Source organism: Triticum aestivum, chromosome 6A (genome assembly GCF_018294505.1).
Source record: "Triticum aestivum cultivar Chinese Spring chromosome 6A, IWGSC CS RefSeq v2.1, whole genome shotgun sequence".
In the NCBI taxonomy this organism is placed as follows: Eukaryota; Viridiplantae; Streptophyta; class Magnoliopsida; order Poales; family Poaceae; genus Triticum; species Triticum aestivum.
This window is the reverse complement of record NC_057809.1, coordinates 521,641,231-521,785,409: the sequence shown is the minus strand read 5'-3', so window position 1 is coordinate 521,785,409 and position 144,179 is coordinate 521,641,231.

The following is a 144,179-nucleotide window of genomic DNA, read 5'->3' as shown; positions in this document are numbered from 1 at the left end:
TGGTCCTTGCGGCCACTCCATAAGGCGGTTGGTGCCCTTCTTCTAGCGCAAGAAAGCTAATATCCGACTAAAAACGGGTTAAAATTTCGGCCCAACCGGAGTTACAGATTTCCAGGAATTTAAGAAACGGTGAAAGGCCAAAGTCTGGAAGCGCAGAAAGAGAAGGAAATAGATACAGAGATCCAATCTCGAAGGGGCTCCCACCCCTCCACCGCCATGGAAGCCAAGGACCAGAGGGGAAACCCTTCTCCCATCCAGGGCGAAGGTTAAGGAAGATGAAGAAGGGGGGCTCTCTCCCCCTCTCTCCCGGTGGCGCCGGAGCGCCACCGAGGCCATCATCGCAACGACAATCTACACCAACAACTTCGCCGCCGTCATCAGCAATTCTGTCCCCCTCTATGCAGAGGTGTAACACCTCTTCTCCCTGTAGTAATCTCTACTTGAACATGGTGCTCCACGCTATATATTATTTCCCAATGATGTATGGCTATCCTATGATGTTTGAGTAGATCCGTTTTGTCCTATGGGTTTATTGATGATCGTGATTGGTTTGAGTTGCACATTTTATTATTGATGTTGTCTGATAACCCACAAGTATAGGGGATCAATTGTAGCCTCTTTCGATAAGTAAGAGTGTCGAACCCAACGAGGGGCTAAAGGTAGAACAAATATTCCCTCAAGTTCTATCGACCACCGATACAACTCTACGCACGCTTAATGTTCGATTTACCTAGAGCAAGTATGAAAGTAGAAGTACTTCTTAGGTGTAACGGGATAGGTTTGCAAGAATATAAAGAGCATGTAAATAAAAACTAGGGGCTGTTTTAGGTAAAGAAGCAATAAAGTTAGTATACCAAGTGTCGAAAAGTGGTGGTAGGAGTTGCAAAATTGTCCCTAAGCAATTGACTACGTTACTAGACCGATAGCAAGTTTTATGTGGGAGAGGCCACTTCTAGCATGTCATCCCTGACTTGGAAATCTATGCACTTGTGATTGGAACTATTAGCAGGCATCCACAACTACTAATGTTCATTAAGGTAAAACCCAACCATAGCATTAAGATATATTGGTCCCCCTTCAATCCCGTATGCATCAATTTCTATGCTAGGTTGAAGCTTCTGTCACTCTTGCCCTCCAACACATAGTCCTATAAACATACAACTAACCCTGTGGTGTGATCCACGCACCCGCTCATATGATGGGCACCAAAGGACAGCAACATAACCACAAGCAAATTAAACCAATCATAGCAATTCACCAATTACCGATAGGACAACGAAAATCTACTCAGACATCGTAGGATGGCAACACATCATTGGATAATAATATGATGCATAAAGCACCATGTTCAAGTAGAGGGTACAGTGGGTTGCGGGAGAGTGGACCGCTATAGATAGACGGGGAATGGTGATGAAGATGTTGGTGAAGATGACGGAGGTGTTGTTGTAGATTGCGGTGATGATGATGGCCAGGCGACGTTCCGGCGCCAGGGAGAGAGCCCCCCTTCTTCTTCTTCTTCCTTGACCTTCTCCCTAGATGGGAGAAGGGTTTCCCCTCTGGTCCATGGCTTCCATGGTGGCGGAGGGGTGAGAGCCCCCTCCGAGATTGGATATGTCTCTCTGTCTCTCTCTGTTTCTACGTTCCAGATTTTGGCCTTTCACCGTTTCTTATATTCCCGGAGATCCATAAATCCGATTGGGCTGAAATCTTAACACGATTTTTATCCGGATATTGGCTTTAGTGCAGCGAAAGAAGGGCACCAATCGCCTTACGGGGTGGCCACGAGGGCCCAGGGCACGCCTGACCCCCTAGGGCGCGCCCCCTGCCTCGTGGCCCCCTCGGGCATCGTCTCGCGTTGATTCTTCTTCCCAAAAATCACATTTATTCCAAAAAAATCTTCGTCAGTTTTTACCCTGTTTGGACTCTGTTTGATATGGGTTTTCTATGAAACAAAAAACATGCAACAAACATGAACTGGCACTAGGCACTGGATGAATATGTTAGTCCCAAAAATAGTATAAAAAGTTGCCAAAAGTATGTAAAAGTTCTAGAATATTGGCATGGAACAATAAAAAATTATAGATACGACGGAGACGTATCAGCATCCCAAGCTTAATTCCTGCTCGTCCTCGAGTAGGTAAATGATAAAAAAATATAATTTTTGACGTGGAATGCTACCTTGCATAATCTTGATCATGTAATCTAATCATGGCATGAATATTAAGACACGAGTGATTCAAAGCAATAGTCTATCATTTGACATTAAGACAATAATACTTCAAGCATACTTATAAAGCAATCATGTCTTTTCAAAATAACATGGCCAAGGAAAGTTATCCCTACAAAAATCATATGGTCTGGCTATGCTCCATCTTCACCACACAAAATATTCAAATCATGCACAACCCCGATGACAAGCCAAGCAATTGTTTCATACTTTTGACGTTCTCAAACCTTTTCAACTTCCACGCAATACATGAGCGTGAGCCATGGACATAGCACTATAGGTGGAATAGAATATGATGGTGGATGTTGTGTGGAGAAGACAAAAAGGAGAAAGTCTCACATCGACGCGGCTAATCAACGGGCTATGGAGATGCCCATCAATTGATGTCAATGCGAGGAGTAGGGATTGCCATGCAACGGATGCACTAAGAGCTATAAGTGTATGAAAGCTCAAACTGAAACTAAGTGGGTCCGCATCCAACTTGCTTGCTCATGAAGACCTAGGGCATTCGAAGAAGCCCATCGTTGGAATATACAAGCCAAGTTCTATAATGAAAATTCCCACTAGTATATGAAAGTGATAACTCAAGAGACTCTCTATATGAAGAACATGGTGCTACTCTGAAGCACACGTGTGGTAAAAGGATAGTAACATTGTCCCTTCTCTCTTTTCTCTCATTTTTTATTTTCTCTTTTTAGGCTTCTTTGGCCTCTCTCTTTTTTTTGGGGGGGGGGCTTCTTTGGCCACTTTTATTTTGATAACCTCACATGGAAAAATGTTCTAATAATGATGATCATCACACTTTTATTTACTTACAACTCGATACTAGAACAAAGATATGACTCTATATGAATGCCTCCGGCAGTGTACCGGGATGTGCAATGATCTAGCGTAGCAATGACATCAAAAAACGGACAAGACATGAAAACATCATGCTAGCTATCTTACGATCATGCAAATCAATATGACAATAAATGCTCAAGTCATGTATATGATGATGATGGAAGTTGCATGGCAATATATCTCGGAATGGCTATGGAAATGACATGATAGGTAGGTATGGTGGCTGTTTTTAGGAAGATATAAGGAGGCTTATGTGTGATAGAGCGTATCCTATCACAGGGTTTGGATGCACCGGCGAAGTTTGCACCAACTCTCGAGGTGAGAAAGGGCAATGCACGGTACCGAAGAGGCTAGCAATGATGGAAGGGTGAGAGTGCGTATAATCCATGGACTCAACATTAGTCATAAAGAACTGACATACTTATTGCAAAAATCTATTATTCAATGAAACAAATTATTACGTGCATGCTCCTAGGGGGTAGATTGGTAGGAAAGGACCATCGCTCGTCCGCGACCGCCACTCATAAGGAAGACAATCAATAAATACCTCATGCTCCAACTTCATTACATAACGGTTCACCATACGTGCATGCTACAGGAATCACAAACTTCAAAACAAGTATTTCTACAATCCACAACTACCCACTAGCATGACTCTAATATCACCATCTTTTATATCACAAAACTATTGCAAGGAATCAAACATATCATATTCAGTGATCTACAAGTTCTATGTAGGATTTCACGACTAACCATGTGAATGACCAATTCTTGTCAACTCTCTAAATAGATATAAGTGAAGCAAGAGAGTTTAATTCTTTCTACAAAAGATATGCCCACGCTCTAACAAATATAAGTGAAGCAAAAGAGCATTCTACAAATGGCAGTTTTCTATGTGAAGAGAAACAGGCAATCCAAACTTCAAATGATATAAGTGAAGCACATGAAGCGTTCTATAAAGCCATACTCACAAGATATAAGTGAAATGCAAAGAGCATACTATAAATAAACCATGGACTATCTCATACCATCATGGTGCATCAAAGAAAAGTGAAAACTAAATGCAAAAGACGCTCCAAGATTTGCACATATCACATGAACGAAACAAATCCGAAAACATACCGATACTTGTTGAAGAAAGATGGGATGCCTTCCGGGGCATCCCCAAGCTTAGAAGCTTGAGTCTCCTTGAATATTTACTTGGGGTGCTGCTACGTCTTGAGCTTGTGTTGGTTTTCCCCGAAGAGGAAGGGATGATGCAGCAGAGCAGCGTAAGTATTTCCCTCAGTTTTTGAGAACCAAGGTATCAATCCAGTAGGAGGCCACGCTCAAGTCCCTCGTACCTGCACAAAATGATAGCTACTCGCAACCAACACGATTAGGGGTTGTCAATCCCTTCACGGTCACTTACGAGAATGAGATCTGATAGATATAATATTTTTGGTATAAAGATGCAAAGTAAAAAGTAAAAGCAAAGTAAAAAGCAAAGCAAGATTAAAGTGATGGAGATTGATATGATGAGAATAGACCCGGGGCCATAGGTTTCACTAGTGGCTTCTCTCAAGAGCATAAGTATTCTACGGTGGGTGAACAAATTACTGTTGAGCAATTGACAGAATTGAGCATAATTATGAGAATATCTAGGCATGATCATGTATATAGGCATCATGTCCGTGACAAGTAGATCGAAACGGTTCTGCATCTACTACTATTACTCCACTCATCGACCGCTATCCAACATGCATCTAGAGTATTAAGTTAAAAACAAAGTAACGCCTTAAGCAAGATGACATGATGTAGAGAGATAAATTCATGCAATATGAAATAAACTCCATCTTGTTATCCTCGATGGCAACAATACAATACGTGCCTTGCTGCCCCTTCTGTCACTGGGTAAGGACATCGCAAGATCGAACCCAAAGCTAAGCACTTCTCCCATGGCAAGAACTATCAATCTAGGTGGCCAAACCAAACGGATAATTCGAAGAGACTTGCAAATATAACCAATCATACATAAAAGAATTCAGAGAAGATTCAAATATTATTCATAGATAGACTTGATCATAAACCCACAATTCATCGGTCTCAAAAAACACACCGCAAAAAGAAGATTACATCGAATAGATCTCCACAAGAGAGGGGGAGAACTTTGTATTGAGATTCAAAGAGAGAGAAGAAGCCATCTAGCTACTAACTATGGACCCGAAGGTCTGAGGTAAACTACTCACACTTCATCGGAGGGGCTGGGATGATGTAGAAGCCCTCCATGGTGACGGCCCTCTTCCGGCAAAGCTCCGGAACAGGCCCCAAGATGGGATCTCGTGGATACAGAAAGTTGCGGCAGTGGAATTAGGTTTTTGGCTCCTCCTCGGATCGTTTGGGGGTACGTGTGTATATATAGGAGGAAGAAGTACGCTGGAGGAGCAACAAGGGGCCCACGAGGCAGGGGGTGCGCCCTAGGGGGGGCGCCCCCCACCCTCGTGACCGCCTCTTTTGTTCCTTGGAGCAGGGTCCAAGTCTCCTGGATCACGTTCGGTGAGAAAATCACGTTTCCGAAGATTTTATTCTGTTTGGACTCCATTTGATATTCTGTTTCTTCAAAACACTGAAATAGGGAAAAACATCAATTTTGGGTTGGGCCTCCGGTTAATAGGTTAGTCCCAAAAATAATATAAAAGTGGAAAATAAAGCCCAATATAGTCTAAAATAATAGATAATATAGCATGGAGCAATAAAAAATTATAGATACGTTGGAGACGTATCAGGCATCCCCAAGCTTAATTCCTGCTCGTCCTCGAGTAGGTAAATGATAAAAAGAGAATTTTTGATGCGGAGTGCTACTTGGCATAATTTCAATTCAAATCTTCTTAATTGTGGTATGAATATTCAGATCAGAAAGATTCAAGACAAAAGTTTATATTGACATAAAAATAATAATACTTCAAGCATACTAACAAAGCAATTATGTCTTCTCAAAATAACATGGCCAAAGAAAGTTATCCCTACAAAATCATATAGTCTGGCTATGCTCCATGTAACACCCCGGATATGATTTTCCCAATATGTACTCCAACTCTTGCCATTTCCGGCCTTAAGTTAATTTATTTTCTCGGGTTCGGGTTTTTGTCTCCGTGTGTTGTTATCGTTGTCATGCATCTCATATCATGTCATCATGTGCATTACATTTGCATACGTGTTCATCTCATGCATTCGAGCATTTTCCCCGTTGTCCGTTTTGCATTCCGGTGCTCTGTTCTCCTCCGGTGGTCTTTTCTACCTTTCTTTTCTGTGTGGGGATTAAACATTTCCGGATTGGACCGAGACTTGCCAAGCGGCCTTGGTTTACTACCGGTAGACCGCCTGTCAAGTTTCGTACCATTTGGACTTCGTTTGATGCTCCAACGGTTAACCGAGGGACCAAAAAGGCCTCGTGTGTGTTGCAGCCCAACACCCCTCCAAGTTGGCCCAAAACCCACCAAAACCCTCTCCATCATCTAGAGTGTTCGATCACGATCGCGTGGCCAAAAACCGCACCTCATTTGGACTCTCCTAGCTCCTCCTACCTCTATATAAAGAACCCCCCATTTCAATTCACGGATGAAACCCTAGCCCTACTCCTCCCGCCGCCGCCGGACAAAAATCCGCGTGTCGGACGTGTCTGCCCGGCTCCGCCGGACGAATCGCGCCATGCCACGTGTCCCTGGGTCGGTCCCCAGTTCGCCGCCGACCCCGCGGGCCCGCGAGGCCCGTGCGGGGCCCTCCCCGGCCCGGCGCGCCGCCCGCCTGCCGCCTCACCGCGCCGCCCGCTCGCTTTGCATCGGCCGCCGCGCCGCCGCAGGTCTCCGCCGCGCCGCCGCAGGTCTCCGCCGCCCGCCGCAGTTGCAAGTCCGGCCGACCTCGTCGCCGCATCGCCACACGCCGGCCGCCCCGCGCCCGAGCCGCGTTTCGCCGCCCAATCGCCGCCGCGGGCCGTGCCCCTCGCCGCCGGCCAGATCCGACCATGGGCCGGCCGGATCCGATTGTCCCCTTCCTCTCCCGCAATGTTTCCGGCAAGATCCGTCGCCTCGGTTCGCGTGCACCCAGGCTGCTACAGTAAACCCTAGATCTGAGGGTTGACTTTCTCTCCACTCCCCTTAATTTTTGGCAATGTTCATCGCATCGTAACTCCTCATCCGTAGCTCCGTTTTGGGCATATAGCATATCAAAATGTTCGTCTCAGAGAGCACATCATTTAATCTCATTGCATCATTTTCATTTGAGTTCATCTTGAGGCTCGAAATGCTATTCGAAGAGTGCTATTTGAGATAATTGTTAGATCTGCTGCTCCAATTAGATATTTGTCATTTTTGCCATGATTATTGTGTGCATGATATGCCCCTGAGCTCTACATGAGTTTTGTTATATGTTTTGCCATCTATCCAGAGGTGCAACCCATGTATTTTTGTGATGTGTGTGGTGACTAGCACAAGCTTGCAAAGTGGAGCATTCGTTAATGCTGATTTCAGGGACTTAGCATTTCCACAAAGTCATTGAGCTGTTTATCTCAATATGCCATATGTTCATGTTGTTTCCTAGTGATCCGTGCCTCTTTTGAGGATGATCAGTAAGGATGTTTTGTTAATCTTGTAGTCCTCTATCCATCCATGTCCTTGTTTGAAATTATGGGGCACCCTAGCTTGAGTTAATCGAGCTCTACTTTTGCTATTTCGTGAATCTGGGCAGATTGTCTACTTGTTAGCAATTTTGCCGAGGATGTTGTAGTTGATACGTGCATGCTATGTTATTGTTCTTGCCATGTCTAGCTTGTATTTTGTGTATTATTGATGGATGTATGCTTAGATTTTCATGACTTGCTCTGTAGTGAGTGCATCGAGCTCGTAAACATGCCTACTTGATATCTGTTTCAGCATGCTCCAGTTTTCACTAAGTCTGAGAACTGGTTATGTTTTTGCCATGTTCACATGCTTGCAAATGTATTTTCTGATCCCTTTTGGCTCAAGGTCACTAAGGGACTTTTGTTAAGCTCCTTGAGTAGCTCCATGCCATGCTTTACTTTGCCATGTTAAGGTCCTGTAGCATATAGTTTTCATGCTCCAAAGTGGGCTACCTGATCTGAAATTCCAGACAAGTGTTAATTTCACTAAGTCTGAAATCTGTTTACCAAATGCATTTTTTCCATGCTTGTTTGAACCTGTTATTGGATGATTTGGCCGTAGCTCAGTGCTAGTATTTTGTTAAGCATCATGAATGAATCCCTTCTATGTAATTTATTGTCATGTTTGGGTGCTGTAGCATGTTCATCTTGTTGCATTTATTTGGCTACTTGCTGTAAATTGCAGAACGTGGTCATATTTGAATTGCTTGCCATTTCCAAACCGTAACTCCGATTCCGGCGTTCTTTATATCGTTTTCAAGTGATTTCATCTCATCTTTCCAGTGGCACACTTGGATTTCCAAGTTGAGGCCAGGTTCTTTCATTCCTTGTCAAATCTTGCATATGCATCACATATTGCATCCCGCACAGCATACCATCTTTGCATCATGTTGTTTGAGTTTGCACGTGGTTGATTGTGTCCTTGTTGCTTGTTTGTCTTGTTTGGGTAGAGCCGGGAGACGAGTTCGCTAACGAGGAGCCCGTTGAGTTTGCTTTCGAGGATCCAGTCAAATCTGACAACTTTGCAGGCAAGATGATCATACCCTCGAAATCACTACTATCTTTGCTTTGCTAGATGCTCGCTCTTTTGCTATGCCTATGCTACGACGCCTACCACTTGCTTATAGTAATGCCCTCGATGCGGCTATATCTCCCACATGTCGAGGCACGACTTAGAGGCATAAACGCATTGAAAGCAATGTTGCAAGTGAGGTAATCTTCACACAACCCATGTAATACATAAGGGAAAGAGATACATAGTTGGCTTACAATCGCCACTTCACACAATTACATGAATAAAGCATTACATCAGCCAGATACAATTAGGGCCCGACTACGGAGCCAAAATAAAAGAAGACTACCCCAAATGCTACACAGATCCCCGATCGACCCCAACTGGGCTCCACTACTGATCAACTGGAAACGGATCAACACAAAGGACAAGATCTTCATCGAGCTCCTCCTTGAGCTTGGTTGCATCATCTGCACAGACTCATCGGCACCTGCAAGCTGGTTTTGGAAGTATCTGTGAGTCATGGGGACTCAGCAATCTCACACCCTCGCGATCAAGACTATTTAAGCTTATAGGTAAGGTAAAGGTATGATGTGGAGCTGCAGCAAGCAACTAGCATATATGGTGGCTAAGATACGCAAATGAGAGCGAGAAGAGAAGGCAAAGGCACGGTCGAACAACTATGATCAAGAAGTGATCCTAGAACAACCTACGTCAAGCATAACTCCAACACCGTGTTCACTTCACGGATTCCGGCGGAAAGAGACCATCACGGTTACACACGCGGTTGGTGCATTTTAATTAAGATCAACTTCAGGTTTTCTACAACCGGACAATAACAAATTCCCATCTGCCCATAACCGCGGGCACGGCTTTCGAAAGTTCAAATCCCTGCAGGGCTGTCTCAACTTAGCCCATCACAAGCTCTCACGGTCAACGAAAGATATTCCTTCTAGCGGGAAGACCCGATCAGGCTCAGAATCCCGGTTACAAGACATCCTCGACAAATGTAAAACAAGTCCAGCAAGACCACCTGATGCGCCGACATCCTGATAGGAGCTGCACATATCTCGTTCTCAGGGCAACACCGGATGAACACTATGTATAGCTAAAACCAACCCTCAAGTTTCCCCGAGGTGGCGCCGCAAGTGGCTCTAGTTTGGACCAACACTTAGACAAGCACTGGCCCGGGGGGTTAAAATAAAGATGACCCTCGGGATGCGTGACTCCCAAGGAAAAAAGGCTAGGTGGCAAATGGTAAAACCAAGGTTGGGCCTTGCTGGAGGAGTTTTATTCAAAGCGAACTGTCAAGGGGTTCCAATTATAACCCAACTGCGTAAGGAACGCAAAATCTGGGAACATAACGCCGATATGACGGAAACTAGGGTGGCAAGAGTGGAACAAAACACCAGGCATAAGGCCGAGCCTTCCACCCTTTACCAAGTATATAGATGTATTAATTAAATAAGAGATATTGTGATATCCCAACAAGTAAACATGTTCCAACAAGGAACAACATCTCCATGTTCCAACAAGGAACAAACTTCAATCTTCACTTGCAACTAACAACGCTATAAGAGGGGCTGAGCAAAGCGGTAACATAGCCAAACAACGGTTTGCTAGGACAAGGTGGGTTAGAGGCTTGGTTTAACAATATGGGAGGCATGATAAGCAAGTGGTAGGTATCGCAGCATAGGCATAGCAAAAGAGCGAGCAACTAAGAAAGCAAAGATAGAAGTGATTTCGAGGGTATGGTCGTCTTGCCTGAGATCCCGCAAGGAAGAAGAACGAGTCCATGAAGAAGATAAATAGACATAGTCGAACGGATCCTCACACACACGACGTTATCGGAACCAACCCGAAGAAGCAACACCGGAAAAGAAGCAAACAACATAGTAAACAACCAACACATCAACATGGCATGATGCACAATCGAGTATGATGCATGTCCGGTTTAATGAAGCATGGCATGGCAAAGTGCACAAACAATACTACAAATTAAGTGGAGCTCATTGTGCAACGGAGTTACATATTGAAGAAAACACCACATCAATTATTTAGTTCTCTCTTGTTTATGTACCCAACAATATTAAATGTTGTTAAACATGGCAAGGGGTGAAACATGAGTAAAATACACAGTTAGGCATTTTAAATGAGGCCGAAAACATCAAACAACAATTCCGGTAAATCCTCATGTGCATTTAGCAATTTAATGGAACAACAATTTAAACATTTTAATTGTTGTTATCATGATGTGGATGACATGGACAAGTTTATGCAATTTTTATTAAAGTTGACAAGAGCAATATGAAGCATTTGTCACCGTGGTGGAAAGGAAAAGGGGTGCCACGGCAACAATAACGAAACGGTGCCACACAACGTTCCGGTTCCGGCAACTCATTGAGACGTCGGTGCAAAAGAAAATGTGGCGGGAGCGTGCAAAAGATGGTGGGGCGCTCCCGGACACCGGTGTCCCAAGAGTCGACGACGGTGTCAAACGAGGGAACAACTAACGTTCACGAGCGGATTACAACAACCAACATGCATCTCATACAACTCATGCATACGGTCCACGAGTGGTCGTCTCGAGGTTATACCTCCGAAGCGTGCCTTTTCGGAACAGATCAAGTTCGATGCGGTGTAGGGGAAGTAGACGTTCTCGGGACGTTCGTAGTGGAAGTAGTCGTTCTCGCATGCTCTAGCATCGACGGTAGAGGTTCTCGCAATCTCGATGGCGGTAGTGGTACATGTTTTCCTGTAGATGTTCAGGGTCACGGTGAGGAACTTGATGCATTGTTGAACTTGGCGTCCGAGGAATCCCGCGTAGTCGTACACGAGTCATAGTCGAACTTGACGGTTCCGTTACACGGTTCTTCGGAGATGGTAGTTGTTCTCGGTTCGTAGACGAACTTGACGGATCCGAGGCTCCGGCCATCGGGGTACTTGACGCAACGCCGAGTAGTCGTACGTTTTGAAGAGGAACTTGGCGTCCGAAGGTGTACTTGGCGAACAACGGTCATCATGGAAGTAGTGGTACTTAGGCGTTTCGGTCAGCACTCGTTCGGGCATCCTTGGTCTTGCCGACAGTGTGGGTCTCCTTGGGTCAAACAAGATGTGCAAGGCCAGATTGACGACGGGGACTTGAAGCATGGTTCCTGCAACGCTGGTAATGGCGAAGATGAGCGGATCCTGGTCGGTCGGCGTCGGATCCGGGCAAACGGCGGCGCGAACGGATCCCAGGGGCGGAGGAGCTTGAGCGCGGGACGGCGGCCTGGTGGCGTTGGCGCTCCTACAGCAGTTAACGTGAAGGAAGAGCGACGGGGAGGCATGGGCGAGGAGGTGGACGCCGGCAGCGGCAACTCCATGGCAGGAGGCCAGGGCCATGGACGGCGAAGCAGCACGGCGGCACGCTCGTGGCAGGCTTCTACAGCCACAGAAGAGGACGAGGCAGGGGCGTCGACCTCCCAGAGGTGGGCGCTGGTCGTGGTCGCCGGTGATGGAGGCGGAGCAGAGGAGGCGGTCGAGGCCGGCGCTGGTCGGCGCTGCGGCGGCGTCCTGCTGGTGGCCGGTGACGTGGACATGGGGCGGCAGAGCCGCAGGTGAAGAATCAGAGGCACAAGGAGGACCATGGCGACACGGGCGACGAAGCAGCAGTGGCGCTGGCGCCGAGCCATGCGGCGCGGAGGCAAGGAGGTGAAGAGGGATCAAGAGGGAGGGGCTGTGGGAGGAAGATGGGATCGAGGGAGATGGTGGTTCGGGCGTGCGGGTCTCTCTCTGGCGGCGCGAGGGGAGAGGAGATCGTGAGGAGATGGGGATCGGGCTCCCTATCGGCTAGGGTTAGGTAGGCAAGGGCCGGCTGGGCCTAAGGGTCAAAAGGGCTGACGCTGGAGATGGGAGGCCCAGGTGGGTAGCGGGGAAAATGGCCTAGAGGAGAGGGAGGCCGCGCCTAGGGAGGCCGGCGGCTGGGCCTTAGGCCAAATTGGTGGGCTGCGTTCTCTCCTCTCTACACTCTCTGTTTATATAAATAAACAGTTTCAATGAAAGGAAAAGGCCAGGGACTAGAAGAGGAGTTTTTCAGATATAAAAATATCCTCAATCTCCTGGAACTATACTCTATTTGATAGAATTGCCTTGGATATATTTAGAGGTAGAAAAATAAAACAAGTTTAAATATGATTCAAACTTGAGGCATTTTTGAACATAACCAAAACAACTCCAAAGGATCTGAAATCTGACAGAGAGGTTGAAGGCATGGTCGAGAATTTATAGGAAAAGAATGAACATTAATAGATAAGGGGAAAGTGGCATTTACAGAAGAAAGAACTAGAAGGAAAGGAGAAGGAGATGATGCATGGGACAAAGGCATGGGGAAACATTTTGCAAGTGTGTCAAGATAATTCCAAATTAAAGAAATGTTTAATATAGCTCCCTACTATTGGGAGGATATGTTATAAAGAGAATCACCACGTGAATTCCCTCGATTTAAATGGACCGAAGATCCATGCAATTTATTTAGTTGAGTTGCAAAATATTTAAGAGATGATGTAATGATGACATGACAAGATGCGACACGCAAGCGAATGACCAAGTAACACAATGAATAACTGGAGGACACCTGGCACATCGGTCTCGGGGCGTCACAACACTCCACCACTACGAGAGGATCTCGTCTCGAGATCTAGAATGGCACCGGGGAAAAACAGAAGAGAAAAGAGAAGAGGTAAAACTAAGTTGCTTCTTTGACCAATGAGTGAAACCAAAGAACCTTGAGAGGTTAAACCATTTGAGAAAGAAAATAACGGAGGTGATCGACGTAGAAAACACTCCGCTAGAAAGAGTAACAAGGAACATTACGAGAAACTTGTAGGTTGAATGACATAAAAAAAGGTTGCAAAGGACAAGAAGTACATACAAGCACTCCGGTTGAACGAGATGTACAAAGAACGATAAGGATCAATTATGACAACACTCCGGTTGGAAATGGAAGGCATAGAATCTGAACTTGACAAAACAAGATGATGGGTTGAAGAGAGCAACATCACAATGCCTCCGGAACAAATGTAGGAATGGAATCAAAAGAACGGAGGAGAAAACAACATCTTCTACCTCAAATGAGCTTGAAATAGCCTCTTTAGGAGAAGGGTCGAATGGAGTTGTTGGAAACCAACAACGAAAAGAGTAAGCTTGTAGTGGGCGTATGAAGAACATCTCAAAACTACGAGGTGAAATTCTGCCACTGACGGAAACGATAAATTGGATTGATATCAACAAGGAGACGAGAACTTATTTCACCGGGAGGATAGATGAAGAACTTGGATCATATATTATCACCATTAATAGCAACAATCCTTAGGGAAAGCTTTAGGTGAAATATAACCCAAGATAGTTCCAACGAAGAGGTTGATGGATTTAAAATACCCCATTCTTGATAACTTGTGAATCATGAAACATGAACTCAAATTATCAAGAATGACATAACACCACCTCAAAAGATAATGTAGAAAGAATTGCACTTCATTATGCATGATGAAGAATACTTGAGCTCCTTTGAAAAGAATCTCGATGAATACTTCGAGAGGGAATTAACTCCTTGATGAACCGTCATGTAGAGCCTCCATGAAGAACTCCGGTAACAAAAGGATAATGAAAAGAAAGCGAAGTTGAAAACACAAGGTGAAACCTTGTAATGATTTAGATGGATCTCCGTGATAATTAGAGCTTGGGTCTCCGAGAAAGAAAAGATGATCAAAAGAAAATTCAAGAATTTTTATGAACCTCCGGAGTAAGGAATTAATCACTTGGATAAAACAAGAATAAGAATTACCTTATGCTCATCCTTCACCAATTAAATTGATGACAAACAATGGATTTGGCATACTACTCATTCTCGTAGAAGGGATTAAGATAGATATCGCGCCAACTTGGAAAGATATTGAATGAACCACCAGAAGGGTTTGGAAGAACGAATGAATTGATGTGATAACCAAGGAAAAGATCTTAAACGAACCACCGGATTAATTGGAAATGAACAAAGAAAAGATAGAGAAACATCGGGAAGAATTAGCAAATAAACGAAGATGCCTGAGAGAAATTAGATCCATGAGAACGAAGAGATTACGAGCTGATTAGAGAACACTTGAAAGATGCACCGGTAAGATAGGAGAATGATAACTGACAGCCGAGAATGAACAATTCTGAGAAGATGGCCTCCGGAGTAAAGAAATGGAAAAAACTCATGAAAAGCTCCGGATAGGTGAAAAAAATACTCGCAATCAAAACAATTATGAGAGGATGGCATTAAACTGGAACCACGAGTCTCTGAGAGAACGGATAAGATATGGAGGAAAAACTCCTCTTCGGTCTTCAAAATCCAAGAATGACAACGAGAAACACCACCAAATTGTTGAGATACTCCGGGATGAAAATTAGCAAGGTTGAACCAACGATGAAAAGAATTTGAAAGATCTTAGAGGAAGACATATGACTAATGACAATTCATTCTTACGTCAAACTTTAAAGGATTTGAGAATAGCTCCGGTGAAAATTGTAAGAGTCAGGTAAGATCCTGGGAAAAGACCTGTGGGTTAGGGCCCACTCAAAAGATACACCGCAGAACGATTTGAAGGAGAGATTGCACCGGTTGAATTAAATGGCTTGAATAAGATAGGACCTCAAAATAGCTTGAACGGATGCAAAGTGAAAACACAAATCTTCGAAATATCTTCAGCACTCTGGAACAAATGAATAACGAGAGGTGGATGATTATGTTGGGGAACGTTGCAGAAAATTAAAATTTTTCCTACGGTTTCACCAAGATCCATCTATGAGTTCATCTTAGCAACGAGTCTAGGGAGAGAGTTTGCATCTACATACCACTTGTAGATCGCGTGCGGAAGCTTGCAAGGTGATGATGTAGTCGTACTCGACGTGATCCAAATCACCGATGACCTGCGCCGAACGGACGGCACCTCCGCGTTCAACACACGTACGGAACAGCCACGTCTCCTCCTTCTTGATCCAGCAAGGAAGGGAGGAGAGGTTGAGGGAGATGGCACCAGCAGCAGCACGACGGCGTGGTGTTGGTGGAGCTGCAGTACTCCGACAGAGCTTCGCTAAGCACTATGGAGGTGGAGGAGGTGTTGGGGAGGGAGAAGGAGGCAACCAAAGGCCAGGGCTCAAGGTGTGAAGTCCCTCCTCTCCCCCCACTATATATAGGGGTGCCAAGGGGGGGTGGCCGGCCCTAGGAGATCCAATCTCCTAGGGGGTGCGGCGGCCTAGGGAGGTTTCCCTCCCCCCCAAGGCACCTAGGAGGTGCCTTCCACTAGTAGGACTCCTCCCCCTTGGAAACCCTAGGCGCATGGGCCTTGTGGGGCTGGTGCCCTTGGCCCATGTAGGCCAAGGCGCACCCCCTACAGCCCATGTGGCCCCCGGGGATGGGTGGCCCCACCCGGTGGGCCCCCGGGACCCCTCCGGTGGTCCCGGTACAATACCGATAACCCCGAAACTTGTCCCGATGCCCGAAACAGGACTTCCCATATATAAATCTTTACCTCCGGACCATTCTGGAACTCCTCGTGACGTCCGAGATCTCATCCGGGACTCCGAACAACATTCGGGTTACTGCATATACATATCCCTACAACCCTAGCGTGACTGAACCTTAAGTGTGTAGACCCTACGGGTTCGGGAGACATGTAGACATGACCGAGACTCTCTTAGTCAATAACCATCAGCGGGATCTGGATACCCATGATGGCTCCCACATGCTCCTCGATGTTGTCATCGATGAACCACTATGTCGAGGATTCGATCAAAACCCTGTATGCAATTCCCTTTGTCAATCGGTACGTTACTTGCCCGAGACTTGATCGTCGGTATCCCAATACCTTGTTCAGTCTCGTTACCGGCAAGTCACTTTACTCGTACCGTAATGCATGATCCCGTGTCCAACACCTTGGTCACTTTGAGCTCATTATGATGATGCATTACCGAGTGGGCCCAGAGATACCTCTCCGTCATACGGAGTGACAAATCCCAGTCTCGATCCGTGTCAACTCAACAGCTACTTTCGGAGATACCTGTAATGTACCTTTATGGTCACCCAGTTACGTTGTGACGTTTGGTACACCCAAGGCATTCTTACGGTATCCGGGAGTTACACGATCTCATGGTCGAAGGAAGAGATACTTGACACTTACAAAGCTCTAGCAAAACGAACTACACGATCTTTTATGCTATGCTTAGGATTGGGTCTTGTCCATCACATCATTCTCCTAATGATGTGATCCCGTTATCAACTACATCCAATGTCCATAGTCAGGAAACCATGACTATCTGTTGATCACAACGAGCTGGTCAACTAGAGGCTTACCAGGGACACAGTGTGGTCTAAGTATTCACACGTGTATTACGATTTCCGGATAATACAGTTATAGCATGAATACAAGACAATTATCATGAACAATGAAATATAATAATACTTTTATTATTGCCTCTAGGGCATATTTCCAACAGTCTCCCACTTGCACTAGAGTCACTAATCTAGTTACATTGTGATGAATCGAACACCCATAGAGTTCTGGTGTTGATCATGTTTTGCACGCGAGAGAGGTTTAGTCAGCGGATCTGCGACATTCAGATCCGTGTGTACTTTGCAAATCTCTATGTCTCCATCTTGAACATTTTCACGGATGGAGTTGAAACGACGCTTGATGTGCCTGGTCTTCTTGTGAAACCTGGGCTCCTTTGCGAGGGCAATAGCTCCAGTGTTGTCACAGAAGAGTTTGATCGGCCCCGACGCATTGGGTATGACTCCTAGGTCGGTGATGAACTCCTTCACCCAAATCGCTTCATGTGCTGCCTCCGAGGCTGCCATGTACTCCGCTTCACACGTAGATCCCGCCACGACGCTCTGCTTGCAGCTGCACCAGCTTACTGCTCCACCATTCAACATATACACGTATCCGGTTTGTGACTTAGAGTCATCCGGATCTGAGTCGAAGCTAGCGTCGACGTAACCCTTTACGACGAGCTCTTCGTCTCCATAAACGAGAAACATGTCCTTTGTCCTTTTTAGGTACTTCAGGATATTCTTGACCGCTGTCCTGTGTTCCTTGCCGGGATTACTTTGGTATCTTGCTACCAAACTTACGGCAAGGTTTACATCGGGTCTGGTACACAGCATGGCATACATAATAGATCCTATGGCTGAAGCATAGGGGATGACACTCATCTCTTCTTTATCTTTTGCCGTGGTCGGTGACTGAGCTGAGCTCAGTCTCATACCTTGTAACATAGGCAAGAACCCCTTCTTGGACTGATCCATTCTGAATCTCTTCAAAATCTTATCAAGGTATGTACTTTGTGAAAGACCTATGAGGCGTCTCGATCTATCTCTATAGATCTTGATGCCTAATATATAAGCAGCTTCTCCAAGGTCCTTCATTGAAAAACACTTATTCAAGTAGGCCTTAATGCTGTCCAGAAATTCTATATTATTTCCCATCAGGAGTATGTCATCTACATATAATATGAGAAATGCTACAGAGCTCCCACTCACTTTCTTGTAAACGCAGGCTTCTCCATAAGTCTGCGTAAACCCAAACGCTTTGATCATCTCATCAAAGCGAATGTTCCAACTCCGAGATGCTTGCACCAGTCCATAAATGGATCGCTGGAGCTTGCATACTTTGTTAGCGTTCTGAGGATCGACAAAACCTTCCGGCTGCATCATATACAGTTCTTCCTTAAGATGCCCGTTAAGGAATGCTGTTTTGACGTCCATCTGCCATATCTCATAATCATAGTATGCGGCAATTGCTAACATGATTCGGACGGACTTTAGCTTCGCTACGGGAGAGAATGTCTCGTCGTAGTCAATCCCTTGAACCTGTCGATAACCCTTAGCGACAAGTCGAGCTTTATAGATGGTAACATTACCATCCGCGTCCGTCTTCTTCTTAAAGATCCATTTGTTTTCTATCGCTCGCCGATCATCGGGCAAGTCTGTCAAAGTCCATACTTTGTTTTCATACATGGATTCTATCTCGGATTTCATGGCTTCAAGCCATTTGTTGGAATCCGGGCCCGTCATTGCTTCTTCATAGTTCGAAGGTTCACTGTTGTCTAACAACATGATTTCCAGGACAGGGTTGCCGTACCACTCTGGTGCGGAACGTGTCCTTGTGGACCTACGAAGTTCAGCAGTAACTTGATCCGAAGTACCTTGATCATTATCATGGTTTTCCTCTTCAGTTGGTGTGGGCATCACAGGAATGGTTTCCTGTGCTGCGTCACTATCCCGCTCAAGAGGTAGTACTTCATCGAGTTCTACTTTCCTCCCACTTACTTCTTTCGAGAGAAACTCTTTTTCCAGAAAGCATCCGTTCTTGGCAACAAAGATCTTGCCTTCGGATCTTAAGTAGAAGGTATACCCTATAGTTTCCTTAGGGTATCCTATGAATACGCATTTTTCCGACTTGGGTTCGAGCTTTTCAGGTTGAAGTTTCTTGACATAAGCTTCGCATCCCCAAACTTTTAGAAACGACAGCTTAGGTTTCTTTCCAAACCATAATTCATACGGTGTCGTCTCAACGGATTTAGACGGTGCCCTATTTAAAGTGAATGTAGCTGTCTCTAGAGCGTATCCCCAAAATGATAGCGGTAAATCGGTAAGAGACATCATAGACCGCACCATATCCAATAGAGTGCGATTACGACGTTCGGACACACCGTTTCGCTGAGGTGTTCCAGGCGGCGTGAGCTGTGAAACGATTCCACATTTCTTTAAGTGTGTACCAAATTCGTGACTTAAGTATTCTCCTCCACGATCTGATCGTAAGAATTTTATCTTTCGGTCACGTTGATTCTCCACCTCATTCTGAAATTCCTTGAACTTTTCAAAGGTCTCAGACTTGTGTTTCATTAAGTAGACATACCCATATCTACTCAAGTCATCTGTGAGAGTGAGAACATAACGATATCCTCCGCGAGCCTCAACGCTCATTGGACCGCACACATCGGTATGTATGATTTCCAACAAGTTGGTTGCTCGCTCCATTGTTCCGGAGAACGGAGTCTTGGTCATTTTACCTAAGAGGCATGGTTCGCACGTGTCAAACGATTCATAATCAAGAGACTCTAAAAGTCCATCGGCATGGAGCTTCTTCATGCGCTTGACACCAATGTGACCAAGGCGGCAGTGCCACAAGTATGTGGGACTATCGTTATCAACTTTAAATCTTTTGGCATCTACACTATGAACATGTGTAATATTACGCTCGAGATTCATTAAGAATAAACCATTGACCATCGGAGCATGACCATAAAACATATCTCTCATATAAATCGAACAACCATTATTCTCAGACTTAAATGAGTAGCCATCTCGTATTAAACGAGATCCAGATACAATGTTCATGCTCAAACTTGGCACTAAATAACAATTATTGAGGTTCAAAACTAATCCCGTAGGTAAATGTAGAGGCAGCGTGCCGACGGCGATCACATCGACTTTGGAACCATTCCCGACGCGCATCGTCACCTCGTCCTTTGCCAGTCTCCGTTTATTCCGCAGCTCCTGCTGTGAGTTACAAATATGAGCAACGGCACCGGTATCAAATACCCAGGAGTTACTACGATTACTGGTAAGGTACACATCAATCACATGTATATCAAATATACCTTTGGTGTTGCCGGCCTTCTTATCCGCTAAGTATTTGGGGCAGTTCCGCTTCCAGTGACCCTTCCCCTTGCAATAAAAGCACTCAGTCTCAGGCTTGGGTCCATTCTTTGACTTCTTCCCGGTAACTGGCTTACCAGGCGCGGCAACATCTTTGCCGTCCTTCTTGAAGTTCTTCTTACCCTTGCCCTTCTTGAACTTAGTGGTCTTATTGACCATCAACACTTGATGTTCTTTCTTGATTTCAGCCTCTGCTGACTTCAGCATCGAGAACAATTCAGGAATGGTCTTTTCCATTCCTTGCATGTTGTAGTTCATCACAAAGCTCTTGTAGCTTGGTGGGAGCGACTGGAGGATTCTGTCAATGACCGCCTCATCTGGGAGGTTAATGTTTAGCTGGGTCATACGGTTGTGCAACCCAGACATCTTCAGGATGTGCTCACTGACAGAACTGTTTTCCTCCATCTTACAACTGTAGAACTTGTCGGAGACATCATATCTCTCGACCCGGGCATGAGCTTGAAAAACTAGTTTCAGCTCTTCGAACATCTCATATGCTCCGTGATGCTCAAAACGCTTTTGGAGCCCCGGTTCTAAGCTGTAAAGCATGCCGCACTGAACGAGGGAGTAATCATCAGCGCGAGTTTGCCAAGCATTCATAATGTCTTGGTTCTCTGGGACGGGAGCGTCACCTAGCGGTCCTTCTAGGACATATTGTTTCCTGGCAGCTATGAGGATGATCCTCAGGTTCCGGACCCAGTCCGTATAGTTGCTGCCATCATCTTTCAGCTTGGTTTTCTCTAGGAACGCGTTGAAGTTCATGTTGACATTAGCGTTGGCCATTGATCTACAAGACATATTTGCAAAGGTTTTAGACTATGTTCATGATAATAAAGTTCTAATCAAATTATGAACTCCCACTTAGATTAGACATCCCTTTAGTCATCTAAGTGTTACACGATCCGAGTCGACTAGCCCGTGTCCGATCATCACGTGAGACGGACTAGTCATCGTCGGTGAACATTTTCATGTTGATCGTATCTTCTATACGATTCGTGTTCGACCTTTCGGTCTCCGTGTTCCGAGGCCATGTCTGCACATGCTAGGCTCGTCAAGTTAACCCTAAGTGTTTTCGCTGTGTAAAACTGTCTTACACCCGTTGTATGTGAACGTAAGAATCCATCACACCCGATCATCACGTGGTGCTTAGAAACGACGAACTGTAGCAACGGTGCACAGTTAGGGGAGAACACTTCTTGAAATTTTATAAGGGATCATCTTATTTACTACCGTCGTCCTAAGTAAACAAGATGCATAATACATAATAAACATCACATGCAATTATATAGTTGTGACATGATATGGCCAATATCATATAGCTCCATTGATCTTCATCTTCGGGGCTCCATGATCATCTTGTCACCGGCTTGACACCATGATCTCCATCATCATGATCTCCATCATCGTGTCTTCATGAAGTTGTCACGCCAACGACTACTTCTACTTCTATGACTAACGTTTAGCAATAAAGTAAAGTAGTTTACATGACGTTATTCAATGACACGCAGGTCATACAAAAAATAATGACAACTCCTATGGCTCCTGCCGGTTGTCATACTCATCGACATGCAAGTCGTGAATCCTATTACAAAGAACATGATCTCATACATCACAATTCATCATTCATCACAACTTCTGGCCATATCACATCACATGATCAATCGCTGCAAAAACAAGTTAGACGTCCTCTAATTGTTGTTGCATCTTTTACGTGGCTGCAATTGGGTTCTAGCAAGAACGTTTTCTTACCTACGAATCACCACAACGTGATTTTGTCAACTTCTATTTACCCTTCATAAGGGCCCTGTTCATCGATTCCGCTCCAACTAAGGTGGGAGAGACAGACACCCGCCAGCCACCTTATGCAACTTGTGCATGTCAGTCGGTGGAACCGGTCTCACGTAAGTGTACGTGTAAGGTTGGTCCGGGCCGCTTCATCCCACAATACCGTTGAGCAAGAAAAGACTAGTAGAGGCAAGTAAGATGACAAAATCCACGCCCACAACAAAGTTGTGTTCTACTCGTGCAAAGAGAACTACGCATAGACCTAGCTCATGATGCCACTGTTGGGGAACGTTGCAGAAAATTAAAATTTTTCCTACGGTTTCACCAAGATCCATCTATGAGTTCATCTAAGCAACGAGTCTAGGGAGAGAGTTTGCATCTACATACCACTTGTAGATCGCGTGCGGAAGCTTGCAAGGTGATGATGTAGTCGTACTCGACGTGATCCAAATCACCGATGACCTGCGCCGAACGGACGGCACCTCCGCGTTCAACACACGTACGGAACAGCCACGTCTCCTCCTTCTTGATCCAGCAAGGAAGGGAGGAGAGGTTGAGGGAGATGGCACCAGCAGCAGCACGACGGCGTGGTGTTGGTGGAGCTGCAGTACTCCGACAGAGCTTCGCTAAGCACTATGGAGTTGGAGGAGGTGTTGGGGAGGGAGAAGGAGGCAACCAAAGGCCAGGGCTCAAGGTATGAAGTCCCTCCTCTCCCCCCACTATATATAGGGGTGCCAAGGGGGGGTGGCCGGCCCTAGGAGATCCAATCTCCTAGGGGGTGCGGCGGCCTAGGGGGGTTTCCCTCCCCCCCAAGGCACCTAGGAGGTGCCTTCCACTAGTAGGACTCCTCCCCCTTGGAAACCCTAGGCGCATGGGCCTTGTGGGGCTGGTGCCCTTGGCCCATGTAGGCCAAGGCGCACCCCCTACAGCCCATGTGGCCCCCGGGGATGGGTGGCCCCACCCGGTGGGCCCCCGGGACCCCTCCGGTGGTCCCGGTACAATACCGATAACCCCGAAACTTGTCCCGATGCCCGAAACAGGACTTCCCATATATAAATCTTTACCTCCGGACCATTCCGGAACTCCTCGTGACGTCCGGGATCTCATCCGGGACTCCGAACAACATTCGGGTTACTGCATATACATATCCCTACAACCCTAGCGTGACTGAACCTTAAGTGTGTAGACCCTACGGGTTCGGGAGACATGTAGACATGACCGAGACTCTCTTAGTCAATAACCATCAGCGGGATCTGGATACCCATGATGGCTCCCACATGCTCCTCGATGTTGTCATCGGATGAACCACTATGTCGAGGATTCGATCAAAACCCTGTATGCAATTCCCTTTGTCAATCGGTACGTTACTTGCCCGAGACTCGATCGTCGGTATCCCAATACCTTGTTCAGTCTCGTTACCGGCAAGTCACTTTACTCGTACCGTAATGCATGATCCCGTGTCCAACACCTTGGTCACATTGAGCTCATTATGATGATGCATTACCGAGTGGGCCCAGAGATACCTCTCCGTCATACGGAGTGACAAATCCCAGTCTCGATCCGTGTCAACCCAACAGCTACTTTCGGAGATACCTGTAATGTACCTTTATAGTCACCCAGTTACGTTGTGACGTTTGGTACACCCAAGGCATTCTTACGGTATCCGGGAGTTACACGATCTCATGGTCGAAGGAAGAGATACTTGACACTTGCAAAGCTCTAGCAAAACGAACTACACGATCTTTTATGCTATGCTTAGGATTGGGTCTTGTCCATCACATCATTCTCCTAATGATGTGATCCCGTTATCAACTACATCCAATGTCCATAGTCAGGAAACCATGACTATCTGTTGATCACAACGAGCTGGTCAACTAGAGGCTTACCAGGGACATAGTGTGGTCTAAGTATTCACACGTGTATTACGATTTCCGGATAATACAGTTATAGCATGAATACAAGACAATTATCATGAACAATGAAATATAATAATACTTTTATTATTGCCTCTAGGGCATATTTCCAACAGATTATGAGGTGCAACGGCATGTGAAAACATTTGAAACGAGGAAAAGGGATATGATCAGCACCAAAAGCTTGAATTGAATCCACCGGCGAAGAAAAGAATAAAGAATGGTGAACTTGTGGAGCATCTTCATGAGAATCACCGGATAAGAACATTGACGAAAAAGAATGGAAAGACTTCACAGCAATAAAAGGATACTTGAATAAGAAATCTGGGTCCTTGAAGAAAAAACAAAGGGAGGGAGGGTGGGAAAAACAAAGACAATTTGGAATGGATGAAATGAACAACGTTGAGAAACTTAGAATTGATCTTGCGGATGTTGAAGTGATCGGATCCACTTGAAGAGAAGCACACCGGTTGAGAAAGGTTGTCAGGACAATCTCGATTATCCTGAAGGATTAGTATTCGCATCGGAGTATGAGAACAACATTAGAGAAGGTATGGAATCAACATTTGATTTCGAAGCAACTTGAATACCACAACTCAAAAACAAACAAACAAAGGATTGACTTGCAGAATAAGCCAGAACAAACATATGATAGAGATTTCGTCCGAAGTATTCGTGGTGGGGCCTACATGGGCTCGATCGTACAACACCATCATGTACAAGGCACTGCACATGACATATGAAGCGTCCCCGAGTCGACATAGCCAAGGACTCTTTAAGACACAACAAGACCACTGTAAAACCGACCGTGAATAGGCGGACCACTAGACGTCGAACCCCAATTTCAAATCATACATCTGTCGGAAAGATATCCTAAGAGCTACTTGAATTCCCACTTATAAACTCCCGAAATTTTCCGGTTATGCAATCAGGTGTTGGGGATACAGGGGAAGCATAATATCTCACCCAAAACAAGCAAATCCTACATCCAGCTGTATACATCCTTCAACACACAACCAAGAAACCTTCGGAAATTGTCTACCTCAACCTTCGAAAAGCATATGTTATACAAGTTATGGCAATACTCCCGAACTCCCGCCCCAGTACTGGGTGGCATCGAGGTTATCTCACCAACAACTGCATAAAAGAGATTTTTGATGTCGGCGAAACTAATCTCAGGTATTCCAGAACTGCAACGATAAAATTGTGATGACAACACCTCGGAGCTCAACTCCCCGGGACACTGCCACAACCCCTAAATGACAGGAGGCACCAAGAACAATGTTCTCGTCACAAAACCATCGGAACGATTCCAAGATACCCACGTGATCCTAAAAAAAAATTAGTGAAATTTGAGAAGAGAAGAGTCAAAACTCTACATCAGGATGCCTTACCAGAGCGATGAAGGGACTGGGGAGTAAAAAGAATTCCTTTACTCTCCGATATATAATTCCTAAATGACTCAAAACATTTTTCTAGACTCAACTCGTCAGCTAATTCGATCAAGCAATGGGGCTCCTAAGGTCGGGGAAGGCTCTGATTACCAACTTGTAACGCCCTCGATGCGGCTATATCTCCCACGTGTCGAGGCACGACTTAGAGGTATAACCGCATTGAAAGCAATGTCGCAAGTGAGGTAATCTTCACACAACCCATGTAATACATAAGGGAAAGAGATACATAGTTGGCTTACAATCGCCACTTTACATAATTACATGAATAAAGCATTACATCGGCCAGATACAATCAGGGCCCGACTACGGAGCCAAAATAAAAGAAGACTACCCCAAATGCTACACAGATCCCCGATCGACCCCAACTGGGCTCCACTACTGATCAACTGGAAACGGATCAACACAAAGGACAAGATCTTCATCGAGCTCCTCCTTGAGCTTGGTTGCGTCATCTGCACGGACTCATCGGCACCTGCAAGCTGGTTTTGGAAGTATCTGTGAGTCACGGGGACTCAGCAATCTCAAACCTCGCGATCAAGACTATTTAAGCTTATGGGTAAGGTAAAGGTATGATGTGGAGCTGCAGCAAGCGACTAGCATATATGGTGGCTAACATACGCAAATGAGAGTGAGAAGAGAAGGCAAAGGCACGGTCGAACAACTATGATCAAGAAGTGATCCTAGAACAACCTACGTCAAGCATAACTCCAACACCGTGTTCACTTCACGGACTCCGCCGGAAAGAGACCATCACGGTTACACACGCGGTTGGTGCATTTTAATTAAGATCAACTTCTCTGGTTTTCTACAACCGGATATTAACAAATTCCCATCTGCCCATAACCGCGGGCACGGCTTTCGAAAGTTCAAATCCCTGCAGGGGTGTCCCAACTTAGCCCATCACAAGCTCTCACGGTCAACGAAGGATATTCCTTCTAGCGGGAAGACCTGATCAGGCTCAGAATCCCGGTTACAAGACATCCTTTACAAAGGTAAAACAAGTCCAGCAAGACCACCCGATGCGCCGACATCCTGATAGGAGCTGCACATATCTCGTTCTCAGGGCAACACCGGATGAACACTACGTACAGCTAAAACCAGCCCTCAAGTTTCCCCGAGGTGGCGCCGCAAGTGGCTCTAGTTTGGACCAACACTTAGACAAGCACTGGCCCGGGGGGTTAAAATAAAGATGACCCTCGGGATGCGCGACTCCCAAGGAAAAAAAGGCTAGGTGGCAAATGGTAAAACCAAGGTTGGGCCTTGCTGGAGGAGTTTTATTCAAAGCGAACTGTCAAGCGGTTCCCATTATAACCCAACTGCGTAAGGAACGCAAAATCCGGGAACATAACGCCGATATGACGGAAACTAGGGCGGCAAGAGTGGAACAAAACACCAGGCATAAGGCCGAGCCTTCCACCCTTTACCAAGTATATAGATGCATTCATTAAATAAGAGATATTGTGATATCCCAACAAGTAAACATGTTCCAACAAGGAACAACATCTCCATGTTCTAACAAGGAAAAAACTTCAATCTTCACCTGCAACTAACAACGCTATAAGAGGGTCTGAGCAAAGCGGTAACATAGCCAAACAACGGTTTGCTAGGACAAGGTGGGTTAGAGGCTTGGTTTAACAATATGGGAGGCATGATAAGCAAGTGGTAGGTATCGCAGCATAGGCATAGCAAAAGAGCGAGCAACTAAGCAAGCAAAGATAGAAGTGATTTCGAGGGTATGGTCGTCTTGCCTGAGATCCCGCAAGGAAGAAGAACGAGTCCATGAAGAAGATAAATAGACATAGTCGAACGGATCCTCACACACACGACGTTATCGGAACCAACCCGAAGAAGCAACACCGGAAAAGAAGCAAACAACATAGTAAACAACCAACACATCAACATGGCATGATGCACAATCGAGTATGATGCATGTCCGGTTTAATGAAGCATGGCATGGCAAAGTGCACAAACAATACTACAAATTAAGTGGAGCTCATTATGCAACGGAGTTACATATTGAAGAAAACACCACATCAATTATTTAGTTCTCTCTCGTTTATGTACCCAATAATATTAAATGTTGTTAAACATGGCAAGAGGTGAAACATGAGTAAAATACACAGTTAGGCATTTTAAATGAGGCCGAAAACATCAAACAACAATTCCGGTAAATCCTCATGTGCATTTAGTAATTTAATGCAACAACAATTTAAACATTTTAATTGTTGTTATCATGATGCGGATGACATGGACAAGTTTATGCAATTTTTATTAAAGTTGACAAGAGCAATATGAAGCATTTGTCACCGTGGTGGAAAGGAAAAGGGGTGCCACGGCAACGATAACGAAACGGTGCCACGCAACATTCCGGTTCCGGCAACTCATTGAGACGTCGATGCAAAAGAAAATGTGGCAGGAGCGTGCAAAAGATGGTGGAGCGCTCCCGGATACCGGTGTCCCAAGAGTCGACGACGATGTCAAATGAGGGAACAACTAACGTTCACGTGCGGATTACAACAACCAACATGCATCTCATACAACTCATGCATACGGTCCACGAGTGGTCGTCTCGAGGTTATACCTTCAAAGCGTGCCTTTTCGGAACGGATCAAGTTCGATGCGGTGTAGGGGAAGTAGACGTTCTCGGGACGTTCGTAGTGGAATTAGTCGTTCTCGCATGCTCTAGGATCGACGGTAGAGGTTCTCGCAATCTCGACGGCGGTACTGGTACATGTTTTCCTGTAGATGTTCAGGGTCACGGTGAGGCACTTGATGCATCGTTGAACTTGGCGTCCGAGGAATCCCGCGTAGTCGTACACGAGTCATAGTCGAACTTGACAGTTCTGTTACACGGTTCTTCGGAGATGGTTGTTGTTCTCGGTTCGTAGACGAACTTGACGGATCCGAGGGCTCCGGCCGTCGGGGTACTTGACGCAACACCAAGTAGTCGTACGTTTTGAAGAGGAACTTGGCGTCCGAAGGTGTACTTGGCGAACAACGGTCATCGTGGAAGTAGTGGTACTTAGGCGTTTCGGTCAGCACTCGTTCGAGCATCCTTGGTCTAGCCGGTGGTGTGGGTCTCCTTGGGTCAAACAAGATGTGCAAGGCCAGATTGGCGACGGGGACTTGAAGCATGGTTCCTGCAACGCTGGTAATGGCGAAGACGAGCGGATCCTGGTCAGCCGGCGTCGGATCCGGGCAAACGGCGGCCTGGTGGAGGAGCTTGAGCGCGGGACGGCGGCCTGGTGGCGTTGGCGCTCCTGCAGCAGTTAAAGTGAAGGAAGAGCGACGGGGAGGCATGGGCGAGGAGGTGGACGCCGGCATCGGCAGCTCCATGGCAGGAGGCCACGGCCATGGACGGCGAAGCAGCACGGCGGCACGCTTCTGCAGCCACAGAAGAGGGCGAGGCAGGGGCGTCGAGCTCCCAGAGGTGGGCGCTGGTCGTGGTCGCCGGCGATGGAGGCGGAGCAGAGGAGGCGCTCAAGGCAGGCGCTGGTCGGCGCTGCGGCGGCGTCCTGCTGGTGGCCGGTGACGTGGACATGGGGCGGCGGAGTCGCAGGTGAAGAAGCAGAGGCACAATGAGGACCATGGCGACACGGGCGACGAAGCAGCAGCGGCGCTGGCGCCGAGCCATGTGGCGCGGAGGCGAGGAGGTGAAGAGGGATCAAGAGGGAGAGGCTGCGGGAGGAAGATGGGATCGAGGGAGATGGTTGTTCGGGCGTGCGGGTCTCTCTCTGGCGGCGCGAGGGGAGAGGAGATCGTGAGGAGATGGGGATCGGGCTCCCTATCGGCTAGGGTTAGGTAGGCAAGGGCCGGCTGGGCCTAAGGGTCAAAAGGGTCGGCGCTGGAGATGGGAGGCCCAGGTGGGCAGCGGGGAAAATGGCCTAGAGGAGAGGGAGGCCGCGCCTAGGGAGGCCGGCGGCTGGGCCTTAGGCCAAATTGGTGGGCTGCGTTCTCTCCTCTCTACACTCTCTGTTTATATAAATAAACAGTTTCAATGAAAGGAAAAGGCCAGGGACTAGAAGAGGAGTTTTTCAGATATAAAAATATCCTCAATCTCCTGGAACTATACTCTATTTGATAGAATTGCCTTGGATATATTTAGAGGTAGAAAAATAAAACAAGTTTAAATATGATTCAAACTTGAGGCATTTTTGAACCTAACCAAAACAACTCCAAAGGATCTGAAATCTGACAGAGAGGTTGAAGGCATGGTCGAGAATTTATAGGAAAAGAATGAACATTAATAGATAAGGGGAAAGTGGCTCTTACAGAAGAAAGAACTAGAAGGAAAGGAGAAGGAGATGATGCATGGGACAAAGGCATGGGGAAACATTTTGCAAGTGTGTCAAGATAATTCCAAATTAAAGAAATGTTTAATATAGCTCCCTATTATTGGGAGGATATGTTATAAAGAGAATCACCACGTGAATTCCCTCGATTTAAATGGATCGAAGATCCATGCAATTTATTTAGTTGAGTTGCAAAATATTTAAGAGATGATGTAATGATGACATGACAAGATGCAACACGCAAGCGGATGACAAAGCAACACAAGGAATAACTGGAGGACACCTGGCACATCGGTCTCGAGGCGTCACACTTATCATGCCTCCCAAATTGCCATGTTCAACCTCTAACCCACCATGTCCTAGCAAACCGTTGATTGGCTATGTTACCGCTTTGCTCAGCCCCTCTTATAGCATTGCTAGTTGCAGGTGAAGATTGGAGACTGTTCCTTGTTGGAACATTATTTACTTATTGGGATATCATTATATTGCCTTGTTATCTTAATGCATCTATATACTTGGTAAATGGTGGAAGGCTCGGCCTCTCGCCTAGTGTTTTGTTCCACTCTCGCCGCCCTAGTTTCCGTCATATCGGTGTTATGTTCCCGGATTTTGCGTTCCTTACACGGTTGGGTGATAATGGGAACCCCTTGATAGTTCGCCTTGATTAAAGCTTTTCCAGCAATGCCCAACCTTGGTTTTACCATTTGCCACCTAGCCTCTTTTTCCCCTTGGGTTTTCGGAGCCCGAGGGTCATCTTATTTTAAACCCCCCCGGGCCAGTGCTCCTCTGAGTGTTGGTCCAACTTGTCAGCCGCCGGTGGCCACCAGGGGCAACTCTGGGCTGGCCTACCAGAAGTTAAGACAATCTGAGTGTGCCCTGAGAACGAGATATGTGCAGCTCCTATCGGGATTTGTCGGCACATTCGGGCGGTGTTGCTGGATTTGTTTTAACTTGTCAAAGTGTCTTGTAGAACCGGGATACCGAGTCTGATCGGAATGTCTCGGGAGGAGGTCTATTCCTTCGTTGACCGTGAGAGCTTGTCATGGGCTAAGTTGGTAGTCCCCTGCAGGGATTTGAACTTTCGAAAGCCGTACCCGCGGTTATGGGCAGATGGGAATTTGTTAATGTCCGGTTGTAGATAACTTGAACCTTAACTTAATTAAAATGAATCAACAGTGTGAGTTACCGTGATGGTCTCTTCTCGGCGGAGTCCGGGAAGTGAACACGGTGTTGGAGTAATGCTGGCCGCGGGATGTTCTCTAGTTACTCGTTCACGCTTTGCCTCCTCTTCTCGCCCTCTTTTGCGAACAGGATAGCCACCATATATGCTAGTCACTTGCTGCAGCTCTGCATATTTACCTTGCCTTACCTATAAGCTTAAATAGTCTTGATCGCGAGGGTGCGAGATTGCTGAGTCCTTGTGGCTCACAGATTACTTCCAAACCAGATGCAGGGCCTGATGATTCCGTTCCAGATGACGCGCTTGAGCTCAAGTGGGAGTTCGACGATGACTCACGCTGTTACTATGTGTCTTTCCCTGATGATCAGTAGTGGTGCCCAGTTGGGGGTGATCAGGACCGTGTCGCATGTTGGGTTATCTTTCATTTTGGCGCCATAGTCGGGCCATGAGTGTTTGTATGATGTAATGTTATTTATGTACTTTGTTTGACGTGACGAGTGTAAGCCAACTATGTTTCTCCCCTTTTATTATCTATATTACATGGGATGTTGTGAAGATTGCCTAACTTGCGACATTGCTTTCAATGCGGTTATGCCTCTAAGTCATGCCTCGACACGTGGGAGCTATAGCCGCATCGAGGGCGTTACACTCCATCTTCACCACACAAAGTATTTAAATCATGCACAACCCCGATGACAAGCCAAGCAATTGTTTCATACTCTAACTTTTTCAAAACTTTTTCAATCTTCACACAATACATGAGCGTGAGCCATGGATATAGCACTATAGGTGGAATAGTATGGTGGTTGTGGAGAAGACAAAAAGGAGGGGAAGATAGTCTCACATTAATTAGGCGTATCAACGGACTATGGAGATGCCCATCAATAGATATCAATGTGAGTGAGTAGGGATTGCCATGCAACGGATGCACTAGAGCTATAAATGTATGAAAGCTCAACAAAAGAAACTAGTGGGTGTGCATCCAACTTGCTTGCTCACGAAGACCTAGGGAAATTTTGAGGAAGCCCATCATTGGAATATACAAGCCAAGTTCTATAATGTAAAATTCCCACTAGTATATGAAAGTGACAACATATGAGACTCTCTATATGAAGAACATGGTGCTACTTTGAAGCACAAGTGTGGAAAAAGGATAGTAGCATTGCCCCTTTTTATTTTATTGGGACAATGTTCTATTGAATGATGATCATCACACTTTTATTTATTTACAACTCAATGATTACAACTCGATTCTAAAACAAAGTATGACTCTATATGGATGCCTCCGACGGTGTACCGGGATATGCAATGAATCAAGAGTGACAAGTATGAAGAAATTATGAACGGTGGATTTGCCACAAATACTATGTCAACTACATGATCATGCTAAGCAATATGACAATGATGAATGTGTCATGATGAACTAGATGTTGGAAAGTTGCATGGCAATATATCTCGGAATGGCTATGGAAATGCCATGATAGGTAGGTATGGTGGCTGTTTTGAGGAAGGTATATGGTAGGTGTATGATACCGGCGAAAGGTGCGCGGTATTAGAGAGGCTAGCAAAGGTGGAAGGGTGAGAGTGCGTATAATCCATGGACTCAACATTAGTCATAAAGAACTCATATACTTATTGCAAAAATCTAGAAGTTATCAAAGCAAAGTATTACGCGCATGCTCCTAGGGGGATAGATTGGTAGGAAAAGACCATCGCTCGTCCCCGACCGCCACTCATAAGGAAGACAATCAATAAATAAATCATCCTCCGACTTCATCACATAACGGTTCACCATACGTGCATGCTACGGGAATCACAAACTTTAACACAGGTATTCTTTAAATTCACAACTACTCAACTGGCATGACTTTAATATTATCACCTCCATATCTAAAAACAATTATCATGCTTCAATCTTTTCTTAGTATTCAACACACTCAAAAGAAAGTTTCACAAATCTTGAATACCAAGCATATTATTATTAAGCAAATTACGATGCTATTTAAGACTTTCAAAATAATTTAAGTGAAGCATGAGAGATCAATAGTTTCTTTAAAACAAATCCACCACCGTGCTCTAAAAGATCTAAGTGAAGCACATAGAGCAAAATTATAACACTGAAAAGATATAAGTGAAGCACATCGAGCAAAATTATCTAGCTCAAAAGATATAAGTGAAGCACATAGAGCAAAACTACTTAGCTCAAAAGATATAAGTGAAGCACATAGAGTATTCTATCAAATTTTAATTCATGTATGGCTCTCTCAAAAGGTGTGTACAGCAAGGATGATTGTGGCATACTAAGACACAAAGACACAAATAATACAAAACGCTCCAAGCAAAACACATATCATGTTGGTGAATAAAAATATAGCTCCAAGTAAATTACCGATGGAAGTGGAGGAAAGAGGGGATGCCTTCCGGGGCATGCCCAAGCTTTGACTTTTTGGTGTCCTTGGATTATCTTGGGGGTGCCATGGGCATCCCCAAGCTTAGGCTCTTGCCACTCCTTGTTCCATGATCCATCAAAAGAATTCACCCAAAACTTGAAAACTTCACAACACAAAACTCAAAATAGAAAACTCGTGAGCTCCGTTTGCGAAAGAAAACAAAAGACCACTTGAAGGTACTGTAATGAACTCATTCTTTATTTATATTGGTGTTAAACCTACTATATTCCAACTTATCTATGGATTATAAACTATTTTACTAGCCATAGATTCATCAAAATAAGCAAACAACACACGAAAAACAGAATCTATCAAAAACAGAACAATCTATAGTAATCTGTAGCTAGCGCAAGATCTGGAAGCCCGAAAATTCTAAAATAAATTTCTGGACGTGAGGAATTTATCTATTAATAATCTGCAAAAACAATTAACTACATAGAACTCTTCAAATAAAAATGACAGCAGTTCTCGTGAGCGCTAAAGTTTCTGTTTTTTACAGCAAGTTCAACAAGACTTTCCCCAAGTCTTCCCAACGGTTCTACTTGGCACAAACACTATTTAAACAAAAAAACACAACCAAAACAGAGGCTAAATAATTTATTTATTACTAAGCAGGATCAAAAAGCAAGGAATAAAAAATAAAATTGGGTTGCCTCCCAACAAGCGCTATCGTTTAACGCCCCTAGCTAGGCATAAAAGCGAGGATAGATCTAGGTATTGCCATCTTTGGTAGGCAATCCATAAGTGGCTCTCATGATAGTTTCATATGGTAACTTTATTTTATTTCTGGGAAAGTGTTCCATGCCCTTTTTAATGGAAATCTAATATTCCCTTCCTTCATATCAATAATCGCACCAACCGTTCTAAGGAAAGGTCTACCAAGAATAATAGGGCAAGAAGGATTGCAATCTATATCAAGAACAATGAAATCTATGGGCACATAATTCCTATTTGCAACAATAAGAATATCATTAATCCTTCCCATAGGTTTCTTAATAGTGGAATCTGCAAGATGCAAGTTTAGAGAGCAATCATCAAAATTACGGAAATCTAGCAAATCACACAAAGTCTTGGGAATAGTAGAGACACTAGCACCCAAATCACACAAAGCATAAAACTCATGATCTTTAATTTTAATTATAATAGTTGGTTCCCACTCATCATAGAGTTTTCTAGGGATAGAAACTTTCAACTCAAGTTTTTCTTCATAAGATTGCATCAAGGCATCAACAATATGTTCGGTGAAGGCTTTATTTCGACTATAAGCATGTGGAGAATTTAGCACGGATTGCAACAAGGAAATACAATCAATTAAAGAGCAACTTTCATAATTAAATTCCTTGAAATCCAATATAGTGGGTTTAGCAACATCTAGATTTTTATTTCTTTCAATCCCACTTTCATCAATTTCATCATTAAGATCTAAATACTCCGAATTTTTAGAACGCCTTCTAGGTAAAGGAAGATCATATTCAGTTTCATCAAGATTAATATTGCAAAATAAAGATTTAATAGGGGACACATCAATAACTTTTAGATCTTCATCTTGATTTTCATAGGAATTGGAAGAACACGCTTTAATAAAGACATCTTTGGAAGCACGCATCCTAGCGGTTCTTTCTTTGCATTCATCAATGGAAATTCTCATGGCTTTGAGAGACTCATTGATATCATGTTTAGGAGGAATAGATCTAAGCTTTAAAGAATCAACCTCAAGAGATATTCAATCAACGTTTCTAGCCAAATCATCAACTTTAAGCAATTTCTCCTCAAGCAAAGCATTAAAATTCTTTTGTGAATTCATAAACTCTTTAACACTATTCTCAAATTCAGAGGGCATCTTATTATAATTTCCATAAGAGTTGTTGTAGGAATTCCCATAATTATTATAAGGATTACTAGGATATGGCCTAGGATTAAAATTCCCTCTATAAGCGTTGTTACCAAAATTATTCCTACCAAAAAAATTTCACATCCATAGATTCATTGTTATTCTCAATCAAAGTAGAAAAAGGCATATCATTAGGATCAGAAGAAACACTCTTAGTAGCAAATAATTTCATAAGTTCATCCATCTTTCCACTCAACACATTGATTTCTTCTATCGCATGCACTTTTTTATTAGAAGTTCTGTCAGTATGCCATTGAGAATAATTAAGCATAATATTATCTAGGAGTTTAGTAGCATCTCCTAAAGTGATTTCCATAAAAGTGCCTCCCGCGGCCGAATCTAAAAGATTTCTAGAAGCAAAATTCAAGCCGGCATAAATTTTTTGTATAATCATCCACAAATTCAAACCATGAGTAGGGCAATTACGTATCATTAATTTCATTCTCTCCCATGCTTGTGCAACATGTTCATGATCAAGTTGTTTAAAGTTCATAATATCGTTTCTAAGAGAGATGATCTTAGCGGGAGGAAAATACTTAGAGATAAAAGCATCTTTGCACTTGTTCCATGAATCAATACTATTCTTAGGCAAAGACGAAAACCAAGCTTTAGCACGATCTCTAAGCGAAAAAGGAAATAGCTTCAATTTAACGACATCATTATTGACATCTTTTTTATTTTGCATATCACATAAATCAACGAAGCTATTTAGATGAGTAGCGGCATCTTCACTAGGAAGGCCGGCGAATTGATCTTTCATAACAAGATTCAACAAAGCAGTATTAATTTCACAAGATTCAGCATCGGTAAGAGGAGCAATCGGAGTGCTAAGGAAATCATTATTGTTGGTATTGGTGAAGTCACACAATTTAGTAGTATCTTGAGACATCGCGACAAACAAGCAATCTAACACACAAGCAAACAGAAAGCAAACGGGCAAAAAGAGGCAAATAGAGAGGGAGGATAGAGAGAGAGGGCGAATAAAACGGAAAGGGTGAATTGGGGGGAGAGGAAAACGAGAGGCAAATGGCAAATAATGTAATGCGAGAGATAGGGATTGTGATGGGTACTTGGTATGTTGACTTTTTGCGTAGACTCCCCGGCAACGGCACCAGAAATCCTTCTTGCTACGTCTTGAGCTTGCGTTGGTTTTCCCCGAAGAGGAAGGGATGATGCAGCAGAGCAGCGTAAGTATTTCCCTCAATTTTTGAGAACCAAGGTATCAATCTAGTAGGAGGCCACGCTCAAGTCCCTCGTACCCGCACAAAACGATAGCTACTCGCAACCAACGCGATTAGGGGTTGTTAATCCCTTCACGCTCACTTACGAGAATGAGATCTGATAGATATAATATTTTTGGTATAAAGATGCAAAGTAAAAAGTAAAAGCAAAGTAAAAAGCAAAGCAAGATTAAAGTGATGGAGATTGATATGATGAGAATGGACCCGGGGGCCAAAGGTTTCACTAGTGGCTTCTCTCAAGAGCATAAGTATTCTTCGATGGGTGAACAAATTACTGTTGAGCAATTGACAGAATTGAGCATAGTTATGAGAATATCTAGGCATGATCATGTATATAGGCATCACGTCCGTGACAAGTAGATCGAAACGATTCTGCATCTACTACTATTACTCCACTCATCGACCGCTATCCAGCATGCATCTAGAGTATTAAGTTAAAAACAGAGTAACACCTTAAGCAAGATGACATGATGTAGAGAGATAAATTCATGAAATATGAAATAAACCCCATCTTTTTATCCTCGATGGCAACGATACAATACGTGCCTTGCTGCCCCTTCTGTCACTGGGTAAGGACACCACAAGATCGAACCCATAGCTAAGCACTTCTCCCATGGCAAGAACTATCAATCTAGTTGGCCAAACCAAACGGATAATTCGAAGAGACTTGCAAAGATAACCAATCATACATAAAAGAATTCAGAGAAGATTCAAATATTATTCATAGATAGACTTGATCATAAACCCACAATTCATCGGTCTCAACAAACACACCGCAAAAAGAAGATTACATCGAATAGATCTCCACAAGAGAGGGGAGAACTTTGTATTGAGATTCAAAGAGAGAGAAGAAACCATCTAGCTACTAACTATAGACCCGAAGGTCTGAAGTAAACTACTCACACTTCATCAGAGGGGCTAGGATGATGTAGAAGCCCTCCGTGATGACAGCCCTCTTCCGGCGGAGCTCTGTAACAGGCCCCAAGATGGGATCTCGTGGATACAGAAAGTTGCGGCGGTGGAATTAGGTTTTTGGCTCCTCTTCTGATCGTTTGGGGGTACGTGTGTATATATAGGAGGAAGAAGTACGCCGAAGGAGCAACGAGGGGCCCACGAGGCAGGGGTGTTGGAAATATGCCCTAGAGGCAATAATAAAAGCATTATTATTATATTTCCTTGTTCATGATAATTGTCTTTATTCATGCTATAATTGTGTTATCCGGAAATCGTAATACATGTGTGAATAACAGACATCAACATGTCCCTAGTGAGCCTCTAGTTGACTAGCTCGTTGATCAACAGATAGTCATGGTTTCCTGACTATGGACACTGGATGTCATTGATAACGAGATCACATCATTAGGAGAATGATGTGATGGACAAGACCCAATCCTAAACATAGCACAAGATCGTATAGTTCGTTTGCTAGAGTTTTCCAATGTCAAAGTATCTTTTCCTTAGACCATGAGATCGTGTAACTCCCGGATACCGTAGGAGTGCTTTGGGTATGCCAAACGTCACAACGTAACTGGGTGACTATAAAGGTAGACTACGGGTATCTCCGAAAGTGTCTGTTGGGTGACATGGATCAAGACTGGGATTTGTCACTCCGTATGACGGAGAGGTATCACTGGGCCCACTCGGTAATGCATCATCATAATGAGCTCAGAGTGACCAAGTGTCTGGTCACGGGATCATGCATTACGGTACGAGTAAAGTGACTTGCCGGTAACGAGATTGAACGAGGTATTGGGATACCGACGATCGAATCTCGGGCAAGTAACATATCGATAGACAAAGGGAATAGCGTACGGGGTTGATAGAATCCTCGACATCGTGGTTCATCCGATGAGATCATCGTGGAGCATGTGGGAGCCAACATGGGTATCCAGATCCCGCTGTTGGTTATTGACCGGAGAGTCGTCTCGGTCATGTCTGCTTGTCTCCCGAACCCGTAGGGTCTACACACTTAAGGTTCAGTTACGCTAGGGTTGTAGGGATATGTATATGCAGTAACCCGAATGTTGTTCGGAGTCCCGGATGAGATCCCGGACGTCACGAGGAGTTCCGGAATGGTCCGGAGGTAAAGATTTATATATGGGAAGTCCTGTTTCGGGCATCGGGACAAGTTTCGGGGTTATCGGTATTGTACCGGGACCACCGGAAGGGTCCCGGGGGTCCACCGGGTGGGTCCACCTGTCCCGGGGGGCCACATGGGCTGTAGGGGGTGCGCCTTGGCCTAATGGGCCAAGGGCACCAGCCCCACATAGGCCCATGCGCCTAGGGTTTGAAGGGGGAAAGAGTCCTAGGAGGGGAAGGCACCTCCTAGGTGCCTTGGGGGGGGAGGGAAACCCCCCTTGGCCGCCGCACCCCCTAGGAGATTGGATCTCCTAGGGCCGGCCACCCCCCCTTGGCCCTCCTATATATAGTGGGGGAGAGGAGGGACTTCATACCTGAACGCCTTGGCCTTTGGTTGCCTCCTTCTCCCTCCCCAACACCTCCTCCACCTCCATAGTGCTTAGCGAAGCTCTGCCGGAGTACTGCAGCTCCATCAACACCACGCCGTCGTGCTGCTGCTGGTGCCATCTCCCTCAACCTCTCCTCCCTCCCTTGCTGGATCAAGAAGGAGGAGACGTGGCTGTTCCGTACGTGTGTTGAACGCGGAGGTGCCGTCCGTTCGGCGCTGGTCATCGGTGATTTGGATCACGTCGAGTACGACTACATCATCACCGTTCTTTTGAACGCTTCCGCTCGCGATCTACAAAGGTATGTAGATGCATCTAATCACTCGTTGCTAGATGAACTCCTAGATGATCTTGGTGAAACGAGTAGGAAATTTTTTGTTTTCTGCAACGTTCCCCAACAGTGGCATCATGAGCTAGGTCTATGCGTAGTTCTTCTTGCGCGAGTAGAACACAATTTGTTGTGGGCGTAGATTTGTCAACTTTCTTGCCGTTACTAGTCCTTTCTTGCTTCAGCGGTATTGTGGGATGAAGCGGCCCGGACCAACCTTACACGTACGCTTACGTGAGACCGGTTCCACCGACTAACATGCACTAGTTGCATAAGGTGGCTGGCGGGTGTCTGTCTCTCCTACTTTAGTTGGAGCGGAATCGATGAACAGGGTCCTTATGAAGGGTAAATAGAAGTTGACAAATCACGTTGTGGCTTTAACGTAGGTAAGAAAACGTTCTTGCTAGAACCCTAATTCAGCCACGTAAAACTTGCAACAACAATTAGAGGACGTCTAACTTGTTTTTGCAGCAAGTGGTTTGTGATATGATATGGCCAAAGTTGTGATGAATGATGAATGATCTATATGTGATGTATGAGATGTTCATGCTATTGTAATAGGATTCACGACTTGCATGTCGATGAGTATGACAACCGGCAGGAGCCATAGGAGTTGTCTTTATTCTTTTATATGACCTGCGTGTCATCGAGAAACGCCATGTAAATTACTTTACTTTATTGCTAAACGCGTTAGCCATAGTAGTAGAAGTAATAGTTGGCGAGCAACTTCATGGAGACACGATGATGGAGATCATGATGATGGAGATCATGGTGTCAAGCCGGTGACAAGATGATCATGGAGCCCCAAGATGGAGATCAAAGGAGCTATGTGATATTGGCCATATCATGTCACGTTTATTATTTGATTGCATGTGATGTTTATCATGTTTTGCATCTTGTTTACTTAGAACGACGGTAGTAAATAAGATGATCCCTCACAATAAATTCAAGAAGTGTTCCCCCTAACTGTGCACCGTTGCGACAGTTCGCTGTTTCAAAACACCACGTGATGATCGGGTGTTTTATTCAGACGTTCACATACAACGGGTGTAAGACAGATTTACACATGCAAACACTTAGGTTGACTTGACGAGCCTAGCATGTACAGACATGGCCTCGGAACACAGAAGACCGAAAGGTCGAGCATGAGTCGTATAGAAGATACGATCAACATGAAGATGTTCACCGATGTTGACTAGTCCGTCTCACGTGATGATCGGACACGGTCTAGTTTAACTCGGATCATGTAATACTTAGATGACTAGAGGGATGTCTAATCTAAGTGGGAGTTCACTAATAATTTGATTAGTTGAACTTAATTATCATGAACTTAGTCTAAAATCTTTGCAATATGTCTTGTAGATCAAATGGCCAACGTAGTCCTCAACTTCAACGCGTTCCTAGAGAAAACTAAGCTGAAAGACGATGGCAGCAACTATACGGACTGGGTCCGGAACCTGAGGATCATCCTCATAGCTGCCAAGAAAGATTATGTCCTACAAGCACCGCTTGGTGACGCACCCGTTCTCCCTGCAGAACAAGATGTTATGAACGCTTGGCAGGCACGTTTCGATGACTACTCCCTCGTTCAGTGCGGCATGCTTTACAGCCTAGAGCCGGGGCTCCAAAAGCGTTTTGAGAGACATGGAGCATATGAGATGTTCGAAGAGCTGAAAATGGTTTTCCAAGCTCATGCCCGGGTCGAGAGATATGAAGTCTCCGACAAATTCTTCAGCTGTAAGATGGAGGAAAACAGTTCTGTCAGTGAGCACATACTCACTATGTCTGGGTTGCATAACCGCTTGACTCAGCTGGGAGTTAATCTCCCGGATGATGCGGTCATTGACAGAATCCTCCAGTCGCTTCCACCAAGCTACAAGAGCTTTGTGATGAACTTCAATATGCAGGGGATGGAAAAGACCATTCCTGAAGTATTTGCTATGCTGAAATCAGCAGAGGTAGAAGTCAGGAAGGAACATCAAGTGTTGATGGTCAATAAAACCACTAAGTTCAAGAAAGGCAAGGGTAAAAAGAACTTCAAGAAGGACGGCAAGGAGGTTGCCGCGCCCGGCAAGCAAGCTGCCGGGAAGAAGCCAAAGAATGGACCCAAGCCCGAGACTGAGTGCTTTTATTGCAAGGGAAGCGGTCACTGGAAGCGGAACTGCCCTAAGTACTTAGCGGATAAGAAGGCCGGCAAAACAAAGGTATATGTGATATACATGTAATTGATGTGTACCTTACTAGTGCCCGTAGTGGCTCCTGGGTATTTGATACCGGTGCAGTTGCTCACATTTGTAACTCAAAGCAGGGGCTGCGGAATAAGCGGAAACTGGCAAAGGACGAGGTGACGATGCGCGTCGGGAATGGTTCCAAGGTCAATGTGATCGCCGTCGGCACGCTACCTCTGCATCTCCCTTCGGGATTAGTTTTAAACCTTAATAATTGTTATTTAGTGCCAGCTTTGAGCATGAACATTGTATCGGGATCTCGTTTAATTCGAGATGGCTACTCTTTTAAATCTGAGAATAATGGTTGTTCCATTTTTATGAGAGATATGTTTTATGGTCATGCTCCTATGGTGAATGGTTTATTCTTTATGAATCTCGAACGTGATGCTACACATGTTCATAATGTGAGTACCAAAAGAAGTAAGGTTGATAATGATAGTCCCACATACTTGTGGCACTGCCGCCTTGGTCACATAGGTGTCAAACGCATGAAGAAGCTCCATGCTGATGGACTTTTAGAGTCTCTTGATTATGAATCATTTGACACGTGCGAACCATGCCTTATGGGTAAAATGACCAAGACTCCGTTCTCAGGAACAATGGAGCGAGCAACCGACTTATTGGAAATCATACATACTGATGTGTGCGGTCCGATGAGTGTTGAGGCTCGCGGTGGCTATCGTTATGTTCTCACCCTCACTGATGATTTAAGTAGGTATGGGTATATCTACTTAATGAAACACAAGTCTGAAACCTTTGAAAAGTTCAAGGAATTTCAGAGTGAGGTTGAAAATCAACGTGACAGGAAAATCAAGTTTCTACGATCAGATCGTGGAGGAGAATACTTGAGTCACGAGTTTGGGGCACACTTAAGAAAATGTGGAATAGTTTCACAACTCACGCCGCCTGGAACACCTCAGCGTAATGGTGTGTCCGAACGTCGTAATCGCACTCTGTTAGATATGGTGCGATCTATGATGTCTCTTACCGATTTACCGCTTTCTTTTTGGGGCTATGCTTTAGAGACTGCCGCATTCACTTTAAATAGGGCTCCGTCGAAATCCGTTGAGACGACACCGTATGAATTATGGTTTGGGAAGAAACCTAAGCTGTCGTTTCTAAAAGTTTGGGGATGCGATGCTTATGTCAAGAAACTTCAACCTGAAAAGCTCGAACCCAAGTCGGAAAAATGCGTCTTCATAGGATACCCAAAAGAAACTATTGGGTACACCTTCTACCTCAGATCCGAAGGCAAGATCTTTGTTGCCAAGAATGGGTCCTTTCTGGAGAAAGAGTTTCTCTCGAAAGAAGTAAGTGGGAGGAAAGTAGAGCTTGATGAAGTATTACCTCTTGAACCGGAAAATGGCGCAACTCAAGAAAATGTTCCTGAGGTGCCTGCACCGACTAGAGAGGAAGTTAATGAAAATGATCAAGATACTTCTGATCAAGCCCCTACTGAAATTCGAAGGTCCACAAGGACACGTTCCGCACCAGAGTGGTACGGCAACCCTGTCTTGGAAATCATGCTGTTAGACAATGGTGAACCTTCGAACTATGAAGAAGCGATGGCGGGCCCGGATTCCGACAAATGGCTGGAAGCCATGAAATCCGAGATAGGATCCATGTATGAAAACAAAGTATGGACTTTGACTGACTTGCCCGTTGAGCGGCGAGCCATAGAAAATAAATGGATCTTTAAGAGGAAGACAGACGCGGATGGTAATGTGACCATCTATAAAGCTCGGCTTGTCGCTAAGGGTTATCGACAAGTTCAAGGGGTTGACTACGATGAGACTTTCTCACCGGTAGCGAAGCTGAAGTCCGTCCGAATCATGTTAGCAATTGCCGCATTCTATGATTACGAAATATGGCAAATGGACGTCAAAACGGCATTCCTTAATGGTTTCCTTAAGGAAGAATTGTATATGATGCAGCCGGAAGGTTTTGTCGATCCTAAGAATGCTGACAAAGTGTGCAAGCTCCAACGCTCGATTTATGGGCTGGTGCAAGCATCTCGGAGTTGGAACATTCGCTTTGATGAGATGATCAAAGCGTTTGGGTTTACACAGACTTATGGAGAAGCCTGCGTTTACAAGAAAGTGAGTGGGAGCTCTGTAGCATTTCTCATATTATATGTAGATGACATACTTTTGATGGGAAATGATATAGAACTCTTGGACAGCATCAAGGCCTACTTGAATAAAAGTTTTTCAATGAAGGACCTTGGAGAAGCTGCTTATATATTAGGCATCAAAATCTATAGAGATAGATCGAGACGCCTCATAGGTCTTTCACAAAGCACATACCTTGATAAGATATTGAAGAAGTTCAATATGGATCAATCCAAGAAGGGGTTCTTGCCTGTGTTGCAAGGTATGAAATTGAGCTCAGCTCAATGTCCGACCACGGCAGAAGATATAGAAGAGATGAGCGTCATCCCCTATGCCTCAGCCATAGGTTCTATTATGTATGCCATGCTGTGTACCAGACCTGATGTAAACCTTGCCGTAAGTTTGGTAGGAAGGTACCAAAGTAATCCCGGCAAGGAACACTGGACAGCGGTCAAGAATATCCTGAAGTACCTGAAAAGGACTAAGGAAATGTTTCTCGTTTATGGAGGTGACGAAGAGCTCGTCGTAAAGGGTTACGTCGACGCTAGCTTCGACACAGATCTGGATGACTCTAAGTCACAAACCGGATACGTGTATATTTTGAATGGTGGGGCAGTAAGCTGGTGCAGTTGCAAGCAAAGCGTCGTGGCGGGATCTACATGTGAAGCGGAGTACATGGCAGCCTCGGAGGCAGCACATGAAGCAATATGGGTGAAGGAGTTCATCACCGACCTAGGAGTCATACCCAATGCGTCGGGGCCGATCAAGCTCTTCTGTGACAACACTGGAGCTATTGCACTTGCCAAGGAGCCCAGGTTTCACAAGAAGACAAGGCACATCAAGCGTCGCTTCAACTCCATTCGTGAAAATGTTCAAGATGGAGACATAGAGATTTGTAAAGTACATACGGACCTGAATGTAGCAGATCCGTTGACTAAACCTCTCCCTAGAGCAAAACATGATCAACACCAGAATTCCATGGGTGTTCGATTCATCACAATGTAACTAGATTATTGACTCTAGTGCAAGTGGGAGACTGTTGGAAATATGCCCTAGAGGCAATAATAAAAGCATTATTATTATATTTCCTTGTTCATGATAATTGTCTTTATTCATGCTATAATTGTGTTATCCGGAAATCGTAATACATGTGTGAATAACAGACATCAACATGTCCCTAGTGAGCCTCTAGTTGACTAGCTCGTTGATCAACAGATAGTCATGGTTTCCTGACTATGGACACTGGATGTCATTGATAACGAGATCACATCATTAGGAGAATGATGTGATGGACAAGACCCAATCCTAAACATAGCACAAGATCGTATAGTTCGTTTGCTAGAGTTTTCCAATGTCAAGTATCTTTTCCTTAGACCATGAGATCGTGTAACTCCCGGATACCGTAGGAGTGCTTTGGGTATGCCAAACGTCACAACGTAACTGGGTGACTATAAAGGTAGACTACGGGTATCTCCGAAAGTGTCTGTTGGGTGACATGGATCAAGACTGGGATTTGTCACTCCGTATGACGGAGAGGTATCACTGGGCCCACTCGGTAATGCATCATCATAATGAGCTCAGAGTGACCAAGTGTCTGGTCACGGGATCATGCATTACGGTACGAGTAAAGTGACTTGCCGGTAACGAGATTGAACGAGGTATTGGGATACCGACGATCGAATCTCGGGCAAGTAACATATCGATAGACAAAGGGAATAGCGTACGGGGTTGATAGAATCCTCGACATCGTGGTTCATCCGATGAGATCATCGTGGAGCATGTGGGAGCCAACATGGGTATCCAGATCCCGCTGTTGGTTATTGACCGGAGAGTCGTCTCGGTCATGTCTGCTTGTCTCCCGAACCCGTAGGGTCTACACACTTAAGGTTCAGTTACGCTAGGGTTGTAGGGATATGTATATGCAGTAACCCGAATGTTGTTCGGAGTCCCGGATGAGATCCCGGACGTCACGAGGAGTTCCGGAATGGTCCGGAGGTAAAGATTTATATATGGGAAGTCCTGTTTCGGGCATCGGGACAAGTTTCGGGGTTATCGGTATTGTACCGGGACCACCGGAAGGGTCCCGGGGGTCCACCGGGTGGGTCCACCTGTCCCGGGGGGGCCACATGGGCTGTAGGGGGTGCGCCTTGGCCTAATGGGCCAAGGGCACCAGCCCCACATAGGCCCATGCGCCTAGGGTTTGAAGGGGGAAGAGTCCTAGGAGGGGAAGGCACCTCCTAGGTGCCTTGGGGGGGAGGGAAACCCCCCTTGGCCGCCGCACCCCCTAGGAGATTGGATCTCCTAGGGCCGGCCACCCCCCCTTGGCCCTCCTATATATAGTGGGGGAGAGGAGGGACTTCATACCTGAACGCCTTGGCCTTTGGTTGCCTCCTTCTCCCTCCCCAACACCTCCTCCACCTCCATAGTGCTTAGCGAAGCTCTGCCGGAGTACTGCAGCTCCATCAACACCACGCCGTCGTGCTGCTGCTGGTGCCATCTCCCTCAACCTCTCCTCCCTCTCTTTCTGGATCAAGAAGGAGGAGACGTGGCTGTTCCGTACGTGTGTTGAACGCGGAGGTGCCGTCCATTCGGCGCTGGTCATCGGTGATTTGGATCACGTCGAGTACGACTACATCATCACCGTTATTTTGAACGCTTCCGCTCGCGATCTACAAAGGTATGTAGATGCATCTAATCACTCGTTGCTAGATGAACTCCTAGATGATCTTGGTGAAACGAGTAGGAAAATTTTTGTTTTCTGCAACATTCCCCAGCAAGGGGGGCGCGCCCTAGGGGGGGTGCCCCCCACCCTCGTGCCCGCCTCTTTTGTTCCTTGGAGCAGGGTCCAAGTCTCCTGGATCATGTTCGGTGAGAAAATCACATTCCCGAAGATTTTATTCCGTTTGGACTCTGTTTGATATTCCATTTCTTTGAAACACTGAAATAGGCAAAAAACAACAATTCTGGGTTGGGCCTCCGGTTAATAGGTTAGTCCCAAAAATAATATAAAAGTGGAAACTAAAGCCCAATGTAGTCCAAAACAGTAGATAATATAGCATGGAGCAATCCAAAATTATAGATATGTTGGAGACGTATCAGGTGCCTTGGACATCCCCAAGCTTGAGCTCTTGCCTCTCCTCCTTGTCCTCACATCGAGACTTCCTCGATCTTCGAACACTTCATCCACACAAAACTCAACAGAAAGCTCGGTAAGATCCGTTAGTATAATAAAGCAAATCACTACTCTAAGTACTTGCAAACCAATTGATATTTTGTTTTTTCATTGTAGCTACTGTAATTTAACTTTTCCATGGCTTAATCCACTGATACAAATCGATAGTTTCATCAAAACAAGCAAACTATGCATCAAAAATAGAATCTGTCTTAAACAGGACATTCTGTAGTAATATGAACATTCACCATACTTCTGGTACTCCAGAAATTCTGAAAAATTACGAAAAATAAACAATTTGTATAGAAATACAGTGCAAAGAGTTTCAGAACCGTTTGGCATTCTAGTAAAAAAAATGTAAAATCGCGCACTACAGCCAAAGTTTCTGTTCTGCACCGCACAAACCAACAAGCAATGTAAACATCCTAAAGGCAAATCTTGGCACATTATTTTTGTTTTTAAACTTTATAAAAGAACACAACAGAAATAAATGACTCTCTAAAACTTCCGGGTTGTCTCCCTGGCAACGCTTTCTTTAAAGCCATTAAGCTAGGCATATAGTGCTCAAGTAATGGACCCACCCGGATCCCAAGGTATATCAAAGCCAATTTTAATTAACAATGATTTGTGATTTAGTAGTGAGCACAAAGTAACATATCTCATCCAACAACGAAGTCGAACTCTCTTCCTATGCATTGGCATGTCATAAAAGAACAATTCAAGCACACATAGTAAAGGCCAATGCATAGTATAAACAGTTTCCTGCAAGTTTATCATGGAAACATGGAGAGGCGGAGATGTAGTTCCTCTCTCATAGTAATTGCAAGTAGGAGAAGCAAGCACATGCATATTATATCTATAAAAATCATCATGTGCAATGGTAAAATGCAACCCATCAATATAATACTTAATAAGGGCAAACTTCTTCGATATAGTGTAGTCAGGAGAATTCAAAAAGATAATAGGACTATCATGCGTGAGTGCAATAGCAACAATTTCATGTTTAACATAAGGAACTATAGCAAGTTCATCTCCATAAGCATAATTCATATTGGCATCTTGGCCACAAGCATAGCAAGCATCAAGTTCATCAAAAAGGGATATTTCAAAAGAATCAACAGGATCATAACAATCATCATAGCATTCATCCTTTGGTAAGAACGAAGGAACATTAAATAATGTATGAGTTGGAGAGTTACTATCATTAGAAGGTGGGCACAGGTAGCTAATTCGATCTTCCTCCTTTTGTTCTTCGCTCTCCTCATCATCTTTTTCATCCAATGAGCTCATAGTTTCACCAATTTCTTCTTCCATAGACCCCTGCAAAATATTAGTCTCTTCTCGGACAGCGGAGACTTTCTCAATAAATTCGTCAATATCATAATTGTATTAATAATTCTCATAAGGATAGCTAAATTTTCAGGTCTATAAACTGAATCATCAAAATCTTCAAACTCTTTAAACAAAGATTCAATTTCACAAGCATCCTTAAAAGCAACAAATTCTTCTATTCGTTCCACATCATAGTAATTATATATACCATTAGCATAAGAAGCTAAGGTTTCATTATGATTAAATTCGCATGAAAAGGGAAGGTGTGGAGCCTTCATCCTAGAGCAACAAGTATAATCATATCTCAAGCATACTTGCCGAGCATACAAATGCAACATATAAATTTGATCCCATAATAGTTTCCCTTTTTGATTCAAGTGATAATCCCTAAAGTATTCACGTTGATCCAACGTGTCTCCCATTGTATAATTGAATGGGGTTTTCTCAGGATTATTAAAGTAGTGCATAATATCTTTCACATAATGAGCATCGAGGGTTTTAGGAGGTTCCCCATTGAGGGAGTCCTGGACTAAGGGGTCCTCGGGCGTCCAGCCTGTTATCTATTGGGCCGGACTGATGGGCTGTGAAGACATGAAGGCCGAAGACTGTACCTGTGTCCGGATTGGACTCTCCTTGGCGTGGAAGGCAAGCTTGGTGACCGACTATGAAGATTACTTCTTATGTAACCGACTCTATGTAAACCCTAGACCCCCTCGGTGTCTATATAAACCGGAGGGGTTAGTCCGGAAAGGATATACTCATTACCATAGTCATACAGGCCAGACTTCTAGGGTTTAGCCTTTACAATCTCGTGGTAGATCAACTCTTGTAACACTCATATTCATCAATATCAATCAAGCAGGATGTAGGGTATTACCTCCATAGGGAGGGCCTGAACCTGGGTAAACATCGTGTCCCCCATCTCCTGTTACCATCGATCCTAGACGCACAGTTCGGGACCCCTACCCGAGATCTACCGGTTTTGACACCGACATTGGTGCTTTGATTGAGATTTCCACTATGCCGTCAACTAAAGGCTCGATGGCTCGCCTTGTCCTTAAAGACAACATCACCTCTGGGGGAGCTCTGGCTCCGGGCCAAACTCTCCGATTGGGTGGCTTTACTATGATCGCTCGTTCGGCCGTTGAGCCGACGATGACCTCTCGGTCCATTGAAAACCCCCTTCACATCAACTCCGAGCACTCCAAGCAGATGGATCCGACAGAGTTTTCATTTTTGAACAAAGTCCTAGATCGCATCACCTCTTTGGGAATAGCCACAGACTACGATCGGGTCGGGCCTAAAACCAATCAAGGAGAAATCGAGACCCTACCGGTCACTCACCAGATCGCGGTAGTCATGGAGCACGATGTCGAGTCTTCTTCTATACCGAGGATGGGATGTTCGGATCGCCGATCAGGAAGAGCCGGATACTCACTCGCGAAAGGATGCGACCAGCGCTCCGAACATAGGATCGGACGGTGGTCCTAAACAATCACAAGATATTCCGGAACCCGGACTGTTAAGCCCGGAAGGTCGTCAGACTCTGGATAATTGGTCAGGTCGGGGTTCCGATTTAATTCCACCTACCCACCCGGATATAGACACTCTCATGAGCATAAAATAGCAATATCAAGAAACGGTCCACCACTTCTGGGCCAGGTTCCTCCTTGTCAAGGACAAGGTAAAAGATTGCCGTGATGAGGACGCAATATCAGCGTTCTGCAACAATTGCACGGTCGAAGGAATCCTCAATGCCATCAATCGCCGCCGCATACTGAAATTCGCTGACTTAGCAACCATCGTACAAAAGTACAGTGCGATGGAGAGCACCTGGAAAACTCAGGCAGCTCGCTGGGAACCGTCAGTCCTAACTCAACTCCCCCTCCAGGCGAAAAGGGCGCACCCTCGCGGCATGCCCAGTCCAAAAGTAAAGAAACACAAAGCCGCTATGCGGCATGGCACCGTGCCGGTGGAGTGGCTCGATGGCCCATGCAAAATACATACAACACCAGATATCATGGCAACCCACAGCCTTAGAGCATGTTGGATTCTACGACAGGTAGCCAAGAGCGGCGAGGACATCCTTATCAAGGACGGCCCAGAACGGCATCCCCCAGGGGACGATAACTCAAGAGTATTGATGGTCTTTGAGACATTCGCTTCAAACAACAAGCGCAAAAGGGCGCTTCGCGAGCTCGCCAAAGTCTACCAAATTGCTGCGATAACCGCTGGAACGACACGGCTATAACATTCAACGCCGGTGACGAACCAAAGTACAAAATAGTATGAGCGCTAGCCGCGTTGGTCCTCAGTCCCATCGTGGACGGGTTTCGACTTACCAAGGTCCTCATGGACGGCGGCAGCGGACTAAACCTCATTTATGAGGACACACTCCATAAAATGGAAATAGACAGGAGCCATAGCATGCAAAGTAACACAACCTTCCGAGGAATTATTCCCAGTCGGGAGGCACGGTGCACGGGCAAAATCACACTTGACATAGTATTCGGCACGCCGGAGAACTATCGATTCAAAGAAATAACTTTCCAAGTGGCCCCTTTCAGGAGCTGATATCATGCCCTGTTGGTGCGGGATGCTTTTACATGCTTTCAGACCATACCCCATTATGGGTATATGGAGCTCAAAATGCCCGGACCAAACGGTATAATCACTCTCGTCAGTGATCCGGACATAGCACTCCGCGCTGAAAACAAAACCGCATCGTTGGCCCTGGAGGAGCTATCCGAAGCTCTCGCCGCCGATGAATTAGCCACACTATGCTCCATGATGGATAGGGATGACGTGATCCTCGACAAATGCCCTAAATCCACATCCTTTAAACCAGCAGAAGAAATGGTCAAATTCCAGGTCCACCCAATGGACCCCAAGAAGACAGCATCAATCGAAGCTCAACTGAACCCAACAGTTGACACCGCACTATGAGAATTCCTGCGCAAAAACTGGGACATATTCGCCTGACACCCTTCATAATGCCAGGGATCCCACGCAAGCTGGCTGAACATAGCCTCAATATATTAAAGGGGTTTAAACAGGTCAAGCAATCACTTCGGTGCTTTTTCGAACCCAAGCGACAAGCCATGGGGGAGGAGCTGGCCAAACTCATCGAGGCCGGATTCATTAGATAAATCAAACACCCGGATTGGCTGGCAAACCTGGTGATGGTACCAAAGAAGGACAAATCCTGGCGCCTGTGCGTCGATTTCAAAGACCTCAACAAGGCTTGCCCTAAGGATCCCTTCCCCCTCCCCTGCATTGATCAAATCATCGACGCCACCGCAGGACACGACTCATTGTGTTTCCTCGATGCATATTCCGGATACCATCAAATCAAAATGAAGGAGTCCGATCAAGCGGCAACAACATTTATCACCCCATATGGGCCATTCTGCTTCAACACCATGCCCTTTGGGCTCAAGAACGCTGGCGCCACATACCAACGCATGATTCAAACATGCCTGGAGAAACAGATCAGCAAAACAGTAGAAGCTTACGTCGATGATGTCATCATCAAAACCAGGCACGTCGAAACACTAATAGACGACTTACGTCTTACATTCGACAACCTCCGGGCGTATGACATTAAGCTCAACCCGAAAAAGTGTGTCTTCGGCGTCCCCGCTGGAAAACTGTTGTGCTTCATCATTTCCAATAGAGGAATCGAAGCAAACCCAGCCAAAATCCAAGCTTTGTCACAATTGGCTAAGCCAACAGACCTTAAACAAGTTCAAAAGCTTGCGGGTTGCGTAGCAGCTCTAAGCCACTTTATCTCTAGATTGGAAGAAAAGGCACTGCCACTCTATCGCCTTCTACGGCGAACCGACCACTTCGAGTGGACGACCGTGGCAACAGCCGGACTGGAGGAAATAAAAACCCTTCTTGCGGGCAATTGAATCCTGGCCACACCAAACACCAACAAACCGATGTTATTATACATATCGGCAACACACCAGGTGGTGAGTGTTGTACTCATCATTGAACGAGAACAGGACGGACATAAATTCCCGCTTCAGAAGCCAGTATACTACGTATCTACTGTCCTTACACCATGCAAATCCCGGTACCATCATTATAAAAAAATAGCATATGCGGTCTTCATGGCATCACGAAAGCTCTGTCACTACTTCCAGGAGTGTTCGATCACGGTGGCCTCTGAAGTACCACTCAATGACATTATAAACAACCACGATGCTACGGGCCGGATTGCCAAATGGGCCATCGAACTCCTCCCATTTGACATTACATATAAACCACGCCGAGCTATCAAATCCCAAGTACTGGCCGACTTCGTCGCCGAATGGACAGAGGCCGAACTCCCTAAAGAGTACGGCACATACTCCAATTGGTTCATGTACTTCGACGGCTCCAAAATGCTGGTAGGGTTAGGAGCGGGCGTCGTTTTAACGTCCCCTACTGGAGACATCGTCTAGTACATTCTCCAAATACAATACACAGACTCCAATAACGCAGCCAAATACGAGGCCTTATTACATGGTCTCCGGATGATTGTCTCCATGGGCATACAATGCCTAGAAGTACGTGGGGACTCCAACCTTGCAGTACTAGGAAAAGGCATGTTAGTGGCGCACCTGTTTTGGCCATTAATGGCACACTACAGGTGCGCCACTATCATCAGGCCATTAGTAACTAATACTAATGGCGCACCCCTGGTGCGCCATTAGTATATCACACAGTAGTGGCGCACTAGGTAGTGCGCCATTAGTATGTCCCATGGTGCGCCATTAGTATCCCTCCCAGGGGGCCTTATTTACCTTCTGCTCTGGGTTACTAATGGCGCACTAACAGACAATGTGCCACTAGTATTTTTACAGCAGTGCGCCACTAATGTGCTGTATGGTGTGCCACTAGTATGAATATTAGAAATTATTTTTTTCTGATATTTGCGCAGGTTACAAAATATATTACTGCACAGAATATAGACAGCACCACACAGCAACAGCAGATTTATCGAATACAATAGAAGATTAGTCTCCAAATACAATTCATCATATTAGCTAGTCTCCGAATTCAAAATACCGAACAAAGTTAGAACATTACAAGTCTCGAGACCACTAGTAGCGAGTTTGTCTTCACATTACAAGTCGATATCGATCATCTAAACTACCATCACATAGAAGAGAGCCGCGGTCATCATGATTAGCATCATCGTGATGAAACTGGTCTTCATCCAGTTCCTCCTCCGCTCCCTCCTCTCTCTCGCTAGATAGTGCGCGTATCTAGCTTCCGTCTCCGCCCTAGTGGTGTACCCTTTGTAACTGTTACCACTGAAACGGTGAACCTGTCTCCGACACTCCTCCCAGTCGTCGAAGACTCCGGGAACCTTACCCTTGTACACGACATACGACAGCATCTCTATGCACTAGCGAAGAAAAACGTTAGTAGCAATTCACAGACAATACATAAGCAATATATAAGTATGCAATAAAAGGATTGGAAGAGATAAGCAAGACATTAATAGCACGATTCATGGTCCTACTAATAAATAGCATCGATTACATATAAGTTGAGCGACTGTCCAAACCAAAGAGACATACAAGTTCATTAAAGTTTAATTACAACTTGAGCTAATCGATATTTCAGAACTACACATAGCATCACTACTTTTGACTCGACTCAGGGACCGGAGCGTGGATGAAGCCGCCGTCTGTCGTGATGGTCATGAAATCACGGGCGTTGTCAGCCTGCATTTGTAGTGTTGTTTCTATCTCACTGTTGGACGGTTGGTATCTGAGGTAGAACTGCCCCGAGGTATGAAGTACATCTTGATGGATGATTTCCGCAAGCTCCGACTAGATGCGAAAGAATTCTTGTCTGATGTCTGCGTCCTGGATTGCCGACAAGTTTGCGGCCCAATCTTTGAGATTATTTGGTAGCAGAAGGTGATTATGGTCCTGTACGATTGCCCGCATGTGATGGAGGGTGTAGTAGGCATCCTTCTGACCGCCAGGCGGCTGCTTGACGCAGGGAACGTCGTTTTGTGGGCGAACACGTGCTTGCCGTACCTACGAATTGGCCTGCTGAATGTGCCTCCAGATCTGGCGTAGCCGAGGAGAACATCATCAAGAACTTTCTTGATATTTGTGTAGTCTTTCTTCGACTGACGGTCTGAGTCGAAATACGTGGCCATGGAATATTTCGGGCTTAAGAGGATGAGTGTGCAATGTGTGTCACTGCACAAAACACGGAATGTTAGAAAAAAAGAACAATCGAAATCTAAGAAATCATATGTTATGGGGTGGTGAGGGGATGACTTACTCGGGAACGCAAGGCATGAGGAAGTTATCCTTATCTGGGTTTGCCAGAATGACGCCTTCGAGGTATGAACTCGCGACTTGCCGGTCCCCAGCACTGCCCAAGATCTTGGCACGCATGTAGAAGGGGTCGACTATCACGATGTCCGGGGTCTTATCTCTAATGATCTGCATCTCCATACGAAAATAACCGAACGAAGGTGTAGTGCAGCGGATAAAGGTTAAACATAGCGAAGATGTCATCAAACCGCAGGACGATCATACCCCCGATGGTGCTATCCACAAAGCCCTTGCCCTATGGCACCTTGGCCACGAAAACCGGGTATGCCACATCATTCTCTCGGAGACGCCGCTTCTCCAAAGAAAGAACACTATCATGCAGACTCCGCATAGCACCGGTTGCAGCATTGAGCAGATTAGTCAGTAGCATCGGCCTACCCGCCACATGCACCCTCCTCGAGATATCCTTAGGTGAAGGTGGCCCGTCCTGAGCACGGATCGTACTCGGTGCTGGCTGGCTCGCACCCTTGTTACTCTTTCTTTTCCGTCCCTTCTTCTTCTGCTGTAATGGGATCGAGTTCTACTCACAGACAACCTTCTTGAGTATGTTGGGGCTGATAATATTTCGCACCTCGGCTATCTGAGGCTCGGTGAAGGCGCCAGGTGGAGGCATCTCCTAAGAACTGAACACCAGACGACGCTTGTTGCAACTGGGTTTCTCCGTGGTACCAGCTAGATCGTCTTTTGCAGGGTTGGGTTCTTGAGAAGGAGGCCCCAAGAATTCGTCACCGTACCCATGTTTGTTGAAGTACTTATCGATGTTGGTAAATGTACCGTCATTGTCGTCGGCGGCGTCGTCCGGATCCTATGCCATATGCATGTCCGGATCCTGTGCCATATCCATGTCCGACATGTCCGGTAGTGTTGCGGGGGTCTTGCCATGGCTTGGCGCCGACATGACTGGCGATGTTGTCTGTGAGGTGGTGTCACCCGCCCCCAAACGAATCTGACTCTTCGGCCAAAGCATGGGCCTGCTTATGCAGGCATTGAGGGTCATCACATCATCTTCGTCGGCCCCATGGGGTCGATATGGAGGTAACATGTTGTCGAAGCCCGACAGCACCCGAACCAGTTGAACCCTATAAACGGTGGGTGGCATCGGATTACCGTGGAACACGCGGCTGCCCGGTTGAACGATTCTGCCCTTGGTGACATCGACCAACTCGTCATTCACGAAGTGCAGGAGAGTGCACGGAACATCGGCGGCGCCCTGCGAAAACATGTAGGGCATCAGGGATGCCCAGTCAAAGGCAAGGAGATGAAGTCATCGGCCGAGAGGCTTAATTAGTTACCGTGATGGCGTCGAGCTAGGCTAATGTTGAGGCACCACCAACAGCGGGCGTGCAAGTAACGGAGGGGCCGCTTGCTGCCAAGGTGCCGGCCGGTGTATTCTTCCCACAACCGGGTGTATTAAGCCGCAATGCCGGCGCCGCCATAGGAGACACCAATGCCGCCTCTGTTGGAAATATGCCCTAGAGGCAATAATAAATTAGTTATTATTATATCATATTTCATTTTTCATGATAATCGTTTATTATCCATGCTAGAATTGTATTGATAGGAAACTCAGATACATGTGTGGATACATAGACAACACCATGTCCCTAGTAAGCCTCTAGTTGACTAGCTCGTTGATCAATAGATGGTTACGGTTTCCTAACCATGGCCATAGGATTTCGTTGATAACGGGATCACATCATTAGGAGAATGATGTGATGGACAAGACCCAATCCTAAGCCTAGCACAAAGATCGTGTAGTTCGTATGCTAAAGCTTTTCTAATGTCAAGTATCATTTCCTTAGACCATGAGATTGTGCAACTCCCGGATACCGTAGGAGTGCTTTGGCTGTGCCAAACGTCACAACGTAACTGGGTGGCTATAAAGCTGCACTACGGGTATCTCCGGAAGTGTCTGTTGGGTTGGCACGAATCGAGACTCGGATTTGTCACTCCGTGTAAACAGAGAGGTATCTCTGGGCCCACTCGGTAGGACATCATCATAATGTGCACAACGTGACCAAGGAGTTGATCACGGGATGATGTGTTACGGAACAAGTAAAGAGACTTGCCGGTAACGAGATTGAACAAGGTATCAGGATACCGACGATCGAATCTCGGGCAAGTATCATACCGATAGACAAAGGGAATTGTACACAGGATTGATTGAATCCTTGACATCGTGGTTCATCCGATGAGATCATCATGGAGCATGTGGGAACCAACATGGGTATCCAGATCCCGCTGTTGGTTATTGACCGGAGAGTTGTCTCGGCCATGTCTGCATGACTCCCGAGCCCGTAGGGTCTACACACTTAAGGTTCGATGACGCTAGGGTTATAGGGAAAGTATGTACGCGGTTACCGAATGTTGTTCGGAGTCCCGGATGAGATCCCGGACGTCACAAGGAGTTCCGAAATGGTCCGGAGGTAAAGATTGATATATAGGAAGTATGGTTTTGGCCACCGGAATTGTTCTGGGCATCACCGATAGTGTACCGGGACCACCGGAGGGGCCGGGGGTCGACCGGGAGGGGCCATGGGCCCCGGAGGCCTACATGGGCCAATAGTGGGAAGGGACCAGCCCCTAGGTGGGTTGGGGCGCCTCCCACCAAGGCCCAAGGCGCCTCCTAGAGGGGAGGGGGGAAACCCTAGGGCAGATGGGCCCTAAGGCCCACCCCAGGTGCGCCTCCCCCTCTCCCCCTTGTGGCCGCCACCCTAGATAGGATCTAGGGATGCCGCACCCCTTGGTGTGGGAACCCTAGGTGGGGGCGCAGCCCTCCTTCTCCCCCTATATATAGTGGAGGCAAAGGGGCAGCCCAACACATGAAGTTCTTTCCCTGTTGGCGCAGCCCTACCTCTCTCCCTCCTCGTCTCTCATAGTGCTTGGCGAAGCCCTGCTGGAGTTTCGCTCTCCTCCACCACCACCACGCCGTCGTGCTGCTGCTGGACGGAGTCTTACCCAACCTCTCCTTCTCCCTTTGCTGGATCAAGGCGCAGGAGACGTCACTGGGCTGCACGTGTGTTGAACGCGGAGGCGCCGTTGTTCGGCGCTTAGATCGGAATCAACCGCGATCTGAATCGCTGCGAGTATGACTCCTTCATCCGCGTTCTTGCAACGCTTCCGCTTAGCGATCCACAAGGGTATGTAGATGCACTCTCCTTCCCCTCGTTGCTAGATTACTCCATAGATTGATCTTGGTGATGCGTAGAAAATTTTAAATTTCTGCTACGATCCCCAACAGTGGCATCATGAGCTAGGTCTATGCGTAGTTTCTATGCACGAGTAGAACACAAAGCAGCTGTGGGCGTCAATTTTGTCAATTTACTTGCCGTTACTAGTCTTATCTTGATTCGGCGGCATCGTGGGATGAAGCGGCCTGGACCGACCTTACACGTACTCTTACGTGAGACAGGTTCCATCGGCTGACATGCACTAGTTGCATAAGGTGGCTAGCGGGTGTCTGTCTCTCCCACTTTAGTCGGATCGGATCCGATGAAAAGGGTCCTTATGAAGGGTAAATAGAAATTGGTATATCACGTTGTGGTTTGGCGTAGGGAAGAAACGTTCTTGCTAGAAACCTATAGCAGCCACGTAAAAACTTGCAACAACAATTAGAGGACGTCTAACTTGTTTTTGCAGCATATGCCTTGTGATGTGATATGGCCAAAAGGATGTGATGAATGATATATGTGATGTATGAGATTGATCATGTTCTTGTAATAGGAATCACGACTTGTATGTCGATGAGTATGACAACCGGCAGGAGCCATAGGAGTTGTCTTAATTTATTTATGACCTGCGTGTGAACATAAACGTCATGTAATTACTTTACTTTATTGCTAAAGTGTTAGCCATAGTAGTAGAAGTAATAGATGACAAGACAACTTCAAGAAGACACGATGATGGAGATCATGTTGATGGAGATCATGGTGTCATGCCGGTGACAACGATGATCATGGAGCCCCGAAGATGGAGATCAAAAGGAGAAAAATTATATTGGCCATATCATGTCACTATTTGATTGCATGTGATGTTTATCATGTTTTACATCTTATTTGCTTAGAACGACGGTAGCTTAAATAAGATGATCCCTCACTAAAATTTCAAGAAAAGTGTTCCCCCTAACTATGCATCGTTGCGAAGGTTCGTTGTTTTGAAGCACCACGTGATGATCAGGTTTGATAGAATCTAACATTCGAATACAACGGGTGTTGACGAGCCTAACATGTACAGACATGGCCTTGGAACACATGCGAAACACTTAGGTTGACTTGACGAGCCTAGCATGTACATACATGGCCTCGGAACATGGAAGACCGAAAGGTCGAGCATGAGTCATATAGAAGATACGATCAACATGAAGATGTTCATTGATGTTGACTAGTCTGTCTCACGTGATGATCAGACACGGCCTAGTTAACTCGGATCATGTTTCACTTAGATGACTAGAGGGATGTCTATCTGAGTGGGAGTTCATTAAATAATTTGATTAGATGAAATTAATTATCATGAACATAGTCTAAATTGTCTTTGCAAATATGTTGTAGATAAATAGCTCATGTTGTAGCTCCCTGTTTCAATACGTTCCTAGAGGAAGACCAAGTTGAAAGGAATTGTAAGCAATAATGCGGACTAGGTCCATAGTCCGAGGAGTGTCCTCACTGCTACACAGAAGGCTTACATCTTTGATGCACCGCTCGATGTGCAAACCCCTACAACATCATCTGTGGATGTTGTGAACACCTGACAGACACATCCTGATGACTACTTGATAGTTTAGTGCACCATACTTTACGGCTTAGAATCGGGATTCCAATGACGTTTTGAACGTCATAAGACATATGAGATGTTCCAAGAGCTGAAATTGGGATTTCAGGCTCATGCCCGTGTTGAGAGGTATGAGACCTCTGACAAGTTCTTTTGCCAACAAGATGGAGGAGAGTAGCTCAGCTAGTGGGCATGTGCTCAGAATGTCTGGGTGCTACAATCACTTAAATCAAGTGGGAGTTAAACTTCCAGATAAGATAGTGATTGATAGAGTTCTCTAGCCACTATCACTAACCTACTAGATCTTCGTGATGAACTATGACATGCAAGGGATGGAGTTGATCTCGAAGCTGTTCACGGTGCTTAAGACCGCAAAAGGTAGAAATCAAGAAGGAGCATCAAGTGTTGATGGTTTAACAAGACCACTAGTTTCAAGAAGGGCAAGTGCTAGAAGGGAAACTTCATGGATGGCAAACCAATTGTCGCTCCAGTGAAGGAACCCAAGGTTGAACCTAAACCCGAGACTAAGTGCTTCTATTGTAAAGGGAACAATCACTGGTAGCGGAATTACCCCAAATGCATGGTAGATAAGAAGGCTAGAAACTTCAACAAAGTATATACGTGTTATTAATGTGTACCTCATTAGTACTCCTGGTAGCACCTGGGTATTGGATACCGGTTCAGTTGCTATTATTGGTGACTTGAAGCAAAAGCTACGGACTAAACGGAGACTGGCTAAGGGCGAGGTGACAATGTGTGTTGGAAGTGTCTCCAAAGTTGATGAGATCACCATCGCATGCTCCAACTGCCTTCGGGATTAGTATTGAACCTAGATAAATGTTATCAGGTGTCTACGTTGAGCATGAATATGATTAGATCATGTTCATTGCAATACGGTTATTCATTTAAGTTAGAGAATAATGGTTATTCTGTTTACATGAATAATACTTTTCATGGTCATGCACCCTATGTGAATGGTTCATTGAATCTCGGTCGTGTTAATACACATGTTCACGCCAAAAGATGTAGAGTTAATAATGATAGTACCACTTTCTTGTGGCACTTCCGCTTAGGTCATATTGGCGTAAGTTGCATGAAGAAACTCCATATCGATGGATGTTTGGAGTCACTTGATTTTGAATCACTTGACACATGCTAGCCATGCCTCATGGCAGGATGACTGAGACCCTGTCTTCAGGTACAATGAAACGGGCAAGTGACTTGTTGGAAATCATACATGCTGATGCATGTGATCCAATGAGAATTGAAGCGTGTGGTGGATATCGCTATTTTCTCATCTTCACTGACGATTTGAGTAGATATAGGTATATTTACTTAATGAAGCACAAGTCTACAACGTTTGAAAAGTTCAAGCGGTTTCAGAGTGAAGTTAAGAACCATCATAATAAGAAGATCAAATTCCTACGATCTGATCGAAGAGAATTTCTGAGTTATGAGTTTGGCAATCACTTAAGACATTGTGGAATTGTTTCACAATTGAAGCCACCTGGAACACCACAGGGTAATGGTGTGTCCGGACGTCGTAATCAAACCTTATGAGATATGGTGCGATCTATGATGTCTCTTACCGACCTACCGTTTTCATTTTGAGGTTATGCATTAGAGACAGCTGCATTCACTTTAGATAGGACACCATCTAAGTCCGTTGAGACGATGTCGTATGAACATTGGTTTGGCAAGAAACCAAAGTTGTCGTTTCTTAATGTTTGGGGTTGCGATGCTTAAGGCTTTAGCTGGAGAGACTCGAACCCAAAAGCGGACAAACACATCTTCATAGGATACCTAAAGGTGATAGTTGGGTATACCTTCTATCTCAGATCCGAGGGCAAATTGTTTGTCGCTAAGAACGGGTCCTTTCTCGAGAAGGAGTTTCTCTCGAAAGAATTGAGTGGGAGGAAGATAGAACTTGATGATGTTGTCGAACCTTTATTTCAACCAGAGAGTGATGCAACACAGAAAGATGTTTTCTGTGGCACCTACGTCTGTTGAATAGGAAGTTAATGATAGTGATCATGAAGCTTCAGATCAAGTTGCTATCGAACCTCATAGGTCGACAAGGATATGTAGTACTCCTGAGTGGTATGGTAATCCTGTCTTAGATATCATGTTGTTAGACAACAATGAACCTACGAGCTATGGAGAAGCGATGGTGGGCCCGTATTCTGACAAATGGTTAGAAGCCATGAAATTCGAGATAGGATCCATGTATCAGAACAAAGTATGGACTTTGGTGGACTTGCCCGATGATCGACAAGATATTGAGAATAAATGGATCTTTAAGAAGAAGACGGACGTGGGCGGTAATGTTACCGTCTATGAAGCTTGACTTGTGGGAAAGAGTCTTTTCACAAGTTCAAGGAGTTGACTACGATGAGAATTTCTCACCCGTAGCGATGCTTAAGTCCGTCGGAATCATGTTAGCATTAGCTGTATTTTTCGATTATGAAATCTGACAGATGGATGTCAAAACAAGTTTTCTTACCAGTTTTTGTAAGAAAAAGTTGTATGTGATACAATAAAAGGTTTTTTCGATCCTAAGGATGCTAAAAGGTATGCTGGCTCCAGCAATCCTTCTATGGACTAGAGCAAGCATCTCAGAGTCGAAATATATGATTTGATGGAGTGATCAAAGCTTTTAGGTTTATACAATGTTTGCTAGAAACTTGTATTTACAAGAAAGTGAGTGGGAGCACTACAACATTTCTGATAAGTATATGTGGATGACATATTGTTGATCCGAAATAATGTAGAATTTCTGGAAAGCATAAACGGTTGTTTGAAGAGTGTTTTTCAAAGGAAGACCTGGATAAAGCTGCTTACATATTGGGCATCAAGATCTATAGAGATAGATCAAGATGCCTGATGATACTTTCAAAGAACGCACACCTTGACATGTTTTTGAAGGAGTTCAAAATAGATCAGTCAAAGAAGGGGTTCTTACCTGAGTTCTAAGGTGTGAAGTTGAGTAAGACTCAAAGCTTGACCACGACAGAAGAAAAAGGAAGGACAAAGGTCGTCCCCTATGCTTTTGTCATAGGCTCTATATGGTATGCCATGCTGAAGTACCGCACCTGATGTGTGCCTTGCCACATGTCTGGCAAGAGGGTACAAAGGTGATCTAGGAGTGGATCACCAGATAGCGATCAAAATTATCCTTAGAGGAATAAGGAAATGTTTCTCGGTTATGGAGATGATAAAGAGTTCGACGTAAAGAGTTACGTCGATGCAAGATTAACACCTATCTGGATAGCTCTGAGTAGAGATACCGGATACATATAATGGAGCAACAATTTGGAATAGCTCCAAGTGGAACGTGGTAGCAGCATCTATGATATGACATAAAGTTTTGCGAAATACATAGGGATCTGAATATGGCAAGACCTGTTGACTACAACCTCTCTCACAAGCATAACATGATCAAACCCAGAACTCTTTGAGTGTTAATCACATAATGATGTGAACTAGATTATTGAGTCTAGTAGACTCTTGGATGTTGGTCACATGGTGATGTGACCTGTGAGTGTTAATCACATGGCGATGTGAACTAGATTATTGACTCTAGTGCAAGTGGGAGACTATTGGAAATATGCCCTAGAGGCAATAATAAATTAGTTATTATTATATCATATTTCATTGTTCATAATAATCGTTTATTATCCATGCTAGAATTGTATTGATAGGAAACTCAGATACATTGTGGATACATAGACAACACCATGTCCCTAGTAAGCCTCTAGTTGACTAGCTCGTTGATCAATAGATGGTTACGGTTTCCTAACCATGGACATTGGATGTCGTTGATAACGGGATCACATCATTAGGAGAATGATGTGATGGACAAGACCCAATCCTAAGCCTAGCACAAAGATCGTGTAGTTCGTATGCTAAAGCTTTTCTAATGTCAAGTATCATTTCCTTAGACCATGAGATTGTGCAACTCCCGGATACCGTAGGAGTGCTTTGGGTGTGCCAAACGTCACAACGTAACTGGGTGGCTATAAAGGTGCACTACGGGTATCTCCGAAAGTGTCTATTGGGTTGGCACAAATCGAGAATGGGATTTGTCACTCCGTGTAAACGGAGAGGTATCTCTGGGCCCACTCGGTAGGACATCATCATAATGTGCACAATGTGACCAAGGAGTTGATCACGGGATGATGTGTTACGGAACGAGTAAAGAGACTTGCCGGTACCGAGATTGAACAAGGTATCGGGATACCGATGATCGAATCTCGGGCAAGTATCGTACCGATAGACAAAGGGAATTGTATACGGGATTGATTGAATCCTTGACATCGTAGTTCATCCGATGAGATCATCATGGATCATGTGCGAACCAACATGGGTATCCAGATCCCGCTGTTGGTTATTGACCGGAGAGTTGTCTCGGCCATGTCTACATGACTCCCGAGCCCGTAGGGTCTACACGCTTAAGGTTCAATGACGTTAGGGTTATAGGGAAAGTATGTACACGGTTAAGAATGTTGTTCGGAGTCCCGGATGAGATCCCGGACGTCACGAGGAGTTCCGAAATGGTCCGGAGGTAAAGATTGATATATAGGAAGTATGTTTTTGGCCACCGGAAGTGTTCCGGGCATCACCGGTAGTGTACCGGGACCACCGAAGGGGTCCGGGGGTCCACCGGGAGGGGCCACAGGCCCCGAGGCCTACATGGGGCAAAAGTGGGAAGGGACCAGCCCCTAGGTGGGCTGGGGCGCCTCCCACCAAGGCCCAAGGCGCCTCCTAGAGGGGAGGGGGGCAAACCCTAGGGCAGATGGGCCCTAAGGCCCACCCCAGGTGCGCCTCCCCCTCTCCCCCTTGTGGCCGCCACCCTAGATAGGATCTAGGGTTGCCACACCCCTTGGGGAGGGAACCCTAGGTGGGGGCGCAGCCCTCCCTCTCCCCCTATATATAGTGGAGGCAAAGGGGCAGCCCAACACATGAAGTTCTTTCCCTATTGGCGCAGCCCTACCTCTCTCCCTCCTCGTCTCTCGTAGTGCTTGGCGAAGCCCTGCTGGAGTTCCGCGCTCCTCCACCACCACCACGCCGTCGTGCTGCTACTGGACAGAGTCTTCCCCAACCTCTCCTTCTCCCTTTGCTGGATCAAGGCGCAGGAGACGTCACCGGTCTACACGTGTGTTGAACGCGGAGGCGCCGTTGTTCGACGCTTAGATCGGAATCAACCGCGATCGGAATCGCTGCGAGTATGACTCCTTCATCCGCGTTCTTGCAACGCTTTCGCTTAGCAATCTACAAGGGTATGTAGATGCACTCTCCTTCCCCTTGTTGCTAGATTACTCCATAGATTGATCTTGGTGATGCGTAGAAAATTTTAAATTTCTGCTACGATCCCCAACAGCCTCCCGCAATCCACGCATGCAGCCCAGAAACCAAGGTAGGCATAATGGCGGTGATCGTCGCTCCCAGTTGGTCTCGCACTTGCTCTTCGACGATCTCCGGAATCCACGCCACATGTGCCTTGAGTTGTTGAACCTCGCGCTCCTGGCTTTCCGAACTGGTCTTTCTCTCCTTTCGCCCAGCGGTATAGTACTCCGGCCATTTCATGGACAAGCCTTTGCCGGCCACACGACCAGCTGACGTCGGCTTACTGAGCTTATCCTTGTTTTTCATTATGTTCAACGCCCTATTTAAAGGGGTGTCGAAAGGGGAGCTCTGAGACGACCCCACGCTACTGCTTTCAGTGTCCTGCGGAAGGAACGTGAACCATTTAGAAATTTGGCTTCATTAATTAGAATGCAACCATATGGAGCTAATTACGCGGGGGTGTATTCCTTACCAGAACACGCTCAAGCGCCTTGGTCTTTGAATCCGTGGTAAGCTCCTTGGTTACCGGGTCAATCTTGTACCGGGCCCTGACATAGTTCCTGGTCTGCTTGTCACGGTATTTCTCGAAGAGGGGCGGTAGGCCTTGCTCGGCACGCTCCGCGTCCTCCTTGTCCCATATAGGTTCCGCCACTCTGTAACCGCCGAGACCGAGTTTGAGGACCCCTAAGTTCAACTCCTGCATCTCTTTCCCCCACTGACTTGATTCCATAGATGCGTTGCTCTCGCACTTGATCTTGAACTCCCGATAGTCATCTTCGCTAATCGAAGGATTTTTCTCCTTGATCTTCTCATAACTATCACCTTTTTCAATCATGCTCTTCACTAAGGCTCTCCAAGTAGCCAGGGCTGTGCTCATCTTCGTGACGGCGGCACTGTTCACTTTATTCCCTGAGAGGCGTGTGTTTGCGAAGTCACCGGGGAACTTGTATCGTTCATGAAGCTTCGTGAAGAGGAGGTTGTGCAAATTCCCTCGGTCACGATGCCTTAGGTTCTCGGTGTTGATCGAGATGGTGCTCCGAAGAATGCACCCGAGCTGTCCCGCATACCCCTTGACTATTTCTTTGGGCGCTGTTGGATGCCCCTCAAAGGACACTTTAGTAAATTCCTCCTTGACGGTGCCAAGCACATTCGGTCGCTGGTCCTTCCATTGCCTCTTCGGTTGGCTGCCATCTGTGCATGCGTCGCCATCATCAGTGGTGGCATCCTCGGCGGCACCATTAGTGGTGTCATCCCCGACGCCACTAGGGGTTGTGTAGTCGGGATCGGTGTCTTCCGCGGCGTCCTCATAGCGGTGAGGTTCTTCCTCCATCTCCTGGGACAGCTCCCAGAATGCCTTGCCTGAACCGCTGGCCTCATCATTGTGGGCCATGTTTCACTCTAAATAGGAAAAAATGGTCAAAAAGTTGGTTATTGTCAAGGAACAAGATCATGGTTCAGCATTTAGGGTTTTTCGACACCGAGGCATCCTAAAAGCTAAGCTTTTATCATTTAGGGTTTGTCGATGCCGAGGCACCCTAAAAGCCTAAGCTTTCATCATTTAGGTTTTTATCGACACCGAGGCACCCTAAAAGCCAAGGTTTTATCATTTAGGGTTTGTCGATGCTGAGGCCCATGCATAACACAAGAGGTAGTTGATCCTACTTAATGAAGTACTAAGATACTCCAACCTATGCATTAGTCGCAAGTACCCTATATGTCCTATTTTTAGCAAAGTCATGCTTAAATTCACGGAAAATTTCAGCATGACCTTTGCTGAAAATATGACATATGGAGTACCCGAATTTGCCGGAACGGAAGTTAATCGACATTCCGGCAAACTCAAGGGCCTCTCGGGGTACCTGCAAAATCATCACGACACGATGGTCGGAGACAAAACCCAGAAAACTAGCACCACAATGTGCCTCTACTTTCATATGGAGGTGTTGCAACAACGTATATACTTTATCACATAATAAGTCCTCACGCCATCAACTATGACAAAATATGAGAGTATAAGTCTGGTTACATTCATCCAAGTCCAAACATAAAATTCTGTCCAACATAGTACAACCCACTTTGATAATTTCATAGGATTTAATATATCGAACGAAACCTGACAAGTGATATGTGTTTTAAGTATCTACAGAACAACCTCCAAAATTTTCATGTTGTAACTTTATTTTAATACCACCTCAAAATACTGTACCCAGGAACATATATTTCGGTACAGCAAACTAAACTGATAGCTGCTCTCAAACCTGTTGGAAATATGCCCTAGAGGCAATAATAAAAGCATTATTATTATATTTCCTTGTTCATGATAATTGTCTTTATTCATGCTATAATTGTGTTATCCGAAAATCGTAATACATGTGTGAATAACAGACACCGACATGTCCCTAGTGAGCCTCTAGTTGACTAGCTTGTTGATCAACAGATAGTCATGGTTTCCTGACTATGGACACTGGATGTCATTGATAATGAGATCACATCATTGGGAGAATGATGTGATGGACAAGAACCAATCCTAAACATAGCACAAGATCGTATAGTTCGTTTGCTAGAGTTTTCCAATGTCAAGTATCTTTTCCTTAGACCATGAGATCGTGTAACTCCCGGATACCATAGGAGTGCTTTGGGTATGCCAAACGTCACAACGTAACTGGGTGACTATAAAGGTAGACTACGGGTATCTCCGAAAGTGTCTGTTGGGTGACATGGATCAAGACTGGGATTTGTCACACCGTATGACGGAGAGGTATCACTGGGCCCACTCGGTAATGCATCATCAAAATGAGCTCAGTGTGACCAAGTGTCTGGTCACGGGATCATGCATTGCGGTATGAATAAAGTGACTTGCCGGTAACGAGATTGAACGAGGTATTGGTATACCGACGATCGAATCTCGGGCAAGTAACATATCGATAGACAAAGGGAATAGCGTACGGGATTGATTAAATCCTCGACATCGTGGTTCATCCGATGAGATCATCGTGGAGCATGTGGGAGCCAACATGGGTATCCAGATCCCGCTGTTGGTTATTGACCGGAGAGTCGTCTCGGTCATGTCTGCTTGTCTCCCGAACCCGTAGGGTCTACACACTTAAGGTTCGGTGACGCTAGGGTTATGAAGATATGTATATGCAGAAACCCGAATGTTGTTCGGAGTCCCGGATGAGATCCCGGACGTCACGAGGAGCTCCGGAATGGTCCGGAGGTAAAGAATTATATATAGGAAGTGCTATTTCGGGCATCGGGACAAGTTTCGGGGTTATCGGTATTGTACCGGGACCACCGGAAGGGTCCCGGGGGTCCACCGGGTGGGGCCACCTGTCCCGGGGGGCCACGTGGGCTGTAGGGGGTGCGCCTTGGCCTAGATGGGCCAAGGGCACCAGCCCCTATAGGCCCATGCGCCTAGGGTTTCCACCATGGAAGAGTCCATGTGGTGGAAGGCACCCCTAGGTGCCTTGGGGGGGGGAGGGAAACCTCCCCTTGGCCGCCGCCCCCCCTAGTAGATGCCATCTACTAGGGCCGGCGCCCCCCTGGCCCCCCTATATATAGTGGGGGGGAGAGGAGGGATTTTACACCAGCCCCTGGCGCCTCCACCTCCCCCCCGTTACGTCTCTCCCTCGTAGTCTCGGCGAAGCCCTGCTGCTGTGACGCCCTGCATCCACCACCACGCCGTCATGCTGCTGGATCCTCATCAACCTCTCCTTTCCCCTTGCTGGATCAAGAAGGAGGAGACGTCTCCCGTCCCGTACGTGTGTTGAACGCGGAGGTGCCGTCCGTTCGGCGCTGGTCATCGGTGATTTGGATCACGTCGAGTACGACTACATCATCACCGTTCTTTTGAACGCTTCCGTGCGCGATCTACAAAGGTATGTAGATGCATCTAATCACTCGTTGCTAGATGAACTCCTAGATGATCTTGGTGAAACGAGTAGGAAATTTTTTGTTTTCTGCAACGTTCCCCAACAGTGGCATCATGAGCTAGGTCTATGCGTAGTTCTTCTTGCGCGAGTAGAACACAATTTGTTGTGGGCGTAGATTTGTCAACTTTCTTGCCGTTACTAGTCCTTTCTTGCTTCAGCGGTATTGTGGGATGAAGCGGCCCGGACCAACCTTACACGTACGCTTACGTGAGACCGGTTCCACCGACTAACATGCACTAGTTGCATAAGGTGGCTGGCGGGTGTCTGTCTCTCCTACTTTAGTTGGAGCGGAATCGATGAACAGGGTCCTTATGAAGGGTAAATAGAAGTTGACAAATCACGTTGTGGCTTTAACGTAGGTAAGAAAACGTTCTTGCTAGAACCCTAATTCAGCCACGTAAAACTTGCAACAACAATTAGAGGACGTCTAACTTGTTTTTGCAGCAAGTGGTTTGTGATATGATATGGCCAAAGTTGTGATGAATGATGAATGATCTATATGTGATGTATGAGATGTTCATGCTATTGTAATAGGAATCACGACTTGCATGTCGATGAGTATGACAACCGGCAGGAGCCATAGGAGTTGTCTTTATTCTTTTATATGACCTGCGTGTCATCAAGAAACGCCATGTAAATTACTTTACTTTATTGCTAAACGCGTTAGCCATAGTAGTAGAAGTAATAGTTGGCGAGCAACTTCATGGAGACACGATGATGGAGATCATGATGATGGAGATCATGGTGTCAAGCCGGTGACAAGATGATCATGGAGCCCCAAGATGGAGATCAAAGGAGCTATGTGATATTGGCCATATCATGTCACGTTTATTATTTGATTGCATGTGATGTTTATCATGTTTTGCATCTTGTTTACTTAGAACGACGGTAGTAAATAAGGTGATCCCTCATACTAATTTCAAGAAGTGTTCCCCCTAACTGTGCACCGTTGCGACAGTTCGCTGTTTCAAAACACCACGTGATGATCGGGTGTTTTATTCAGACGTTCACATACAACGGGTGTAAGACAGATTTACACATGCAAACACTTAGGTTGACTTGACGAGCCTAGCATGTACAGACATGGCCTCGGAACACGGAAGACCGAAAGGTCGAGCATGAGTCGTATAGAAGATACGATCAACATGAAGATGTTCACCGATGTTGACTAGTCCGTCTCACGTGATGATCGGACACGGTCTAGTTTAACTCGGATCATGTAATACTTAGATGACTAGAGGGATGTCTAATCTAAGTGGGAGTTCATTAATAATTTGATTAGTTGAACTTAATTATCATGAACTTAGTCTAAATATTTTACAATATGTCTTGTAGATTAAATGGCCAACGTAGTCCTCAACTTCAACGCGTTCCTAGAGAAAACCAAGCTGAAAGACGATGGCAGCAACTATACGGACTGGGTCCGGAACCTGAGGATCATCCTCATAGCTGCCAAGAAAGATTATGTCCTACAAGCACCGCTTGGTGACGCACCCGTTCTCCCTGCAGAACAAGATGTTATGAACGCTTGGCAGGCACGTTTCGATGACTACTCCCTCGTTCAGTGCGGCATGCTTTACAGCCTAGAGCCGGGGCTCCAAAAGCGTTTTGAGAGACATGGAGCATATGAGATGTTCGAAGAGCTGAAAATGGTTTTCCAAGCTCATGCCCGGGTCGAGAGATATGAAGTCTCCGACAAATTCTTCAGCTGTAAGATGGAGGAAAACAGTTCTGTCAGTGAGCACATACTCACTATGTCTGGGTTGCATAACCGCTTGACTCAGCTGGGAGTTAATCTCCCGGATGATGCGGTCATTGACAGAATCCTCCAGTCGCTTCCACCAAGCTACAAGAGCTTTGTGATGAACTTCAATATGCAGGGGATGGAAAAGACCATTCCTGAAGTATTTGCTATGCTGAAATCAGCAGAGGTAGAAGTCAGGAAGGAACATCAAGTGTTGATGGTCAATAAAACCACTAAGTTCAAGAAAGGCAAGGGTAAAAAGAACTTCAAGAAGGACGGCAAGGAGGTTGCCGCGCCCGGCAAGCAAGCTGCCGGGAAGAAGCCAAAGAATGGACCCAAGCCCGAGACTGAGTGCTTTTATTGCAAGGGAAGCGGTCACTGGAAGCGGAACTGCCCTAAGTACTTAGCGGATAAGAAGGCCGGCAAAACAAAAGGTATATGTGATATACATGTAATTGATGTGTACCTTACTAGTGCCCGTAGTAGCTCCTGGGTATTTGATACCGGTGCAGTTGCTCACATTTGTAACTCAAAGCAGGGGCTGCGGAATAAGCGGAAACTGGCAAAGGACGAGGTGACGATGCGCGTCGGGAATGGTTCCAAGGTCAATGTGATCGCCGTCGGCACGCTACCTCTGCATCTCCCTTCGGGATTAGTTTTAAACCTTAATAATTGTTATTTAGTGCCAGCTTTGAGCATGAACATTGTATCAGGATCTCGTTTAATTCGAGATGGCTACTCTTTTAAATCTGAGAATAATGGTTGTTCCATTTTTATGAGAGATATGTTTTATGGTCATGCTCCTATGGTGAATGGTTTATTCTTTATGAATCTCGAACGTGATGCTACACATGTTCATAATGTGAGTACCAAAAGAAGTAAGGTTGATAATGATAGTCCCACATACCTGTGGCACTGCCGCCTTGGTCACATAGGTGTCAAACGCATGAAGAAGCTCCATGCTGATGGACTTTTAGAGTCTCTTGATTATGAATCATTTGACACATGCGAACCATGCCTTATGGGTAAAATGACCAAGACTCCGTTCTCAGGAACAATGGAGCGAGCAACCGACTTATTGGAAATCATACATACTGATGTGTGCGGTCCAATGAGTGTTGAGGCTCGCGGTGGCTATCGTTATGTTCTCACCCTCACTGATGATTTAAGTAGGTATGGGTATATCTACTTAATGAAACACAAGTCTGAAACCTTTGAAAAGTTCAAGGAATTTCAGAGTGAGGTTGAAAATCAACGTGACAGGAAAATCAAGTTTCTACGATCAGATCGTGGAGGAGAATACTTGAGTCACGAGTTTGGGCACACTTAAGAAAATGTGGAATAGTTTCACAACTCACGCCGCCTGGAACACCTCAGCGTAATGGTGTGTCCGAACGTCGTAATCGCACTCTGTTAGATATGGTGCGATCTATGATGTCTCTTACCGATTTACCGCTTTCTTTTTGGGGCTATGCTTTAGAGACTGCCGCATTCACTTTAAATAGGGCTCCGTCGAAATCCGTTGAGACGACACCGTATGAATTATGGTTTGGGAAGAAACCTAAGCTGTCGTTTCTAAAAGTTTGGGGATGCGATGCTTATGTCAAGAAACTTCAACCTGAAAAGCTCGAACCCAAGTCGGAAAAATGCGTCTTCATAGGATACCCAAAAGAAACTATTGGGTACACCTTCTACCTCAGATCCGAAGGCAAGATCTTTGTTGCCAAGAATGGGTCCTTTCTGGAGAAAGAGTTTCTCTCGAAAGAAGTAAGTGGGAGGAAAGTAGAGCTTGATGAAGTATTACCTCTTGAACCGGAAAATGGCGCAACTCAAGAAAATGTTCCTGAGGTGCCTGCACCGACTAGAGAGGAAGTTAATGACAATGATCAAGATACTTCTGATCAAGCCCCTACTGAAATTCGAAGGTCCACAAGGACACGTTCCGCACCAGAGTGGTACGGCAACCCTGTCTTGGAAATCATGCTGTTAGACAACGGTGAACCTTCGAACTATGAAGAAGCGATGGCGGGCCCGGATTCCGACAAATGGCTAGAAGCCATGAAATCCGAGATAGGATCCATGTATGAAAACAAAGTATGGACTTTGACTGACTTGCCCGTTGAGCGGCGAGCCATAGAAAATAAATGGATCTTTAAGAAGAAGACAGACGCGGATGGTAATGTGACCATCTATAAAGCTCGGCTTGTCGCTAAGGGTTATCGACAAGTTCAAGGGGTTGACTACGATGAGACTTTCTCACCGGTAGCGAAGCTGAAGTCCGTCCGAATCATGTTAGCAATTGCCGCATTCTATGATTACGAAATATGGCAAATGGACGTCAAAACGGCATTCCTTAATGGTTTCCTTAAGGAAGAATTGTATATGATACAGCCGGAAGGTTTTGTCGATCCTAAGAATGCTGACAAAGTGTGCAAGCTCCAACGCTCGATTTATGGGCTGGTGCAAGCATCTCGGAGTTGGAACATTCGCTTTGATGAGATGATCAAAGCGTTTGGGTTTACACAGACTTATGGAGAAGCCTGCGTTTACAAGAAAGTGAGTGGGAGCTCTGTAGCATTTCTCATATTATATGTAGATGACATACTTTTGATGGGAAATGATATAGAACTCTTGGACAGCATCAAGGCCTACTTGAATAAAAGTTTTTCAATGAAGGACCTTGGAGAAGCTGCTTATATATTAGGCATCAAAATCTATAGAGATAGATCAAGACGCCTCATAGGTCTTTCACAAAGCACATACCTTGATAAGATATTGAAGAAGTTCAATATGGATCAATCCAAGAAGGGGTTCTTGCCTGTGTTACAAGGTGTGAAATTGAGCTCAGCTCAATGTCCGACCACGGCAGAAGATATAGAAGAGATGAGCGTCATCCCCTATGCCTCAGCCATAGGTTCTATTATGTATGCCATGCTGTGTACCAGACCTGATGTTAACCTTGCCGTCAGTTTGGTAGGAAGGTACCAAAGTAATCCCGGCAAGGAACACTGGACAGCGGTCAAGAATATCCTGAAGTACCTGAAAAGGACTAAGGAAATGTTTCTCGTTTATGGAGGTGACGAAGAGCTCGTCGTAAAGGGTTACGTCGACGCTAGCTTCGACACAGATCTGGATGACTCTAAGTCACAAACCGGATACGTGTATATTTTGAATGGTGGGGCAGTAAGCTGGTGCAGTTGCAAGCAAAGCGTCGTGGCGGGATCTACATGTGAAGCGGAGTACATGGCAGCCTCGGAGGCAGCACATGAAGCAATATGGGTGAAGGAGTTCATCACCGACCTAGGAGTCATACCCAATGCGTCGGGGCCGATCAAGCTCTTCTGTGACAACACTGGAGCTATTGCACTTGCCAAGGAGCCCAGGTTTCACAAGAAGACAAGGCACATCAAGCGTCGCTTCAACTCCATTCGTGAAAATGTTCAAGATGGAGACATAGAGATTTGTAAAGTACATACGGACCTGAATATAGCAGATCCGTTGACTAAACCTCTCCCTAGAGCAAAACATGATCAACACCAGAATTCTATGGGTGTTCGATTCATCACAATGTAACTAGATTATTGACTCTAGTGCAAGTGGGAGACTGTTGGAAATATGCCCTAGAGGCAATAATAAAAGCATTATTATTATATTTCCTTGTTCATGATAATTGTCTTTATTCATGCTATAATTGTGTTATCCGGAAATCGTAATACATGTGTGAATAACAGACACCGACATGTCCCTAGTGAGCCTCTAGTTGACTAGCTCGTTGATCAACAGATAGTCATGGTTTCCTGACTATGGACACTGGATGTCATTGATAACGAGATCACATCATTGGGAGAATGATGTGATGGACAAGACCCAATCCTAAACATAGCACAAGATCGTATAGTTCGTTTGCTAGAGTTTTCCAATGTCAAGTATCTTTTCCTTAGACCATGAGATCGTGTAACTCCCGGATACCGTAGGAGTGCTTTGGGTATGCCAAACGTCACAACGTAACTGGGTGACTATAAAGGTAGACTACGGGTATCTCCGAAAGTGTCTGTTGGGTGACATGGATCAAGACTGGGATTTGTCACTCCGTATGACGGAGAGGTATCACTGGGCCCACTCGGTAATGCATCATCATAATGAGCTCAGAGTGACCAAGTGTCTGGTCACGGGATCATGCATTACGGTACGAGTAAAGTGACTTGCCGGTAACGAGATTGAACGAGGTATTGGGATACCGACGATCGAATCTCGGGCAAGTAACATATCGATAGACAAAGGGAATAGCGTACGGGATTGATTAAATCCTCGACATCGTGGTTCATCCGATGAGATCATCGTGGAGCATGTGGGAGCCAACATGGGTATCCAGATCCCGCTGTTGGTTATTGACCGGAGAGTCATCTCGGTCATGTCTGCTTGTCTCCCGAACCCGTAGGGTCTACACACTTAAGGTTCGGTGACGCTAGGGTTATGAAGATATGTATATGCAGAAACCCGAATGTTGTTCGGAGTCCCGGATGAGATCCCGGACGTCACGAGGAGTTCCGGAATGGTCCGGAGGTAAAGAATTATATATAGGAAGTGCTATTTCGGGCATCGGGACAAGTTTCGGGGTTATCGGTATTGTACCGGGACCACCGGAAGGGTCCCGGGGGTCCACCGGGTGGGGCCACCTGTCCCGGGGGGCCACATGGGCTGTAGGGGGTGCGCCTTGGCCTAGATGGGCCAAGGGCACCAGCCCCTATAGGCCCATGCGCCTAGGGTTTCCACCATGGAAGAGTCCATGTGGTGGAAGGCACCCCTAGGTGCCTTGGGGGGGAGGGAAACCTCCCCTTGGCCGCCGCCCCCCCTAGTAGATGCCATCTACTAGGGCCGGCGCCCCCCTGGCACCCCTATATATAGTGGGGGGGAGAGGAGGGATTTTACACCAGCCCCTGGCGCCTCCACCTCCCCCCCGTTACGTCTCTCCCTCGTAGTCTCGGCGAAGCCCTACTGCTGTGACGCCCTGCATCCACCACCACGCCGTCATGCTGCTGGATCTTCATCAACCTCTCATTTCCCCTTGCTGGATCAAGAAGGAGGAGACGTCTCCCGTCCCGTACGTGTGTTGAACGCGGAGGTGCCGTCCGTTCGGCGCTGGTCATCGGTGATTTGGATCACGTCGAGTACGACTACATCATCACCGTTCTTTTGAACGCTTCCGTGCGCGATCTACAAAGGTATGTAGATGCATCTAATCACTCGTTGCTAGATGAACTCCTAGATGATCTTGGTGAAACGAGTAGGAAATTTTTTGTTTTCTGCAACGTTCCCCAACAGAACCGTACATCCAAACGACACAAATAAATACTCTAAAGAAACTTGAAACTTTATCTAAAACTTATGTAAAGGGGCCAACTCAAAATTCTGAGCCTAGCTAACTCATTTTTCAGATATAAGCTTGCTGTCCAGATTTGACAGTGCAGTTTTTAACCGAACCAAGTTCAATTTACAGCCAGAATCACCCCAGTTTTTAACCCAATACGAATCACAGATAAATAAATTCTGGAGTTATGCTCACAATAGAAATATATGCGCAGGTGTGCAATGACAAAATTCTGGAGTTATGCTACGCAATCTAGAATATAGTCTAAGGGGAACTAACTAGCAGCAGCTCATCTAGAACACATGTGAGTACTTCAATGGAAATAGCAACATCAGGAAGAAAATAAGGAACATTGTCCCACAGTAGCAACAACAGGTGTTCAATTAGTCAAGCAGCAGGAACACACAAGCAAATCATGGTAAAAAGAAACAAATTGGAAAGAACATAAGAAGTATACACCATCAGATTGGGCGATACAGCTGGGCGCGGCCCGAGCGTAGTGGAGGCGCGGTCGCGGTGCGGTGAGCGCGCCTGGGCGGGGCCAGGGCGCGGCCAGGGGCCGAGAGGAGCACGACCATGGGGGGCGGCAACCAGGAGCTGGGGCGCGGTGGTGCGACAATCTACGACGACGAAATCGAAGGGGGGGAAGGGGAACCGGTGCAGCTCACCGAGAGGAAGACGATGGCGAGCTCATGCGGGCCCGGGGTTGACGAGGTGACGCGGATCGACGGTGAGGCCGCGGTGGCCGAAGGTGGAAGAAGACCTCGATCCGCACGATGCAGAGTCGTCGAGCTCGAACAGGTGGCCATAGATGACGTAGAAGAACACTACAGAGCTCCTGGACTCCTTGGTGGGGTGCGGGGACGACGGTGGTCGCGGGGATGATGTGGTGACGGCGACGACCTAGTCGGGTGAAGCAGCACGAGGGGAGGGGAAGTGGGGAGGTGCTAGGGTTTGCACAGGGGTCTGGCTCGGCCTTATCCAATAGGGGAGCCGGAGCGGGTGTGGAGCGGGCGCGGGGGTCGTCGGAGCGGGCGCGGGGGTCGTCGGAGCGGGTGTGGCGAGGGAGGGAAGGGGGATCTGGCGAGGGAGAGGGAAGGGGGATCGGGCAAAGGGGTATCCGGCTAGAGGGGGGAATGTTAGTAATGGTGCACCATCTAGGGGTGTGCCATAAAAACACTGATAGCAATGGCGCACCCTCCTCTGGTGCACCATTAGTAACTTTTTTCATTATTTTTTATTGCATCTAATAATTTGTTTTTTATCAAATTTGTTATTTTTATGAGGACTAGAACAGAAGATATCATCAAATATCATCAAATTTGTTTTTTTAAATATCATCAAATTTGTTTTTTTATTTTTAATTGAAAATATCATCAAATTTGTTATTTGAAAATTCATCAAATTTGTTACTTAAAAATATCATCAATATTTTTTTGGATTTTTAGTTACATTCATTTGTGAATTGGTAAAACATTTATGAATATGAAAAAATATCATCAAATTTGAAGAATATTCATGAATTCAAAAAGTGCCCATGAAATTTAAAAATATTCATGAGTTCAAAAAATATTAACAAATTCAATATTCATGAGGACTAGCATAGAAGAAGTATCATTTCAAAATGTCGAAATACAATCGAGAAATGAAGACTATGATTTAAATACAATCGATCTTAGCTAGCTATCTTTTCACAATCTTCTTTCCCATCTTTTTCGCAAATGGAGTTCTTCTGTTGAATGGACGTCCTTTAGGTAGGGTGGTCCTGCTTCTTCTTGTGGTGTATGGCACTTCATCGTCGTTGTCATGTTCCATCTTCGGGTCACCGTACTTGTCAAAGTCTTGCTCATTTGCGACTCCGTCCATTCCGATGATCTTCCTTTTGCCTCTCATCACGACAACACGACTGGGCTTTGACGGGTCGGTAATGAAGAAGCATTGGTCCACTCGGGAAGCCAGTACCCATGCAAACACTTAGGTTGACTTGACGATCCTAGCATGTACAGACATGGCCTCGGAACACAGAAGACCGAAAGGTCGAGCATGAGTCGTATAGAAGATACGATCAACATGAAGATGTTCACCGATGTTGACTAGTCCGTCTCACGTGATGATCGAACACGGCCTAGTTAACTCGGATCATGTTATACTTAGATGATTGGAGGGATGTCTATCTAAGTGGGAGTTCATTGAATAATTTGATTTAGATGAACTTAATTATCATGAACTTAGTCTAAAATCTTTACAACATGTATTGTAGATCAAATGGCCAACGTTGTCCTCAACTTCAACACGTTCCTAGAGAAAACCAAGCTGAAAGACGATGGCAGCAACTATACGGACTGGGTCCGGAACCTGAGGATCATCCTCATAGCTGCCAAGAAATATTATGTCCTACAAGCACCGCTAGGTGAAGCACCTGTTCTCCCTGGAGAACAAGACATTATGAACGCTTGGCAGACATGTTCCGATGATTACTCCCTCGTTCAATGCGGCATGCTTTACAGCTTAGAGCCGGGGCTCCAAAAGCATTTTGAGAGACACGGAGCATATGAGATGTTCGAAGAGCTGAAAATGGTTTTTCAAGCTCATGCCCGGGTCGAGAGATATGAAGTCTCCGACAAGTTCTTCATCTGTAAGATGGAGGAAAACAATTCTGTCAGTGAGCACATACTCACTATGTCTGGGTTACATAACCGCTTGACTCAGCTGGGAGTTAATCTCCCGGATGACGCGGTCATTGACAGAATCCTTCAGTCGCTTCCACTGAGCTACAAGAGCTTTGTGATGAACTTCAATATGCAGGGGATGGAAAAGACCATTCCTGAAGTATTTGCAATGCTGAAATCAGCAGAGGTGGAAGTCAAAAAGGAACATCAAGTGTTGATGGTGAATAAAACCACTAAGTTCAAGAAAGGCAAGGGTAAGAAAACCTTCAAGAAGGACGGCAAGGGAGTTGCCGCACCCGGCAAGCAAGCTGCCGGGAAGAAGCCAAAGAATGGACCCAAGCCCGAGACTAAGTGCTTTTATTGCAAGGAAAGTGGTCACTGGAAGCGGAACTGCCCCAAATACTTAGCGGACAAGAAGGCCGGCAAAACGAAAGGTATATGTGATATACATGTAATTGATGTGTACCTTACTAGTACTCGTAGTAGCTCCTGGGTATTTGATACCGGTGCAGTTGCTCACATTTGTAACTCAAAGCAGGAGCTGCGGAATAAGCGGAGACTGGCGAAGGACGAGGTGATGATGCGCGTCGGGAATGGTTCCAAGGTCGATGTGATCGCCGTCGACACGCTACCTCTACATTTACCTACGGGATTAGTTTTGAACCTCAATAATTTTTATTTAGTGCCAAGTTTGAGCATGAACATTGTATCAGGATCTCGTTTAATACGAGATGGCTACTCATTTAAATCCGAGAATAATGGTTGTTCTATTTATATGAGAGATATGTTTTATGGTCATGCTCCGATGGTGAATGGTTTATTGTTAATGAATCTCGAGCGTAATGGTACACATATTCATAGTGTGAGTACCAAAAGATGTAAAGTTGATAATGATAGTCCCACATACTTGTGGCACTGCCTCCTTGGTCACATAAGTGTCAAACGCATGAAGAAGCTCCATGCAGATGGACTTTTAGAGTCTCTTGATTACGAATCATTTGACACGTGTGAACCATGCCTTATGGGTAAAATGACCAAGACTCCGTTCTCAGGAACAATGGAGCGAGCAACCAACTTATTGGAAATCATACATACTGATGTGTGCGGTCCAATGAGTGTTGAGGCTCGCGGTGTCTATGTTATGTTCTCACCCTCACTGATGACTTGAGTAGATATGGGTATATCTATTTAATGAAACACAAGTCTGAGACCTTTGAAAAGTTCAAGGAATTTCAGAGTGAGGTTGAAAATCAACGTGACAGGAAAATCAAGTTCCTGCGATCAGATCATGGAGGAGAGTACTTGAGTCACGAATTTGGCACACACTTAAGAAAATGTGGAATAGTTTCACAACTCACGCCGCCTGGAACACCTTAGCGTAATGGTGTGTCCGAATGTCGTAATCGCACTCTGTTAGATATGGTGCGATCTATGATGTCTCTTACCGATTTACCGCTATCTTTTTGGGGCTATGCTTTAGAGACTGCCGCATTCACTTTAAATAGGGCTCCGTCAAAATCCGTTGAGACGACACCGTATGAGTTGTGGTTTGGGAAGAAACCCAAGCTGTCGTTTCTAAAAGTTTGGGGATGCGATGCTTATGTCAAGAAACTTCAACCTGAAAAGCTCGAACCCAAGTCAGAAAAATGCGTCTTAATAGGATACCCTAAAGAAACTATTGGGTATACCTTCTACCTCAGATCCGAAGGCAAGATCTTTGTTGCCAAGAATGGATCCTTTCTAGAGAAGGAGTTTCTCTCGAAAGAAGTAAGTGGGAGGAAAGTAGAACTTGATGAAGTATTACCTCTTGAACCAGAAAGTGGCGCAAGTCAGGAAAATGTTCCTGTGGTGCCAGCACCAATTAGAGAGGAAGTTAATGATGATGATCAAGATACTTCTGATCAAGCTCCTACTGAAATTCGAAGGTCCACAAGGACACGTTCCGCACCAGAATGGTATGGCAACCCTGTCTTGGAAATCATGTTGTTAGGCAACGGTGAACCTCCGAACTATGAAGAAGCGATGGCAGGCCCGGATTCCGACAAATGGCTGGAAGCCATGAAATCCGAGATAGATTCCATGTATGAAAACGAAGTATGGACTCTGACTAACTTGCCCGTTGAGCGGCGAGCCATAGAAAATAAATGGATCTTTAAGAAGAAGACAGACGCGGATGGTAATGTGACCATCTATAAAGCTCGGCTTGTCGCTAAGGGTTATCACAAGTTCAAGGGGTTGACTACAATGAGACTTCCTCACCGATAGCGAAGCTGAAGTCCGTCCAAATCATGTTAGCAATTGCCGCATTCTATGATTATGAGATATGGCAAATGGACGTCAAAACGGCATTCCTTAATGGTTTCCTTAAGGAAGAATTGTATATGATGCAGCTGGAAGGTTTTGTCGATCCTAAGAATGCTGACAAGGTGTGCAAGCTCCAACGCTCGATTTATGGGCTGGTGCAAGCATCTCGGAGTTGGAACATTCGCTTTGATGAGATGATCAAAGCGTTTGGGTTTATGCAGACTTATGGAGAAGCCTGCCTTTACAAGAAAGTGAGTGGGAGCTCTGTAGCATTTCTCATATTATATGTAGATGACATACTTTTGATGGGAAATGATATAGAGCTTTTGGACAGCATTAAGGCCTACTTGAATAAGAGTTTTTCAATGAAGGACCTTGGAGAAGCTGCTTATATATTAGGCATCAAGATCTATAGAGATAGATCAAGACGCCTCATGGGTCTTTCACAAAGCACATACCTTGATAAGATATTGAAGAAGTTCAATATGGATCAGTCTAAGAAGGGGTTCTTGCCTGTGTTGCAAGGTGTGAAATTGAGCTCAGCTCAATGTCCGACCACGGCAGAAGATATAGAAGAGATGAGTGTCATCCCCTATGCCTTAGCCATAGGTTATATTATGTATGCCATGCTGTGTACCAGACCTGATGTAAACCTTGCCTTAAGTTTGCTAGGTAGGTACCAAAGTAATCCCGGCAAGGAACACTGGACAGCGGTCAAGAATATCCTGAAGTACCTGAAAAGGACTAAGGAAATGTTTCTCATTTATGGAGGTGATGAAGAGCTCGTCGTAAAGGGTTACGTCGATGCTAGCTTCGACACAGATCTGGATGACTCTAAGTCACAAACCGGATACGTGTATATTTTGAATGGTGGGGCAGTAAGCTGGTGCAGTTGCAAGCAGAGCGTCGTGGCGGGATCTACATGTGAAGCGGAGTACATGGCAGCCTCGGAGGCAGCGCATGAAGCAATTTGGGTGAAGGAGTTCATCACCGACCTAGGAGTCATACCCAATGCGTCGGGGCTGATCAAACTCTTCTGTGACAACACTGGAGCTATTGCACTTGCCAAGGAGCCCAGGTTTCACAAGAAGACCAGGCACATCAAGCGTCGCTTCAACTCCATTCGTGAAAATGTTCGAGATGGAGACATAGATATTTGTAAAGTACATACGGACCTGAATGTAGCAGATCCATTGACTAAACCTCTCCCTAGAGCAAAACATGATCAACACCAGAATTCCATGGGTGTTCGATTCATCACAATGTAACTAGATTATTGACTCTAGTGCAAGTGGGAGACTATTGGAAATATGTCCTAGAGGCAATAATAAAAGGATTATTATTATATTTCCTTGTCAATGATAATTGTCTTTTATTCATGCTATAATTGTGTTATCCGGAAATCGTAATACATGTGTGAATACATAGACACCAGCATGTCCCTAGTGAGCCTCTAGTTGACTAGCTCGTTGATCAAAAGATAGTCATGATTTCTTGACTATGGACATTGGATGTCATTGATAACAAGATCACATCATTAGGAGAATGATGTGATGGACAAGACCCAATCCTAAACATAACACAAGATCGTATAGTTCGTTTGCTAGAGTTTTTCCAATGTCAAGTATCTTTTCCTTAGACCATGAGATCGTGTAACTCCCGGATGCCGTAGGAGTGCTTTGGGTGTACCAAACGTCACAACGTAACTGGGTGTCTATAAAGGTATACTACGGGTATCTCCGAAAGTGTCTGTTGGGTTGACACGGATCAAGACTGGGATTTGTCACTCCGTATGACGGAGAGGTATCTCTGGGCCCACTCGATAATGCATCATCATAATGAGCTCAAAGTGACCAAGTGTCTGGTCACGGGATCATGCCTTACGGTACGAGTAAAGTGACTTGCCGGTAACGAGATTGCACGAGGTATTGGGATACCGACGATCGGATCTCGGGCAAGTAACGTACCGATTGACAAAGGGAATTGTATATGGGGTTGCTTGAATCCTCGACATCGTGGTTCATCCGATGAGATCATCGAGGAGCATGTGGGAGCCAACATGGGTATCCAGATCCCGCTGTTGGTTATTGACCGGAGAGCCATCTCGGTCATGTCTACATGTCTCCCGAACCCGTAGGGTCTACACACTTAAGGTTCGGTGACGCTAGGGTTGTAGAGATATGAATATGCAGTAACCTGAAAGTTGTTCAGAGTCTCGGATGAGATCCCGGACATCACGAGGAGTTCCGGAATGGTCCGGGGGTAAAGAATTATATATAGGAAGTGCTATTTCGGCCATCGGGACAAGTTTCGTGGTCACCGGTATTGTACCGGGACCACCGGAAGGGTCCCGGGGGTCCACCAGGTGGGGCCACCTATCCCGGAGGGCCCCATGGGCTGAAGTGGGAGGGGAACCAGCCCCTAGTGGGATGGTGCACCCCCCTTGGGCCTTCCCCCTGTGCCTAGGGTTGGAAACCCTAGGGTGGGGGGCGCCCCACTTGCCTTGGGGGGCACTCCACCCCCCTTGGCCGCCGCCCCCTTGGGAGATTGGATCTCCAGGGCCGACGCCCCCTGGGGACCCTGTATATAGAGGGGGGAGGGAGGGCAGACGCACCCTTGCCCCTGGCGCCTCCCTCTCCCTTCCAACACCTCCTCCTCTTCCATAGAGAACGGCGAAGCCCTGCTGCGGTGACTGCTGCATCCACCACCATGCCGTCGTGCTGCTGGATCTTCATCAACCTCTCCTCCCCCCTTGCTGGATCAAGAAGGAGGAGACGTCACGCTGACCGTATGTGTGTTGAACATGGAGGTGCCGTCCGTTCGGCGCTAGGATCTCCGGTGATTTGGATCACGTCGAGTACGACTTCCTCATCCCCGTTCTTTGAACGCTTCCGCGCGTGATCTACAAAGGTATGTAGATGCAATCCGATCACTCGTTGCTAGATGAACTCATAGATGGATCTTGGCGAAACCATAGAATTTTTTTTGTTTTCTGCAACGTTCCCCAACAAGTACCACACCACTTTTTGAGGAGCTTTCTTCCTCTTCGTGTATCGAGTGACGCCGCACACCGTACATATGGTAGACTCCGCGTGCTCGTCCCGATAAATGATGCAATTGTTCATGCACACATGGTATTTCACGTGCGGTAAATCCAGAGGACACACGGTTTTCTTCGCCTCCTCGAAACTGGTCGGGCACTTGTTCCCCTTGGGAAGACGTTCATGCCAGAATGACATGTTCTCGTTGAAGCATGCGTCGGTCATTTTGTGTTTTACCTTCATCTCCAGAGCCATGAGCATTACTTTCAGGCGGGTATCCTCGGGCTTGCATCCTTCATACAATGGAGTAACCGCGTCTATCTCCAGTTGATCCAGCTTGGCTTTCTCTCAAGCGGCAACTCTTGCGTTATCCGTCTGCTTGAGAAGCAGCTCTTGAATATGATTGTCCTGCACCTAGCCCATTGATGGTCCATTGTCGTCTGCTCCAGCATCTTCATCTTCATGATCATGCCTTCATCTAGATCTTCCTCATTGAGGGAGTCCTGGATTAGGGGGTGTTCGGGTAGCTGGACTATACCTTCAGCCGGACTCCTGGACTATGAAGATACAAGATTGAAGACTTTGTCCCGTGTCCGGATGGGACTTTCCTTGGCGTGGAAGGCAAGCTTGGCGATGCGGATATTCAAGATCTCCTACCATTGTAACCGACTCTATGTAACCCTAACCCTATCCGGTGTCTATATAAACCGAAGGGTTGTAGTCCGTAGGCGATTAACTCCATATACAACAATCATACCGTAGGCTAGCTTCTAGGGTTTAGCCTCCTTGATCTCGTGGTAGATCTACTCTTGTACTACCCATATCATAAATATTAATCAAGCAGGATGTAGGGTTTTACCTCCATCAAGAGGGTCGAACCTGGGTAAAACATCATGTTCCCTGCCTCCTGTTACCATCCGGCCTAGACGCACAGTTCGGGACCCCCTACCCGAGATCCGCCGGTTTTGACACCGACAGTGGTGCTTTCATTGAGAGTTCCTCTGTGTCGTCGCACAATGATGCGGTCCAGGGTGAGACTTTGCTCCCCGGACAGATCTTCGTCTTCGGTGGCTTCGCTCTGCGGGCCAATTCACTCGGCCACCTGGAGCAGATCGAAAGCTACGCCCTTGGCCATCAAGTCAGGTTTGGAAGCTTAAACTACATGGCTGACATCCGCGGAGACTTGATCTTCGACGGGCTCGAGCCACGACCAAGCGTGCCGCACTATCTCGAGGGGCATGATCTAGCTCTGCCCCCAGACAATGTCCTGGAGGCCGCACACGCATCGGTTCTGACCCCTAACTCGGAGCCTATTGCGCCAATCGAGGATGAGCGGTTGGACGTCACCTCGGAGGCTGCGATCCCGAAAGCGATCGAGCCGAACGCTAGCCCCGCACTCCGCACGACCCGTGACTCCAAGGATCCGGACTCCTCCCCGGACTCCGAACCCCCCGCGCCCCTGCCAATCGAATCCGATTGGGCGTCGATAATGGAGTTCACCGCCGCAGACATCTTTCAGCATTCGCCTTTTGGCGACATCCTGAATTCTCTTAAGTCTCTCTCTTTATCAAGAGAGCCCTGGCCGGCCTACGGTCAGCGAGGGTGGGTTACGGACGATGAGGAAATTCAAAGCCCACCCACCACCCACTTTGTAGCCACTGTCGACGATCTAACCGACATGCTTGACTTCAGCTCCGAAGACATCGACGGCATGTACGACGATGTAGGAGACAAACAGGAACCAGCACCTGTAGGGCACTGGAAGGCACCTCGTCATATGACATATATATGGTGGATACTCCAAAAGATGGAGATGGCGATGGAACAGTGGGGGATGACGCCCCCAAGAAACAGCCAAAGCGCCGGCGTCAGCGACGCTGCTCTAAATCCCGCCAAAGCAAAAACGGTGATTCCGGCACGGGAGATAATACTACCCCGGATAGCGCCGAAGAACACCCACCGCAGCAAGATTAGGCACAGGAAGATGGAGAAGCCATCCCTCATGAGAGAGCGGCAGACCGAGAGGTCAAGGATGATAACTATACGCCTCCCTCCGAAGACGAGGCAAGCCTCGATGACGATGAATTCGTCATACCATCAGACCCCGCAGAACAAGAGCGTTTTAAAAGCAGGCTTTTAGCCACGGCAAGCAGCCTCAAGAAAAAGCAGCAACAGCTTAGAGCTGCCCAAGATTTGCTAGCTGATAGATGGACTGAAGTCCTTGCGGCCGAAGAGTATGAACTCGAACGCCCCTCCAAGAGTTACCCGAAGCGCAGGCCGCTACCCCGATCAGAGGAGGAAGCACCTACATCACCAGCGCATGACATGGTAGACCGGCCACCTTGCGGCCGCGACAGAGAGGCCTCTCAGCCCTCCACCCAAGCCATGCCCCAACGCCGCTCAACTAAGGCACGGGAAAATGCGCCCGACCTGCGAGACATACTAGAGGATAAGGCAAGAGAAACAAGATCGATCTACGGATCGCGCAGGAGCCCTACGGCATGTGACAATGATCTTCACTCCGGATACAATAAATCCGGCCGGGCCGAACACAACAGACATAGCTCTTCCGAGCTGTGTCGTGATATAGCCCAGTACAGAGGCGCCGCACACCTGCTATGCTTCACGAATGAAGTAATGGATCATAAAATCCCAGATGGTTTCAAACCCGTAAACATCGAATCATACGATGGCACAACAGATCCGACGGTATGGATCGAGGATTATCTCCTTCACATCCACATGGCACGTGGCGATGATCTACACGCCATCAAATACCTCCCGCTCAAACTTAAAGGACCGGCCCGGCATTGGCTTAGCAACTTGCCAGCAGACTCAATCGGTTCTTGGGAGGACCTGGAAGCCGCATTCCTCGACAACTTACAGGGCACTTACGTGCGACCGCCGGATGCCGACGACTTAAGCCACATAATTCAACAGCCAGAGGAATCGGCCAGACAATTCTGGACACGGTTCCTAACAAAGAAAAACCAGATAGTCGACTGTCCGGATGCAGAGGCTCTAGCAGCCTTCAAGCATAACATCCACGACGAGTGGCTTGCCCGGCACCTGGGACAGGAAAAGCCGAAATCCATGGCAGCCCTCATGACACTCATGACCCGCTTTTGCGCGGGAGAAGACAGCTGGCTAGCTCGCAGTAACAACTTATCAGAGAACCCTGGTAATTCGGATACCAAGGACAAAAGTGGCAGGACACGTCGGAATAAGCAAAAACGCCACGTTAACAGTGACAACAATGAAGACATGGCAGTCAATGCCGGATTCAAAGGCTATAAATCCGGTCAGCAGAAAAAGGCATTCAAAAAGCATACTCAGGGCCCGTCCAGTTTGGACCGAATACTCGATCGCTTGTGCCAGATACATGGCACCCCCGAAAGGCCAGCCAATCACACTAACAGGGATTGTTGGGTGTTCAAGTAGGCAGGCAAGTTAAGGGCCGAAAACAGAGACAAGGGGCTGCACAACGATGACGAGGAGCCCAAGCCGCCGAACAACAATGGACAGATGGGCTTTCCCCCACAGGTGCGGACGGTGAACATGATGTACGCAACCCACATTCCCAAGCGGGAGCGGAAGCGTGCGCTACGGGACGTATACGCGATGGAGCCAGTCGCCCCAAGTTCAAACCATGGTCCTCCTGCCCGATCACTTTTGATCAAAGGGACCATCCCACTAGCATCCATCATGGCGGCTTCACCGCATTGGTTCTCGACCCAATCATCGATGGATTTCATCTCACAAGAGTCCTCATGGACGGCAGCAGTAGCCTGAACCTGCTTTATCAGGATACAGTGCGGAAAATGGGCATAGATCCCTCAAGGATTAAGCCCACAAGAACGACCTTTAAAGGCGTTATACCAGGTGTAGAAGCCAACTGTACAGGCTCAGTAACACTTGACGTGGTCTTCGGATCCCCGGACAATTTCCGAAGCGAAGAGTTAATCTTCGATATAGTCCCGTTTCGCAGTGGCTATCACGCCCTGCTCGGACGAACCGCATTCACAAAGTTCAATGCGGTGCCGCACTATGCATATCTCAAGCTCAAGATGCCAGGCCCTCAAGGAGTAATTACGGTCAACGGAAACACCAAACGCTCCCTCCGTACAGAGGAGCATACGGCGGCTCTCGCAGCGGAGGTACAAAGTAGCCTTCTCAAGCAATTCTCCAGTCCGGCCATTAAAAAGCCAGACACTGCCAAGCGTGCCCGGAGTAACCCACAGCAGGACCGCCTGGCACACTCTGAGCAAGCGTAGCAATGCGGCCCCAACCCCAGCTCTCGCGACATAGCGAAACCAGTACCTCGTGTACATAACTACGCCCTTGAAATACCATGGGCACAGGGGAAGGGCACAATAACGGCACGCCCAAAATACGGCTTAAAACATACTAGGGGCTGCCGAATTCTTTTTTTAATTTTTTCTTACTTTCAGGACTCCATACTTCGGACGACCTGTTCGGCAATTCGACTACCGCACAAACGATGCAAGATCCAGGGAGGCAGACAAGCCATGCCGCATTATGGAACTCCCAGGTGGTCTCTGTTACGAGCGGTATACCTGTTTTAAATACAATTCCGCGGCCTGCCCCTGGTCAGGACATACTGAATAGTCCAATATCTTTTGCTTACCGCACTATTTGTATCGTTCGGCTTTGATAAATAGCCTCTCTATAAACAATGCTTAGCTTCTTGTCTATTTTTTGCATTATCTTCTTTTCACATTTATGTTTATTAAATGACATGATTGCACCCGTACACCATGGTACGGCAAACACGCCAGGGGCTTCAGTACCCCTCATAATGGTGTGAGAAGTCCGTACACTTTCACAAGTGCGGCACCCCAAACTTATAGCACTATATGCATCGGCTCCGAATCATGATTTGGGTCAATAGTTGGGTTTGCCCGGCTCCTATGTTTTGGTGCCTTACGTTCTGCTCTATCGGCTAAGGTAGCACTAGGAGAACCACTGCGATTGTGCCCCGGTTCAGCTGGGTTAAGCACCTCAGTGGAGAAAGCTAAAACTGACTGTCATGATGTGGCGAGAGACCGGTCGCTGTTCGAGAGGTTTTTCGAGTCCCTAAATGCTTATGCCGCTTCGAGCAAGGAGCTGGCTTTGTCCGGCCAAGGCGTGGATAGCGCCCCGAACTCGGTCTTCCGAACTAGGGGCTGCGCCGAAATTTAAAATTATAGAGTTCTATGGCTAAGTGAGAGTGTTCAAGCAATATAGTCCGATTGCCTGGTTCGTTGTGCTGAGTGCCTCCCTCGAAGGACCCAACTATGGGAAAAAGAGCGCTCAGGTTTATCCCGAACACCCCAGCACTAGTGGCACGGGGGCAGAAGCCGACGACTGGCCATCTCTCAATTTTTGATAAACGGCCGCACAGAAAGTACTATTTTAAATTCAATAAGCATTGCTTAGCGCATATGAACAAGTTTTTAGTGCACAGGATAAACACAAGTGAGTTCATTCAAATAACACATCCTTGGTACATTCATCCGCCACAAGGCAGGCACATGCAAGAACATCCTTGTAGTAGTTCTCGGGCTTGCGATGCTCCTTCCCCGGCAGCGGCCCATCCTTCACAAGCTTCTCACCGTCCAGCTTACCCCAGTGCACCTTTGCACGGGCAAGAGCCCGACGGGCACCTTCGATGCAGATGGAGTGCTTGATGACCTCAAGCCTCGGACAGGCCTCCACCAGCCACCGCACCAGCCCGAAATAGCTCCTAGGCAGGGCCTCTCCGGACCACAGCCGAATTATGAAGCCCTTCATGGCCTGCTCGGCTGCCTTGTGGAGCTCGACCAGCTGTTTCAGCTGGTCGCTCAAGGGCATAGGGTGTCCGGCCTCAGAATACTGAGACCAGAACACCTTCTCCGTCGAGCTACCCTCTTCAGCTGGGTAGAATGCGGCGGCAGTGGATATGCTCCGGGGAAGATCTGCGGATGCCCCTGGAGAGCTCCGGATTCGGGTAAGTAATAGGTAGTTCACTTTTATATTTCTGCTTTGCATAAAGAATGCCTTACCCGCTGCTATCTTCCTCATCTCCTCCAACTCTTGGAGGGCCTTTTGGGCTTCGGCCTTGGCAGACTTGGCAGCCTCTAGGGCCGTTGCAAGCTCGGATGCTTGCGCCTTCGACTCCAGCTCCAAACTCTCATGTTTTTTCATGAGAGCCTGAAGCTCTTGCTGCACCTTGCCGACCTGAGCCCCAAGTCTGTCTCGCTCGGTGCACTCCGCGGCTGTTTTCTTTTCGGCCTCAAACAGCGCCTGCTTAAGGGTCGCCACCTCAGTCGTGGCCCCTACAATAAGCATTACAATCATGTTACTCTTTTTGCAATCAAGCCTTTTTATAGGCACTTTTTCTGTAAGGTATTTCTTACCTTCTTCCTCCTTGAGCCGCCGCTTGGCAAGGCCGAGCTCTTGCTCGGTCCGCTCGAGGTCCTGCTTCAGGAAACCCACCTCCGCAGTCAGTGCGGCGGTGGATAGCAGCGAAGCCTGCATACGCATATTGACTCTTTTTTGTTAGACTCCTGCGATATTTAATAGATCCTCTATTCGGCTTTTCTTTCCGAACGCCAAACAGAGCATCAGGGGCTACTGTCTATGCGGTAATATTTTTACATATTTTTACTTACCTCGAATCCTGTTAGAAGGCTAGCGCAAGCTTCAGTCAGTCTGCTCTTGGTGGACTGAACCTTCTGGATCACTGTACTCATAATAGTACAGTGCCCCTCGTCGATGTAGGCATCGTCAAGCACCTCCAGCAGATTGTCCGGCACCTCCGGTTGGACGGAGGCCGCCGGCTCAGAAGGCTTGCTCCTCTTGGAAGGAGTTCGCCTACCGCGGTCCGGAACTGTGGAAGATTCCGGCGCGGTGTCCAGCACAAAGCCGGACTGAGAGCCCTGGGGAGCCTTATCTCCTTCACCCCTGGAGTCCGGGAGGTTGCCTTGCGACTCCTCCAGGACCACCTCCTCCTGCCCCAGAGCTTGTCGCGACGCCACTTCGGCGTCGTCTGCAGTGCGGGGGGAGACAGCGGGCGGAACTGAGTTCACGTCCGATGAGTCCAGGGAGCCGCCCGATGATTCGTCGAATTCGGCCCGGGGCGGACTGCATAATTACATTCGACATTAGGGAAAGCTGTGCAACAAAGGAACATCATGTGTTATTTTGATATCCAAACTTACGATTTCGCCGGTCGCTTGGCCCTGTTTGGCCACTCCTCCTTGCCCTCTTCGGCGTTGGGGGCATAGTCCGGCGGAGGGGTCTTCCTTTTCCTAGACCCCTCGGCCTCCCCCATTGGGGTGGCCTTCCTCTTCTCTCCTCCCTCCGCTGGGGGGGAGAGTTTTCTTCTTCCTCCTCCTCGTTTTCGCGGGAGGAGGGCGTCTCGGACTCGTCAGATGACGAGTCCGACACCACCACGTTGCGGGCACTCTTTCGAGTCCCCGTGGTCTTCTTCTTCTTGGCCTTCTTCTCCAGCACCACATAAGGCGCCGGAACCAGCAGCTTTGCTAGTAGAGCTGGGGCTGGGTCTTCGGGCAGCGGAGTCAGACAGTTAATCGGTCCGGATATCGCCCGCCAAGCCTGTCAAAGGTAAGGGAGTTTAGATCCCACATAGAGTCAAACTATGAAAAAAGCTTAACATCCTGTAAAAGGTGTAGATGGCATACCTCGCTAGCGTGACGCTGCGAGCTGTATCCGCGGTCCTCGGAAGCGGATGCGGGAGCCTCGACGCCCTTGAATAGCATCTTCCAGGCGTCTTCGTGCGTCGTGTCGAAGAGCCTACTGAGGGTTTGATGGTGCGTCGGGTCGAACTCCCACAGATTAAAATCCCGTTGTTGGCACGGGAGGATCCGACGGACGAGCATAACCTGGATTACATTAACAAGCCGGACTGGCTTGTTCACCAAGGACTGGATGCATGTTTGCAATCCGGTCACCTCTTTTTCGTCACCCCATGACAGGCCCGTCTCTTTCCAGGACATAAGCCGCGTGGGGGGTCCGGATCGGAACTTGGGGGCTGCGGTCCATTTCGGATCGCGCGGCTCGGTGATATAAAACCACCCGGATTGCCATCCCTTTAGGGTCTCCATGAAAGAGCCCTCGAACCATAGGACGTTGGCCATCTTGCCCGCCATGGCGCCTCTGCACTCCGCCTGGCTACCGCGCACCACCTTGGGCTTGACGTTGAAGGCCTTGAGCCAGAGGCCGAAATGAGGGCGGACGCGGGGAAAAGCCTCGCACACGACGATAAACGCCAAGATGTTGAGGATGAAGTTTGGAGCCAGATCATGGAAATCCATGCCGTAGTAGAACATGAGCCCCCGAACAAATGGGTGGAGTGGAAAACCCAGTCCGCGGAGGAAGTGGGGGAGAAATACTACCCTCTCATGGGGCCTTGGGGTGGGGAGAAGCTTCCCCTCTTCGGGAAGCCGGTGCGCGATGTCCTTGAACAGGTATCCGGCCTTCCTTAGCTTCTTGACTTTGCCCTCCGTGGCGGAGGAGACCATCCACTTGCCTCCCGCTCCGGACATTGCTGGAGAAGGTTGAGGTGGGAAGTGCGGGCTTGGGCGCTGGACCTCGGGTGCGCAGGAGATGGATAGGCAAAGGAGGAAGAAGGCGTAGGTAAAAAGGTGGATCCTTGTCCCCTTATATGGGCGGATGCGGTTGTGCGTCCCCACCTGCCTAGTAAAACTCGCTTGCCTCCCGAGCGCCGTGATAAGTGTCGCGGTTGGGTTACCCACGTCCGTATTGATGAGAATCCCGTAAAAGGGGGGTACACGATCTCTGCTTTGACAAGACGTGCCAAGGAAACCGCCTCGCAAAACACGCTAAGGTGGAAAAGTGAAAACGATTCAAGTGAAGGACTTGGCTGTAGTGTGATGACGCACTGCGGAATACGTCAGCAGATTTGATTTGTGTTAATATTATTCTCTCTATGGCAATATGTGGAAGCTTATTTTGCAGAGCCGGACACTACTCTTGGTGTTTACAATCTTCTATGAAGGACTTGGAGGAGGAACCCACCTTGCAATGCCGAAGACAATTTGCGCGCCGGACTCGTCGTCATTGAAGCCTGGTTCAGGGGCTACTGAGGGAGTCCTGGATTAGGGGGTGTTCGGGTAGCCGGACTATACCTTCAGCCGGACTCCTGGACTATGAAGATACAAGATTGAAGACTTCGTCCCGTGTCCGGATGGGACTTTCCTTGGCGTGGAAGGCAAGCTTGGCGATGCGGATATTCAAGATCTCCTACCATTGTAACCGACTCTATGTAACCCTAACCCTATCCGGTGTCTATATAAACCGGAGGGTTGTAGTTCGTAGGCGATTAACTCCATATACAACAATCATACCGTAGGCTAGCTTTTAGGGTTTAGCCTCCTTGATCTCATGGTAGATCTAATCTTGTACTACCCATATCATCAATATCAATCAAGCAGGACGTAGGGTTTTACCTCCATCAAGAGGGCCCGAACCTGGGTAAAACATCGTGTTCCCTGCCTCCTATTACCATCCGGCCTAGACGCACAGTTTGGGACCCCCTACCCGAGATCCGCTGGTTTTGACACCGACACTCATCATCATGTCCGGCATCACCATCATGATCATGTCCTAGAGATTCTTCGTCTTCTTGCCCGCCCTTGCCGCGGTGGTTGTCTTGCTGCCCTTCCTCATTTCTTGCCCGCCCCCCATGGACGACTTCATAGTCATCTTCATCACCTTGCCACCGATAGCCATCCATGAAACCATGCAAGAGCAGGTGGTCCCGCACCTTCCCGGAATTCGGGTCCGCAATAAGGCTCTTCAGCTTGCATCTTCGACACGGACATCTTATCTCCGTCTTGTTCTTTTGAAGCATCTCGGCCTTCGCGGAGCTCAAAAACCTATTCACGATGCCTTCGGTCATCGTGCGGACCATGGTCGCCTGCGGGGTAGAGCAAAACAATATTTTAGAACCAAGAAAAAATTTGGCATGACTTTGCCTAAAAATAGGACCAAAAAGAATGCATAGTGCCAAATTCTTGCCGAAACGGAATGAATCAACATTCCGGCAAAATATTGGCAACTATCACATTTCAAATACCGGTACCTGCAAACAGAAACATATAGGCAACACCACAAACATATGCAACACCACAAACATACGTAGATCTAGCTAGGCCATAAAAAGTGCATGTGCACGTTGTTGGAGGGAGAAAAAAGTAGATCTACAACATAAAGAAAGCTTTCCCCTTACTTACCAATAAAAAAGGTAATTTACCCACTTAATTTGGGTGAATCTATGGTGCAAATGAGGTGAGGAGGAGGAGGCAGTCGAGACAAGCTTGGAGGAGGAGGAGGAGAGAATGAAGTCGGGAAAGTGAGTGTGGTAGGTGGCTGTCCAAAATATCTAGCTGGTCTCAGGTTACTAATGGCGCACCACCTACAAATGCGCCATTAGTAACCCACCTGCCAGGGGTGCACCATTACTAGTTTTGCAAAAAAAAAAATTCTCAGTAGTGGCGCACCATGGGTGTGGTGCGCCATTACTAGTTTGAGCTAGTAATGGCGCACTTCGCACAGGTGCGCCATTACTACTTTTGAAAAAAAGAGTAAAAAAATTGTCGGTAGTGGCGCACCGAGCGTGTGGTGCGCCATTACTAGTTAAAACTAGTGCACACTATGCCCTGGTGCGCCATTAATAGTTTTAGAAATAAATTGCTAGTAATGGCGCACCGTGTGTCTGGTGTGCCATTAGTAATGAGGACACTAATGGTGCACCCGTATCTGGTGCGCCACTGCTATATAGTAGTGGTGCACCACATACATGGTGCGCCATTAATGTCCATATCAGCTATAGCCCTTTTCCTAGTAGTGTTGCAATATCTCAAATAAATGGAGATTTCGATGCTAAAGATCCGAAGATGGCAGCGTATCGTAACACAGTCATAAAAATGTCGGCCCGGTTCGAGGGGCTCGAGTTCCATCATGTGGCTCGAGAAAGTAATCAAGCGGCAGATGTCCTTACTCATATCGGTGCTAAGCGCGACCCTGTCCCACCTAATATTTTCCTGGAAAGGCTCTTTAAGCCATCCGTGGTGTGGCAAGGGGGAAACGGCAATACTAGTCCGGAACCAAACATAGTCCAAGATCCCAGAAACACCGACGTCGTCGGGGGCTCAGCCATCGAAATAACACCGTCGGCGCATCTCATCATGGCAGTCATTACCCCATGGACCGAACCCTTCCTGGCCTACCTCAACAGGAAAGAGCTTCCTGAGGACCAGAATGAGGCCCGCTGCATAGTCCGGCGTTCAAAGGCCTACAAGGTTCCTGATGGAGAGCTCTACAAGAAAATCGCCACCGGAGTCCTTCAACGATGTACATCCGAGGAAGAGGGGCGGCAGCTCTTGGCTGAAATTCATGCCGGACTCGGCGGTCACCACGCCGCAGCTCGGGACCTTGTTAGCAAGGCCATCCATACAGGGTTTTATTGGCCGACGCCCTGAGGAAATGCACAAGACCATGTCCAACATTGCGTCGGATGCCAACTCTTTGCCAATCAAAGCCATATGCCCCCCATCGCCTTACAAACAATCCCCATCACTTGGCCTTTAGCGGTCTGGGGACTCGATATGGTTGGACCCTTGCTACCTCTTGAGCTTGCGTTGGTTTTCCCCTGAGAGGAAGGGATGATGCAGCAAAGTAGCGTAAGTATTTCCCTCAGTTTTTAAGAACCAAGGTATCAATCCAGTAGGAGGCCACGCTCAAGTCCCTTGTACCTGCACAAAACGATAGCTACTTGCAACCAACGCGATTAGGGGTTGTCAATCCCTTCACGGTCACTTACGAGAGTGAGATCTGATAGATATAATATTTTTGGTATTTTTGGTATAAAGATGCAAAGTAAAAAGTAAAGGCAAAGTAAAAAGCAAAACAAGATTAAAGTGATGGAGATTGATATGATGAGAATAGACCCGGGGCCATAGGTTTCACTAGTGGCTTCTCTCAAGAGCATAAGCATTCTACGGTGGGTGAACAAATTACTGTTGAGCAATTGACAGAATTGAGCATAGTTATGAGAATATCTAGGCATGATCATGTATATAGGCATCACGTCCGTGACAAGTAGACCGAAACGATTCTGCATCTACTACTATTACTCCACTCATCGACCGCTATCCAGCATGCATCTAGAGTATTAAGTCAAAAACAGAGTAACGCCTTAAGCAAGATGACATGATGTAGAGAGATAAATTCATGCAATATGAAATAAACCCCATCTTGTTATCCGCGATGGCAACGATGCAATGCGTGCCTTGCTGCCCCTTCTGTCACTAGGAAAGGACACCGCAAGATCGAACCCAAAGCTAAGCATTTCTCCCATGGCAAGAACTACCAATCTAGTTGGCCAAACCAAAAGGGTAATTCGAAGAGACTTGCAAAGATAACCAATCATACATAAAATAATTCAGAGAAGATTCAAATATTATTCATCGATAGACTTGATCATAAACCCACAATTCATCGGTCTCAACAAACACACCGCAAAAAGAAGATTACATCGAATAAATCTCCACAAGAGAGGGGGAGAACTTTGTATTGAGATCCAAAAAGAGAGAAGAAGCCATCTAGCTACTAACTATGGACCCGAAGGTCTGAGGTAAACTACTCACACTTCATCGAAGAGGCTATGATGATGTAGAAGCCCTCCGTGATGACGACCCTCTCCGGCGGAGCTGCGGAACAGGCCCCAAGATGGGATCTCGTGGATACAGAAAGTTGCGGCAGTGGAATTAGGTTTTTGGCTCCTCCTCTGATCGTTTGGGGGTACGTAGGTATATATAGGAGGAAGGAGTACGTCGGTGGAGCATCGAGGGGCCCACGAGGCAGGGGGCGCCCTAGGGGGGCGCCCCCACCCTCGTGACTGCCTCTTTGACTCCTTGGAGTAGGATCCAAGTCTCCGGATCACGTTCGGTGAGAAAATCACGTTCCTGAAGGTTTTATTCCGTTTGGACTCCGTTTGATATTCCGTTTCTTCGAAACACTAAAATAGGCAAAAAAACAGCAATTCTGGGTTGGGCCTCCAGTTAATAGGTTAGTCCCAAAAATAATATAAAAGTGGAAAATAAAGCCCAATATAGTCCAAAACAGTAGATAATATAGCATGGAGCAATCAAAAATTATAGATACGTTGGAGATGTATCAGGCATCCCCAAGCTTAATTCCTGCTCGTCCTCGAGTAGGTAAATGATAAAAAGAGTATTTTTGATGCGGAGTGCTACTTGGCATAATTTCAATGGAAATCTTCTTAATTGTGATATGAATATTCAGATTCGAAAGATTCAAGACAAAACTTTATATTGACATAAAAATAATAATACTTCAAGCATACTAACAAAGAAATTATGTCTTCTCAAAATAACATGGCCAAAGAAAGTTATCCCTACAAAATCATATAGTCTGGCTATGCTCTATCTTCACCACACAAAGTATTTAAATCATGCACAACCCTGATGACAAGCTAAGCAATTGTTTCATACTCTAACTTTTTCAAAACTTTTTCAATCTTCACGGAATACATGAGCGTGAGCCATGGATATAGCACTATAGGTGGAATAGAATGGTGGTTGTGGAGAAGACAAAAAGGAGGGGAAGATAGTCTCACATCAACTAGGCGTATCAACGGGCTATGGAGATGCCCATCTATAGATATCAATGTGAGTGAGTAGGGATTGCCATGCAATGGATGCACTAGAGCTATAAGTATATGAAAGCTCAAAAAGAAACTAAGTGGTTGTGCATCCAACTTGCTTGCTCATGAAGACCAAGGGCAATTTGAGGAAGCCCATCATTGGAATATACAAGACAAGTTCTATAATGTAAAATTACCACTAGTATATGAAAGTGGTAACACGAGAGACTCTCTACTATGAAGATCATGGTGCTACTTTGAAGCAAAAGTGTGGTAAAAGGATAGTAGTATTGCCCCTTTTTATTTATTTTCTCTCTTTTTTGGGCCTTCTTTTTTTTCTTTGGCCTTTCTCTCCTTTTTTTTGGGACAATGCTCTATTAAATGATGATCATCACACTTTTATTTATTTACAACTCAATGATTACAACTTGATTCTAAAACAAAGTATGACTCTATATGGATGTCTTCGGCGGTGTACCGGGATATGCAATGAATCAAGAGTGACAAGTATGAAAAAATTATGAACGGTGGCTTTGGCACAAATATAATGTCAACTACATGATCATGCTAAGAAATATGACAATGATGAATGTGTCATGATGAACTAGATGGTGGAAAGTTGCATGGCAATATATCTCGTAATGGCTATGGAAATGCCATAATAGGTAGGTATGGTGGCTGTTTTGAGGAAGGTATATGGTATGTGTATGATACCGGCGAAAGGTGCGTGGTATTAGAGAGGCTAGCAAAGGTGGAAGGGTGAGAGTGCGTATGACCCATGGACTCAACATTAGTCATAAAGAACTCATATACTTATTGCAAAAATCTAGAAGTTATCAAAGCAAAGTATTACGCGCATGCTCCTAGGGGGATAGTTGGTAGGAAAAGACCATCGCTCGTCCCCGGCCGCCACTCATAAGGAACACAATCAATAAATAAATCATGCTCCGACTTCATCACATAACGGTTCACCATACGTGCATGCTACGGGATTCACAAACTTTAACACAAGTATTCTTTAAATTCACAACTACTCAACTAGCATGACTTTAATATTATCACCTCCATATCTCAAAACAATTATCATGCTTCAATCCTTTCTTAGTATTCAACACACTCAAAAGAAAGTTTCACAAATCTTGAATACCAAGCATATTATTATTAAGCAAATTACCATGCTATTAAGACTCTCAAAATAATTTAAGTGAAGCATGAGAGATCAATAGTTTCTTTAAAACAAATCCACCACCGTGCTCTAAAAGATCTAAGTGAAGAACTTAGAGCAAAATTATAACGCTCAAAAGATATAAGTGAAGCAGATAGAGCAAAACTACTTAGCTCAAAAGATATAAGTGAAGCACATAGAGTATTCTATCAAATTTTAATTCATGTATGGCTATCTCAAAAGGTGTGTACAGCAAGGATGATTGTGGCATACTAAGACACAAAGACACAAATAATACGAGACGCTCCAAGAAAAACACATATCATGTTGGTGAATAAAAATATAGCTCCAAGTAAATTACCGATGTTAGTGGACGAAAGAGGGGATGCCTTCCGGGGCATCCCCAAGCTTTGACATCTTGGTGTCCTTGGATTATATTGGGGGTGCCATGGGCATCCCCAAGCTTAGGCTCTTTCCACTCCTTGTTCCATAATCCATCAAAAGAATTCACCCAAAACTTGAAAACTTCACAACACAAAACTTAAAGTAGAAAACTCGTGAGCTTCGTTAGCTAAAGAAAACAAAAGACCACTTCAAGGTACTGTAATGAACTCATTCTTTATTTATATGGGTGTTAAACCTAATGTATTCCAACTTCTCTATGGATTATAAACTATTTTACTAACCATAGATTCATCAAAATAAGCAAACAACACAGGAAAAACAGAATCTGTCAAAAACGGAACAGTCTGTAGTAATCTGTAGCTAGCGCAAGATCTGTAACCCCAAAAATTCTAAAATAAATTGCTGGATGTGAGTAATTTATCTATTAATCATCTTCAAAAATAATTAACTAAATAGCACTCTTCAAATAAAAATGACATCAGTTCTCGTGAGCGCTAAAGTTTCTGTTTTTTACAGCAAGTTCAACAAGACTTTCCCCAAGTCTTCCCAACGGTTCTACTTGGCACAAACACTAATAAAACACAAAAAACACAACCAAAACAGAGGATAAGTAATTTATTTATTACTAAGCAGGAGAAAAAAGCAAGGAATAAAAATAAAATTGGGTTGCTTCCCAACAAGCGCTATCGTTTAACGCCCCTAGCTAGGCATAAAAGTGAGGATCGATCTAGGTATTGCCATCTTTAGTAGGCAATTCTTCGATGAGGCACCTATTTCCCTTAGGAATTTCTTTCTTTCTAGTGATTATCAAATTTTTAGGCACAAGATCGAAAAATTCATTTGTAGCAATCGGTTCCTTAATGATAGCAAAAATATTGGGATGAATACTTATAGATTTAAGATCCGCAGTTTCCTTACTAGATGATTCACCCTTATTTTGGGGAACATACATAGGCTTGGCAATTTTAGTAGGAGGACTTGGAGTATTCTTTACGGAAGAAAAAGCGGTTCCCAAGTTTGTAATGATACCCTCAAGTTTATCAATTCTAGTAGAATCTAACTTTATCTTCTCATTAACTATGGGTTCCTTTTCCTTAATATTTTTCAAAGTCATTCCTACCTTAGATCCATATTGAATAATTTGATTGTGGATCTTTTATCTAGATTTTCAATTAATTCTATAGTAGCAACTTTATTTTCAATAATTTCAAGTCTTTGCATAACATGCTCCAAAGTTAACATGGTTCCATTAACCAAAAGAGGTGGTGAGCCAAATAAATTTAGCATAGCATTATAAGAATCAAAAGTATGGCTACCCAAGAAGTTCCCTCCGGTAATGGTATCGAGGATATATCTATACCAAGGATTAACACCTACATAAAAATTGTAGAGAAGAACTAAGGTAGATTGCTTCCTGGTAGATCTATTTTGAGCATTGCAAATTCTATACCACACATCTTTTAGATTTTCTCCCTCCCTTTGTTTAAAATTTAGAACTTCACTCTCGGGAGACAACGGACAAGATATGAGACTAGCCATGGCGACAAGCAAACAAACTAGCACACAAGCAAACAAGAGCAAACGGGCAAGAAGAGGCAAATAGAGAGGGAGGATAGAGAGAGAGAGGGCGAATAAAACGGCAAGGGTGAAGTGGGGGAGAGGAAAACGAGAGGCAAATGGCAAATAATGTAATGCAAGAGATAGGGATTGTGATGGGTACTTGGTATGTTGACTTTTTGCGTAGACTCCCCGGCAACGGCACCAGAAATCCTTCTTGCTACCTCTTGAGCTTGCGTTGGTTTTCCTCGAAGAGGAAGGGATGATGCAGCAAAGTAGCGTAAGTATCTCCCTCAGTTTTTGAGAACCAAGGTATCAATCCAGTAGGAGGCCACGCTCAAGTCCCTCGTACCTGCACAAAATGATAGCTACTCGCAACCAACGCGATTAGGGGTTGTCAATCCCTTCACGGTCACTTATGAGAGTGAGATCTGATAGATATAATATTTTTGGAATAAAGATGCAAAGTAAAAAAGTAAAGGCAAAGTAAAAGGCAAAACAAGATTAAAGTGATGGAGATTGATATGATGAGAATAGACCCGGGGGCCATAGGTTTCACTAGTGGCTTCTCTCAAGAGCATAAGTATTCTACGGTGGGTGAACAAATTACTGTTGAGCAATTGACAGAATTGAGCATAGTTATGAGAATATCTAGGCATGATCATGTATATAGGCATCACGTCCGTGACAAGTAGACCGAAACGATTCTGCATCTACTACTATTACTCCACTCATCGACCGCTATCCAGCATGCATCTAGAGTATTAAGTTAAAAATAGAGTAACGCCTTAAGCATGATGACATGATGTAGAGAGATAAATTCATGCAATATGAAATAAACCCCATCTTGTTATCCTCGATGGAAACGATGCAATACGTGCCTTGCTGCCCCTTCTCTCACTGGGAAAGGACACCACAAGATTGAACCCAAAGCTAAGCACTTCTCCCATGGCAAGAACTACCAATCTAGTTGGCCAAACCAAACGGATAATTCGAAGAGACTTGCAAAGATAACCAATCATACATAAAAGAATTCAGAGAAGATTCAAATATTATTCATAGATAGACTTGATCATAAACCCACAATTCATCGGTCCCAACAAACACACTGCAAAAAGAAGATTACATCGAATAGATCTCCACAAGAGGGGGGAGAACTTTGTATTGAGATCCAAAAAGAGAGAAGAAGCCATCTAGCTACTAACTATGGACCCGAAGGTCTGAGGTAAACTACTCACACTTCATCGGAGAGGCTATGATGATGTAGAAGCCCTCCGTGATGACGGCCCTCTCCGATGGAGCTCTGGAACAGGCCCTAAGATAGGATCTCGTGGATACAGAAAGTTGCGGCGGTGGAGTTAGGTTTTGGCTCCTCCTATGATCGTTTGGGGGTACGTAGGTATATATAGGAGGAAGGAGTACGTCGGTGGAGCATCGAGGGGCCCACGAGGCAGGGGGGCGTGCCCTAGGGGGGGCGCCCCCCACCCTCGTGACCACCTCTTTGACTCCTTGGAGCAGGGTCCAAGTCTCCTGGATCACGTTCGGTGAGAAAATCATGTTCCCAAAGGTTTCATTCCATTTGGACTCCGTTTGATATTCCGTTTCTTCGAAACACTAAAATAGGCAAAAAAACAGCAATTCTGGGTTGGGCCTCCGGTTAATAGGTTAGTCCCAAAAATAATATAAAAGTGGAAAATAAAGCCCAATATAGTCCAAAACAGTAGATAATATAGCATGGAGCAATCAAAAATTATAGATACATTGGAGACGTATCAACCCCTTAAAGGGGGAAGCCATAAGAAAAAATATCTGCTGGTTATGGTGGACAAATTCACTTAGTGGATAGCCTAAGCCGGTCAAACGGCTGAGTCCGGCCCGGTGATAGACTTCATATCCGGTGTTGTGCACCGTTATGGTGTCCCACATAACATCATCACTGACAACGGCTCAAATTTCACAGCCGACGAGGTAAAAACCCGGTGTACTAATCTGGGTATTAAACTCGATTACGCCTCCGTCTACCACCCACAAACCAACGATTAAGTCGAACGAGCCAACGGTCTTATTATGAGCGGCATCAAGCCCAGACTAGTGCGGTCTTTGAAAGAATCAAACAAGCACTGGGTCGAGGAGCTCGACTCTGTACTATGGGGGCTGCGGACCACGCCCAACCGCTCTATCGGATACACACCTTTCTTCATGGTGTATGGCGCGGAGGCCGTATTGCCCTACGATATTATTCACGACTCGCCTTGAGTGCGTATGTACAAAGAGAGAGAAGCCGAGCTTGATCGGCAGGATGGCCTAGATGCCCTGGAGGAGGAACGCGATGACGCAAAAGCCCGTTCAGCATTTTACCAACAGCAGGCTCGAAGATATCAAAGCAGAGAAGTACGAGCCAAGACTTACATCGTTGGCGAACTCATTCTACGCCTGCTGGAGAAGAAAAAGGACAAACTCAAGCCCAAATGGGAGGGTCCCTTCATAATTGACGAAGTTCACACCGGAGGAGCGTACTGTCTTCGCGATGCATCAGACAATCGCCTCGAGCCGAACCCCTAGAACGCGGCCAGACTCCGGAGATTCTATGCCTAGCGCCAAACCCCTTGTTCGTCTCCTCCTCCCCTGTAGTTTCCATTATTTTTTCTCTCTTTTCCGATTATTTTCTTCTTTCTTGCTTTAACGCTTTGGTACGGCTAGACCACACACCATCGACACATACATCTCTAAATATGTATGTCACTGGTACCTGGGGGCTTCTCGGACAGAAGTTCTTGTCATTCCTTGAGCATTAAGCTCCTCACATATGAGTTTTTCCATATGTACATTTTCTTTGCCACTATATGATCGATATGACTTAAGTTTTGGCCAAGCTGGGTTGCCTGGCTCCTGTGCTTATGCCCTACGTTCCCGTTAGTTCAGCTAGGGCATAAAGGGAGCACCTCTGCGATTGTTACTGCCGGGTCATCTGGATGTGTTCCTCAGATTGGGTGAAGCCGTAAACTAGCATTCTTAAGGGAATATTAGGTCGGTGAATTAAAGAGGTTTTCTATATGATCGATATGACTTAAGTTTTGGCCAAGCTGGGTTGCCTGGCTCCTGTGCTTATGCCCTACGTTCCCGTTAGTTCAGCTAGGGCATAAAGGGAGCACCTCTGCGATTGTTACTGCCGGGTCATCCGGATGTGTTCCTCAGATTGGGTGAAGCCATAAACTAGCATTCTTAAGGGAATATTAGGTCGGTGAATTAAAGAGGTTTTCTATACTCACTCCATTGTGCACCCCCAGAAGTTATACAAACTGTGGTGCTCGCATCACAATTCGGACATGTACATTAAATGCATGCACACCCAGGGAAAGGAACCCTTAACGGAACTATTATCTCTGGAAGATGTTTCTTACGATATCAATGTAATATAAATTAGCTAGCCGAATACAACTTGTCTATTCAAGCAACTATGACCCCTACGCCTAGTTTTCCAAGCATACCCCGGCCTATTCGGCCGCGACGGTATTCGGAAACACTCTGCACCTTCGGGTCCGGAGGCTGAAGCGAAAAGGTCTGCCATGACAAATGATATTCAATTCAGCTAGATGAGGAAAGTACACAGTCACTTGGACTCGAACACCTCTTCCTCTACACCTCCCAACAGGCAGTCTAACTTACAATCCTGTTGGGAATATTTGGCGGCCACCTCTACTTGGTCATATACTATACTAACGGGAATTTCTTCCCCATTCGGCCCTACCGGCCCGACACGAGCCATGTGATTAGGATCCAGCTTGGTATATCGCGTCTTCACCATGGCCCAGGCCTCTCGCGCACCCTCTCGGCAGGCAGATATCTTCCACAGCCGGATACACCGCCGCGCTCCCTTGAACAGCTCTACCAGCTTCTCCATGCTTCCTGGAGGGGAGTCGAATGGCCATAAATCCTTGGCTACACTCCGCGTAGCCTGCCGAGCTTGCTCGTACAATTGCGACAACCCTTGCAGAAGATCATTTGATGATCCGGACACTTCCTCTTTGGGGCGGTTCGTCAACACACCTGCAATTATAGCTATATTAGCTACTGTTACCTCCAAACTTCTATAAGATAAAAGCGGCCACGGACTAAATATGCCGCCTCCAAGCTTCTTGTTCTCCTTCACAAAGTCGGCTAGCTGTGCTCGCACATCTTTCAGCTCTTCGCCCAGTTTGCTGTTCGAATCCTGGAGTTTCTTTTTCTCTTCAACGACTTTTGTCAATACACGCTTGCCCGCTGCTAGTAGCTTTTTGGCTCCGTGTTCTTCGCTTCGAGCGGCGTCCAGCTACTCTCGTACTTGGTCTAACGACCCAACACAAAGATTAGAACCCAAATTCACACTATTGGTGTATCATTGTGAATTTTTGATAGAGGAAAATGTTACCTGGAGATGCCTTCTATTTCGCGAGTTCGGCATTGGCGGGAAGCAGCTGGCGCTGACACTTTTCTAGTTCCTGAGCTAGCTGGGTATTCTTCTCCATAAGCACCTGGTTGTACATTGATCCTTAATCAGTTGTTTCAACTCCTTTAAGTCTCAGGGGCTACTGGCATATGGTTATCATAGTTAGTCAAAGCGAATTTACATGCACATCTTTCAAATGTTACTTTGTGGCCCTATTAATCCCATCTCGAGCAGCCCGGATGTATGCATCGGCTGAGGTGAAGGCGTTAAACGACTCTTCTGAAAAGTCCTGGTCTTGTAAAATAACCCGGCGACGCTGATGATTCATGGCACTCTCCACTTCTGATTTGGTGACGGATACATCATCCGAGTCCTCGGCTGGAGACAGTCCGGCGTCGCCCCTGCATCAGCCCCCGTCTGCACGGCAGGATTTGAATCCTGACTGTGGGAAGTACGGCCGCTCGAACCTCTAGATATAGTCCGGTGCACCTTCCTCCTGACACATGGAAAACGGGAAGGTCACGGATGGACGTGACTGCTCAGGTGCGGGTTGGCGAATTCATACCTCTTCGATGAAGGCACAGGCATGTCTTCGTTTGCATTCCTCTTGGAAGGCTTGCCCGGCGCGGGAGCCGATCTCTTCAAAATCGCCGAACGTCTCCCTTGTGAAGCACGATACAGTGCGGTGGGTGAGGCAGAATAAGAGCACTCTTTTAGAGAAGGTGTTTCTTAATTATTTACATGTGAAGCAGGAAGGAGGCCAGGGTAGTCGGAGGTGATGGCCACTTCTGTGCCGTCATAGCTTGTCTGGTAAAACACTCCCCTCGCAAGCACCACGAATATATCCGGATCCTCTTCAAACCCAGGATCTAGCTCCCGGTTTTGGATCTCCGGCTGTGGGGCAGGACTATGAAGTCCTTCAGTGACCTTCCGCCAGTGCTGTCATAAACAGACTTGAAATTTATCAAAAGTAATCCGGAAGGGGAAAGAGTGGAATAGAGGGATTGAAGCTTACCCAACTAGGAGGATTATACATAGAATACCCATCTCTGCTCTTAATGCGAAGAATTTCCTCTTCCTCCCCTTTTAACAGCTCGGCCAATATTTTGTCCAGAGCGGCGGGGGTATCCGGACCCTTCCGGCCATAGCGGGAGGCGTCATCCTCTCCATTATAGTACCACATGGGCTGCCCTTTGTATTGTAGCGGCTGAACCCCACGCACTACAGAGATCGCCATTACCTCGATTATTGTGAGTCCAGACTGAGCGAGCGTCTTTATCTTGCTCATAAGCTGGCAAACTTCTGCGTTGACATTCTCTTCAAGACTCTGAGGACGCCAACTGTGGCGTTTCTTCAGCGAAACGCTCACAAATTCAGGAAGACCCTTTCGAACTGGGTCGGGAAGTGCGACATCCGCAATATAGAACCATTCGGAAGGCCATTCTTCGGATGCCTTCCTTGGTGTGCCGGACAGATATCCGGTATCAGCGATACACCACACTTCAGCTCTGCACACTTCAAATATTGACCACTCATGATTACGTGGGACAAGACAGAACAACTTCATCCATAGCTTGAAATGAGCCTCGATAACCAGGAATAGTTCACATAAAGCGACATAACCCGCAATGTGCAGAATGGAGGCGGGGTGAAGTTGTGCAGCTGGAGGCCATAGTATTCCAGAAGCCCTCGGACTAACGAATGAATGGGAAATCCAACGCCCCTTAGCAGGTAGGGGACGAAACATATTCGCTCTCCCCCGGATGGATTGGGGAAGTCCTCTGCCTGAATCTCACCGTTGAAGGAATCTAGCCCCGCTCGAACAGGAACTAGATCTGCGGGGGGGGGGGGAATCCCTACATCTGTAGCTTCGTCAATTGACTGTGGGACATTGAACACCTCTCCCACTGGCCTTTCTCTGGGCCGGAACGGGTGGAGGAGCTGGGAGCGCTAGCCATGATGGAATGGATTCTCCTAAGCAGTTTTCAGGGAGTTCCTCTGTGTGGTGCCGAATGGATCGGGGATCCAATCTCTTTAATTGGCGCTCTTCCTTGCATGGACGGGGTGTTATCTGCAAAAATACCCTGACCTTCCGCCTTCTCTTGACACGTGAGAGGTGAAGTTATTTAATGCGCAGAAGCCGAGGGAAGCGACATGGAACCGATGGCCGAATACATCACTTGGAGATCATTAAAGGAGGAACCCGCCTTGCAATGCTGAAGACAATATGTGTGCCGAACACCTCGCTATTGAAGACTGGTTCGGGGGCTACTGAGGGAGTCCTGGACTAAGGGGTCCTCGGGCGTCCGGCCTATTATCTATTGGGCCGGACTGATGGGCTGTGAAGACATGAAGGCCGAAGACTGTACCTGTGTCCGGATTGGACTCTCCTTGGCGTGGAAGGCAAGCTTGGCGACCGAATATGAAGATTCCTTCTTATGTAACCGACTCTATGTAAACCCTAGATCCCTAATACGTCTCCAACGTATCTATAATTTTTGATTGCTCCATGCTATATTATCTACTATTTTGGACTATATTGGGCTTTATTTTCCACTTTTATATTATTTTTGGGACTAACCTATTAACCGGAGGCCCAGCCCAGAATTGCTATTTTTTTCCTATTTCAGTGTTTCGGAGAAACAGAACATCAAACAGAGTCCAAACGGAATAAAACCTTCAGGAGCGTGATTTTCTCACCGAACGTGATCCAGCAGACTTGGACCCTACTCCAAGGAGTCAAAGAGGAGGCCACAAGGGTGGGGGGCGCCCCCCCTAGGGCGCGCCCCCTGCCTCGTGGGCCCCTCAGTGCTCCACCTATGTACTCCTTCCTCCTATATATACATACGTACCCCCAAACGATCAGAACAGGAGCCAAAAACCTAATTGCACCGCCACAACTTTCTGTGTCCACGAGATCCCATCTTGGGGCCTGTTCCGGAGCTCCGCCGGAGAGGGCCGTCATCACGGAGGGCTTCTACATCATCCTAGCCCCTCCGATGAAGTGTGAGTAGTTTACCTCAGACCTTCGGGTCCATAGTTAGTAGCTAGATGTCTTCTTCTCTCTTTTTGGATCTCAATACAAAGTTCTCCCCCTCTCTTGTGGAGATCTATTCGATGTAATCTTCTTTTTGCGGTGTGTTTGTTGAGATCGATGAATTGTGGGTTTATGATCAAGTCTATCTATGAATAATATTTGAATCTTCTCTGAATTCTTTTATGTATGATTGGTTATCTTTGCAAGTCTCTTCGAATTATCCGTTTGGTTTGGCCAACTAGATTGGTAGTTCTTGCCATGGGAGAAGTGCTTAGCTTTGAGTTCGATCTTGCGGTGTCCTTTCCCAGTGATAGAAGGGGCAGCAAGGCACGTATTGCATCGTTGCCATCGAGGATAACAAGATGGGGTTTATTTCATATTGCATGAATTTATCTCTCTACATCATGTCATCTTGCTTAAGGTGTTACTCTGTTTTTAACTTAATACTCTAGATGCATGCTGGATAGCGGTCGATGAGTGGAGTAATAGTAGTAGATGCAGAATCGTTTCGGTCTACTTGTCACGGACGTGATGCCTATATACATGATCATGCCTAGATATTCTCATAACTATGCTCAATTCTATCAATTGCTCAACAGTAATTTGTTCACCCACCGTAGAATACTTATGCTCTTGAGAGAAGCCACTAGTGAAACCTATGGCCCCCGGGTCTATTCTCATCATATCAATCTCCATCACTTTAATCTTGCTTTGCTTTTTACTTTGCTTTTACTTTTTACTTTGCATCTTTATACCAAAAATACCAAAAATATTATATCTATCAGATCTCACTCTCGTAAGTGACCATGAAGGGATTGACAACCCCTAATCGCGTTGGTTGCGAGTAGCTGTCATTTTGTGCAGGTACGAGGGACTTGAGCGTGGCCTCCTACTGGATTGATACCTTGGTTCTCAAAAACTAAGGGAAATACTTACGCTACTCTGCTGCATCATCCCTTCCTCTTCGGGGAAAACCAACGCAAGCTCAAGACGTAGCAATCCCCTCGGTGTTTATACAAACCGGAGGGGTTAGTCTGGAAAGGATATACAAATTACCATAGTCATACAGGCTAGGCTTCTAGGGTTTAGTCATTACGATCTCGTGGTAGATCAACTCTTGTAACACTCATATTCATGAATATCAATCAAGTAGGACGCAGGGTATTACCTCCATAGAGAGGGCCCGATCCTGGGTAAACATCATGTCCCCCATCTCCTGTTACCATCGATCCTAGACACACAGTTCGAGACCCCCTACCCGAGATCCGCCGGTTTTGACACCAGCATCCATCTCCATGAGTAGTAAGTAAACCTATTTTTTTTGGTATTTCGTGTTCCATATCCATAACTAAAGATAGAAAACAATAGCACAAAATAAAAACTACTTAGTGATAAAGCAAACAAGCACACACGAGAATATTCTCCCCATGCTATAACTCCCCGGCGACGGCGCCAGAAAAAGGTCTTGATAACCCACAAGTATAGGGGATCAATTGTAGTCTCTTTCGATAAGTAAGAGTGTCGAACCCAACGAGGAGCTAAAGGTAGAAAAAATATTCCCTCAAGTTCTATCGACCACCGATACAACTCTACGCACGCTTAACGTTCGCTTTACCTAGAACAAGTATGAAACTAGAAGTACTTTGTAGGTGTAACGAGATAGGTTTGCAAGAATATAAAGAGCACGTAAATAAAAACTAGGGGCTGTTTTAGGTAAAGAAGTAATAAAGTTATTATAGCGGGTGTGTAAAAGTGATGGTAGGAGTTGCGAAATTGTCCCTAAGTAATTGACTACGTTACTAGACCGATAGCAAGTTTTATGTGGGAGAGGCCACTGCTAGCATGTCATCCCTGACTTGGAAATCTATGCACTTATGATTGGAACTATTATCAAGCATCCGCAACTACTAACATTCATTAAGGTAAAACCCAACCATAGCATTAAGATATATTGGTCCCCCTTCAATCCCGTATGCATCAATTTCTATGCTAGGTTGAAGCTTCTGTCACTCTTGCCCTCCAATACATAGTCCTATCAACATACAACTAACCCTATGGTGTGATCCACGCGCACGCTCATATGATGGGAACCAAAGGACAGCGACATAAACACAAGCAAATTAAACCAATCATAGCAATTCACCAATTACCGATAGGACAACGAAAATCTACTCAGACATCATAGGATGACAACACATCACTGGATAATAATATGAAGCATAAGGCACCATGTTCAAGTAGAGGGTACAGCGGGTTGCGAGAGAGTGGACCACTGTAGATAGATGGGGAAAGGTGATGAAGATGTTGGTGAAGATGACGGAGGTGTTGGTGTACATTACAGTGATGATGATGGCCCCGGCGGCGTTCAAGCACCATCGGGAGAGAGGGGGAGAGAGCCCCCCTTCTGCTTCTTCTTCCTTGACCTTCTCCCTAGATGGGAGAAGGGTTTCCCCTCTGTTCCATGGCCTCCATGACGGCGGAGGGGCGAGAGCCCCTCCAAGATTGGATATGTCTCTGTGTCTCTCTCTGTTTCTGCATTCCAGATTCTGGCCTTTCACCGTTTCTTATATTGCTGGAGATCCGTAACACCGATTGGGCTGAAATTTTAACACGATTTCTATCCGGATATTGGCTTTATTGCAGAGAAAGAAGCACACCAACTACCTTACGGGGTGGCCACGAGGGCCCGGGCCGCGCCCCCTGCCTTGTGGCCCCCTCGGGCATCATCTCGCATTGATTCTTCTTCCCAAAAATCACATATATTCCAAAAAAATCTCCGTCAGTTTTTACCCTGTTTGGACTCCGTTTTGTATGGATTTTCTGTGAAACAAAAAATGGAACAAACAAGAACTGGCACTGGGCACTGGATCAATATGTTAGTCCCAAAAATAGTATAAAAAGTTGCTAAAAGTATGTAAAAGTTGTTGAATATTGGCATGGAACAATCAAAAATTATAGATATGACGGAGACGTATCATTGTCCTATGGTGCTTTCCGTGTCACGCAAGCGTGAGCGATCCCCGCTGTAGGTTTTGCAATATGTTCATGATTTGCTTATTGTTTGTGTTGCGTGAGTGATAGAAACACAAACACGGATAACTGTGTTATGGCATATGGGAATAAAGAGGACTTGATACTTTAATGCTAAGTTTGGGTTTTACCTTAATGATCTTTAGTACTTGCGGATGCTTGCTAGAGTTCCAATCATAAGTGCATATGATCCTAGAAGAGAAAGTATGTTATCTTATGCCTCTCTAAAATTGCAATAATGATTACCGGTCTAGTTATCGATTGCCTAGGGACAAATAACTTTCTTGTGATAAAAGCTCTCTACTAAAACTAACTTAGTTGTGTCTTTATCTAAACATACCCTAGTTTTTATTTATGTGCTCTTTATTATCTTGCAAACCTATCCTACAACACCTTCAAAGTACTTCTAGTTTCATATTTGTTCTAGGTAAAGCGAACGTTAAGCATTCATAGAGTTGTATCGGTGGTCGATAGAACTTGAGGGAATATTTGTTCTACCTTTAGCTCCTCGTTGGGTTTGACACTCTTACTTATCGAAAGAGGCTACAACTGATCCCCTATACTTGTGGGTTATCAAGATCTTTTGCTGGCGCCGTTGTCGGGGAGCAATAGTGTGGGGTGAATATTATCGTGCGTGCTTGTTTGCTTTCTCACTAAGTAGTTTTATTTTTATGTTCTAAGTTGTTTTCTATCTTTAGTTATGCGTAGAAAACGCAAAATACCAAAAAAATTAGTTGTGCCTACTAAACCAATGGTTGAAGAACCACCCAAAACCTATCATACAACTAAAGCTTTCTACTTGGATCATCTTCAATCCCTATATGCTCGTGCTGAAACCCCAACTAGCTTAGTCGAGGGCAAATCTTTAGATGAGCATGCTTGTTATGTGCAACACCGCTTATCTCAAAAAGGGAAACTTTTACTAGATCAAATTTATCGTTTGCAATGTTATGCTTGGAATTTATGTGAAATATATGATGTTAATTGTTTTTTTGAAGACCCTAAGAAACACCTTCCCTGCCAATGTGAGTTTAGTGATAATGGAATCGTATCTTCATATGCTAAGGGTGTTTATAATTACTATGATGTTCAACAAATTGAAGAATTTGTTGCTTTTAAGGGTGCTTATGAAATTGCTTCTTTGATTGAAAAGTATGAAGGTACTCTTTAAAAATTTGAAAATTTTGCCCTACTTAAATATTGTTATGATAATTATGCTTCTAATGCCTATGTTAAACCATATATTGAGGACTCCTTCGCTATCCAAGAAGAGACTAACATTTTTCAGGAGTCTATGGAAGAAGAAATTGATGAAATTATGCGCTCATTGGATGGAAGAGATGACGAGGAGAGCGAAGAACAAAAGGAGGAAGAGCGGATTAGCTACCCGTGCCCACCTTCTAATGAGAGTAACCCTCCAACTCATACATTGTTTAATGTCCCTTCGTTCTTACCGGAGGATGAATGCTATGATAATTGCTATGATCTCATTGATTCATTTGAAAAAGTCCCTTTCTGAGGAACTTGATAGTTGCTATGCTTGTGGCCAAGATGCCAATATGAATTATGCTTATGGAGATGAACTTGGTATAGTTCCTTATGTTAAGAATGAAATTGTTGCTATTGCACCCACACATGATAGTCCTATTATCTTTTTGAATTCTCCAAACTACACTATATCGGAGAAGTTTGTTCTTATTAAGGATTATATTGATGGGTTGCCTTTTATTGTTGCACATGATAATTTTGATGAATGTTATATGCATGTGCTTTCTGCTCCTACTTGCAATTATTATGAGAGAGGAAGTACCTCTCCACCTCTCTATGTTTCCAACACGATAAAATTGCAAGAAATTGCTTATACTATGCATTGGCCTTTACTTGATGTGCATGAATTGTTCTTGTACGACATGCCGATGCATATGAAGATAGTTAGACTTCGTCATTGCATGATATATGTTGCTTTGTGCTCATTACTAAATGCCAAATCATTGTTAATTAAAATCGGCTTTGATATACCTTGGGATTCGGGTGGATTCATTACTTTAGCACTTTATGCCTAGCTTAATGGCTTTAAAAAAGCGCTGCCAGGGAGAAAACCCGGAAGTTTGGAGAGTCACTTCTTTCTGTTGAGTGCTTTTATAAAGTTCAAAAACAAAAAATATAGAGAGGAACTTTAAAAAAAGTTCACAAAAGAGAAGCGATTGGAAGTTATGCATTGGAGAAGTGAGGGTCGACCTTGAACACTTGTGTTCATGCTCATGGAAACAATGTAGAATTTTTCAAAGATTCTCACAAAAATAATTATCCCCTTGTACAATTCCATCGTATTATGAAAATAATGTGCCAAGATTTTCCTTTAGGATGATTAGATTGCTTGTTTGGTTTGTCCGGTGCAAAAACAGAAACTTTGGCTATAGTGAGTGATTTTACATTTTTTACTGGAAAGTCAAATACTTCTGAAACTTTTTGCACAATACTTATATACAAAATGTTTATTGTTTTCCTAATTTGCAGAATTTTTGGAGTTACATAAGTATGGTTGATGTTTAGATTACTACAGATTGTCCTATTTAAGACAGATTCTGTTTTTGATGCATTGTTTTGCTAGTTTTGCTGAAACTATCGATTTTATTTGTGGTATAAGCCATAAAGAAGTTATAGTACATTAGATACAATGCAAAACTAAAATATGAATGAGTTTGCAACAGTACTTGAAGTGGCGATTTTTTATTATACTAACGGATCTCACGAGGGTTTTGTTAGGTTTTGTGTGATTGAAGTTTTCAAGTTTTGGGTGAGATCACGATGGATGAAGGAATAAGGAGTGGCAAGAGCCTAAGCTTGGGGATGCCCGAGTCACCCCAAGGTAATATTCAAGGACTCCCAAGCAACTAATCTTGGGGATGCCCCGGAAGGCATCCCCTCTTTCTTCTAACGATCATCGGTAATTTTACTTGGAGCTATATTTTTATTCGTCACATGATATGCGTAAATCTTGGAGCGTCATGTGATTTTTATTTTTATTTTAATAATACACCATGATGGTATGAGATAGTCCTTGGTTGATTTATAGAATGCTCATTGCACTTCACTTATATCTTTTGAGTATGGCTTTTATAGAATGCTTCATGTGCTTCACTTATATCATTTGAAGTTTGGATTGCCTGTTTCTCTACACATAGAAAATCGCCATTTGTAGAATGCTCTTTTTCTTCACTTATATTTGTTAGAGCGTGGGCATATCTTTTGTAGAAAGAATTATACTCTCTTGCTTCACTTATATCTATTTAGAGAGTCATCAGGAATTGGTCATTCACATGGTTAGCCATAAAATCCTACATAAAACTTGTAGATCACTAAATATGATATGTGTGATTCCTTGCAATAGTTTTGCGATATAAAGATGGTGACATCAGAGTCATGCTAGTAAGTAATTGTGGATTCATAGAAATACTTGTGTTAAGGTTTGTGATTCCCGTAGCATGCACATATGGTGAATCGTTATGTGATGAAGTTGGAGCATGATTTATTTTTTGATTGTCTTCCTTATGAGTGGTGGTCGGGGACGAGCGATGGTCTTTTCCTACCAATCTGCCCCCCTAGGAGCACGCACATAGTACTTTGTTTCGATATCTAATAGACGTTTGCAATAAGTATGTGAATTCTTTATGAATAATGTTGAGTCCATGGAGTATACGCACTCTCACCCTTCCATCATTGCTAGCCTCTTCGGTGCCATGCATTGCCCTCTCTCACCTCTAGAGTTGGTGCAAACTTCGCCAGTGCATCCAAACCCCGTGATATGATACGCTCTATCACACATAAGCCTCCTTATATCTTCCTCAAAACAGCCACCATACCTACCTATCATGGCATTTCCATAGCCATTCCTAGATATATTGCCATGCAACTTCCATCATCATCATATACATGACTTGAGCGTTCATTGGCATATTGCTTTGCATGACCGTAAGATAGCTAGCTTGATATTTCCATGGCTTGTCCCTTTTGATATCTTTGCTATGCTAGATCATTGCACATCCTGGTACACTGCCACACTACAAAGAAAGACACATCCGTGACATTTTGGGCCGAACGAATTTTTTTTCTGTCATACATATGACACTTCTATGACGATAATTGTGCCAAAACTCGGTATCATCATAGATGTGGTGGGCTCCTACTTCTATGACAAAAATGGGCGTTTCGTCCTGGGCGGGCCGGAGACGCAGCTGCATGACATTCTTTGGGCCGTCCATGACGGAAAAAACCATGGTAGAAGCGAGGGGGAGGAAAATTTTGGGGAGTTCCCGGTTATGGTGGGAGGTCGGGGGCCGAGGGATGCACGCTTCTCTCGTACACGTACGCGCGTGTGTGCGAGGCGTTGGCTCTAACTGAACCCGAGCGAGACGTTGGGCTCTAACCGAACCCGAGCGATTGCACTACAGGCTACGCATTACTGAACCCGAGCGATCGATCGATGGCTGTTAACTGAACCCGATCGAGCGATTCCTTCGCTACTGCTGCTAACTGAAGCCGATCGATGCTGCCTCTAGATGAACAGTGGGTGTTGCAGGGGGGTTGGATGAACAGTTCACGGTGGGGGTGGATGAACAGGACCCGTGGTGTTGCCTCTGGATGAGCAGGACCCCGATCCATCGAGCCGGTTGGGGCTGGATGAATAGGACCCCGTGGAGGGCTGGATGAACAGGACCACCCCATGGAGGGCAGGATGAACAGTAGACAGTGGAGGGCAGGATGAACAGTAGCCCATGGAGGGGTGGTTGAACAGGAGCCCGTGGAGAGGGCTGGTTGAATAGTAGCCGGTGGAGTAGCGCGCGGTGGAGGCTGGATGAATAGGAGCCCGTGGATGAGCAGTCGCAGGTGGAGGCTGGAGGAGGTCGATGGTGGATGAACAGTAGCTCGTGGAGGCTAGAGGGGGTCGATGGTGGAGATGAACAGTATCTCGTGGAGTCCCGTTTTGCGGTACGCCACACCCCTCCTGATGAACAGGACCCCCATTTCGACCATGGCGCTCCAACACAAGTCTGTTTCCTCCGTTTTGCGGTACGCCACACCCCTCCCAATCAACAGGACCCCTGTTTCGACCGTAGGAGGTCCATTTCCTCCGTTTTGCGGTACGCCAGACCCCTCCCGATGAACAGGATCCCATTTCGAACGTGGCCGATCGAACATAAGGTTGTTTCCTCCGTTTTGCGGTACGCCAAACCTCATTTCCATCGCCTGTTCCGTCCAAGCCCTCCCGATGTACACGACCACGCATTCCGTTCCGACCCAGCCGGTTGGCTCCCACGCATTTCGTTGCCTGCCCATGAACACGACGCATTCCGTTGCCTCCCCATGAACACGACACATTTCGTTGCCTCCCCATGAACACGACGACGGCGTTGTTTCTCCGTTCCGACCCAGCCATGTACACGAGCCCTGGCCGTATGTATGCACGAGTAGGCATTCGAGACCCCGCCCGTATGTACACATACGTGGCCGTATTTTCTTTCTTGCACCCTGGTCATTGTACGTACGTGTACATGCTACGTGCGCGCCTCTACTACGACACATGCGCGCCTCTACATCGACCAGTATGTACGTACACGTTCGTGACCAGAATGACAACGCTACGTACGCTTTGACCAGGTGGGTCCCGACTGTCAGGCACTTCCTTGCCTGTGAAGATGTAGCTGGTGGGTCCCAATAGTCAGGGGGCGAATCATTTTTTTGCCCAGACGCACTTCCTTGCGTGCGAAGATGTAGGTGGTGGGTCCCAGCAGTCGGGGGGAATGTTTTTTCGTGAAATACAGTGGCCCGTCCGGTGGGTCCCAGCTGTCAGGTGGAGGAATCATTATTTTCCGTGTAATAAGGAGGCACTTCCTTGCTGCGGCCGTGGACCCAGCTGTCAGCCTCTCCACGTGCAGTCCACGTCCGGTGGAAGTCGTTCCTTGACCACGTTGACCACGCCGCGCCGAGAGCACCAGGGCGGTGGACGACAGCGAGGCCTAGGGAGGGGACGACACGGAGGCAGGGAAGACTCGGCAGTTGTTTCCCACGCGGAGGGGAGTACGACTGTATGAGGCTTTACTGGTTCGTCTGCCGTTGCTGGAGAATAACAGCAGGTGTGGGTGAGTAGAGGGATGGCTAGGCCAGCGATGGGAGTACGGTCGGGCGGTGAGGCCTGCGCGGCAGCACAGCCGGCCGCGAGGAGGAGGGAGCAGATAGTCCCGCCAGCGCTTGTTTGAGCGGCTGGAGCAGGAAGAGCAGAGATTGAAGAAGCACGACGGCCATTGGATGGACATCCAACAGTCAGTGCTTGTGCGTCAACCTTTTTTTAGGAAAGCCTCAAATCTGTGGAAAACAGCATACAACCCATCTTCCATTATTTCTAATAATTTACAGCCCATTTGCTAATTCTTAAGGTTTTTTTTGGAGCCCATATTCTTTTTGTTAGCATTACAGCCCATATTGTGGCAATGGTGAAAAAATTATACGAAATTTTGCATATTTCGGTGCGGTCCGAACTGTTTTTAATCCCGAAATTTTGACTCACACCAAACTGATTTTAGAAATAAATGTATATCAATATAAAATCCAACAAATTCTCCACTCATAAAAATTAATGTAATTTAAAATCTTGAAATGGAAAAAAAGATATTTGAAACTAATTGTCGGTTTGATGTGTTTTAAAAATGTACAACCCATTTCTCATTACTGATGGGCCATTTTCTCGGCCAGCCGAATGAAAGCTCTCCTCGTCTTGAAAGATTTGCAGCCCAACAGGCCTGACAAAGCGACTTACTTGGCAAATCACAAAAAAACTGGGTTGTGGCCGTGGACCCAGCTGTCAGCCTCTCCACGTAGAGTACTCTTCCGATGGAAGTCGTTCCTTGACCACGTTGACCACGCCGCGCGGAGAGCACCACGACGGTGGACGACGGTGAGGCATAGGAAGGGGACGACGCGGCAGTGGAAGCCCGCGCGGAGAGGACTACGAGGGTTCACTGGTTCGGCTGTGGTGTGAGGCTGCCGTCGCTGCAGGGCCTGGCTAGCGGTGGGAATAGTAGGGGCGGTGAGGCCTCTGCGGCAGCACAGCCGGCCATGGGAGGCAGAAGCATGCGGCATGACCGGCGCTGCTTTGGGCGGCTGGAGCAAGAAGACCAGAGGTTGAAGAAGCACTACGGCCGTTGGATGGACATCGTACGGTCGTTGGAGCTAGAATCAATCATATTGACTTAGTTGACACAGCCCTTCTTCCCCGTCAACTTAGTAGGCCCACAAGTCAGCCTCCCAGCAAGGTGGGTCCCAGCTAGCCGGAGGAGTGTTCATTTTTTTCTGCGTAATAAGGAGGCACTTCCGGTGGGTCCGAGCTGACAGCGGGGGGAACGTTTTTTTCGCGAAATACGGTGGCCCGTCCGGTGGGTCCCAGCAGTCATGGGGAAACGATTTTTTCGCAAAATACTGGTGGCCTGTCTGGTGGGTCCCTGCTGTCAGGTGGAGGAATCATTATTTTCCGCGTAATAAGGAGGCACTTCCTTGCTGCCGCCGTGGACCCAGCTGTCAGCCTCTCCACGTACAGTCCACATCCGATGGAAGTTGTTCCTTGACCATGTTGACCACGCCGCGTCGAGAGTACCAGGGCGGTGGACGACGGCGAGGCCTAGGAAGGGGACAACGCGGAGCCGGTGAAGACGCGGCAGTGGATGCCCACGCGAAGAGGAGTATGAGGGTTCACTCGTTCGGCTGTGGTGTGAGGCTGCCGCCGCCGCAAGGCCTGGCCAGCGGTGGGAATGGTAGGGGGTGGTGAGGCCTCCGCGGCAGCACAGCCGGCCATGGGAGGCAGGAGCGGGCAGCACGACCGGCGCTGCTTTGGGCGGTTGGAGCAAGAAGACCAGAGGTTGGAGAAGCACTACGGCCGTTGGATGGACATCGTACGGTCGCTATAGCTAGAATCGTTTATATTGACTAAGTTGACAAAGCCCTTGGTACGTCAACTTAGTAGGCCCATAGGTCAGCTTCCAAAATGGTGCGCCCCAGATGTCAGGGGGAGGAATCATTTTTTGGGCGGGTGAAGCTAGAATATCCGATATTGAAGAAGAAGCACGGCATCCGTTGGATGGACATCCAACAGCCACTGTTGCTAGAACCGTGTGTTGACTATAAGTTGACAAAGCCTTGCATATGCGTCAACTCTGTTTTTTTAAGGGGACGCACCAACTTAGTAAGTCCAGAAGTGTGTGATAGAGAACTTATAGCCCATTTGAGATTTGTAAGAATGTGTAGCCCATTTTTGAATTCTAATGGAATTTACTACATCCCATTTATAGTTTGTTAAAAGTAGAGCCCATTTCAACCAACCGTTCAAAACAGAATTCAATAAAATTTCCCACATTTTGATGGGATCCAATATTTTTATCTCGAAATTTCTAGTCAGGTTAAATATAATTTCAATATAAATTTATATTACGTAAAAATCCAACGAAACATTGCGCTCGCAACAATTAATGAAATTAAAATTTTCAATATCCAAAAATAATATTTTATACAGTAATCACGTGTTTGGTGCATTTTTTTATAGTTACTGCCCAGTTTTTATAATTACATCCCATTTATTATTCCTTAAAGCCCATTTTCTTATTAAGCCTAATGCATCCCTCCTAGGAAAGATTTGCAGCATAGCGGGGCGGAGAATAACAACTTGACCTTGCCTGGGTATTCCTAAAAAAAAGTATAGCTGGGCTAGCCATTTTAAGCTTGAAAAAAATTAATATCTAGGCTGGATATCTGGCCTGGGCTAGACGGGCCACAGCCCGCCCAGTTAATACCTGCAGCGATGTTTTCGTTGTTGTTCTGAGGAGAAAAATTAATATCTGGGCTAAACATCGAAAAACTCTGCAGTGCTCACACCTCAAAAACACAAATACTGCTCGAGCTGCTTGGTCCCAGCTGTCGGCCGCTTCTTGTGCAATTCTCTCTTTTATTGACTACTACATAGGTTGACAATGGTGTGGGACCGTGATGTCAGGAAACCAGGGGGAAGCAAAATAAATTACTCCAGCGAGCGCTTCCACCACTGCCTCGTTGTCTCCCGTGGAAACCCCTTTCCTCCCTTTTTTCGGGCAAGGACCAATGCATGCAGCATGTCCATGCGGTTATTAGGCAAGAAATAAAAGCGCTTTGCATGCTCTGAATTATGATGGTCTGCGTGGGTAGCTAATAAGGCATCCTCTTAACTGCTGTGATTAAATGTTGTGTTTAGAAGAGAGAAATATTCTTCTTTTCCACCAATCTGCTTGCACCTAGGTCATGATGCACCTTCTAATATGACTTATTCACCTAGACGGAGGGAGTATAGTTTTATACATATATATATATAATAAGGAGGCACTTGCGTACATGAGGCTATGGACCTAGTGGGTCCCCATTGTCATCCTCTCCAAGTAAAGTCATCTCCTCGCCCGCGTGCGCTTTCTGCCCGAAACAGTCAGCGCCGCCCGCCCCGCTTCTCGGTGCAGGCAATTGCTCCGCCTTCAAACGACACAAGTGTCGTCCGTCCGTCCATATGCCGCCCACATTAATGATACGCGGTTGCCGAGTCGGCTACTCCGGCGCCACACATCCGTCCCTCCGCCCGCCCACCATTGCTATATAAACTGCTGCGCCGGCCATAGCTGCAGTCATCTGCATCCGTTCCCTTTCTCCTGTCCACACCACTACTGCCCACCATGGCTTCCTCACGCTCCAGCGCTCTTCGGGACAAGCAGGCAACAGACCACAAGGAGATGGCAGCCATTGCTGCCGACTAGCTGGCCGGCAGGCAACCGGAGGACGACGACGTCCCAATGGAGAACATGGTGGTCGACGATCCGGCGCCAACCCCCTCCTCCGCGCCATCCTCGCCGGTGCATTGCGGCATGACCATCGGCGAGGCCCGTGCCCAATATATGGACAGTGTGAGGCAGATGCATCAGGAGCAGTTCCGGGAGGCACAGGCCGACGCCGCCTACAACCACCATCTCCTCCAGGAGCACCAGTAAGCGGAGGAGCAGATCGCCACGGAGCGGGCGGAGCAGGAGGCGCTGCTCGACTCATACCGCTCCGCCCGCAAGAGCCGCCTCGAGCGCTAGCGGTACCGCATGCAGGTGGCGGAGGCTGCGGCCGCCTACAAAGAGGCTAGAAAAGAGGGCGATGAAGCGGGCAAGGCGCTGTTTGGCGAGACCGAGGACGAGGCAGAGGACAATGCCGGCTCCAACGAGTCCCCGCTCCGCTGGCATCGATGAGGCCCTGCTCCGCCGAGGCCCTGCGACGCCAACAACGAGGCAGAGGACACCGGCGGCTCCGCTGAGGCCCCGCCCCGCCAACAACGAGGCAGAGGACATCACCAGCTCAGCCGAGGCCCCACCCTACCGGCAACGCGGGGGAGGATTTCCACCGCTCCGCTGAGGCGCCACCCGCCGACAATGAGACAGAGGACATCGCCGGCTCCGTCGAGGCCCCGCCCCACTGCCAACGAGGCCGCATCACACAGAAAATGATGAAGAGTAGAACACGGTAGGTCGCCGCCGCTCGGGTCCAAGTAAGGCCACCGCTGCTACCCTCCTGTTGAAGCCAAGCTAGGCGGGTTGACCATTGACGGCCGGTTAGCTTCTTGGCGGTGACGTGGTGTCGGGGAGTTCTGCTGGAGAATAACGCTGCTTCTACTTAACTGCTGGTGCATTTGGCTGACTGACACATGGGCCCAACATGTCACATGTCAGTTACGCAACTGCACCTACAGTTAAGTCACTGAAGCTTCTGTTCGGCTCAGCGGGACACAGGTGGGTAGCTTCGGTTAATTAAATATACCTCCAGTGCACCCCTTTTAGTTGAAGAATGTATGAAATGTAATGAAATCTGGCATGTTTATATGAAATCCGACCGTGTATGAATGAATTTATTTCGATTAGTTTGAATTCCTGTATCACTGGCATTGGATGAACATGCAAAACAATATGTACTAGCATTATTCCCAGGGTGATCACCTCGTTTGCAGCAATTTCACATGTACTCCCTCCGGTCCTTTCTAGTCAGCATGCAAGTTTTGTCTGCAGTCAAACTATCTCTACTTTGACCAATCTTATACAAAAAAGTATGCACTTTCACAACGTGCGAAGTAAAAAGGAACAGAAGGAGTACAAAGAGTTTGAGCAGCTTTTTAGCGTTTCTGTACATTGCAATCAAACACACAGGATTGGCAATTCATAGAGAACATTCAAAACAATCGATGATTATGCATCTCAGCGACTCAAATGTCAGAGGAAGTATTTACTTCACAACTGAAGAATAAAGAAAAAATTGATCGACGCTGCTGACAGCAAAGGGCGTCCCATTCGAAAATATCAAACGCATGTCTTGCTAAAATCAATGAGCAAAATTTGACAAGGTTGTCCCATTCCAAAATATCAAATGCCTACGATTGTGGAATGGGCAGGGTTTGCCATCAGTTCGGACATTGACATGGCACCTCGTGCTAAATAAACCAGCTGTTCTTTTTGTGCAGTTCCACCAAAATCAACCAAATTCGCGCGTAGCTTGTATGATTTCGCCCTTATATGTTGCAACGCCTTGAACTTATCGGCACCTCCTTTCTTGTGGTGGAAATGAATGATTCGATGTATTCATGAACATTTTGTGCAGTTCCCATTGAAATCAAGCTGAGCACCCCTGTTTGCACAAATACAAAAAAGTGATTAGTATAGAGCAAACTGTACTATGAATTGACAGTTTCAACAGGCACATACATGGTCCATGTAGAGCACACTTTTAGAAAAATGGAACTCACCAGAAAGAATCCTAGAACAACATTGTACTCGCGCATCACAGCAAAAAAATGGAGATTTTGTCAGTCCTTCTGAGCTGAAGTTAGTTTGGTCTTGTGGGGAGTAATGTAACCATCCTTCAACTGCTCCTTCTGATGATAAGATAGACAGGGCTTCTTCATCCTGGCATAATCGGAACTAGTCACTTCACGTACTCCATATTCTTCTTCAGAGGAAGATGATCCTGTTGTGCAAAGACAAGAGGACTACTAAATGCTAGCATCACTGTTTGCTCGAAAAAAAGGAAAGGAAATATTTAAAACAGCACAGATGAAGCACTTCTCAAGGACAATACCACTTTTTCATGACAGTATCTAAACAGTAGCACAACACCAATAGAGATGACAAAGCTCAATCATATGGATGAAATCAGTGGGCGAGTACCAACCTTTGTCAGGAGGCTTATTGTGTAGAGCATACAGATGAAGCAATTCTCCGGAACCATCTGTTGCTATCTACGGTGGTGGCCATGCTTACTATATACTCCTCGATTAGTTTAATGTTTCCAACATCTTCTTGTGCAGTTCCACTAAAATATATGGTATCTTCAAAGAAGATCCCTGTTTGCACAAGTAGAGATAATTACATATTACATTAAGAGTGGCATCAAATCAGTGGCAAAACAATTGCTCGTTCCAGCCATAGCAATAAATTAAGATGCAAAACTATATCATTACTTGTGTCATCACAGTTCCAGTGCTTCATTACAGCACCGGGAGTTGATTTTTGTTTTTCTTCCCCTTGTTCTTCCCCTTCATCACTTGGTTCAATAACAAACAAGCTTCGCCTTCAATGTAAGATTTGGCATGTCAATTAGGGAGCACAAGTATAGTACTAAACTTAATTTTCTGATGAAAGTGGCAAAATACAGGCCAGCAGTTGTGAAATATCCTTATCTTACCTCAATGGGATATTACGGTGCACATACAGATTGGAAGTCTTGTCTCCATTTGTGCAGTTCACTAAAATCAAGCAACATTATCGTACAAGTAGCACAACATATGAATGCACACTGCAGAATCATGTGAAAGAAGGCTAGTACTGACCTCTCATGATGCGGAATTCAAACAACTCACAAGAAGAAGATCTGAACCAAATTCGCCTTAACGGATAGGAAGTAAGATCTCCTCTTGTGCAGTTCCACTAAGATCAAGCAATCAAGCAACGTTGTCGGTGTGACATTTTGGTTGAACTGCACAAAACACTCTTAAAACAAAAGTGTTTTGTGCAGTGCAACAAAAGGTCACAATGGCAACGAGGTGAAGCAGATAACCCTGTTTACACAGAGGTGCAAAGGAAACAATTAGTGGTCAATAACGGTGGATGACACAGAAGCCAACAAAAAGAAGCATCTACCTTATCTAAATGGGAAAGAAAGCAAGACAGTAGCATTTCTCAAACGGTGGCATTGATTAATATTAACATAGAGATTATATTAACAATAAAATTCGTTAAACATGTAATTTGCTTTTAACTGTGGCATTGCATCAATTTTCCAGCGGCATTATTAGAGGGTGTTTGTTTACAGGGACATTTTGGTGTAGGGACTAAAAAAACTCCGTGTCAGTCCCATCTAAACCAAAGAGGAGGGACTTTTAGGGACTAAAAGTGGGCATTTGGGACTAAAGAAAGAAGACCCCGAGGGAGTCTTTTTGGGACTTTTTCCAACAGTTGCCCCTGCCACGCATCGCACCTTGTCTCTATTAGTTCATTACTAGGGGTAACATGGTCTTTTAGCATGTCATTTAATAACCTCTAGTCCATGTTTAGTCCCTGGAACCCAGCAGGTAGGGACTAGGGAGTTTTTAACCAAACAGGGCCTTAGATTAACAACAGCTAATGAGTTGCACGGGACAGTGGACGCACCAGCACCATGTGCATCTACCGATGTACTGTGGTCATGCACAGTCTGTTGCAACAAAGAACAAACAACCAAGGAGCATATTTGTGTTGGTCCCAGTTTTGTTATCTTTAGACGCCTTTCCCTATGTGAGCGCAGCAAATCTAGTCCTGCTCAAACTCTACAGCCTTGTCCCTTCCTTTCCTTTTTGAACTAGTACTTTCGCCCCTTCCTTTCCTCTTTGAACCACGTCCTAGATTTATGCGATACAACTTTCCCCACTACTTTCCCCCATTCCTTTCCTCTTTGAACCACGTCCTAGATTAATGCTATACAACTTTCCCCCTTCATTTCCTCTTTGAACCACGTCCTAGATTCATGCTATATACAACTTTCCCACTACTTTCCCCACTCCTTTCCTCTTTGAACCACGTCCTAGATTCATGGTATACATGCAGCTAGAGAAATGCATGTGGAGTAAGTAAATTATACCTTAAGGTTCGTGGGGCGTGGTTCGGTGGGTGACGGGACGGCGGCGAAGAAGAAGGGGTCGGAGGCCCTCCCGCGCCACCGCTGGGTGGAAAGTGAACAGTTGCACCGGTAGTCCCTCACCGACGATGACAGCGTTAAGCCTCCTTCCCTTCCCGGTGGACGGATCCTTCCGGCTCTTTGAGAAGCAGTGAGGGGAGAGAGAGGCCAACGAAGTCTTGTTTAGATCTGGAGAGGGCGAGAGAGTGTGAAGAGAGCAACTACAAGCACTGAGGCTCCAATGAGAGAGGGCGAGAGAGTGTGAAGAGAGAAACTACAAGCGCTGAGGCTCCAGCGTGTATATATATACTGGAGAGAGAGTGTGAAGCATGCAAACCCTAGAAAACATTTTGACCAGTCAAAGAATCCTCCTGGCACAAATTATGCTCAAGTGTAGTTATCGAACCCGAGACCTCAAGTTTGATGAGAGAACAGGCTAACCAGCTACACAACCCTTCCGTTATGTTCAACGAGAGGGAAATAACCTTTTATACATTCCTGCATTTGTGTGACAAGCATGCCGTGTTTTTTGTGTGTGTGTGTGTGGGAGTCATTGGGATTTCAATCATAATCGTGTCATGTGGCTTTGGTGGTAAGACTATCCAAAGTGGTGCAGAAATAATGCAGCCTTAGTCACCTTACCTCTCTCCACATAGTATGTTGGGTCCCACCAGTCATAGGGTGAAACAAACAAATTAATAAGAAAAATTAAAAGCGTCAGTGGTGTATCTTACCTCACACATCTCGCTACTGCTCGGGAACACCGTCCAATTGATCCCTCTGTTCGCTCACGTACTATTTTAAGTGAATCCTTATTATAACATGCACACAAATTTTGGGCACTTGTATTCGACTTAAGTCAGTGTGCCACCGTATCTCGTATACTTACTACTCCCTCCGTCTAGGTGTAATAAGTCACGTTAGAAGGTGCAACGGGACCAAGGTGCGTGTGCGTGTGTGTGTGTGTGTGTGTTTAACAGCATGTGTGTGTTAGAGAGAGCGACAGATCGACCTACTCCTACAGAGAGATGTTGTGTAGTGTAGTACGATTTTAGCCGCGAGAGTCGGTGCATCCTCTCGTTTCCGGGCGTGTCCGGTAGGGACATGTGGACAGCTGCCACGCCCGCTCCTGACCAGCCTGGCCCACCCAAAGCCCCTCCATCGCCCGCGCGCGCTTCCCGCCCGAAACGGTCAGCGCCGCTCCAAAGAATCGGTGCCGCATTCATGCCCGGGCAGAGCGGACGCGACCTCTCACTGGCGCAAGAGTGATGGTTGCTTCGTCCGTCCAACTTACTGCTGGGTCTATGTGATTTGACGGCTCATTGGTCTTTATTACTGAGGTGGTAGGACTGCTGGATGTCCCACGCTTTCGGCGAAAGGAGGTACTACTACTAGATTACAATTTTCTCCATTCTTACAGCGGAGGCGTGCAAGAGCAGTGAAAACACGCAGGCTCAGTGATTACATGGCCCACCTCACACTATCACCGTGCGACACCTAACTCTTTACATAGTACTCCCTCCGTTCCTAAATATTACTAGATGAGTCCCCGCGCGTTGCCGCGGAACAGCGGTATATCTCTCTGCGCAAAATTATCGATTTCATAGAACTAAAAAAACTCTATAACCGCATGACAAATGTGGTAGCCAAACTAAATAAACTCCCATCATCATTTAGATCATCCCACGTAAGGAAAAAAGATCAGCCAACTCCTACTGCATAATGGGATTATATTTTTCTTTTTGACATGTTAATGGGACTTAAAAGCTCACTTACATGCATGCTACCGGTGCATGCTTGCATGCAGACATGTTGATGTGATTTAAAACCCACTCACATGCATGTGCCATGGTATTTCTGCATGCTTGCATGTGGCTTAGTGCGGAGCCTCTCAACGTCTAGATCAGACGGCTATTATGGACTGATTTACTTCATCTAACGGCTACATCAATTTTGATGATGTGGCTCAAGGAGAGGATAGAGAATTCCTAGTAGTGGGGGCTAGCTATTACTAGTAGATAAGTCTTTGTAGAGATTCCACTACATACGGAACAAAATGAATGAATCTACACTTAAAATGCATCTATATACATCCGCATGTGGTTCATGGTGAAATCTCTACAAAGACTTATATTTAGGAACAGAGGAAGTACTAGTATAGTACGTACTGTAATTTATCAGCGAGATAAATTTGTACAATGCTATGAAGCTTCCAGCTTCTGTTACATGTATCTTGCGTCCAAGGTTGCCCGTTGCAACATTTCATCAAATACAAAGGAGACTAACATGCATGCTATTGCATCTCAATGATTGACAGATCATAGCAAATATGTACTCCCTCCGTTCCAAAATAAGTGTCTCAACTTTGTGCAAACTTTAGTACAAAGTTGTACTACTACTAAAGTTGACACTTATTTTGGAACAGAGGCAGCTAAAGAAAAAAACGATCCATGCAGTCCCTAGCCCTTGAACCGTGAACCCTGACCAGGCTTCAATTTGCTGGCAACGTTCGAGCTTCCTAATAAATGAAGTTTGCAACCTTTTGACCATCGGATCATTTTGTGCAGTTTCACCAAAATCGAGATGAGCATCCCTGTGGCAAAGAAATTGAAGAAGCGTGATTAGAATAAGATTACTGGGACTAGTTGATGAGACATAAACTCATCACAAATACAGTACGTAGAAGCCAGTAGAGGTATGTGCGGGGCAAAGAAGTAGAGAAATATCCACAGGGAGTGATGTGGGCAGCTGGAGCAGTGGTGCAAGCCGGCTGTAAAGGGAGTTGTACCTGAGGGACGTAGCTCAACCTTGAGGAGGGCGGCGGGAGGCGGCAACTGCCCACGTCGCGGCAGTGAGCAAGGGACGAAGGCAACCTCACCGGCTTTGTGAGAGAGAACGGCGGGGACCCCTGATCGGGACGTGCCGACAGTGGGTTTTCGCCGTCGGCGACGGCCACCGCATCTACACTAAGCATCCACCCCTTCCCCAAGCGGACGTGATCCGCCGGGATGTTAGAGATGTGGCCACAGTCGTTTTGTGCGAGAGAGTGTGAAGAGAGCAACCCCAGCAAGCAACCGTGTAGGCTGGCCCGTCCTGACTATGTATATAGTGGAGCGGTTTCCTTTTCTCTCCATATGAACCTATCATATTGCGTACGTGCCACTGAAGAAAAAAAACTTTATTTATAAATGACGCGGCACCTACTACTCGTTCTCCTATAACCTTGCGCTTGGCATCTCCAATATATTAACCTTGCGATTGGCTCTTCGCCTCTTCGGGAAGTCGAGCAATAATGGTAGTGCAGTATATATCGTTCTGGCTATATGAGACCGAATGAATTGCTGCACGTCCACCACGTGGGCGAGGGTCGAGGGGCGAGGGAGAGTGCTACATACGGAGCAAAATGAGTGAATCTACACTCTAAAATACGTCTATATACATCTGCGTTTGGAGTATGTACTAGTAGTTCATATTGAAATCTACTAAAGGACATATATATTCCAAACAATATGATATAATCTCTATAACCAAGGTAGTAGGGACGAGGAGTAAACGGAGGGAGTAGTAAATTTTTCTCCTCGTCCTGCGAGCCACCGCGCGCATGGGCGAGGGAGCGGGCGTAAGGCGGAAGCAAGCTTCACCTCATCCTGCGAGCCACCGCGTGCGTGGGCGGGGGAGACGGCGTACTAAGCAAGCTTCGCCTCGTTCTGCGAGTTGACGAGACACATCAAAAGTACTCCAGTGTATAGAGCCTTGCCTCTAAGGTAGGCCCCACATGGTTGCCTCTTTTTTTAACATAACACGTCAAGTCGCAATTTGTTTGTTCACCCGTGGTAGACGATCCTCCCTCCACCAAGTGGACAACCAGTACACGTGCCAAATTACCACGTGGGCTGCCTTTTTCGTACAGAAATGAGCTCCACCGTGTACCCGCGCGGGTGTGGTTGGGAAAGAGACGGAGTACGTGCGCCGTGCATGCACCTCTTCTCTTCGTGCACGTCCCCCACCTACGTGGGTGTGTGTGAGAGATACAAACCGCGTTCATGAGTGTTTTTTGTTTTGGGGTGGGGGTGGGGTGGGGGTTGATTTCGTGAATTATTTGTGGGAATATGTGTCGATGACATCTCAAACAAATTTTGCATGCAATGTGTGTGAAATGGAGGCCTATCCATATCATACATAGAGGGTCGGGCAATCCACGAGAAGAGAGGGAGGGGTCATAGCTATCGATAGAGTCAAAGAGAGGATCAAGTGGGTGGGTGTGAGATCGATGAAGAGAGCCATCGAAATTGTGTGTGTGTACAAGTCAAAGATATAGGGCAACTGGCCTACCGGAACGTTAGAGGGCACACGTCAAGTTTGTGTGTGGCAGGGAGACATGACTACAACACTCGATGTATCGGTGTGTGTGGGGGGAGGGGTGGTGGGAGCGGTAGGCAGAGGCCTAACTATAGAGGTAGAACGACTCGTATATGTGTTGAGAAGGAGAGACCCAGCTATGTCTTGAGGGAGATCGGTCGACATCCATACATAACTGAAGGACGGGAAATATGATGGGAGATAGAGAGAGGAGAGAGAGAGATCGAGGGAGAGGGAGGGAGAGGGGTAGAGTGCTGGCTGGGTGATGGAGTTGCTTCTCGAAGATGGTGGGAGAGGCCTACTAGACAAACTAAGGGTGGAACTGCAATGTTATCAATAAGAGTGGGGATGTGTTTCTGTGTGTTCTTGTGCATGATAGATCTGTCGGGACGCATCCATGGATGATGAAGGGGAACCATGTGTTTGGTAAGCAAACCTAACTAGATCGGTAGATCAATTGTTGTTTGTCGGAGGAAGGGAGAGACACAACTAATGAGGTAGATCGATTGACGTGTGGGTAAAAACGAGTTATAAGGACCTAGCTAGCTATATGTATAGCGAGAGATCGGTTGGTGTACGTCCATTTGTTAGAGGCAAATAAGGCCCAGCGAGACGGATAGACAGAGGGAATGGAGCTAGGAGGTGGTGCGAGAGGCCCAACTACTAGCTAGATAGGGGGAGGAGTATGCGGTTGTGAGAGAAATGAAAAGAGGGGCGAGAGTTTACACGTGTGTCTGACCGTATGAGAGACACGAGGCAAGGACACATAAAGGAGGAGATTGAAGGTGTGTTTGTATGTTGTAGGCAGGCATCGCTGGAGAGGTTTGTCGATCGGTGTGTGTCGGAAGGGAGTTGTGGATACTCTGGGAGAATGACCTAAAGAAAAAAATGAATGTGCCCGGTGGATAGAATGTCGAGGGAGGGGGAGGGCGAGGAGGGCGTGTGCATGCACGAGAGAAAGTTAGTGGTAGCTACAAAGGTTAGAGGATTGTGTGGGTGTAAGAGACTAACAAAGATCATAATTTGATATGAAAGTGGATTCATATACTTGAATAGGAGATCATAGTGTTTTAAACATTGCATGCATGAATATAGCGGTGATACACGTGTTGTGCACATGTTATACCATAATGTGATAATGCATGGCGTTTGCAACTCACAGCTAAATGCTGAACAATCTAAACCATACTATACATCAAACAATCTCACATTTTATTTGAATTTGTGATAATGTGTGGCGTTTGCAGCTTACAACTAAATATCGAACAATCTAAACAATACTATATATCGAACATTCTCACATTTTATTTGAATTTGTGGTAATGTGTGGTGTTTGCAACTCACATCTAAATACTTGTAGGCGTAGGGGGGCGAGGCACCATACATAATGTGATAAACACATTATACATATGAGACATGGTTTAGATTATGAAGATCTAGCTAGATCTAGAAATGTAATGTGATTTGAAATCAAAATAAAGTGGATTCAAAAAATCTAGTTCAAGTTCATATAGTACACATAGTTCATATGTAACTCAATACTAATCATGTGGTGTGTTGTGAAGATAATACACAAACGATGGTTTAACTTGACAATAATGATGATTGTAGATCTTATTAAAACAAAGAAACAAATTCAAATGCTTTGACTTCACAACAATCATTACTGTAGATCTTATTCCAATAGAGAAACGAATTCAAATTTAGTTCATATTGAAGCGGTAGTATATACGTTTGGAATGCACTAAAACGTTCATTTGAGTAGTAGGTTCATGCATTATACATGTAGCGAAATATTTTAATTGAACATAACATGAATTCAAAGTTTCGAATGACATTTTTAGGGCGCATTGATTTGGTACAGTACACGTTAGGCTTGTCCGGAAATTTCAACCTACGCCTTGTTAGCCCGAAATATTTAAGATATATCTTTGTCTCGTTGTGCTCCGACAACTTCCTCCATCTCAACCCGCGCCTTGCTATTCCGAAATTACAACGCGCGCGAAAACTCCCACCTCCTATGAAATCCCGACACGCGAAATGCCCGTGGTACCCCCGAACCGAAAGAACCGCCTCAATCGGTGGGGGTACTTTCGTAACTTACCCCACATTTCGGACAAGCGCGTCTCTAAGCCATGGTTCCCCACTGCCATCCCATCCGCCCACCCATTCGTACACCGAGGCCGCGAAAACCCGCGACGAAACCCCACACCCTGCTCCGTCCGCCACCCAGCCGGAGCCTCTTCCCCGATGACGTCGTCCACAACAACACCTCGACGTCCCTCATCCACCGTACCGGATGAGGATCTGTCGTCGATCTCATCGTCCCGCCGGTTCAGCCACCCGGTCCTCCACCTCCAAGGAGCTGCCCCGACATTCCCCTCGTCTTTCGCGCTACCTCCATTCCCACACCGCCGTCTTCACCTGCACCACCGGAAGAGCATCATCACCGTTTCCTCGGATGAAGCTGCGGCCTAATCGGCGCCACCAAAGAGGTTGTACACTAATCGACGCATTTTCTTCTTGATTCGATCTCACGGTGCTATCGGCGCTCGGTCCCGAGCCGACACAGCGCGGCTCCAGCCACGGCGGCGTCGCCAGCCACTTCCTCCACGGCATCGCTCCCTCGGCGGCGACGTCCACATCAGTAGGACCTGCTGCTGCTTTAGCTCTCGCTCGCGCTGCTGCTCTCGCTCTTGCTCTTGCTTGCGATGCTGCTCCAATTTAGCTACACTTCACTCTGATGCCGCCGGGGTGAAGGAAGAACCAGCCGCAGCGGGGGGGGGGGGGGGGCTCGCCGGAGAGGTACCCCACTATCTATCTTAGGGTTCAGGATGGGGGCGGTGGTCGCCAGCGGTGGCGGGGCGTTGGCGGGGCGGTGGTGTGGGGATCACCGGAGAAAAAGCTCGGCACAGGGAGGGGGGCTAGAGGGATGGCCGGGGCGGCGGCGGACCGGCGGTGGGGAGTGTTTTCGGGGCAGGCGGGGCGGCGCACCGCCGGCCGCGGGCGGCGGGGAGCTGCTATTTGGCCGGCTCAGGGGGGTGGAGGTTGAAGATGAACTGCAGGCCCTTGATTTCGTATCCAACGGCTGCAAAATCGACTGACTAGAGATGAAAAAGTCAGTCGACCGACGTGTAGCCTCACCTTGCTAGTGCGTTCAGTTTCGACAGCAAAATTCAGTTTCGACAGCAAAATTCGGTTTCGACAGTTAAGTTCAGTTTCGAGAGTTAAGTTCAGTTTTGAGAGTTAAGTTCAGAGATGAGCGGCTGATGTATTTTACATCTAGCACTTTGTGTTTATGTATTTTACATCATGTATTGGAGATGCTATTAGAATTCCACTCAGGTTAACGTTGTTTGTTGTCTCTCTTGTCCTGCTTCAGCCTCGGCGTCGTACAACTCACCGGAGCTACTCCAATGACGAAACCCTCCATCACAGCGGAGCAGTACCTCGGGATCCATCTCCAGACGCCTAAGATCTTCTTCCCCTCCTCCGATAGCCAAGTCAGCCGGAGCATCCTCACCGGCCAACCCAATCACGCTGAGATCGACATGGCTTCGCCAAAGAGGTTGTACACTTGTTGCATCTCTTTTTTACTCTACATGTTATATATATTGTCCACTGAGCACACAGATTTGTTCCTTTAGTGTCTCCTTGAAAGAAAAAACGTAGGAATTTTAATTTTCACTTGTCCTCCTTTTCAAATTCCTATTCATGAAGCACAAGACTAAGAGATAGTAGCATAATAGCATTATAACCATACATTTTCTTGTGGTTTGACTTAATCTCACCATGCTTCTTTGCATCCTGTGATCTTCCAATTGTTGTGAATCAAACACCCAGATTGGTAGAAATCATGTGTTTTTAAATTCTCTGTTTTGCACGTGCATTCCTATCCTACTCCTGTCTATTTCCTATCCCTGCATTGTTGGAATCCTCCAATTCAAACGAGCCCTTACATAATTACTTCTCTTACAGATAGTTGTCGAAAAAAACTTGCGTGGTTTGTCCCGCTCCTACTGCGCCGTCGTCCACCCCAGCTCAGCTGCTCCAACGACAGAAGGGTCCAGCACAGCAGGGATCCGGCCTCCAGACTGTCTTTCGCCGCCTCAGATCTTCTTCCCCACCGCTGGCAGCCATGAAAACTGCACTACCATCATCAACCGAGTAGATGACCTCGAGGACTACACGGGTCCGCAAGAGAGGTCGCACTCTTTCGTGTCTGCTTACGTTATGCATCGCTTAATATTGCATGCTACTTTATCGTCCTGTTCACCGATTAGACTCTGAGTCAGCTCCAAACTAATGGTCAAACTTGAGTTTTTAAATGATTGTGGGATACATATCGGGGCCGCTATCAATAGTATCTATCTACTATCTGGTTAATCTCCGGTGTCTACTATGAGTTTCATGTTGGGTGGGAAACAAACAGTAAAGAAGCCATTATCTGTATTTTTTAACTGAAGCCATTATCTGCCTGCTATTATTGGTTTTGGGTCTATCCACAGGTTGCTACCATCACTCTGGATTTCTGCATGCACTCCTTACATAATCTCACTATGTTTTATTCCTATGCATGACAGTTATTGTAAACAATGGAACTGAACATGCAGAGCAAAAGAGATGAGCCTTGCGTGGCAATAAAATTTCATGTAGACATCGCTCCATGGTAGGCGCAAAGGCAGCCCCCCTCCACGCATTTCGGATTGTAATTGAGAGGAAGATATCTGTTCTGAGGGCGATTCAGAAGGAGAAGACAACTCCTATTTACCCCCTGAGGTCTTCGCTCTAACTTGGCATGCTGATGTTGGTTATATCATGCATATGGTGTCTTGCATTGCTTACTTTATACATCAAATATGCCATCTGCTTAGTTTAGACATCCTTTGTGCGAATGCCATTTGTTTAGTTTATTCATCGTTTATGTGAATTATGCAACGCCATCTTGTTTAGCCAGGCATCATATATGTGAATTTTGCAATGCCATCCTGCTTAGCCAGTCATCTTATATGTAAATTATATCAGGCCATCCTTTTTTTTGTTACATATTACATTTGTCGACAATGTTATTACATTCAACTGCTCTTCATGTGCATCAGCCATTTGACACAGTGATGGCAAATTCTGGAGTGAAAACAAGGTCTTCAGAGCAGACTATGCTATCTGACGAAGCGTATATCTCGCTGGTTATGGATAGCTCCTCAGAGGAGGATTCGAAGACAGATGACCAGTCGTATCCCCCCCGAGGTGTATGCTCTAACTTGGCAGGGTTATGTTGCTCATATCGTGCGTATGGTGTCTCGCATTGCTATGTCATTTGATTAGTTTAGACATGCTTTGTGTGAATGCCACCTATTTAGTGTCTAATTACCATATATGTGAATTATGCATTGCCATCTTGTTGCAAGACATTATATATGTGAATTATACAATGCTATCTTGTTGCAAAGGCATTATATATGTGAATTATGCAATGCCATGCTGTTTAGCCAATCATCATGTATGTGAATTATATCATGCTATCATTTTTTTGTATTACGTGTTTCATTTGTCGACAATGTTTGTATATTCAACTACTCTTCCTGTGCATCAGCCATTTGAAGCGGTGATGGAAGTATCTGGAGTGAAAACAAGGTATTCAGAGCAGACAATGCTACCTGCTGAAGCATACATCTTGCTGGTTACAGAGAGCTCCTTAGAGGAGGATTCAGAGACTGATCACCAGTCCTATTTTTCCCCTGAGGTCTATGCTCAAACTTGGCAGGGTTATATTCCCATGTCATGCATGTTGTCTTGCATTGCTTAGTTTTTACATCATATATGGATTGCCATTTGCTTACTTGCTTACTATATAAATCATATATTTGAATTATATCATGCCATCATGTTTACATAGTACATACACATCATCTACCTGAATTATGGCATGGCAACCCATTTAATAAAGACAAATATAGTTATATCATCTCATCCTGTTTAGTGTTTACAGTCATCATATTTTGAATTATGGCATTCTATCCATGAATGTATGTGAATTATGGCATGCCAACCTATTTAATAAACACATTATATAGTTATGTCATGTCATCCTGTTTACATAGTCTCATATTTTGAACTATGTCTTTCCATCTTTTTTAGTTAGCCATCATAATGTGAAATTGTGTCATGCTATCCTGTTTAGTTAGCCATCATATATGTGAAATTGTGTCATGCTATCCTGTTTGGTTAGACAACATAAATATGAATTATTTCATGCCCTCTTTTATTCCCCACTATCCATTGCACATGTCTATCATACAATGTCTATACTTTCAATTACTTTTCTTGTTTATCAGCCATTTGAATTGGAGAGCGTGATGGCGGTATCTAAGGGAGTAACAACACGGTCTTTAGAAAAGATAGTGCTACCAGTTGATGCAGGTAGAACCACGGTTGTACTTGCCCAATTACCAGATCCACCACACATAGCCCAGACTCTCGCAGATTGTACCCCTATCTAGTTGGACAGAGAACCAGCTACACCCCTTCTAGCCCCAACCCCAGCAGATAGTAACCCAGTTCCAGTTGACACAGCACCGTCTCCACCATAGAGCACCCAAACACGAGCAGTTAGTAAGGGAACTGCAGTGCCCAAAGCACGAGGACCACCACTCTGAATCCCAACTCAACGCTTAAAGGAGAAGAAGATTTGTTCTCAGGTTAGGTTCTGTAGCTATGGTTCATACTCCTTTGCTCTTGCATGACTGTATTTACTCATACCAACTATTTTCAAATTTGAAGGATGGAATTGAAACTCCAATGGTGCAACAGGTATGTTTTAAACCTGTTTCTTTAACTGGTTTACTGTTGTAACCTGCTCTATGTTGATTTTAGTTTCAATTGAATAAACAGTTATGTTCTTATGTCATGCACATTACAAGTGTTGTTATTGCTCTATAGTTACCCACACTTATATTATGTCTATTCTGCTTTGTCTTGAACAAATATTATTTGAACTGTGTCTCTATCTTGATTTGGCAACAAAAACTAGAATGATATAGACCATAAAGTGACCATGGTACATAGATATATGTTTGTTTCATGCTGTTATCATGTCCACTTTACTACTGAACTCATTTACCAAAATGAGTTTCATATACAACATGGTAAACATGTGATGTGTCTACTTGTTTCTCTTTTAGAATGCAGGCAAAATATTGGAGAACAGTACCGCGTTATCCAATGGTAAAGGAAGTAATGCAGATAAGGTTCAAGATAGTGAGACATCCCTGTTGGTCTCCAAGAAAGCTGATAAAACTATCTTGACGACAGTGAGGGAACCCAAAAGTCTTGTCTTGATGTAGTGTTCGAGTTACTGGCCACTACTGCTGGCACAAGCTCTTCGAACTCGCTACCTAAATCAGTTCATCTTCTTGAGTCTCAACTTCAAGTTGAAAGACATCGATCAGATGTGCTGCGACAGGAAGCTGAAGGACTGAGGAAGTCCCTGCAGAATTCAGATGTGCTGCGACAGGAAGCTGAAGGACTGAGGAAGCTGGAGGATTTAAGCGCCAAACAAGAGAAAGTTAATAAGCTTGCTAAGCATCTTGCCAGCATTATGGGTACCCAGGATATTGTTTCTTGATATCTTCTAAAGTGGTTTCAGTTCTGGATTTGTTTTGCGGTGGCGTTTATTTGCACTGGTCGCCAACTTTGACAACCGGTGTATATGATATGCTGCTTTGTTCCCTATATTTGCACTGGTGGCAAACTTTGATGCCCAGTGGATGTAATATGTGTAATAGCCGTGATAGCCTAGCGTTAGTTGCTTGCTTATTTATTTCCTTGTTGTCTTGTTTATTTGTTTTCTTGTAGTCATTGCAGTTCTTTTTCCGCGGTTAGCTAGTGGTTGCAATAACCTATTTTTAAAACTGGGCCACAATAACCATGGGCTAATATTTACTGTAGTGACACTGAGCCTCCTACTAGCCATAAAAACAGTGGGCCTTCTACGGGTCGTAGAAACAATGGGCCTTCTACGGGCCGTAGAAACAATGGGCCTTCTATGGGCCGTATTATCAATGGGCCTTATACGGGCCGTATAATCGATTGACCAAACATGGGCAAAACAGACCGCATTATGGCCGTAAACGGGCTAGACTTGGAATCATCTGTTCATGGGCCAACCATAACGGGCCATCGTTAATAGGCCGTATTTGATGACGCTATGAACTCAGCCCAACGTATGAACGGACCACAAATGGGCCGACTGTAACCACGGGCTGAATTTGGCCCACAAGCAGAAAATGACAGTAATGGGCCGTAAGTAAACAAATGCTGGAAATGAGGCCAAGAATAAATGGGCTCTGAGAAGGCCGAAAGATAACATGGGCTGGAAACGGCCCAACGGAATAACGGGCCGTTAATGGGTATAAAGTGATACACTGTTCATTATGGGCTAGTTTCACCACGGGCCGTTAATGGGTGTAAAGTGATACACCGTTCATTACGGGCTAGTTTCACCATGGGCCGTTAGTAGGCCAAGAGTTACATAGGGCCTCATATGGGCCAAAGGACGTCATGGGCCATACATGGGCCAGAAGTGAAAACGGGCTGGAATCATATTGGATGGCCCAGATGACGCTACTGGGCCTAATTCGGATAGGGCGTAACGGGCCTTGGGTTAGCGGGCTGTAAATAAGCTATATTCGAACAGGCCATTAACAGGCTTTCCATGGGCCGGCCCGCCAGCTATTGACCAAGTCAAACGGGCCGGCCATTTCACAGGAATGGGCCTCTATTGGGTTGTGCCACGTGTCGACGTATCATAGGCACCTCCCGTCCAATGAGTGGTTGACACCTGTCCCAACGATGAGCCGACACGTGTTTCCTCCAGCCAGTGATGATTTTACACATGGAAAATCCCCATTGGTCGGGGCTGTTAACGGGTTATCGGATCCAAAACCCAACCCGATAGCTTAACGGCGTTCTGTTACGGTGGATGCCACGTGTCGGTCACCCTTGACGAAAGCACTTCTGTGACACATGATTTATCGTCATGGAAGTGGACACTTCCGTGATGATAATTTTGGTAATGTCATGGAACACTTCTACGACAGCACATGTATGACTATCTTGATTCTGTCATAAATTTGTCATGGATGTACATGCATGACAAAAAAGTGACCTACTGTGACAAACACGTATCATCATGGAAGTGTATTTTTTTGTAGTGCCAGACGCATTCATATAGAGTCATACTTTGTTCTAGATATCGAGTTGTAATATTGAGTTGTAAGTAAATAAAAGTGTGATGATCATCATTACTAGAGCATTGTCCCAGTGAGGAAAGGATGATGGAGACTATGATTCCCCCACAAGTCGGGATGAGACTCCGGACGAAAAAAATAAAAATAAAATAAAATAAGAGGCCAAAAAAGAGAGGACCCAAAAAACAAAAAAATGAGAGAAAAAAGATAGAAGGGGCAATGCTACTATCCTTTTACCACACTTGTGCTTCAAAGTAGCACAATGTTCTTCATACAGAGAGTCTCCTATGCTGTCACTTTCATATACTAGTGGGAATTTTTCATTATGGAACATGGCTTGTATATTCCAATGATGGGTTGCCTCAAAATGCCCTAGGTCTTCATGAGCAAGCAAGTTGGATGCACAGCCACTTAGTTTCTTTTTGAGCTTTCATAAACTTATAGCTCTAGTGCATTCGTTGCATGGCAATCCCTACTCACTCACATTGATATCTATTAATGGGCACCTCCATAGCCCGTTGATACGCCTAGTTGATGTGAGACTATCTCCTTCTTTTTGTCTTCTCCACAAGCACCATATTCTATTCCACCTATAGTGCTATATCCATGGCTCATGCTCATGTATTGCATGAAAGTTGAAAAGGCTTCAGAACATTAAAAGTATGAAACAATTGCTTGGCTTGTCATCGGTGTTGTGCATGATGAAATACTTTGTGTGATCAAGATGGAGCATAGCCAGACTATATGATTTTGTAGGGATAACTTTCTTTGGCCATGTTATTTTGGAAAGACATGATTGCTTTATTAGTATGCTTGAAATATTATTGTCTTAATGTAAAATGATAGACTATTGCTTTGAATCACTCATGTCTTAATATTCATGCCATGATTAGATTATATGATCAAGATTATGCTAGGTAGCATTCCACATCAAAAATTATCTTTTTTATCATTTACCTACTCGAGAACGAGCAGGAATTAATCTTGGGGATGCTGATACATCTCTGTCGTATCTATAATTTTTTATTGTTCCATGCCAATATTCTACAACTTTTACATACTTTTGGCAATTTTTTATACTATTTTTTGTGACTAGCATATTGATCTAGTGCCCAGTGCCAGTTCCGATCTGTTGCTTGTTTTTTGTTTCACAGAAAATCCATGTCAAATGGAGTCCAAACAGGATAAATACTTACGAAGATTTTTTGGAATATATGTGATTTTTGGGAAAAAGAATCAACGCGAGACGATGCACAAGGGGCCCACAAGGATGGAGGGCGTGCTCTAGGGGGTAGGGCGCGCCCCTGGTCCTTGTGGACACTTTGTAAGGCGGTTGGTGCCCTTCTTCTGGCGCAAGAAAGCTAATATTCGAAAAAAAATTGTTTTAAAATTTCAGCCCAATCGGAGTTATGAATCTCCGAGAATTTAAGAAACGGTGAAAGGCCAGAATCTGGGAGTGTAGAAAGAGAAGGAAACCGCCACCATGGAAGCCAAGGACCAGAGGGGAAACCCTTCTCCCATCGAGGGGGGTAGTCAAGGAAGAAGAAGAAGAAGAACGGGCAACGTGACCCACCCCGGGAAGTGGTGCCGGCAAAGCACACCAAGGACCTGGTTGGGCCTGCAGACACCATTGGCGTGTATCCAACCCCTGTAGTATGACAAGGCCAACACATTAGATATTAATTTGAAGAAACATGACGGACAAAGGTTAAAAGATAGTAAATGCACTTACTTCCCCCCGTTAGGCTCAATCAACCACCTCTGATCGCGGGTCGCCGGCACGGCCGGGAGCTTCGTACCACCATGCTGGTAGACCTTCTTACCCTGCTCAACCAGCTCGCCCTCGCTAAAACTATCGTCAGACTAGGTCTCCTCGCCATCAGCATGGCCACTAGTCTCTAGAGTCACGTGGGACGAAGACTTCGGGACCGGAGTCTCGTGGGACGAAGACTCTGGGGCCCGAGTCTCCTGGGACGAAGGCTCGGCGAGCCGAGGCTCATGGATCGGAGTTAGAGACGGGTCCAAGTCTGACGGGTCCACTTGAGACGGAGCACTCCGGTGGTCTGGAGAATCAGCTGGGGGTGGCGGCAACGAAGGCGCAGCAGCCTTCGTACCTCTCCCGCCACCACGTCCACCTTTAGCTGCACCCCTCTTCATCTTCCCCCGACCTTCCCCGATCGAAGAAGAAGCGCCCGCCGGTGTGTGCATGCTATCTACTAGCGCTCTCCGAAGGTGCTGGGGTGGAATAACAGCACCCCTCCTAGCACGCGCCAAGGAAGGAGGCTCGGAGCGCTCTCGACCAGCGCCCACCATCTGTCAACACCTGCAATGATAAATAGTAAACGAAATTAGTACAACATAAACATAATAAAAAAATTAATAACATGAACTAATTAATAATATATATTCCACTCAATCCTCGACCCCTCGACCTAGCTAGCACTCACCTAAACTTCTTCTTCTTTCCTTCTCCTCCTCCTCCTCCTCCTCTTCTTCTTCTTCTTCTTCTTCTTATTTTTCTTCTTTCTTCTTTCTTTTTTTCCTTTTTTCTCTTTTCTTCTCATCATCTCCTCTTCTTCTTCTTCCTCTTCCTATTATTCTTATTATTATTATTATTATTCTTATTCTTCTCCTCCTCCTCCTCCTCCTCTTATTCTTCTTCTTCTTCTTCTTCTTCCTCCCACTTCTACTTATTCTACTTTTCTTCTTCTATTTTCATCTTTTTTCACCTCCTTTCATTATGACTATTTAACTAAAACCTAACACTAATCTAATATAATCTAATCTAATCAAGCTAACTATATATCTAATATATCTATTATCTGAAACAGAAAAGAAAAAAGAAAACTCTTCTTCTTATTTTTCTTCTTCCTTCTTTTTCTTTTTCCTCTTTTATTCTCCTCCTCTTCTTCTTCTTCTTCTTCTTCTTCTCCTCCTCCTCCTCCTCCTCCTCCTCCTCTTCTTCTTCTTCTAGTTCCCCTTTCTACTTATTCTACTTTTCTTCTACTTTTTTCATCTTTTTTACTTCCTTTAATTATGACTATTTAACTAAAACATAACACTAATCTAATACTCCCTCTATTCATAAATATAGGGTGTATAGTTTTTGGCACGAAAATTAAAGAACGCATGTGGAGGGAAAATTTCACAAGTTTTGGGCAAGATTACACCTGACTAATTGACATGAGAAAATAGAGGAGCTTGACTAATATAAGGAAATATAGTCAAATCCCTAAAAAATATCCAAATGAGTGGTGCAACGCAATACACCTTATATTTTGAGTTTTTTCTAAAAAAATCTATACACCTTATATAAAGGAACGGAGGGAGTATAATCTAATCTAATCTAGCTAACTATATAACATAAACTAATTAAATCTAAACCAATTAAACTAAATAACCTAAACTATTTAAACTAAATAACCTAAACAAATAAAAATAAATAACCTAAACTGAAAAAACTTAAACTAAACAGAAAAGAAAAACAGAAAAAATAGAAAAGAAAACAGGAGAGGGGTGGCACGGGCTCACAGTGGGGGGCGGCGACGGGTCGGGGAGGGCGCGGTGATGAGGCGGCGGCGAGGCAGGGTGGCAACGGGGTGGGGAGGGCGGTGATGGGCGGCGCTCCTCGGGGGCTGTCGACCCGCGGCTGCAGCAGGGAGGCGGCGGCAGGGAGGCTCGGGAGGGGAGTGGGGAGGCAGGGAGGGGGCGACAACGGGGTGGGGTGGGGCGGCGACAGGGCGGGGAGGGGCGGTGACGGTGCAGGGAGGGTGCGGCGACGACGGCGAGAGGTGGCTCGAGGGAGGAAGAAAGAGGAGAGGAGACAGAGAGAGAGAGAGAGAGGGCAACGGCGGGGGCGCGGCCGTTAAGTCAATTTTGGAGCTTTGTCGTCCGCCCCACCTTTGCCGTCTGCTAGCGGACGGCAAAGAAAGCTTTGTCGTCTACTAGCGAACGGCAAAGAGGGGGCCCGTTAGGGTTTGACAGCCAGTGGGCCAAACCACCTCTTTGTCATCTGCTAGCTGACGACAAAGCTTCTTTGCCGTCTGCTAGCAGACAGCAAAGAGTTGGCTCACGGCAAAGCCAACCTTTGTCATCCGCTGCTTCTTTTCCATCTTCTTTCTGTTGGCTTATGGCAAAGCCTACCTTTGTCGTCCGCTAGTGGACGGAAAAGAGTGGATAGACGGCAAATCTGCCGATTCCAGTAGTGAGGTTCATCGGAAAGTTTGACAAGGGGCAAGATAGCTCAAGAGCGGGATTTGCTCCTCCGACGATGGAGGGATATGCTTAGGGCCCTCTTGGTGTGACGGCATCCATCATCGTCTGGCCAGACACAGATGACTAGGTCACATGGATGTCGAAACATGTCAACAAGAAAGAAGAACAAAACCAGCAACGAGAAGACCGGTATAGTGAGCATAAGAATGACTTAAGAGGATATCGATATATCTCACCTTGGTTTTCGTGTAGTACCGCCAAGCAAAGGGAATATCTCATGAAAAACAAACTCGAATATCATTTGTGTATTCATAGGGATCAATATGGATGTCCATGGTTCTGCTATTGGTCACTGAACAAAAGGGGTTTTATGCATGTCTATGTTTTACCGAACCTACAGAGTCACAAGCTTAATGGAAACCGATCTGTTGAGTATTACTGGCGTAAGAGTAATGAGAAAATGTTCAAGAATAGTTTCACAAATATTAGAAATATTCGAGAGAAACCAGAAGCATTTCATGGTTACTGGAAGAGTTTCGGGGTTTACCGGGTAATACTGAGAATTGATATATAGGTAAAATGTTTTCAGATATGTTAAATTGATAATAAAAGGTTATAATATTGATTAGGAGGTTTTTAGAATTAATTTAATATCAACGCGCCAAAGAAAATATAAAAGGGCCAAGTGGTGGGGAGTTATTTGGCCCTAGGGCCCAATAACAAAGTGAGGCACCCCCTAGCTTGTATCGCAAGCTAGAGGGGCTGATTTGGAGGTGGAGGAGGACTCCTCTAACCCCTAGCACTGGCACAAGGCGGAGGAGTCCTCCTCCTTCGTTAGGCGCACCTCCCTCTCCCCTCTAACCTATATTATACTAGAGGATTTTGTCCTTGGGGGATACAAGTTTTGGAGCCTCCTTTAATTCACCAGTTCTAGTTCTAAATCGGAGTTGATCTAATTAGAGCT